The sequence below is a fragment of the Rhinichthys klamathensis genome, unplaced genomic scaffold (assembly GCF_029890125.1).
Source record: "Rhinichthys klamathensis goyatoka isolate OS25496 unplaced genomic scaffold, OSU_Roscu_1.1 h1tg000185l_1, whole genome shotgun sequence".
NCBI classification, from domain to species: Eukaryota; Metazoa; Chordata; class Actinopteri; order Cypriniformes; family Leuciscidae; genus Rhinichthys; species Rhinichthys klamathensis.
In genome coordinates, this window is record NW_026606713.1 from 167,016 (window position 1) to 310,000 (window position 142,985).

The window sequence follows — 142,985 nt, forward strand, 5'->3', positions numbered from 1 at the left end:
CAAACCTCATAGTTACAACGCGGACTGTTGAGCAGACGCGTCTCAAGCCGATTTGTGACCCAACACCGGATTACACCTGTGGGTCATGGCTGAGCACATCTGCTTTACACTCACTTACAAACGAACATTTTCTCGCCTATTGTGCTCCTACATTTCAACGCGGACTGTTGAGCAGATGCGTCTCAAGCCTATTTGTGACCCAACACCGGATTACACCTGTGGGTCACGGCTGAGCGCGTCTTCTTTACACTCACTTAACAAACGAACATTTTCTTGCCTATCGTGCGTCTACATTTCGACGCGGTCTGTTGAGCAGACGCGTCTCAAGCCTATTTGTGTCCCAACACCGGATTACACCTGTGGGTCACGGCTGAGCGCTTCTTCTTTACACTCACTTAAACGAACATTTTCTCGCCTATCGTGCAACATTACACCCGTACCACTAAAAAGACGGATTATATCTAGGGATGGCCCGATACCGATACTGGCATCGGGGATCGGGCCGATACTGTCCTAATATACTCGTACTCGTACTCATAAAAATTCGCCGATACCACGCACCGATACCACGTACATTTTGCAAAACGAAACTGGCCGCCGCGAGTGCTTTGTCGAGGTGAACTGAGGCATAGGAAAGTATAATGTCGGCGGTTTGGGCTCATTTCAAGATAAGGGATGATGACAACAGGAAGGCAGACTGTGAGTTATGTTCAGCTAAGGTGTCGAGAGGAGGGAAAGAAAGTACATCGTTTAACACCAGCAATCTAATTAAACATCTGAAGACGCATCATAGATCTGATGGCCGAGCGCGCGCGCGGGCGGTAATGCACTCACTCTGTGTGTGCGGGTTGCGCGAGACAGTAAAACGATTCGCAGGACTCCCGCAAACTAGAAATATCTATGAATAAAACATAAAAACTAAAAGATTTTTATTCATCTCTTGCAGAAAAGCAACAAGAACAACTACAACAAAATAGAAACGATTTACAGGACAGAGTTTCTATTCATAACATGGTTACAGCGTTGAGCGATGCAGCCAATCACAGACATATGTGTTGATTTCTGGAACGCAATGGCCAATCAGAAGCATTTAAGATAGACTCCCCTCACCGCTCAAAACGGACTTTTTTGTTCAGTGCTGAATTCTGTATGCTGGCAAATCCTCTAATTATAACAAACAAAGTGTGGATATTATGAAAGATTCATTGTGCAGTCAGCTTCATTGACAATAACAGAGATGTGTGAGATTGTGATGAACTGTCAGCTTTTAGGATTTATTAAGGGAGCGCGCATTCAGTCATGCCAGACCATGCACGCAGTAGCCTGCTTGCTTTTATGTTAAATTAACAGTGGTTTGTGTGTTAATACATTTATTATTTTACTAATTTTTATTTATTTTTAGACTTGTTAAAACAAGCAGAGAAGAAAATAAAAACAGTCTTCTAACCTGTGTTCTAAAATAGTCGTCTTCTTTTCTGGGAGCCTATTACTTTTGCGGTAGAAATATCGGTATCGGTACTCGGTATCGGCAAGTACACAAATCTAAATACTCGTACTCGTATCGGTTTGAAAAAAAATGGTATCGGGCCATCCCTAATTATATCCAAGACTTCAGTCATAAATTAGTGTTAATATTGATAGCATCACTGGTAGCGTCGTTGCTAACTTACTGTCCATCTGTTAAAATGGCGAATATATCAGACGTATGTTGTCTACCTTTTGGTGCAGGTGAGGACACTTTCGAGCTGCACGCAGTGCAGTCTGAGCTGGAAGCTGTAGAGAAGCAGATCCGTGACCTTTTAGAGAGACAAGCCGAGCTGAGAGACCGGCGTTTAGCTCTTGAAACATCACGCGCTGATGCACACAAATAAGTGAATAATGTTAGTAACCCGCTGACCCCGACTTCGTCTACTCCGTGCGTTTCTCAGCATTGGTCCCGAGCGCCCAGGCCACGATCAGCCATGGTTTCATTTACCCCCCGGCTCCGACACACCACCATGAACCCTGGGTGGTTCCGCAGCGGAAGACGCGAGCCAGCAGCGGAAAAGGCTCTTTCGCGCTGATGGCTTACACCCAAATAGAAACGGAGCGGATCTTCTGTCGGATAACATCTCCAAGATGTTAAAGACCATTTGACTAGTATCCAAAAGTCCAAATCACAGTCTCTGCTGCACCAATTTAATTGATATAAATACTAGTGTAGAACATTTCATAGAAACTGTGACTATTCCTCGCTTAGTGAGATCAAATAATAAATCTACTGCAGGATCTAGGAAAAATCTAATTGTTATTAAAACAGAAAATCTCGCTTTTAGTGAACAAAAACAATTTCTAAAGCTAGGTCTTCTAAACATCCGATCACTCACACCTAAGGCAGTTATTGTAAATGAAATAGTCACAGATAATAGCATTGATGTACTTTGCCTTACTGAAACCTGGCTTAAACCAAATGATTATTTCGGTCTAAATGAGTCTACTCCACCAGGATACAGTTATAAGCATGAGCCCTGTCTGATCGGTCGTGGCGGCGGTGTTGCAACAATCTACAGAGAGATTCTTAATGTTACTCAGAAAACAGGTGACAAGTTTAATTCGTTTGAAGTACTTGTATTAAATGTTACGCTCTCAGGTATAAGAAAAAAATCCCTATTATCTCTAGCCTTGGCTACCGTATATAGACCGCCAGGGCCTTACGCTGATTTCCTAAAAGAGTTTGCAGATTTTCTCTCAGATCTATTGGTCAACGTCGATAAAGCATTAATTGTTGGAGATTTTAACATACACGTAGATAATTCAAATAATGCGTTAGGGGCTGCGTTTACAGATTTATTAAACTCCTTTGGGGTCAACCAAAACGTCACCAGACCAACTCATCGTCTTAATCATACACTCGATTTAATTATATCATATGGAACCGATCCAACCGGTATAGATATCATTCCACAAAGTGATGATGTCACTGACCATTACATGGTAACTTGCATATTACATACTGCTGTAATTTGTCATGCTGCGCTGCGTTACCGACCAAGCAGAACAATCCTTCCATCCACCATAGATAATTTCTCAAATTGCTTATCTGATCTGTCTCAGGTGCTCAGTGAACCCAAACAAACTCTGGAACATTGGATATTGTTGCACCCATTAGATTAAAAAAGGTAAGAGAGAAAAGTAAAGCACCATGGTACAACAATACTACGCATGTTCTAAAGAGAGAAACCCGTAAATTAGAGCGTAAATGGAAACAAACTAATTTAGAGGTCTTTAGAATCGCGTGGAAAGACAGACAGTATGTCACGTTATAAAATGGCCCTAAAAGCGGCCAGAGCTGAACATCTCCGCAAACTAATAGAAAACAACCAAAACAATCCAAGGTTTTTATTTAACACCGTGGCTAGACTAACAATAAACAGACGTCACCTGAACAAAATATCCCGTTACAGTTTAGCAGTAATGATTTCATGAACTTCTTCACTGAGAAAATAGAAAGCATCAGAACCACAATTGTAAACGTTCAATCTTCAATCGCGCCTTACAATTCAGCCTCAATTATCACCCCGCAAGAACAATTACAGTGCTTTACAACTATAGAACAAAAAGAGTTAAATAAACTTATTACTTCATCTAAAACAACAACATGTTTATTAGATCCTATACCAACTAAATTACTGAAAGAAGTGTTACCTATAATAGTGGAAGAGCCTCTCCTCAATATCATTAACTCGTCTTTATCTTTAGGTCATGTTCCAAGAACATTTAAACTGGCGGTTATAAAACCACTCATTAAGAAACCACAATTTGATCCACATAATCTAGCAAATTATAGACCCATTTCAAATCTTCCTTTTATGTCTAAAATATTAGAAAAAGTTGTGTCCGCTCAACTGGGCTCTTTTTTGCAAGAAAATTACATCTATGAAAAGTTTCAGTCTGGATTCAGGTCGCACCATAGCACTGAAACTGCGCTTGTTAAAATCACAAATCATTTACTTTTAGCTTCGGGCCAAGGCTGTATCTCAATACTAGTTTTACTTGATCTTAGTGCTGCGTTCGATACTACAGATCACACAATACTCTTAGATCGACTAAAAAATTATACTGGTGTTCAAGGACAAGCATTAAGCTGATTCAGATCATACTTACCTGACCGCTACCATTTTGTCTATTTAAATGGAGAAAAATCGATCATAACTTCAGTAAACTATGGAGTGCCGCAGGGATCTGTGTTAGGCCCTCTGCTATTCTCAATATATATGCTGCCACATGGAAATATTATAAGGAAACATGGAATTAGTTTCCATTGTTATGCTGATGACACTCAAATATATATTTCATCACAGCCGGATGAAAACGCTAAATTATCAAAATTGACAGAGTCGCTTGATAAACTTATAGTGGAGCCACTGTAGGCACATGAAATATGTAAACATTTTCTTTAATGACTTTCTGGGCCGTCAAGTGTCATTCCCTTAGGCAGCCTACACTGTAACAAATTGCTGTAAAAATTACAGCAACTTACTGGCAATTTTGGTTGCCAGTAAGCCTGTACATTTTACAAGAGTACTGTAAATCATAAACTACAATTATACTGTAAAAAATACAGCACACCTGTAAAAAAAAGCAAAACAAGACCAGCTGTGAATTTACAGTTCTTTACTGTATTATTCACAGTATGTTACTGTTATTAATAATGCATTGAATTAAAACCTGAGACAACTCATTTCATTTGAGGAAATTTGCCATTAAATAGTTATACCGTGAGCTAATTTCATTTGAGTCTACTAAGAAAAAGACTTTATGAGTTAACTAGAAACATACATTTAACTAAATCCTACTAGACAACAACAGCACACATGAATGAGTTGAATAATTTTAATGCATCAGCAAATACACAGTCACTGCCTTTAAATAAAGCAATATTCAGCTTAACCTCTGTGTTTTTCTGCTCCTCCTGAACTGAAGCACAGGCTCTACTCTTCAACACAATGGTGACACACAAAACTCAACAGAAACACTTTAAATCCCAACAGAACAAACACTAACAGATCTCCACTATATCATTATGTGCAAAACCACATAAAATCACATAAAGTAATTCACATAATTTTACTTTTTTGTTTAGTACATTTGACTGTGAGATTTTTCAGGAAACAACTGACTTCAGCCACAGCCTTAGAGGAAATCCACTGAGGAGAAAAGAAGACATTAAATCTGTGAAGATCTCAGCAGAGGAGGATTAAACAACTCCACAAACAGCATTGCCAGCTTCACTTATTACTAACCAGACTCACTTTAGTTCTGTCATAATCAGACTTACTGAGAAATAGCTGAGGATTAGATGTTGATGATTTATTGAAAATATTTCATTTGAAGTTACCATGATCGTAATTAGTGTTTACTTTAGTTGGGCTCTTGACTCTTGATTAGTTGAACATTAGTTTTACTTCGGCTACTATAACCTTGTATTTATAGGACAAATTTATTATTGCAATTGAAGTCAAGTAAAATGATGTTCAGGTGTTGGTAGATGTCTATTTATATCAGCCTTGACAATATCTAATGGCTGTTCTTGATCAGAAAAAATATTTGATTATATAATTGAGGTTGTAACAGATTTCACCTTACTGATTCTTATAGTCGTGTGATTCTGCAGCATGATGATGATGTTCAGTTGTGATTATATCAGGTAATTCGTGTTTGACATATATAAGATTCATAACACCTTTCAATCAACTGTAACACACGTGTATCAAGAATCAGCATATGAACCTCAACTATGGTGACAAACATAATATAGATAGATCAACTCTGAACATCACAAATAAAGCTACTAAAAAGTCACATCAAAAAACAACAACAAAAATAAAAGCACATGGTAAGAAGAAAAGAAAATAAGACAATTCAGCTGCATAATTTATGCATGCTGCAATGCATGCTGGGAGTTCTGTATAAAGGTGATACCCAGCATGCATTGCAACATGAAGCGTTTCATTTGAGTGTCACCATTGTTGAGATTCATATGCTGATTGTTGATGTCTGTGTGTGACTTGATAACTTGATGTTTTTTTAAACTGTCTATGCCATTTTGTTTTTAAATCATTAAAATGATAATGTTGTTAAATTGCCTTATGGAAAATCACTATATTACTCAATTATATGGAAAGAACCATATGACTGAAAAGACATTAAAATCTGGGTGAAAGGAGGTGCTACTGATCTGTAAGCTCTTTTGATCCCATAATCATTACAGTCATAGTCACCAGATTTGTTTTCTCTTGGCTTTATTGCTATAACTATTGTGCATTATAAACACACAGGTAAAGCAGCCAGAGATAAACTAATGTTGCAATGTCAAGGGTAACAGCCCAACTAAAGCCAACACTTATCACCACCATGGTGACTGCAAACTAAACCATAGATCATCAACATCTAAACCTCAGTTAATTCTCAAAAAGACCTTGACAAGTGACGCTGGTAATGAGTTATTTACTCCTCCTCTGCTGAGATCTTTAGATATGTACTGTCTTCTTTTCTTTTCAGTTGATTAAATATATGGCTGTGGCTGGAAGTCAGTAGTTTACTATACAATCTAAGTCAAATTTACTAAACAAAATAAGTTATTTTCTGTGCATGTATTTATGTGACAATAAATGTGAAATGTGAATATATATTTATATGAATGACTGCTCAGGAGAGTAAATGCTGAAATGAAGTGTGATTTTATGTGGTTTTGCACATAATGATATAGTGATATAGTTCTGTTGGGATTTAAAGTGTTTCTGTTGTGTTTTGTGTGTCACCATTGTGTTGAAGAGTAGAGCCTTTGCTTCAGGTCAGGATGAGCAGAAAAACACCGATGTTATGCTGTGTGTTGCTTTATTTAAAGGCAGTGACTGTAGTTGCTGTTGTATTGATGATCTTTTTGTTAAGTTCGTCAATTCAGGTGTATGCTGTTGTTAACTAACAATTATCTGCGAGAGGATTGAGTTAAATAGATGGTTTGTTAACTCATTTAAATTAATTTTATTTTTTAGTGGAATCAAATGAAATAAAATCACAGTACAAATATGAAATGTCAATTGACCAATTTAAGATAATCGGTTTCCTCAAATTATCAAATAATCATACTGTAAATAATACAATAAAGAACTGTAAATTCACAGCTGCTCTTGTTTTTCTGCTTTTACAGGTGTGCAGTATTTTTTTACAGTTAATTGTAGTTTATGATTTACGGTAATCTTGTAAAATTTACAGGCTTACTGGCAACCAAAATTGCCAGTAAGTTGCTGTAAATTTTACAGTAAATTTTTTACAGTGACACTGTAAAACCCAACAAGTTAAGCTAACTCATTTCATTTGAGGAAACCGATTGCCTCAATTCATTTAAGTTTATTAAAATCAATAGTTATGAGTACTCTGAACTTATTTTAATCGAGTTCACTAAAACAATGATATTTCTTGAAACACAATTAAACTTTACACTGCATTTAATACTGTATATAGCTGAAACTTCACTTTATTGAGTAAAAACAGTGAAATGACAAACTTTAAATGAACTCAGAGCACTTGCAGTTACTGCTAGCTCACAATATCACACACAAAGTCAAATCCAATGAGTTAAGCTAACTCATTACATTTGAGGAAACCGATTGCCTCAATTCATTTAAGTTTATAAAAACAATAGTTATGAGTACTCTGAAATTATTTCAGTTGAGTTCACTAAAAGTAGATATTGCAGTCAAGAAATTAAGTGATTAATGAAGTGATTAATTAAGTGATTATTAAGCATTAATGATGAACACCTGCTGTTAACATGCAGAATCACTGAAGGAAAGAGAAACACAAGACCTACAACTGACTTCCAACCACAACATTAGACGAAATCAACTGAAGATAAAATATGTTTAAATATCTCAAAATCTCAGCAGAGGAGGATTGAACAACTCCACAAACAGCATTACCAGCTTCACTTATTACTAACCAGTTTGACTTTTATCATGCGTCTACAGAAGTTGTTATTGTGAATGAACAGAGATTTAGATGAAGAGGATTTATTGAGTTTCATTTAAAGACACCATGATAGTGGTCAGTGTTTGCTTTAGTTGGGCTCTTGACCCTTGACTTTATAACAGCAGTTTTTCCTATGGCTGCTGTAACTGAGTGTTTATATAACACATTTGTTATGGCACAAAAGCCAAAAGAAAATTTGAGCTTGTGTTTTTATGATGATTTATGGAATGATGAATCATCATTTGGTGTCTTGATTCTCTGATCTTTTCTAGAGAATAATCTCTGATTAAACAGGTGATATATAACTTGTATTAGTCATTATAAAAGAAATTTGATTCTGCTGTAAGGCCCATTGTTGTTACAATTAGATTTTAAAAACCTCTATGGAATCCTCTGACTTACACAGATATCAAGAATCAGTATATGAATCTCAACAATGGTGACCATTAAAAAACGATTCATGCTGCAATGCATGCTGGGAGCCATGGATAAGGTTTGTATTATGGTAGTACCCAGCATGCATTGCAGTATTAATCGTTTTTTAATGGTCACCATTGTTGAGATTCATATGCTGATTCTTGATATCTGTGTTAGTTTTGGTAATGAATTACATTTTCTATAAAATCCTTCATACTATCTGGTAGTCATAACATTGCTGGTTCTTATGTTGTAGAATCTTAGTTTCGAATACAACTAATAATATAATCAGAGATTAGACTCTGAATGAGATCAGTGAATCAAGTCATTAAGTGATGATTGTCATAACCAAACCATAATTTTCCTTGAATTTTGTGCAATAACAAATGTATCATAAACATTAAATTAAAGCAGCCAAAGAAAAACTTGTACTCGAACGTCAAGGGTCAAGAGCCCAAATAAAGCAAACGCTGATCTCCATCATGGTGACCTTAAACCTTGTATTTCTTGTGTTTATCTTTCCTTCAGTGATTCTGCTTGTTAACAGCAGGTGTTCATCACTAATGATCAATCATCACTTAATTGATTATTAATTAACTTAACTATACAATTATTATTCAATTATCATTCTGGGATCTAGAAATGTTCTTTAACTCATTCAGTTTGAGTTCTGTTTCAGTCACTCAAGCCACCTCAAGTTTTGCTATTATTTGAGTGCAGTGAACTCAATTTAATTGAGTAAGTATTACTGTTAGGTTTTACAGTCAGTGATCCACCTCTCAGATTTAATCAAAAATATCTTCATTTGTGTTCCGAAGATGAACGAAGGTCTTACGGGGTTGGTACAGCATGGGGGTGAGTAATTAATGACTTCATTTTCATTTTTAGGTGAACTAACCCTTTAAGATCACTAAATTCGAGGCTTTTGGTTAAACCTAGGATATCCAGATCCACTAAAGGAAGGAGAGCATTTTCACATTTAGCTCCAAAACTCTGGAATAGCCTTCCTGATACTGTTCGCTGCGCAGACTCGCTCTCCCAGTTCAAAACTAGATTAAAGACGCATCTCTTCAGCCAGGCATTCATATAATATTTTTAATCTTGCAGTTAATTCCGGCCTCTAGTTCATAACCGCCAGAGGAGAACTGGCCCCCGACTGAGCCTGGGTTCTCCCAAGGTTTTTTTTCTCTCCATTAGGTCACCTGATGGAGCTTTAGGTCACCATTAGGTCACTTGATGGAGTTTTTTTGGTTCCTTGCCACTGTTGCCATTGGCTTGCTCAGTTGGGGATATTCAATTTAATTTAATCAATCAATAATACTATTGATTAGCATTACCAAACGTGGACGTTTATTATTATTTTAATTAATACTGTAAAGCTGCTTTGATACAATCTGTATTGTGAAAAGCGCTATACAAATATACTTGACTTGACTTGACTTGACTTGACTTGCTATGGCCTGCTTGTGGCTCAGATCTGGCAAACTGGAGCGGTCCGCCCAAGTCCCATCATTGCACGCTGCATGTGGGCCAGATGCCAGATGCGGGCCGGATCTGGGCCGAAACAATGTTGCTATCTGGGGAAGTATTTGAGGCCAAAAGTTATGATGTGAGAAAGAGCAATGAGAAACAGAAAATGTTAGTATTGATAATAAATTTGGAAACTATTGTGCATAAGCAGAGATATTAAAGATGCACACAGTAATTTTTATGTTGTAAATGACGCCTAATGGCATGAATCATTATCAGTGACATCATGCAACAACCATTGTAGAAAAAATGCTCTGTTTAGTCAGTCATGATTTTTTTGAAAATATAAATAATTAGTCCACTGATTTGAGTCTATGTGCACAGCAAAATCCCCAGTGTTAAATTAACACTCTGAGTGTGGACTCATATAAACACTGAAGCAGTGTTAAAGTTAACACTGAAGCAGTGTTAAAGTTAATGAGATAATTAAGTGAATAATTGAGGGATGATTGAGCATCATTGAAGACACCTGATGATAACAAGCAGAATCACTGAAGGAGAAAACCGTAATTTTAAGTCACCATTACGGTGATCAGTGTTTGCTTTAGTTGGGCTCTTGACCCTTTAATCATTGACTTCAGATTTTGTTTGGCTGCTGTACGTGAGTTATAACAGCCAGATGAACATATAGAAAAGGTGATCTGATGGTGTTGGTTGTGTTTTAACATAATCATTATTTCACAATCATTTGACCTGAATTACTGAACTCATATAGAGCCCAAAGTAGGTTTACTTTATCAATTATAGTAGCACTATTCTTGCACAGCATAGTGTTTTAAACTTTTACAAAGTAATCCACAGAAATGTATTTTATACACGTCTCATATACAAAAAAAAAAAAAAATCATTTATTTGATACAGTTTTTAGACACAAAGACATCAAGAATCAGCCTGTGAATCTCAACAATGGTGACAATTATTAAAGCATGTTGCAGTGCATTCTGGGTGCCACCAATAATAACTCATTCATGGCTCCAATCATGCATTGCTGCATGAATAAATAATGAGCTTATGTTCAGAAGTGATCTGTTTGTCACCATTGCTGAGATTCATATGCTAATTCTTGATGTCTGTGTGTGCCAACATAAATAATTTTTGACGTTTTTTTTTTGTTGATCATTTGGTTTCATTGAAAAGGCTAAAAATATGATGCCATACAAGGACAGTGCTGCAATAATTAATAAAGTAAACCTAACTCAGAAATTGGCCTATATATGAGTTCAGTAATTCAGGTCAAATGATTGTGAAATAATGATTATGTTAAAACATAACCAACACCATCAGATCACCTTTTCTATATGCTCATCTGGCTGTTATAACTCACGTACAGCAGCCAAACAAAATCTGAAGTTAATGATTAAAGGGTCAAGAGCCCAACTAAAGCAAATACTGATCACCATAATGGTGACTTAAAATTACGGTTTTCTCCTTCAGTGATTCTGCTTGTTATCATCAGGTGTCTTCAATGATGCTCAATCATCCCTCAATTATTCACTTAATTATCTCATTACCTTTAACACTGCTTCAGTGTTAACTTTAACACTGCTTCAGTGTTTATTTGAGTCCACACTCAGAGTGTTAATTTAACACTGGGAATTTTGCTGTGTGGGAGTACATGATTTTAAACAACTTTTTCAATGAGAATTAAATGACTTGAGTTCACCTCTAAGTTTTTTTAATGTGATGAGAAAGACCAGCAAACCAGTGCAATAAATACACAACTTCTGTGACGATTCGGAAACTAATGACTTTAGATCGATTCATTTTGATGAATGTCCAAACTTTTGTCTCCTTTGTTTTTCTATTATCTAAACTTATTTTATTTTAAATGAACATGAAATGTTAGATGAGATTTATATTATGTTTTTTTTTTTTTTCAAGAATAAATTTTATATGTGATAAACTGTCTTTTGAAATGTATTTCTGGTATATTGTCAGTGGGGTCACAGTTCTCCCTATATTTGTGTTGTGGATGTATATATTGTTTCATCATACATTTGTGTTCACATTTTCATTTAATTCCATGTAACATGTCTGCCATATTTTACATCAGAATAAAGCGAGAAGTGTCTGTGACAGAAGAAACGTTATCGGGTTTATCAGCCTGAATGATGGGAGGGACTGTGTCTGTTCAGGCGTTACAAGAGAAAGAGAAAGAGAAAGTGGATATAAACAGGAAGGATCTCCTCACGATCGTACTAAACTTTCATATGGACACAATTAATTAAGACAGTCTTGAGAAAACAGTGAATGTTGAGTTGAAGGTAAGTGGAAGAATCAGAAACACATTTACCTGAAGTCTGGAACGAGTGTGACTCGAGGACCATGTTTGAGTTCAACAGGTTTAATGCATGTAATACTTAATCTTGTAAAGAAATGACAGGTTTTTGAATCAGAATTAAAGATATATTTGCATTTTTGAAAATGAAATCCTGATTCAACGACCTTCAACATGTGTTTATATGTATTTATTTGTACTACATGTAGATACACATTGTGTATTTGTATCCGGTTTTGTATCCGGTCTTTAAACAGAAAGTGAATGTAAATGTGTATCTTGCTTTTGGACAGAAGTTTAAGTGTAAATATTATTCTACGGCAAAAAGCATGTATGCTGACAAACTTCTGTAATGTTTTCTCTTTTTTTAATATTGTATTTTTAGCATCTGTTTCTCAGAGATGAAGTTCATGTGTTTGACTCTCCTGCTTGTTAGTGGAATTACAGATTCAAGATCAGGTAATATATTCATCATTGTGAATAATATTTATACTTTTTTGAACTAGGGGTGTCACGGTACATGAAAAAACATCCGAACCGTTCGGTTCGCTTGTCTCAGTTCGGAGCGTGTGTGCGTCGCACGGTTCGACGCATGCGCAATGTAGCCTCGTGCCCGAATGTGACGTGTGTTTCCTTTTCGCGCAAAATAAGACGTGTGTGGACCAGAGCCGTTGAAAAACGTATGGAAGTAAAATAATGCCAAATGTTTTTGAAACAAAAAGCCTGTTGAATTGTACTACTTGAAAAAATTATGCATTGCATTAACCCTGCTTGTATTTTAATGCATTGTATTTTTAGGGCTTGCATTTTTTTTATAGGCTGAAATTTAGCATGGTTGAATATTTAAGCTGTGAATATTTCAAATCAAAACATTTCAAACACATTTTCATTAGTACAATTTCAATAATTCATATTCACCTTTCGTATTTAATTTCCCAAATATTTAAACTGATTAAAAATACAACCTATAATATTCAACAGGCGGTTTTCGGTCCATTTTATTTCGCTTTGCAAATTCGCTTCCACAAATTCAGTGGTTCAAATTCGACAGTAAATTCAACGTTGACATCCAGGAGCTGCAGGAAAAGCAGTAGATTACCGAGAATAATCTCCATCTGCTGTTAGTCGACCTCACCAGCAGGGGGTGCAAGCGCGTGTTGTTGACGAAGACCAGAGCAACAGTTAGCGCAAGCCATTCATTCATAAAAACTTATTTACAAAAATGTAAGTGTATTTGTGATTATTATGACGTCTGTTTTATGCGAAATTCAGTGTGTTCACGATTACTTTTCCTGTGTAGCCTACATGCATCTTTCTCTACCATGAACGATAATGTTATTCCCCTGATGCGGATGTACAGATCCAGTGTTACATTTGACATATATTTCTCTTGGTTGCTTAGTTGCCTTAACCTTACATTGCAGCGATGTGCTGCATGCAGTACTAGGGTTTGGTTTCCCTCAATATGTCAGGATTCCCCTAGCCTGGCTCCGCCCTCCTACGCACTTCCGCTCAATTTTATTTTCCTTCAGTACTACGTCTGGGATTGTGCTGTAGACTTTGGTTTCCAGAAATAATTTTTTTACCGGTCCAATCAGCGAACAGAGGGAGTGGCTGACAACGATGACGTTGATGTAGCGCGTCAGTTTGAGTTGGAGTTCAGTAATGGCAGCGGAGAAAGACGTGAGAAAATCTATTCGGTCCGTTGTTGCAAAACTGCCGAATATACAGAAGTTAAAGCCGGAGCAAGATCAATGTTTGCTAAGTGTTGTTGGTGGCCATGATGTTGTGGCCCTCCTCCCCACGGGGTTCGGGAAAAGTTTAATTTTCCAGCTCACTCCGCTAGTGGTGAATGAGTTAGCTAAGGCGAACGATAGGGATGTAAAGCCTACACAGCAAAAACTCCAGAGTTAAATTAACTCTCCTGGGAGTTTATATGGCTCCAGACTCAGTGTTAAAATATGAGTGTTAAATTAACACTCAAGAGTGTTAAAGTTAATGAGCTCATTAAGTGATTAATTGTGTGATGATTGACTAATATTGAAGACACCTGATGTTAACAAGCAGAATCACCAAAGGAGAAAATCTACTTTTTTAAGACACCGTTATGGAGATCAGTGTTTGCTTTAGTTGGGCTCATGGCCCTTAAATCATTAAATTCAGTTTTTGTTTGGCTGTTGTATCTGAATTATAACTGCCAGATGAACAAAGAGAAAAGTTGACCAGGTGTTGTTTGTTATGTTTTGACATAATCATAATTTGACCTGAATATCAAATCTCTATTAGAGAGTTATGTCTACCTTGTTGATTACATCAGACCTGTGATTCTACAGCAAATGATTTTCAGTATTATCAAAATAATCCAAAATATTTCTTAAAAATTGTTCTGATAAAAAGACTTGGAAGTTTACTGTAATTAGACACACTGACATCAAGAATCAGCCTGTGATTCTCAACAATGGTGACAATAATAAAGCATGTTGCAGTGCATTCTGGGTGCCACCAATCAAAACACATTCATGGCTCCCATCATGCATTGCGGTATGAATAAATTATGATCTGAATTGTTTTAGTAATTTCCTTTCCCTAATTGAATATTCTTTGTCACCATTGTTGAGATTCATACACTGATTCTTGATGTCTGTGTGTGCCTAAAAAAAGATTTTGTTTTAGCAGAACAACTCTAAAGAAATCCTTTAGATTATTAAAAAAATTCTGGATCTTTTGCTGTAGAATCATATTGACGCCGTAAGCAACAATATACATTTAAGTCAGAGATTAGACTCTAAATGAGTTCAGTGATTCAGATCAAATTATGATTATGTCAAAATATAACCAACACCACCTGATAAACATTTTCTTTGTTCATCTGGCAGTTATAACTCAGATACAACAAAGAAACAAATTTTAAAGTTAACAGTTTAAGGGTCAAGAGCCCAACTAAAGCGATCACTGATCACCATAATGGTGTCTTAAAAAATTCGATTTTCTCCTTTGGTGATTCTGCTTGTTAACATCAGGTGTCTTCAATAATGGTCAATCATCACTCAATTAATCACTTAATGAGCTCATTAACTTTAACACTCTTGAGTGTTAATTTAACACTCATATTTTAACACTGAGTCTGGAGCCATATAAACTCCCAGGAGAGTTAATTTAACTCTGGAGTTTTTGCTGTGTATAGATGTTGTCGTCTCTTCTTGTTGCACTAATGGAGGACCAAGTGAGGGAGGCAGAAAGGTTAGGAGTTGGTGCTGGGCAGCTCAGCTACAGCATTTGCGGCAGATCCGAAACGACCGCAGTGGCGTATTGTTAATGATTACACCCAGCTTCGACAGTTGACTGAATACATCACTGTCATTAGTGTCAAATATACATTTAGAATTTAGAATTGTTCCTTGAACTCTTAAATTCGATGAACAAAACATGCAGCTCTCGTTGACAGACATCTTATTCTAAACATAATCCTCTGATCATTCGGACTTGTTTTTTTTATTGCTTAAAACAATACACAAGTGATAACAGAAAACATAATACAAAAACAAACAAAAAATAATAATAAAAACAAAACAAAAATAAAATAAAACAGTAGGGGGATAATATAAAATAAACATGAACAAGTTAAGAGAAATTACATGACACTGAAAAAAGGAAAATAATTACAAACAGATAATGTTTTTAAGGCTTTTTTTGTTCTCAGACAACTTAATTGAAAAGAGGTATTTTTAAAATTCTTTCACAAATATAAGAAAGAGAGGTTTAGCATTTAGATATTTAGATTTATGAATATGGAATTCGGACTTGTTGTTTCCAGCCGGTTTCGGCGCATGACATACGTCACGACCACACGTTAGCGATTGGCTATGGCAGATCCTGAGTGACGCTGGGCAGATCCAATAGTTTTGAACTTTAACAGAGAACCCGCCTACAAGGAAGTAAACGTTTCTCAATGGAGCGAGGCCAGACTCTCTGTACAAATGAAATGTATGAGAGTCTGGTAGAACCAGGCTAGGATTCCCCTGCTGGACATATAAAACGCTTAACAAAAGACCAAACTCGCAGGCTAGCAGATGGACTCAGAATATGAATTTAACGCGCAAAGTTTAATGCTGAGCGTTTCCCAGTGATATACTGGCATAAATTTGGCTTGACATTGGACATTCACACATTTAGGGACCGTCTCTAAAGTTACATACGACATTGGTATACACGTTTCTAACTTCAATACCATTTGAAAAGAACGACTTACAGTCATAAAACCAACTGTAAAGTGTTCATGTAGGTGTCAGGCTCAGGCATAATGCGCAATTTATTCAAATAGATTGAAGTTTGCTATTGAAGTTCGAAACGTTTAGGCCTATAGGACTTGTTACTTTAGAGACGGTCCCTAAATGTGCGAATGTCAACCCAATTTTACATTTAGTCTTTTAGCTGACACTTTTATCCAAAGCGACTTAGTTAAACTAACAATATAGAACAACAATATGAAAGTGCTACTTCCCAGTTTAATCTAATGCAGTACATGTACATGTACAAAACATACTTCCAAAATAAGGTGCGAGTTTGGTCTTTTATATCACTGTAGTCCATTAAGCTACGTTAAGCGCTTTGTCCTGACGGAAGGGGAATCTTTGAGTATGATGATGTATTGAGGGAAACCGATTATAATCCCGTTCACTGTAGAAAAAGCTGATAACATAAGGCTACACAGGGAAAGTAACAATGAATGAAACATAAAAACAGCTTTTGTGCCTTTATCATCTTTTCCGCATATATACTGACCCAGATAATCGTCACAAAAAACTTAATGCATGCTGAGTTTTTATTAATGAATGGCTTGCTCTAACTGTTGCTCTGGTCTTCGTCAACAACACGCGCTTGCACCCCCTGCTGGTGAGGTCGACTAACAGCAGATGGGGATTATGCTCTGTAATCTACTGCTTTTCCTGCAGCTCCTGGATGTCAATGTTGAATTTACTGTCGAATTTGAACCACTGAATTTGTGGAAGCGAATTTGCAAAGCGAAATAAATATGCAATGCATATTTTTTTTAAGTAGTACAATTTGTAAAGACACTACCTGGGTCTGATCAATGGGGAATTTGCTGGTCATAATTAATAATTAATAACTAATAATTATTCATACAGATTTGGATCAGCCCAGTCTTACATGTTAATAAATCTCCCATTAAGGGAGGCTTTGTCATTTTACCTGCGTGCATACATGTGTATCCCCACAATTAATCACAAATGAATTGTAACTAATTATACAGACCACGTTTTACAAGACAGGTAAAATTAATTAGCTCAATTAATTTATAGAGTTGTGAAAACAAATTCTGTGGCCACAAGAATTAGTTTTCTTGCTCTATAAAGTTTACACATACCCGTCTGAGGTATTTCTGTAAAGAGCTCGTAACGTTATCGAAGCATATCAGTGACTTGGGTTATGAGCAACAGGCAATGAGTCAATCAAAAGGATATAATGTATTTAATGAAGCTGAACTACTTAAGCATTTACTACAATGATACATGTATTTACAAACATTAAACACAAACTAAGACGACGCGGGGCGTTTAGACAATTGGTACCCATGTAAACATGAGTTGGAGAGAGAGAGAGAAAGGGAGAAAGTTGGTGAGAGAGAGCGAGGGAGAGAGACAGAGCTGGTACAATTTCACCTCGACATCAACCTTTCTGAAACAACACGAAAACACATTCTTAATGCTCTGAAAACAGGGTAACCCAAATTTACTTGCATGTGGAAGGGTTCTCTCATGTGTTGCTGCGTTCCTTGAGCGGCCTGCATGTTGAACGAAGGTCCTGTCCTGCTTGCGCGCGTCGTGTGGAGCGCGGCTGTATGGAAAGCCAAAAGGGTCAAATTTCGCCACTATCCAAACGCGTTTCATTCTCAGAACGCCGGTATTTACGGCGTTTAAGACGAAAAGACGCCGCAAATTACGGCGTCCTGTGGTACAAACGCCGCAAATTACGGCGTTTACAAAGCCAATTTGCCGTCATTTTCGGCGTTTTTTTTTATCCAGGCAATGACGCCGTTTCTGACGCCGGAGGCCACCCACAGTGCGCCGTTATTTGCGGCGCTTCTGTCTGACAAAGACGGCGTAAAAAGCGGCGTTTTGTATAATATTATAAGCAGCCCCACCCTTTTCTTCAAAGTTCAGCCCATCTAATGGATGGAAAGACAAATGTAGTAGATTGTCGATCTGAATAGCGATCCGTCTTTAAGGTTCTGTTTTTGGAATGTTATCCTGTCAAATTTTTATTTCTTCATTGGGCATGTGTAGGCTATCGCTTTTTTCCTTTATCGTATGTAAATATATAGTATGATCCAAGCCTCATGTCTGTGAAATACATTCTGCGTGCACGGCAGTCAATGTCGTTTTGCTCTTAGTGACAGAGGTTCGACTCCCAGGTTCGACCCTATTTTTATCTGCTTCGTTTCTTTTGTATTGGTCTGTTGTATGTCTTTTAAATTTCGAAAGACTACCCGATAGCTGACAACTGACTGAGTAAATGACAGCAGCAGCTGTTTTAAGCCCGCTTATAGTGGCTGCTGATGTGGGTCCCTTTATTGCACTGATTATAATGAGATGGGCAGATGCTTCACGATATAGTCCATTTCGCTTTTTAAGATCAATAAGACTTAAGATCATAAGAAGCAGTTCCCAGGATACACGAAAGGAGGTAGAGCCTTCCTAAACGATTCAACTATAAAACAAGAGATGACGCTCCAGCCCAAGCGCGGACTACCGCTGCTATCGACCATCATACAAGACAGGCTATTTCACATATAAATTATTTATTATCACGCTGCCCTTGTCTTAAAATAGACACTCATATTTGCTAACGGTGAATAATAGGCTATATTTTGAACTACCATTCATTCTGATGTGATATAACGATTATATGACGGGTTTTTTATTTTTATTTTAGTCTTTGCTGCCACATACATATTATTTTCTCGTAATAACGAGATCTTATTTTGTTAAAAACGAATTTTTTTCGCGTAATAACAAGATGTTATGTCGTTGAAACTGCATATTTTCTTGGCCTTGTGAGGACATGAGTCATGGCTACAAAATATGCCTTATCCACATTTTATTATCCACATAAAATGTATAGCCTATCACGCCTCTATCACACTTCTACGTTCAAAAAGCTTAAGCAAATAGTAGCAGCCCCAATCAGAGGCGAACACTGAATAGGAGCCCTAGGCAAAATTAATAAATGAGCCGCTTTTTAAAAATGTATATTTTATATGCTATACGTTTTCTACATGTGTATTATGTATGTGTATATATATATATATATATATATATATATATATGTGTGTGTGTGTGTGTGTGTGTGTGAATAGACTATCTTCATTACCTGATATAATTAAACAAAAAATAGGCCTAGTCGAAACACACACAGCCTAAGTTGTTTATTTTTTACAACATTGTGTTCTTATTTTGTTAAACGAAATGTCAATCTTCGTCTTTATAACAGATCAATACAATTCAATATAAATAATCTTCAAGATACAGCCTACAATCTTACATGTAAAGAATTGTCGCCTTTGTCATTTGTGTGGTGGAATCAGCAATGCTACCTATATAGAAATGTATCTTAATTTAAACCTTATTTTATTAGTTCATATAACTATGTCAACTAGTAAAGAGCTGGAAATGTATTAAATAATGTCAAATATTAAATGTAGGATATTAAATTGTGCACCCCTTCTACAGATGTAGGCTTCATATTTGATTTGCTATTTGGTATGTATTGTTTTTTATCATGGTGTTGTTGAAGAAAATGAAACGTTTTTGTTCCTCGTTTTTACGAAGTTCTGCAGGCTAAGTTTGTATGATGTAGGCCTACTATACTTCTGTAATACGGGATCTTATTGTTTTGGTGAGAAGTCTGTTTCTGCAGGTTATGCAAAAAAAAAAAAAAAAAAAAATTAAAAATAAGTTTGTGGTATTCACACCCACTCGAGCGATTTATTTGCTAAAAAGAAGCTATTGAGTATCGTCGAGAATTGGATTCGATTAAACTCGCCAATAGCGCGCAAGGTGGATAAGCCGGTTTGTGATTGGTTCCCGCAAATCTGTAAAGGAAGCAGCAGATATAAATGTACAGGTTTCCAACCTGTCCCGAGATTTACTGTCTACGGTCTTGAGCGGCAGGGCGAAATCAAATGGCCGGCAGATAAGACTGGTTCTACCATTTTACTAATATGCTTATTAAAAAGAATCATTAGCCTATTAATAAATTAAATTGGCTTCTAATCTATTTCTAAAGCCGTTTTCACAATTTTTGTATCATGGCAATTAGCATTCCAATTTTGATACTGGTAGGTGGAATTAATTGTCAACAAAGCAAACTATTTGAGTAAAAGTGTGAACAGTGTACACTACTAACTGCTCAAAATATTCATTTATGGAGACAAAGATGGAGGATTTAATATTACAGCTTTGATAAGAGTTTGGTTAAATTATCCCAATAACAAACAAACAGTCTTTTCTTTTCCTCAGTTGCATACATTTATTTAACCAGCTGTAGCCTAGATGAAGTCTCTAATGCTTAATATAAGTAAAACAACATAAAATAAAAGTACGGACAAGCCAGGTTACAATTAAACACATTTATGGTCAAATAAACTGCAGAACAACAATTTTCTCCCAGAGAAACCATATGAAAAAAAAAAAAAAAAAAAATACCTGAAAGGGACAACCACATGTCTTCATAGACATTGACACATTTTGCCATAGCCTCAGTAAAGCCAGAACTCTTTGGAGTATGGGTATTCCCAGCGAACCTCTGTCCTCACCAAGAGTTGCTGCAAACAATTTTGCTCTAGTTCAAACACTGTATCAGGAACATGCACTCTTTCCTGCCACTGGAACAGAGAAACCATATAAAAAATAAAAAATAAAGAATACCTGAAAGGACAACGACATGTCTTCATAGACATTATGACACATTTTGCCGTAGCCTCAGTAAAGCCAGAACTCTTTGGAGTATGGGTATTCCCAGCGAACCTCTGTCTTCACCAAGAGGGTCACATTGTTCAACAAGTTGCTGCAAACAATTTTGCTCTAGTTCAAACACTGTATCAGGAACATGCACTCTTTCCTGCCACTGGAACAGAGACTGTGCCTCTGGAAAAGCTCGAAATGACTGACCTGGGGCCGGGCCAGTGCTTGAAGCCAAATGCTGAGCTGGGGTTGCAAAAATATCCTGAATTGCAGTCAGTGAGGAGTTCTGCAAACTCAAGCAGCCTCGAACAAAAATTTGACAAGGGGTTTGGTGTCTCTCTGTTCTGAGTCCATGGTTGTTCCACTGTGCAGCAAACAGGTGAAGGTCTCTGTTTATTCGGGGGATGTACACAAAGTGTAAAGCCCAGAGGTGCATCTCATTATTTACGTCGATAATGTTCTCTTCCTCAAGGAATGAAAACAAGTCATAGTACGTGTTTGTAATCCCTTTCCAAACGTCCCCCCAAAGTCTCTCAATTCTTTGGTTGTGTGTACTTCTTCCCCTTATTGCACTGCCTCTTCTGAAACCTCTGTAGAGCTCCATAAATGCACAGATGAAGTTGTTTTCACCACCATGGTCACATCGGACACGAGAGGGAACGCCATACTTTTGAACAGCCTTCAAAAAGAGTTCCATGACTGTTGCGCTGCGATTGTTTGTCGATGCCTGGAGCATCACGATGAGTCGACTGAAACCGTCAATCCCTCCATGAATTACAATTCTCCACCTAAAACAAGTATGAATGCAGTTATACATCAGACATGCAATACCATACTTTAGAATTAAATGGGCTTTATGCCCAGCTGCACTACTTCCTGAACTTCAACCAGCTCCTTGTTTCCGGTCTGCCATTATTGGCCAAATTGATTAATTCAGGTGTGTCTGCTTATTGTTGCCATGACTACTGAGGTCAAGCACACCTGAATTAATCAATTTGGCCAATAATGGCAGACAGGAAACAAGGAGCTGGCTGAAGTTCAGGAAGTAGTGCAGCTGGGCATAAAGCCAATTGTAAGAGCCTACTACTATGCTTATTAACAATGCCCTTAAAGGGTTAGTTCACCCAAAAATGAAAATTCTGTCAGTATTTACTCACCCTCATGTTGTTCCAAACCTCTATGTGTTTATTTGTTCTGCTGAACACAAAGGAAGATATTTGGAAGAATGTTTTAATCAAACAGATATCATTAATACATTCTATGGTAGTCAATGGGGATTGAGATCTGTTTGATTAAAACGTTCTTCCAAATATCTTCCTTTGTGTTCAGCAGAACAAATAAACACATAGAGGTTTGGAACAACATGAGGGTGAGTAAACGATGATAGAATTTTCATTTTTGGGTGAACTAACCCTTTAAGATACTTTTACAAATGTTAGCCAAGTGTGACCCTGCTAAACCCAGCTAAAAGCATTACTTGGTGATTTACTGTTTTCAACATAAAAACACCCTACATAAATGTAAACATTTTGTGCAAATTACATTGATATCTGTAATACTGACTAAGACCATGTCAAATTTAAATCAAAGTGAAATTAATTATTGAAATCCAACTTTGAGGCTCATTATCTCAGTAGATTTTTAGACTTTTGCCTGGATTTTCAAATAATAAATAACATATAAATGCAATTATATGACATAACATTGCATGTAATTATCCAAAAGTTGAACAGTTTCTTAGTCTTTAGTATATATTTATTACAGGGTTTCTGCAAGGTTTAGTCAGTCAAATTTAAGACTTTTTAAGACCTTTTTATGACCATTATGATTTAAATTTATGACCTACACGAATTACGAAAAATAACTTAAAATAAAGAAAAAGTCTTTTTTTTTATTGACTTTCATTTAAATTAATAAGTTTCATTATTTAAAGGTTCCATTTTCTTAAGAGTAACAAACTGAAGGCTCCCTTTTCCTAAGTATCAATAACACAGGAACAACACTTAACAATTATCACAATAATATACCAGTCGATATCGATAATTATCACGATAAATGTCAAATCTTTATTTCTTTCAAGTTTAAAGGCAGATTTTTGCTCCTAAGTGAAAGTTGTAGAAACCAGAGCGTTAATTGTGGTTTTAAACTACTCTTTATTGTCAGAAGATAGCATGATAATCACTAACCAAACAGGTGAACATTTCACAAATATGAGGTAGAACATTCAAACATTTGTCATTTATCCTTAACAAAATTAATATCTTTATTGGAAAATGAATTTCTTGGTTTCTGCATGTGCTAATGGGGGATATTGTTTCAAGTCTTGAAACAGGTTTGTGTTGCCTGACTTTGACGGCACATATCTTCATGAAATGTATGAAAAACAGTAGCCTAAATACTGTATTTATATCCATTAGTCCTTTAATACATATACCGGTATCCCACATTTCATGGTGCAGTTAATATACTAGGCTAACGTTGCAGTAAATCCATGGTAAATGATGGTAATTTGTAGACGGAAAAGCTTTCTGACTGTATCGTTGCGCACAGTGTTTCTCCTGTTTGTCAGCACTGTTTCATCTGCCTTTAAACTGGTTTAAATCACTCAGACATGTGTGTTCTTCGCTGAACTCAAGCGCTTCTCACTGGATCTCGTGAGCGAGGCCGATCAGAGTAAACGCGTCTGCTCTAGTGAGCTTGATCGCGCTGCGCTGCCGTTTGGACTTTGAGCCGAGCGGATAAACGGTCCGTGAGGCGCGCGCGGTTCAAATGACTTTCGTTCCGCTTTTGCCGCATAAACATTATCGAACATTTATCGAACTCTTGATATCGTTTTATAAAGAAAAAATTATATCGCGATAATGAATGAATGAGCATATCAATTTAAGTGGCTAAATGTAATTTATGACCTTGTATGGAAAATCCGGACGTTTTTATGACTTTTTATTGTCCTAAAATTCGTATTATTAAATTTAAGACGTTTTATGACTTTTTATGACTCCGCGGAAACCCTGTATTAGGAGTTTTAAAATACTACAATTCTGCTCTTTAAGAAGAAGTAAAAAAAAAAAAAAAAAAAAACAACTACAAACTATTGGATGCACAGCTATATGACCCAATTAAGGTAAAATAAGAAATAAATTAATTTAAAGACTTAAAAACTAGTTTGCATACCTTATGAGTTTGTGGTTTCCATCTACATGCCAAAGTGAGTTTGGACCTGCAACATGATAGGCCCGCCTGTACAGCCTTTGTGTCAGAGTTCTCTGAGCAGCAGCAGCAGGATCAGTGCGAAGAACACTTGCCCGTACTCTGTGTCTTTGCACTAAGACACCTCGACCAAATAAACGTGCTCTTACGGATTCTGGTCCAATCTGCCAGTTACGTCCCACAATCTCCTTTACCAGGTCATCAAGTTCTGTTTCTGTTAGTTGTGTATATCTATTTGAGCGTTGTAAGTTGAATTTCCTATAAAAATACATTTGATTAAGCATTAATTGAACACAATAAACTAGCAAACGAAAAATGAAATTAATAAAATAAATATTATGATTGTTTTAATTATGGCATGCACACTTGCCTTAAACGTCGTTTTACTGTTGACCTAGACACGTGCAGAATGCTTGCCATCTCTGCAACAGTAAAATTGCAGGATACCAAAAACTGTAGTTGGTCTTGAGAAATCACGGTGGGTGAAGCACCCGTTAAACCAAAATTAGCTCTTGGGACTTGATTGATGCCTGGCCCTATAAAACACAAAATATCAAGAAATTGTCATGAAGGAGATAGATGAACCCAAATGCAGACAATATGCAACCACACAAGGTTTATTATTAACAGAAAACAGGGAAAACAAAACCCATGAGTGGGTAAAACAGAGGTAAGGATGGTTGACAAACAAGCAAACTATACCTAGACTAATTACAAAAAAACTCTTACTTGAAAAGGAACTCTCAGCAAAGGTACAAACACACAGGCTGGTTACCCATTGATTGACAATGATCCAACACAGGACAGAAAACATGAGGGGATAAAATAGGGAACACTAATGACGAGGACAGGTGAAATTGACTAGACAATAATGACAAGACAAGGTTAACAAGGGGGTGGAGCTACATAACGAGACAACACAAGCACACAGCCTAAAAACAAGGCCATGTGCCCGCACCCAAAACATGGTTCTGTCATGATCCTGCCTCAAGACTACAGAAAGGAAATGACAAGAGGGCAGAATCATGGCAGAAATACATTTCAGAGTAATCAGAGATAATAGTCAAATGTCATGTTCTAAACGTAGGGAAGTCACATACTGACAAGAGATATGAATAGACTGAATGCACTGTGTCCCTTTAAATAAAAATATCTGCTTAAATGTTTTCATCATTTTATATATTTAAATATTTAATATTTATATATAAACAATATGAATGTAAGCCAGAGGAGAACTGGCCCCAACTGAGCCTGGTTTTTTCTCCATCCAATCTGATGGAGTTTTGGTTCCTTGCCACTGTTGCCTTGCTTTTGGCTTGCTTAGTTGGGTTCTCTTACGAGAGGTTCTGTCGTATTGCAAAAGCTAGCTTACGCTACGGGAAAGATTCATCTTTCTGAGAAATTGAAGCCAAAAAATTATCCTATAATTTTGTATCTATTGTCAACGCAGTTCAGCTGCAGCAGAGCATGAGCGGGCTAGCTAGCAGCTCATTGGCTCGCTCACAGGGAACTGCTCAAGCCTATGAGGAGACGCGATTGAACTCTCGTCCAATGAGAGTCGTGATGCTCTCATTGCGTCATAGCCCGCCTGAGCGGGCGAGGTCAGAGAGTATAAATACTGGCGTCTTAGGCTGTAACTCTGGTTTTCATAGAATGAAGCGAGAACGCTAGTAGCACAAGCACGGCCGGGAACGCAATACTCGTTCCCTCATCTAGAGAGAACCGAGGTTACGTTAGGTAACCGATTCGTTTTTTAATATTTAATATTCACAATATTATTGATGTTTTTGTACTACTTTCATGTTTCACTTTCATGTTATCACTGTGAAGCTGCTTTGATACAATCTGTATTGTGAAAAGCGCTATATAAATAAATGTGACTTGACTTGACTTGACATTTTCATCACGTAACATTATCACTAGGTTACCTTCTTGAACATCACTGGTCAAACTATGGACCACTTGGCTAAGTTCTGCAAGCAGTTGTTGCAATGCATCTGTAGCGGGTGGACTTAACAGATGACCTTGGGCCCATGTCAGACTTCTTTTCAGGGCATCAATTCTAAAGAAAACAATCAGAAATAGTGATTACAATATAACACAGAAGCATGCACTTATATAAAAAATACAAATATCTGAAAACATAATGTGAAAATGGTGCAAAACACTGCCACTTCAACTGAAATCATTAGCACAATAAAAAAAAATTAATTAAAACTTGCACTTACAGCAGTGAGCCTTGCTCATTTATTTTATTAGCAATTTCATTCAAGTTTTTTTTCTGGAACAATATGACAATGCTGCAAAAACATAGGCTACCAATGTTTTAGCATTGCAGCATCAACATATCTAATAATAATAATAAAATTACATATGTCTAATTTGTATATAGGCCTACCAAATACGCTGCAATTGACACATACATTTAAATATGTAGTCTTAATAACATTTAAAAAGTCACATAAATCACTAAATAAGTGGATATTTAATAGTCAAGACATTATTGAAGATTTATATTTCATGTATTTCTACAGTGCAAAGTCATCGTTTTGACACATTTAAAAACACTCACCTGGATAATTGTACATCCTTATCGAAACTGCCAGTTTGAATAATCTGTACACAGTCGTTGAACACACTCTTACAGTGTAGAAGAAAATTCATACGTGCCATTGCACTAACTGCAGCGTACGAGTGTAGAACAAATTTATTGGAATAGAAATCTACCAACTAAAATTACGTATGCAAATTTGAGTGCCGTCACGTGCCTTACAATTTGACCAATCGTTAATGTGACCTAGAGATTTTTTTTTTTTTTTTTTTTTTTTTTTTTTTTTTTATTAAGGCGCCACTTTTAAGGCTGCCCGCCACTTTTAAGGCTGCAGTGGCGCCATTAAGTTAAACAAAATGTCTGATCGTCATGTTCATTCCCGTTTATCGGATTTACGAGCAAGGTTCAATGCTCAAGTGGACCAACTGATTAATCAAATGGAGGAGCCATCCGGGGAAAATCTCGTGGATCAGTTGAGTAACGTTACTGGTTTTACTGTTGTTATTATTACAAGGATGTAATAGTGCAATATATATATATATATATATATATATATATATATATATATATATATTACACAGTATTGTCCTGTATTTTTTACAGTCTATGTATATGACTAGCCTTTATTTTTTTTCATAGAAAATTTATCTCATTAAGCGATCTCGTCACATGTGAAATAACACTCTATAGCCTGCGTCAATAAGCTAACCGAGTTGCCCTGGACTAACGTTAACCTGGTAAATAATTGTAATTGCACTGTTATGCAATTAAGTCTGTTATTTTTCTAATTTTTTTGTCAACTTACTGTTAATAAAATATTGGTGGGCTATGTATTATTATTATTTATTTTTTTACAATGGCCAGCCTAAATCCAGAAGTAGGTTATACGGTATGCCATTTGATAAATTGAAGAATTTTCTTTATAAACGACACAAGATGCGCTTAAAATCATGTTTTGCAAATTTTACACTTCATGGGGATCATTTTTTATTCGGGACAATACGGTGTAAATTAGGCCTACAGTAGTGTTTGAGTGTGGTGATGAAAAATGTAAGCAAATTATTACGTTAAAATTATTTAATACTAACATATGAGCACATTGTTAGTATATTATTAGAACATCTCTTATATTTTGTAGATTCCAAATGTTTAGAAGCAACAGAAGTAGTGCCGGGCCTACCAGACGAAGGAGAAGACAAGTCACGCAAACACGAAACGTGACTTTCAGAATTATTATGTTTAAAAAACATATTGAGCGATATTCATCGCACACTGGTAAATTACAGTTTACTACAGTTTACAATGAATACAGTATTAAATCAATTTGAATCACCAGATGAATATTGTATATTGTTAAATGAAAATGCATGTTTTTTATATTTTCCCAGATGGAACTCCACAATGCAAAGTGATTGTCCCTTTGCACCTTAATGAATTTGAATTTAAGGAGGTGCTGAGGGAAAAATTCCCAGACCTCCCAGAAAGGTTTGAATTTTGCAAGGTAGCCGGAGACCGAAAGGTTATACCAATTCAGCTGTCAGTGCCAGCAGAAATTAAAGCATGTAATGTGCTGGGCCGGTCAGCTCTATATATTAGACCACTGGTAGGCAATATTTTCACCCTTGCTTTACAAACAGATATGTAAATTTTCCTGCTCATATTTCTGTAAGTGCTGAAATATATGTTATAGTCATAAACCACCACATCTTTAGCTTGTATGCTGAAATAATGTTTAAAATAATTTTTTGTTGTGTTTGTTAGGAGATTCCAAGCCAAACCACACCAAACCAGGCAACTGAGTCATCTCCACCTATTTCCCCAAACACAGCTGCATCTCCAGGGCAAAACCATACATCTGTGTCAACCCCCTCAACCTCCACAACAGTAAACATGTCTTCAAACACTCGAAGCCCCTCTGAAGTTGATGTTAGTGTAGAATATGACATTATGATTTTATTTCATTATCTTTTAGATCAGAAATAACAAATGTGTACATTTTCCGTGTTTATATTTCTGTAATCACTGAAAATATATGTTGCCATAAACAGTGCTGGGCTAGTTACTCAAAAATTAATTATTTTACTCATTACTAGTTACTCCTTTCAAAAGTAATATTGTTAGTCATTATTTATAGAGTAATAATTTATTAATTTACTTATTACTCAACAGTAATTAGTTACACAACTATTTACATTAATTTTCCGTTACACCCCAAAAATTGGTAATTACATCATTTTTGAAGCCTGTGAATCTATGTAAGTTACAGATAAATGAGGAGTATTTTCTTAAACTTCTGTTATTTAATAACATATTAACAGCAACATAGTAAAATCTGCAACAGGGCTCAAGCAGGTAGAACCAACCAAACATGTTGGAAGAGCAAAAAAGAAACCAACAAATGCCAGCAAATTTAATCTGATGATGAAATAAATGTATAGAGTATGCTATGTATTTATCTGGCAACCAAAAATAGTGGAATGTGGCCTTTGTATTTTTCACTTAAATATGACCTTAAAATATAAAAGTAGACAAATAAATCAGTAGGCACCCACAACAATTAAGGCAAACTCTATTACAATAGGTGATATACTTACTACTTGAATCCATGTTTAATTTTAAACCGTTTTTGTGTGTATGCGTGTGTGTGTGTGTGTGTGCGCCTATTGCGATGAAGATGATTCAGGATATTTAAGGTTGAGTTGATGACAGTAGACAAAGTCTTAGTACCACTTCACAATTTACACGTGACATTGATGTTTTTGTCTTACTTTCTTTCTCCCTACAAAATTAGCATAATGGCTATATTTCCAGCCACTATATGATGTGGACTAGCTTCTATATGACGAAGCTAGCTTGACAATCGATAACAATAGAAAGTAAGCAGACATTTTTTGGGATGGTAACTAATATTATTACTAATATAATTATATTATGTTATTAATACTATTACTTGTATTTGTAATGAGTTATTGGGTTCCATATTACATCTCTCGGGTCCGCTTTATAATGTGTTATTTCGCCAACACTTCGTGGCCTATGCACACTAGCTTGCTTGATTTACGTTAGTTACGCGCATTTACACACTAAGTCCAATGGTTAAGTCAGGTGTTTCCCGCACAAGGCACTTTGTGTTGTACGTTGCCATAACGTTCATGTGCGCACAAAACTACTACGATGGTACCTTAAAGGAGAACTCCGGCGCAAAATGAACCTGTTGTCAAATAACACATCGGTACCTAGTCAACCGTTCTCTGAGATTTGATTTCATGATAATCGAATATAAAGAGTTTTATCTCTAAAAACTGTTTAGTGTATAACGCTAGTATATAGGGCATAGAGTAATGAAAAATAAAAATCGCTACTTAATACCACTAACAAGGCTCAAAATAGCCCCACACTAACACAATAACATAATGAGTGTCCATACATGCAAAACACAAGCATTGAGAACATTGTAAGAGTACAGACCGTTTAATAAGAAGATACTTTATAAAGACAGCTCACTTTGTGTATACAGGCCTGAGCCATCTTTGGAAAACAGACTCGATAAATCGATCCCCGAACGCTGTTCATACAGTTCAGAAGTTTGCTGAACTTCATACAGTTCAGCTCACTTGGCACATCGTTCGTGGTTCGACTTTTTCCAAAGATGGCTCCAACCTGTATCCGCGAAGTGGACTCTTTACATTCGATCATCATGAAATCAAATCTCAGAGAACGGTTGACTAGATACCAATGTGTTATTAGACCAAAGGTTCATTTTGCGCTGGAGTTGTTCTTTAATATTTCGCAGACACACTGTGAAACATTGCAAAAATAGCCTGAAAGCGCTGAAATGTGATGCTTGGAAAACTCAAGTGTCAATATATTTGGCTCACCAAAGAAGATTACAAAGAATTTTTCTTTTTTTGGCCCTTATTTAAATGTAAAATGATGCGTTCCGTATCAAATCAATCCGGGATGTGATTTGTCCATAGACAGTGGATTTGTCCCATAACTTACATGACCCAGGTCCCAGACATTCATTTGGTGGTTAGGCTAATGCATGTTTGCATCTTTTTTTTTCCAGAGCGACAGAGTCTTGAAAACATGCAATGTAAACAGGTGTAATGCACTTTTTTATTATTACACCAGCATATACTGAAGAGCTTTGTAGAAATAAATAAATTAATCAAATGTAAAATAATATTTGTTCTGTTGCAAGTTCATATACTTGATCTCATGTTTTCTCATGTTTTATTGTTGAGCTGTCAAGTTGTCATGTTTACATAATCAGTTCCAGGACCTTGACACATTTTATTTTTTATTTGATTATCATTATTTTTTTGATAGGATTAGGATTTACCAAATATTCTTCCATTTTATGCAAAACATAAATACGACAAATGGAATATCAGATCACTGTCATATGGCCAAAAATAAATGCAAAAAAAAAAAACTTTTTTGCCTAGTTGTTTGACAGATGAAAACTGTAACAATGTATCTTACATACACGATGTAACCAAGGGGGTAATCCATCGACCGGAAGTTGAAGCCGGCCGGGTGCCGCCATCTTGTAGCAGAACTTCACATGCGTTAGCATTGCCATTGACTCCCATTCATTTTGGCGTCACTTTGACAGCGAATAACATTACATCTGAGGCGTTTAAAGACTCCATTTGTCCATTATTTATTTCTAAAGAAACACGACAATGTATAATGGGCTCCATTACTTTCTATGTTACATTATGGCCCCGTAGAAACCGTTTTTGTAAAAATAGGCTAAAGATTGCGTCATAACCACTCGACACTCTGTCGCATTACCGTACAGACCCTTATATACTGTCTGTGGTACAGACAGGAGGCGTACTGGCGTTACATTTTAAAATAAATACTATACAGAATAATGAATCAGAATACTTACTCCTGCTCACTCACGCCAAAGAACTCTTTGCTCAAGCTCGCCGTCTCTGCAAGATTAACGTTGGCAGTTTGCACGCACAGCTACTAGAAGATGTACATCTGTCAGACAGGTTGCTCACGTCATCAAGCTTAGTTTGAGACGTTTGAGTCTGCGCGTCAGGGACGGAAGTGCTAAAAAATCGCTAAAAATGGGCTTCACTTGTCTCAATTGAGATCCAATGAGATGGCTCTGTCCATTTCTTATACTGTCTATGGATGTAACCTTGCTCTCACTTGAAATGTGTCCCCACATTAAGTCCTTGAATTTGAGGGTTTTGGACCTGGAAAGTCCTTGAAAGGTCCTTGAATTTGATGTTAACCAAGGTGTGGGAACCCTGTATTACTTACATTACTAGTTACCAGGAAAAGTAATATTATTACTATAACTAGTTACTAACTACCAGAGTTAGGGTTACTAACTAGCCCTTACCCTTACTAGTAACTAGTAACTGCCCAGCACTGGCCATAAACATTCACAGGTTTAGCTTGTATGCTGAAATAATGTTTAAAATAATTTTTTGTTGTGTTTGTTAGGAGATTCCAAGCCAAACCACACCAAACCAGGCAACTGAGTCATCTCCACCTATTTCCCCAAACACAGCTGCATCTCCAGGGCAAAACCATACATCTGTGTCAACCCCCTCAACCTCCACAACAGTAAACATGTCTTCAAACACTCGAAGCCCCTCTGAAGTTGATGTTAGTGTAGAATATGACATTATGATTTTATTTCATTATCTTTTAGATCAAGAGATAACAACTACTTTTTGTTTTGCAGCATTATCAACAAAGACATGGCAGTTTTTTCGAGGAATCAAGGTTGCTCAATTGCTTTACAAATTATTAATAATCATAGTCTGTAAGAGAAAACTACTTAATCAGTGTGCTTTTGCAATTTGTTTTGGTGAGGGAAATCATCTATATTGAATATACACTGGAATCCTGGTCCTGGAGGGCCCATGTCCTGCAACATATAGCTCCAACCATCTCCAAGAACACACCTGCCTGCCTGGTAGTTTATAATCCTGTACCTTGATTAGCTGGATCATATGTTTTTACAGCTGGAGATAAAATCTGCAGGACAGTGGCCATCAAGTACCAGGATCGCCCACCCCTGATGTATTGTTTTTGTGCTTGCTTTTTATCAAGTGTATAAACAGTTCTTCATGAACAGCAAGTGTCATCATTAATAACATTTAAAAAAAAAAATATCATAAAAAAAATAAAATAAATAAACTTTGATTAATGGACAATTATCTCTTGTGATATAAACCTAATTTTAATTTACTGAATGAACAATTCAACATTTAATGATACAATGTATATGTTTAAACTGGTTTATTGTTTTGAGACAATAACACTGATTTTGCTGTGAATGGATTACAGGGAGACTGACAGTGATCCTGAGGCTTTAGATAATGACATGCTGGCTTCACCTCCAAGATGCTACAGTCCTGATGTAAGTGCAACTCATACCTTGAAGAATGTCTTAAATGAATGTTAAAGGAGCTGTATGTAAGATTGTGGACAAAACTGGTACTGCAATCAGTTTCAAATTTCTGTAGAGCGGTGTATCCCCTCCCCCCTGACTCGAGGTTGCCAGATATGCTGCAGGATCAAACTTTTTTACCCCACACGTTTGTAGCTGCAGCTGTGGTAACTAGAGCAGATCTGGCAACCCGAATGCTGCAACACAACTGACTTCGTGATTGGTAGATCGGTGGAGGTCAGAGCATCAGACCAAAACACAACATGACAGTTGAGGGCTGCAACAACACTTTTTAAATGATAATATCCTGGCCGGACTGCTGTTGTCAGTGATATAAGTATTTGAAATGAACATGATTTCTTAATGTCTAGTGACATATCAGGGCCATTTTATGATTATTTGAAATAAATTTCTTACATACAGCTCCTTTAAGAGTAACTAAACCCTAAACCAACTTTTTTTAGTTAATGATCTGTAAGAATGGATCTTTATTAATACCAGTCATTGATTCGAGTAACATTTTTGACATTTGTGTGATTTATTTCTGCAATATATGGTGTAAAAACGTCTTAGTGCTGCCCTCTTCAGGTTGAACGGTGGCTACTGCAGTTGAATTTTCCTTTTGGATGTTCCGCACTTCGTGACGTACGCAGGTTTCAGCTCACCACACTCTTGGCACGAGCAGCTGTATAAAAACCATCTTGTTTCGTCAAAACCACTGTAGGGAGTCAGGAGTTGGAATTGCGAGTATTGAAAACGATCAGGATAGAGTGTTTTAGCATCTATTTTGTCCCCTCTGTCTCCGCTGGGGTCTGCCCACTTTTTCAGCATTTTTCAATTATTACCAGTGGGTGGAGTCAGGCTCTGACCAGGGGTTTAGTTACCCTTTAAATAATATTTTTTTATCCTTTGTTTTTACAGTTGCAAAGAGACCTTGTGGATGTTTTGAATGAATTCAGGGGGGACAATATAGACCTGACCACACATGTCACTGTCGTGGCCCGCCGGAGAAGAGTTTTACATAGTGCATGTGTTGCTCTTCAGAAATCCTACTTTGAATGGCATAAAACACCAAATATTGAATTTGTTGGTGAAATGGCCGAAGATTATGGTGGACCACGTCGTGAGTTTTTCAGGTGATTGCTGATTTTAAGTTTTTACACCCCAAAAAAATAGGATGTATAGTGTTTTCATGAAATGTGACATCTTTGTCCTTTTTTTTTTTAGAATTCTCATGAGCGAAGTACAATCCTCCCTTGGCATTTTTGAGGGGAAACCTGGAAACGTCCTCTTTTCATACAATCAGGACGCACTGCAGCAGAATAAATTCTACACAGCAGGAAAGCTGACTGCATGGTCCATTCTTCACAATGGACCTGGGATTAAATGCCTTAATCATCACCTTTTCGAAATGATGTGTGGTCGGAGTCAGACCATAGACCTAAGCACATTTGAACTAGAAACTTTACATGACACAGATATACAACATCGACTGGAAAAGGTATTAATAAATAACTGTCATAGACACAGAGTGAATGCATAATGAGTAGATTATTTTGTCATAATTATGCATTTTAACAATGTGTTTATCAATTTGAACAAAATTTAGATTTTACCATGCAAGACCACAGCGGAGATGTTGGAGGTCAAAATGGAACTGGGGGACTGGATTGCTGAATGTGGGATCCCCAACATATATTCTGCATCACTTGCTGATTTCCCTGCTATCTACCAACAAATAATCACCCACTACATGTACCACAGGTTATGCATTTTAATTATTTTAATTATTTATACGGTTCGCTAATTATTAAAAAATACTAGTTTTGAGAAAAGCGCATTTTGACAACTTCATGTCACTGCCAATGGTAAGAGTTCTTCAAATGTCATTAATTATGTCATATTAGCCACAATTTTTTTTATAAGAACACACATTTTCTGGTATTATCACAAAAAAAGATGTTTGAAATGCAATTAAATACCAACACCTTAAAAGATAATTGGGTAACACTTTATTTTACGGTGTCCGTGATACAGAGTAATTACTTAATTAATTACTTAGTAGTAGACGCTGTAATAACATGTAACACAATGTAACGAAATGTAATTAACATGTAACAAAGTTATGGAACAGCCTGTACTTACAGATTGTAATTAATAGGCAGATACTGTTACACATGTGTAACAGGCCGAGTCGGTTGCATACGTATTACCGACTTGGTACTGTACAATGTAATTATATAAAAAAGTATATTGTACTACTCAATGTAACAACAAGTATTTGAATATGTTACTAAGGTGTGAAAAAAGCCTGCAGTTCCACATGTTCATTTTGTACCTTCTAAAATAGTGTATTAATTGTACTTCATGTGTATAAGGTATGTAGATACACATGTATTACACTTAAGTACAATCTTGATACACTTTATTTTACGTAGCTTATCCCTGTGTAATATTATGTAATTGCAATGTAATTAGGAAGCTACCGCATGCATTTATGCTGTGAACGAGGGAGTTAAGCCTAATTTATACTAAACTACATATAGATTAGGTTTGTAGATACACATGAAGTACACTTAAGTACAATCTTGATACACTTTATTTTATGTAGCTTATACCTGTGTAATATTATGTAAAGTGAATGTAATTAAGAAGATAATGTATGTATTTAAGCTGTGAACTAGTGGGTTAATTCAGATGGATAAGGTATGTAGATACTCATGAAGTGCACTTAAGTACTTGATACACTTTATTTTAGAAGGTACAGAATGACCATGTGTAACTGCAGGCGTTTTACCTTAGTAACATATTTAAGTACATGTTACATTGTACCAAGTCGGTAACACGTATGTAACTGACTCGGCCTGTTACACATGTGTAACAGTAGCTGCCTATTACATGAGTGTAATTACAATCTGTAAGTAAAGGCTGTTCCATAACTTAGTTACATGTTAATTACATTTTGTTACATGTTATTACAATGTTTACTACTAAGCAATTAATTAAGTAATTACTCTGTATCACGGCACCGTAAAATAAAGTGTTACAGATAATGGTTTTCATTTTAGGGTTTCCAGCATGATACAGCAGTTCATCGCCGGAATGAATGCTTGTGGCAACATGTGGCAAGTTGTGCAGAAAAACTGGGAAACGTTTGCACCACTCTTCACTCACACATCTAAAAAGCTGTCACGGAATGATGTGCGAGGACTCTTTGACATTAAATGGAGTTTGCAAGGCAGCAACAAAAGAGACCAAGAGGAGGACACCATCTTTCTTTGGGAGTGGTGGTTGATGTCAATTGAAAGTAAGTCATTTGTGTAAAATGTATTATGCAAATGTTGCAATAAACTATTAAATTATGAAGGAAAATGGGTAGCTTAACTTGAGAGCATGTAGATGTGAATTTGAAAACTTTTACAGTAGATATTCGTACTTGTACGCTACAATTTACACAACTTAGCTCCAATGTGAAATGTTAAGTGTTGAGATTCGCACTTGCAGAAAAATGTCACAAACCTAGGCTCAGAGGAGTCGTTTTATTGGTTAGCACCTAGCCAATGAAATGGGACTTTTTTTGTATCACAACACCCCACCTCAGGTACATTCTAAAATGTTAATGTTGCTTAATGCATTAAGAAAGTGATTTAAAAGAAGTAAATGATATTATAAAACTCAATAAACACCAAACTAAAACAGCACACTAAAACCCACAAACATAGTAATTATAAACTTCAGTGTTTATTTTTGTGCAACGTGGACATCAGTGTTTAATTTGTGTGCCTTCACCAACAATTTTTAATTTATAGCCATATGTAGCCTGCTGCCTATTCCTTCAGTTGCGAGCCTGTGCGCTTTAACTGGCGTTTCAGGATTATCCCCGGCAGGTGCGCACGGACTGGGTTCGGTAATGAAAGGCTTTCAATGACCAAAAAAAAATTCAGACTGACAAAAAAATAAATAATACATTCTTCTTCTTTTAAATAATAATAATAATAATACAAATAAAAATAACAACATTTTTCTTCTAAATAATAACAAGCGTCATTAATACAAATAATAATAATAAGAATATTACAAATTGTCATACAATTATTAATGTGAATGAATGGTACTCCACATCACATCATCATCATCACTATTGTACATCCCAATACATGTGACATGATTCGAAATTGAACGCACACCTGGATTTCAAAGGTACGCACGTACAGCTTCATAAATCAGGCGGTGAGAGGAGTGTAAGCATAATCTTATGCCAACATATACGCCCGTTTCTACGCAAGAATGATAAATGAGGGCCAATGTGAGTAAATTCTTTGTCATCTTTGCAGGACCGCAATATGAAGTGCGCAAAGTAATATATTTTAGCAACTGTGTGAAAGTGAAATACGGCTTTTCTGTACATATGCTGTTTTAATTTGGTGTTTACTGATCTTTAGAATACCATTTACATCTTGTGTAATATAACTGATGCACTAAGCCATGTTAGCGTTTTAGAACTTCCCAGAGGCATGGGTGTCGTGACACCATCCCGCACAAAAGTCCCATTTCATTGGCCAGGCGCCAACCAATAAAACACTAATTTGCTGTTAACAAGTTCTCAAATTCACATCTACATGCTCTCCAGTTTAGCTACTCATTTTCCTTCACGATTCTAACCCAGGTCAAAGTAACATTTGTATTTTTCTGTTTATATAGATAACGAGCTAGATGTTACTTTGGAGGACCTACTCATCTTTGTTACCGGAGCAGATTCTGTGCCCCCACTGGGTTTTCCACACAACTGTGAAATACAATTTTATGATCAAGAACCTGGAAGCCAGCGATTTCCATTCTCTTCCACCTGTGCCCTCATTTTGTATCTGCCAAGAGGCATTACAGAAGAGGCCATTTTTAAAGACTTAATGCAGATGTCCATTAAAGGTTCTGTGGGCTTTGGAAAAGTCTGATTAGCTTTCCCGAGGCAATAATGCATGTAGTCTACGGCAAAATGTGTCATAATGTCTATGAAGACATGTCGTTGTCCTTTCAGGTATTCTTTATTTTTTATTTTTTATATGGTTTCTCTGTTCCAGTGGCAGGAAAGAGTGCATGTTCCTGATACAGTGTTTGAACTAGAGCAAAATTGTTTGCAGCAACTCTTGGTGAGGACAGAGGTTCGCTGGGAATACCCATACTCCAAAGAGTTCTGGCTTTACTGAGGCTATGGCAAAATGTGTCAATGTCTATGAAGACATGTGGTTGTCCCTTTCAGGTATTTTTTTTTTTTTTTTTTTCATATGGTTTCTCTGGGAGAAAATTGTTGTTCTGCAGTTTATTTGACCATAAATGTGTTTAATTGTAACCTGGCTTGTCCGTACTTTTATTTTATGTTGTTTTACTTATATTAAGCATTAGAGACTTCATCTAGGCTACAGCTGGTTAAATAAATGTATGCAACTGAGGAAAAGAAAAGACTGTTTGTTTGTTATTGGGATAATTTAACCAAACTCTTATCAAAGCTGTAATATTAAATCCTCCATCTTTGTCTCCATAAATGAATATTTTGAGCAGTTAGTAGTGTACACTGTTCACACTTTTACTCAAATAGTTTGCTTTGTTGACAATTAATTCCACCTACCAGTATCAAAATTGGAATGCTAATTGCCATGATACAAAAATTGTGAAAACGGCTTTAGAAATAGATTAGAAGCCAATTTAATTTATTAATAGGCTAATGATTCTTTTTAATAAGCATATTAGTAAAATGGTAGAACCAGTCTTATCTGCCGGCCATTTGATTTCGCCCTGCCGCTCAAGACCGTAGACAGTAAATCTCGGGACAGGTTGGAAACCTGTACATTTATATCTGCTGCTTCCTTTACAGATTTGCGGGAACCAATCACAAACCGGCTTATCCACCTTGCGCGCTATTGGCGAGTTTAATCGAATCCAATTCTCGACGATACTCAATAGCTTCTTTTTAGCAAATAAATCGCTCGAGTGGGTGTGAATACCACAAACTTATTTTTAATTTTTTTTTTTTTTTTTTTTTGCATAACCTGCAGAAACAGACTTCTCACCAAAACAATAAGATCCCGTATTACAGAAGTATAGTAGGCCTACATCATACAAACTTAGCCTGCAGAACTTCGTAAAAACGAGGAACAAAAACGTTTCATTTTCTTCAACAACACCATGATAAAAAACAATACATACCAAATAGCAAATCAAATATGAAGCCTACATCTGTAGAAGGGGTGCACAATTTAATATCCTACATTTAATATTTGACATTATTTAATACATTTCCAGCTCTTTACTAGTTGACATAGTTATATGAACTAATAAAATAAGGTTTAAATTAAGATACATTTCTATATAGGTAGCATTGCTGATTCCACCACACAAATGACAAAGGCGACAATTCTTTACATGTAAGATTGTAGGCTGTATCTTGAAGATTATTTATATTGAATTGTATTGATCTGTTATAAAGACGAAGATTGACATTTCGTTTAACAAAATAAGAACACAATGTTGTAAAAAATAAACAACTTAGGCTGTGTGTGTTTCGACTAGGCCTATTTTTTGTTTAATTATATCAGGTAATGAAGATAGTCTATTCACACACACACACACACACACACACATATATATATATATATATATATATATATATATACACATACATAATACACATGTAGAAAACGTATAGCATATAAAATATACATTTTTAAAAAGCGGCTCATTTATTAATTTTGCCTAGGGCTCCTATTCAGTGTTCGCCTCTGATTGGGGCTGCTACTATTTGCTTAAGCTTTTTGAACGTAGAAGTGTGATAGAGGCGTGATAGGCTATACATTTTATGTGGATAATAAAATGTGGATAAGGCATATTTTGTAGCCATGACTCATGTCCTCACAAGGCCAAGAAAATATGCAGTTTCAACGACATAACATCTTGTTATTACGCGAAAAAAATTCGTTTTTAACAAAATAAGATCTCGTTATTACGAGAAAATAATATGTATGTGGCAGCAAAGACTAAAATAAAAATAAAAAACCCGTCATATAATCGTTATATCACATCAGAATGAATGGTAGTTCAAAATATAGCCTATTATTCACCGTTAGCAAATATGAGTGTCTATTTTAAGACAAGGGCAGCGTGATAATAAATAATTTATATGTGAAATAGCCTGTCTTGTATGATGGTCGATAGCAGCGGTAGTCCGCGCTTGGGCTGGAGCGTCATCTCTTGTTTTATAGTTGAATCGTTTAGGAAGGCTCTACCTCCTTTCGTGTATCCTGGGAACTGCTTCTTATGATCTTAAGTCTTATTGATCTTAAAAAGCGAAATGGACTATATCGTGAAGCATCTGCCCATCTCATTATAATCAGTGCAATAAAGGGACCCACATCAGCAGCCACTATAAGCGGGCTTAAAACAGCTGCTGCTGTCATTTACTCAGTCAGTTGTCAGCTATCGGGTAGTCTTTCGAAATTTAAAAGACATACAACAGACCAATACAAAAGAAACGAAGCAGATAAAAATAGGGTCGAACCTGGGAGTCGAACCTCTGTCACTAAGAGCAAAACGACATTGACTGCCGTGCACGCAGAATGTATTTCACAGACATGAATGTAAACAGAGGCTTGGATCATACTATATATTTACATACGATAAAGGAAAAAAGCGATAGCCTACACATGCCCAATGAAGAAATAAAAATTTGACAGGATAACATTCCAAAAACAGAACCTTAAAGACGGATCGCTATTCAGATCGACAATCTACTACATTTGTCTTTCCATCCATTAGATGGGCTGAACTTTGAAGAAAAGGGTGGGGCTGCTTATAATATTATACAAAACGCCGCTTTTTACGCCGTCTTTGTCAGACAGAAGCGCCGCAAATAACGGCGCACTGTGGGTGGCCTCCGGCGTCAGAAACGGCGTCATTGCCTGGATAAAAAAAACGCCGAAAATGACGGCAAATTGGCTTTGTAAACGCCGTAATTTGCGGCGTTTGTACCACAGGACGCCGTAATTTGCGGCGTCTTTTCGTCTTAAACGCCGTAAATACCGGCGTTCTGAGAATGAAACGCGTTTGGATAGTGGCGAAATTTGACCCTTTTGGCTTTCCATACGGCTGCAGCGTTTTTGCACGGCCCGTCCCGGCGCGTGCATGGTTGGCTGCTTGCGCGTGGCGCCTTTGTTCCATGGGGGATCACGTGGCGTTCGTTGGCATTCGGCGCGAGTGTTTGAAAGGCTTAAAGTCTTTGAGGTGACGTTACCCGAGGAAATAGTTCGGCAAAGTCCATTTCCTTTCCTGGGAGACGAACTCGGGAGTAAGTTAAGGAAGAGACGAACTTTAGACGAACAAAAGAAAAGATCCATGGTGGGATCAGATCTCCATGAGGAGATCGCTAGCATCACATGTTTCTCTGAGACGGTCAGACTGCAAGAGAGCGTCCAGAGGGAGGTTCAGTCCTCTTTAGGGGAACTGGAGTCCACACCTCTGAGGTGCGAACTGGCCTATGACATTCAACGAAACTTTTGGCGGCCAAATTCTCTTTGTCTTGTCAAAGTTAAACTATGGCCGTGTCCGCCTCTTTTATGACCAGTCAGAATTTGTCAGAATCATTCCACAAGATGATAAAAACATAGAAAACATACATTTTACTGTAATCTTCTGTATCTGACCAAATCAGTTGGAACGAGATAATTAAAACGGTACCAAACACAACATTTACACATACTTGGAATATGAAGATACATCTTAATACATAATACACACTCTCAAGAGTTTCACTGATACGCTAGGAGATCATTTCTAAACTACCATGGACTGGGAAACACACAGACATACAGGAATATATCGTATACAATTGGTAATGGCTCGTTTTATGCGTGTAATGTAAAGGTCCATTATGTGTGTGTGTGTGTCAGAGTTCTGTTATCTCTCTTGCAGAGATGGGGGAAGGGCATGGAATGTTTCAAGCATTTTATGACTCTGGCCATTCCTGAGAGAGAGAGTGTGTGTGTGTGTGTTGCATTCAGTCTTTTTGGGTCTTTAGCAGGATGTATTTAGTTATTCAGATTCACCCTTTTAGCCCAGTCCTTACAAATTCAACAGGCTTTTTGTTTAAAAAACATTTGGCATTATTTTACTTCCATAAAAACGGCTCTCATGTGGACCATAGACTGTAAAAAAAACGTCTCATTTCTACGCGTGACGTGACCTGCAGCACTCCATAATCTACTATTACTGGCTTGTTCGACTTGAACCGGCGCTGCACAGAGCGATAGGTGAATGACATCAAAGTACCGCGAGAGCGACGGCTCCGTATGCTTTTCAATCACTCTCGCGGTACTTTGATGTCATAAACCGATCGCGGTTCAAGTCGAAAAAGCCAGTAATATATTAGGCTATATTGCTATAGCCTAATTATAGGCAATTATGTTTCACGTAATTTGACTTATTTAAAAGACAGAGTTTTAAGAGTGCCTCTCTTTTTCTTTTAAAATATAAACATTTTGTAGCTACACTTAAGTTGGCAGTTTGATAAATGCAAGTTAATTTCAGTCTTTGTGTGCTAAAAATGCACATAAGTTCCTGTAGAGATAGTGATACACATTCTCCTTTTGTGCCAAATAAACGAAAAGCATGTCATCAATGTTTTCTCTCTTGCTGTATCAAAATCTCACCTAGCTTTCCTCGGAGATTGTCCCAATAATGTGCTTAAAGTCAAGTCAAATTCAGTTTGAGCATGATTGCATGATATAACATTTTTGTTTAATGCTGTATCATAAATTGTGGATAATTAAGCTATATATCATATGCTGAAGTACATTTCTGGAGTGTTAAAGATTAAATGAAAAAATAACAACAAGAACCGTACAGAACCGAAAACTGTGACCCTAAACCGTCCGTGATACAAACCGAACCGTTGGTTTTGTGAACCGTGCCACCCCTGAACAGTACTGTTTGTCTGGAACAACATCAGGGTAAAATCCTTTAGGATGTGTAGTTCAGATCTGCTCTTTCTCTTGTAACAGAGCAGTATGAAGTAGTGGGACCTGCAGATCCTGTATTTGCTGTCGCTGGTGAAGATGTGATTCTGCCCTGTTCAGTCAAACCCAGCTTCAGTGTTGTGGACATGAGAGTGGAGTGGTTTAGACTTGATCTGAAAGACTCATCACTAGTGCATCTCTATGATGATCATGAAGACAGAAACACAGATCAGATTCAGTCCTACAGAGGGAGAACAAAACTGATCCATCAAGAACTACAGAGAGGAAACACATCACTCAAACTCTCAACAGTCCGAGTCTCTGATGAAGGAGTTTATAAGTGTTTTATTCAGTCTAAATCCTGGTTTGATGAGGCTACCTTTAATGTCAGCGTTGAAGGTGAGGAAACCAGTGAAAACTAGCATGCTCTTTTCACAGAAAAAAAACTAACAAAAAAGTGTTAACTGTTAAACAGTGTGTTCTTGTTGTTGATCTGCAGCTGTAGGACGTCCTCCAGTGATCACTGTAGATGGGTTTGATCGTTCAGGAGGGCTTCATCTACAGTGTGAATCTGAAGGTTGGAATCCTGAACCTGATCTTGAGTGGCTGGACAGTGAAGGAGTCAGTTTGAGTTCAGAAACTGCAGAGACACACAGAAACACAGACAGATTCAGTCTGAAACAGGCCATCATTGTTTATCACAGTGGCAAGATTCACTGCAGAGTCAAACTGAGACATCACATGCTGGAGACACTGATCAACACCACAAGTGAGTGCTGACACTTCTGTTACTGTACTTGACAGTTATTTTTCACATGATATTTTTGATGCAGTAAAAATAATGAATGATTATCAGCTTATTATGTAAAGCTAAAAGCAATAGCAACATTAGGTTTATAATAGTTTTGAGTTTTAAGAGTTATAAGAGTTTTGTATCAACCTTATCGATAAAAATGTGTATGTGCCATTCAGAACTGAACATTATGTAAACACCTGTAAAAATATGTTTGATTTACACTGTGCTTATTACTGATTTGTTTTGCAGATAATATGTTTGATTCTTGGAGGACGTCAGTCATCCTGATTTCAGTTTGTGTTGTGCTCATTGTGATTGCTGGAATACTGATCGCTGTGTTCGCTCATAAAAAGAGAGGTACGGTCCTTGTTTTCTTGCTATTTTATGTTTTATGTAAATAAATAAGACAGACTGGGGATAATTTCTATTTATGAACATCTGCATAACTTAACACACACAGACATCAACAATCAGCACATGAATCTCAACAATGGTGACAATCAAAAGTTTCATGTTGCAATGCATGCTGGGTGCCAGCATAGTACAAAACGAATCGGTTACCTAACGTAACCTCGGTTCTCTCTAGATGAGGGAACGAGTATTGCGTAAGCTAGCTTACGCTACGGGAAAGACTAATCTTTTCTGAGAAATTGAAGCCAAAAAATTATCCTATAATTTTGTATCCATTGTCAACGCAGTTCAGCTGCAGCAGACCATGAGCGGGCTAGCTAGCAGCTCATTGGTTCCCTCACAGAGAACTGCTTAAGCCTATGAGGAGACGCGAATGAACTCTCGGCCAATGAGAGTCTGACATGCTCTCATTGCGTCAGAGCCCGCCAAAACGGGCGTGGTCAGAGAGTATAAATATTGGCGTCCTAGGCTGTAAACTCTGGTTTTCATAGAATGAAGCGAGAACGCTAGCACAAGCACGGCCAGGAACGCAATACTCGTTCCCTCATCTAGAGAGAACCGAGGTTACGTTAGGTAACCGATTCGTTCTCTTACGAGAGGTTCTCTCGTATTGCGTAAGCTAGCTTACACTGTAAAAAATAAAATCGTAAAAAAACGGTCAATGACTGGCAGCTACGGCTGCCAAACAAAAACCGTAAAAATAAAGTAAAATATCCTAATTTAAATTGAGTGCAAAAAACTTTTCCAAACTTTGTCCTTAAATGTTTTACAGAAAAACACTGTTGTTTTACAGTTATTTCCTAAATTATTATGATCAAACACCTTCACTGTGAAAAAAAGGTCAAATGACTGTCAGCAATGGCTGCCATACAAAAAAACATAAAATGAATGTAAAATATCCTAATTTAAATAATAAATACTATTGCAGAATTCTTCATTAAGCTTTTTAACAGAAACACAGTTATTTCACATACATATATATTTACTGAATTTTTACTAAAAAACATATTCACTGTAAAAAGTAAATATCTTGCTATAAACTACATGTGATTATACGTCATCAGCAACTACACAGTTACTGTCGGTTAAATAAAGCAACACACAGCATTTCATCAGTATTTCTCTGCTCATCCTGGACTGAATCACAGGCTCTACTCTTCAACACAATGGTGACAGACACAAAACACACCATACAGAAACACTTTACATCCCAACAGAACATTAAACACTAACAGATCTGTCAAAATCCCAGCATCTTCACTTATTACAATCCTTCTTTCATACTAACATTCTTATTGAGAAATAACAGAGGTTTAGAAGTTGATATTTTATTGAAAATAATAAAGTTTGATGTCACCATGATAGAGGTCAGTGTTGGCTTTAGTTGGGCTCTTGACCCTTCAGTTATTAACATTAGCTTTTCTCTTAACTGTGCATGTCTTTGATGCATATTTGTTATTGTAGGAAATCGAGAGAATCTCAGATCAGATGATGTTGGTCACTTAATAGTGATAATATTCATCAAGCAGTTGTCTGCTGTATTGATACCACCTGATTGGTATGACTTTTTAATGGCTGATTAAGTTGTAAAATGTTAATTGTTAATTTTGAATGACAGTATTGCTATAGAATATCCTACAATGCTGTTAAATAAGATTTTATGAAGTCATTATGCAAACAATGTTTTGACAGGATCATACAGACTCACTCAGACATCAAGAATTAGCGTGTGAATCTCAACAATGGTGACAATAAAAAAATTCTGACCTATTATAAAGTCACAAAAAAGCTTTGTTGATTGTCACCATTGTAGAGATTCATATGTTGATTCTTGATGTCTCTATACTCCTAACAAAATAAACCAACTCAAAAAAAATTTTGTAGAATATATATATATATTTTTTTTTTTAATTGAGATTGCAATAATACTGATCCCACAATATTTCAACAAATCATGTGAAAAAAAGTATAACTTTGTATAACACTAAAGTCCATCTATATATAATGTATTCACAGCCAATAGAGATTTGACTGTCATAACAATGAATCAGATCATCATATGATGACTATAAAATCATCAATAAATGACCAAGATCATCTTATATTTTCTCTTGCAATTATTGCCATAATAAATGTGCATCAAAACACAGTTAAAGCAACCAGAGAAAAAGTTATGTTGAAACTCAAGAGTCATGAGACCAACTAAAGCAAACACTGATCTCAATCATGGTGACATCACATTTCTATTAAAGTTTTTTACACTATATTTAAATTAGGATATTTTACTTTAATTATATGGTTTTTGTTTGGCAGCCGTAGCTGCCAGTCATTTGACCCTTTTTTTTACGATTTTTTTACAATGAAGGGATATGATCATAATAATGCAGGAAATACCTGTGAAATAACAGTGTTTTTTTGTTTTATTTGAATTATAAGATTTTACTTTAATTTTATGGTTTTTGTTTGGCAGCCGTAGCTGCCAGTCATTTGACCCTTTTTTTTACGATTTTTTTACAATGAAGGTATATGATCATAATAATGCAGGAAATACCTGTGAAATAACAGTGTTTTTTTGTTTTATTTGAATTAGAAGATTTTACTTTAATTTTATGGTTTTTGTTTGGCAGCCGTAGCTGCCAGTCATTTGACCCTTTTTTTACGATTTTTTTTTCCACTGAAGGTATATTATTGTTATTTTACAGGTATATCCTGAATTATCACAGTGTTTTTCAGTTTATTTAATATAGGATTTTTTACTTTAATGTTACAGTTTTTTGGGGGCTGCCAGTCATTTGACCGTTTTATCATTTAACTGTTTTGTTACTGTTTAATTACAGATTATATTTGTAATTTTACATACATTTTTATGTAATTTAAGAAAACAGAAAAAATACTGTATGAAAAATACAATCAATTTCCTGTATAAAAAATGTGAATTACTGCAATTTGTCATTAATGTCACAATACCTAAAATAACAGTTGAATTTTTATTTGACAGATATTATTTGTAATTTTACAGTGTTTTGAGTACAATTTAAAATGAAAGAAAATGATCGTCAAAAAATCAGTTATTTTGTGTAAAATTAGGATTTTTTTTTACAGTGCACTATGAGTCCCAGGGGAGACCCCAGGGAACCCTTATGAGTGGGAATAAATGTACATGTGACAAAGGCCAGCAGAGCGGGCCGGAGACTGTGTAGTATAAGCACATGATAGAGAGGGACAGAGCGAAACCAGTCTGTGTGAATAACTCCCTATAGTGCAGCTCAACCAGAAGAGCTGTAACATACTAGACTGCTAGTAGTTTAGCCTGCAAGGCGGGAACTTCCAGATTGTAAAATCTGACAAAGGTGGAGGGGGAAGCCCATCCCGCTGCCACACAAATGTCATGAATGGAAATTCCGCTGGACCATGCCCACGATGAGGCCATGCCTCTAGTGGAATGAGCCCTGATGCCCAGAGGGTATGGCAGGTCTTTTGATGCGTATGCGGCTGCAATGGCATCAACTATCCATCTGGATAGAGTCTGTTTCGAGACGGCCAACCCTTTGGTGCGCCCACCGAACGAAACAAAAAACTGCTCAGATCGTCTGACCGGAGCAGTGCGAGTAATGTATAATCTCAGGGCCCTGACCAGACACAGGAGATTAGAGTCAGATTCGCTATCGGATGCAGGCAGAGCCGATAGGGAAATAACTTGTGCCCTGAACGGGGTACCAATCGCTTTTGGGACGTAACCATGTCTAGGTTTGAGAACTACTAAGGAGTCATTGGGCCCAAACTCGAGACAGGAAGCGCTAATGGACAAGCGCGTGAAGGTCTCCCACACGTTTTACTGACGCGAGCGCGAGCAGTAAAACGGTTTTGAGCAAAAGGTATTTGAGGTCCACGGTGTTTAGCGGTTCGAATGGGGGGGCTTTCATAGCTTCGAGAACTATGGAAAGGTCCCAAATCGGCACCGAAGGGGGGCGTGGGGGGTTCATCCTTCTAGCTCCCCTGAGGAAGCGGATGACCAAGCCATCTTTGCCCAGTGACTGGCCGCGCCGGGGTTCAACGAACGCTGCGACGGCTGCCACATACACCTTGAGAGTGGACGGGGATCTGCCCTTGTCCAACATCTCTTGGAGAAAAACTAGCAAGGAAGGAACCTCGCATGACCGTGGGTCCAAATTTCTGTCGGTGCACCATTTAGAGAACACAGACCATTTAGACGCATAGAGCCTTCTAGTAGAAGCCGCTCTAGCCTGCATGATCTGCAAAGCCTGCGTGTTTAACACTCCCTCTGGCAAAGTAACGGGTAGTTGTTGATCACCCACGCATGTAGCGCCCAGCGCTCTGGGTGGGGATGCCAGATCGTGCCGCGAGCTTGGGAGAGGAGATCTGCTCTGACTGGAATGGGCCACGGGGCTGTCTGTGACAGCTGAGTGAGCTCCGGAAACCAAGTCTGACCCTCCCAACACGGGGCTATGAGGAGCACCGAGTGGCGTGTTTCCCTGATTCTCTGAAGCACCTGTGGTAGCAGAGAAACCGGAGGGAATGCATAAAGCGGGCGGCTGGGCCAGGTCTGGGCTAGCGCGTCCTTGCTCTTTGAGAAAAATATTGGGCAGTGGGTGTTCTCTTCTGAGGCGAAGAGGTCCACCTCTGCTCTGCCGAATATTCGCCACAGCTTTTGGACTGTAAGAGTGTGCAGGGACCATTCCCCGGGGGGAATGGGGTTCCTGGACAGACTGTCTGGACCGTCGTTCAGATGGCCCGGCACGTGCGTTGCTCTGAGCGAGAGCAGGTGACACTGAGACCAAACTAAGATGCGTTCTGTCAGCCGGAAGAGATTCCTGGATCTGACTCCGTCCTGGCGGTTTAGATAGGAGACCACGGCTATATTGTCCGAACGGATCAGCACGTGGTGACCGTGAATGCGCGGAAGAAAGCGCGTGAGCGCGTTCTCGACCGCCAACATCTCCAAACAGTTTATGTGGAGGAGGCTCTCTTGAGCTGACCAGGGGCCGAAGGCCGGTGAGCCCTCGCAGACCGCACCCCAACCCGTGTTGGATGCGTCTGTCGAGATGACTTTTCGGCGAGAAAGGGTCCCCATGGAAACGCCCCGCTGAAACCATTCTGCCACAGTCCATAGCTGCAGAGCTGTGATACAGGTCTGCGTTATTTTTATCAACTGGCGGCCCGTGGTCCACGCACGGTGAGACACACGGCTCTTCAACCAGAGCTGAAGCAGGCGCATGCGCAGTAACCCCAGCTGGAGCACCGCGGAGGCTGAGGCCATGTAACCCAACGCCTTCTGAAAAGTTTTCAGAGGTGTGAGTCTGTTCATCTGAAAAGATGTGGCGAGACGCTGAACATGGCGCGTGCGCTGTGTTAACAGACGAGCCGTCATCGTGACCGAGTCTAGCTCTATACCCAAGAAGGAGATAGTCTGACTGGGTTGTAGTGCGCTCTTTGTCCAGTTGATAGAGAGGCCCAAAGCTTTCAGATGGTCGAGGAGAACTGTACGATGAGACAGTAGCTCTCTCTGTGATTGTGCCAAAATCAGCCAGTCGTCCAAATAGTTCAGTATTCGCAGCCCCTGACTCCGCAGGGGGGCGAGCGCCGCATCCATGCACTTCGTGAACGTACGGGGTGCTAAGGATAGGCCGAACGGAAGGACGGTGTATTGATAAACCTGGCCTTCGAAGGCGAAACGTAAGATTGGCCTGTGAAGGGGATTTATCTGAATCTGAAAGTAAGCATCTTTCAGATCTAGTGAAATGAACCAGTCCCCCTGGCGCACATGCGCGAGGAGTTCGACAGGCTCCGGCGGGATGAACGCTTCTGGCTGGGGTTCCGGCGGCCTCTGAGAGCGGCGTTTCTTCCGCGGCGAAGTCAGAGGCGGCGCGGAAGCAACTTTAGTGGCCTGAAGTCGAGCCTGCAGGGTCGACAACGGCATGTCTTCGCAGAGATCGCAGCCGCCATCATCATCATCATCATCATCATCACTTTATTTATAAAGCGCTTTCACATCAGCAGTAGCTGAACAAAGTGCTGTACATAAAGGCAGCAAAACATCAGCCAAGACAAAAATAACAGTCACAATATCATAAAATAATAAACTGGGGTTGAAAATCAACCCAATAAAACTATATAAAAATAAAACAATTAAGAGCAAACCCAGATAGCAACATTGTTTCGGCCCAGATCCGGCCCACATCTGGCACTTGTGGGATGCGGATCTGGCCCACATGCAGCGTGGAATGACGACCCTTGGGTGGCCCACTCCCGTTTGCCAGATCTGGGCCACAAGCAGGCCATAGCAATGCCACATGTCAGCCAAGAGCAAAGAAATAAACCAGAACTGGACTTTATCTGAGCCACAAAATCTGTGTATATTAAATATGGAGTCATCTCAAGCCTGTTAACAAGCAGAATCACTGAAGGAAAGAAGAGAATAGAAAAAGAGGCGAGCAGAAACACAATAACTACAACTGACTTGAGACACAGTCTTAGATGAAATCAACTGAAGAGAAAAGAAGACAATACATCTGAAGATCTCAGCAGAGGAGGATTAAACTACTCCACAAACAGCATTACCAGCTTCACTTATTACTAACCAGACTGACTTTATTTCTGTCAGACTTCTACAGAAGTTTTTATTGAGAATTAACAGAGGTTTAACTCTATTATGTTTCATTTTAAGTCACCATAACAGTGATTAGTGTTTCCATTAGTTGGGCTCTTAACTCTTAATATATCTTTTGTATTTTTTTGGCCGTTGTGACAGTGTGTTTAGTCAAACACATTTGCAGCAGCAAAGAAAGCTAAAGTGAAATGAGATCAGGTTATAATGGTTACCTGTTGATAGTTTTATAATCATCATGAAATAACTTGATTCACCGATGTCTTTGGAATCTAACAATTGTGTTGATCCATTAATACACAGCAAAATCCCCCAGTGTTAAATTAACACTGCTCAGTGTTTATATGAGTCCACACTCAGAGAGTGTTAAATGAACACTGAAGCAGGGCTAAAGTTAATGAGATAATTAAGTGATTAATGGAATGATAATTGAACATTATCGAAGACACCTGATGTTAACAAGCGGAATCACTGAAGGAGAAAATCGTAATTGTTATGTTACCATTGTGGAGATCAGTATTTGCTTTAGTTGGGCTGTTGACCCTTTAAGCTATTAACTCTAGATTTTGTTTGGCTGTTGTACATGAGTTATAACAGCCAGATGAACAAAGAGAAAAGGTGATATGATGGTGTTGATTGTGTTTTAACATTATCATTATTTTACAATCATTTGACCTGAATCACTGAACTCATATGGAGCCCAATTACTGAGTTACGTTTACTTTATTGATTATAGCAGCACTATCCTTGAAAAGCATAATATTTGTAACTTTTACAATGTAATCCAAATAATTTCTTAAAACTTAATCTCATACAAAACTTTTTTTTCTTTTTTTTTTACACAGACGTCAAGAATCAGCCTGTGAATCTCAACAATGGTGACAATTATAAAGCATTTTGCAGTGTATTCTAGATTCCACCAATCAAATCTTATTCATGGCTCCCATCATGCATTGCTGCATGAATAAATAATGAGCTTATGTTCAGAGGTGATCTGTTTGTCACCACTGTTGAGATTCATACGCGAATTCTTGATGTCTGTATGTGCCTACCTACATTTTTTTAAGAAGGTTTTTTTTTTGTAATTGATTTGCCAATTTGGATTTAATTGAAAAGGCTAAAAAATGCATACTCTACAACAACAGTGCTGCTATAATCCATAAGGTAAATTTAACTCTGAAATTATGCTGCCAATGAGTTCAGTGATTCAGGCCAACTATTGATTATGTTAAAACACAACCAACACCATCATATCATCTTTTCTCTTTGTTCATCAGGCTGTTATAACTCAGGTACAGCAGCCAAACAAAATGTAAAGTTAATGAATTAAGGGTCAACAGCCCAACTAAAGCAAACACTGATCTCCATAATGGTAACATACCAATTACGATTTTCTCCTTAAGTGATTCTGCGTTAACATCAGGTGTCTTCAATAATGCTCAATTATCACTCAATTAATCACTTAACGATCTCATTGAGTTTAGCACTGCTTCAGTGTTCATTTAACACTCTCTGAGTGTGGACTCATATAAACACTGAGCAGAGTTAATTTAAAACTGGGATTATGCTGTGTATTAATGGATCAACACAATTGTTAGATTCCAAAGACATCAGTGAATCAAGTTAATTCTTGATGATTATAAAACCATCAACAGGTAACAATTATAACATGATTTCATTTCACTTTAGCTTTCTTTGCTGCTGCTGCAAATGTGTTTGACTAAACACACTGTCACAGCAGCCAAAAAAAGACAAAAGATATTTTAAGAGTTAAGAGCCCAACTAATGGAAACACTAATCACTGTTATGGTGACTTAAAATGAAACAGAGTTAAACCTCTGTTAATTAGCAATAAAAACTTCTGTAGAAGTCTGACAGAAATACAGTCAGTCTGGTTAGTAATAAGTGAAGCTGGTAATGCTGTTTGTGGAGTTGTTTATTCCTCCTCTGCTGACATCTTCACAGATTTAATGTCTTCTTTTATCTTCAAGTGATTTCATCAAAGACTGTGTCTGAAGTCAGTTCTTGTTTTTCTGCTCGTCTCTTTTTCTGTTCTCTTCTTTCCTTCAGTGATTCTGCTTGTTAACAGGCTTATTAAGGCTGCAATTACTTAATATTTAATATACACAGATTTTGTGGCTCAGATAAGGTCCAGTTCTGGTTTATTTCTTTGCTCTTGGCTGACATGTGGCATTGCTATGGCCTACTTGTGGCCCAGATCTGGCAAACAGGAGTGGGCCACCCAAGGGCCGTCATTCCACGCTGCATGTGGGCCAGATCCGCATCCCACAAGTGCCAGATGTGGGCCGGATCTGGGCCGAAACAATGTTGCTATCTGGGAATACTAGCAGATAGGATCAAGTCTCAGTTTGGGTTGAAGGCCAAAGTGTAGAAGTGAGTTTTAAGAAGAGTTTTAAAAATCGGTATTGAGGAAGCCTGACGAATGGTCAAAGGTAAGGCATTCCATAATTTAGGAGCACAAACAGAGAAGGCCCTGTCTCCTCTGAGCTTCCGCTTGGATCCTGGGACGACCAGGAGCAACTGCTCAGCCGACCGGAGTGACCGGGAGGGAGTGTAGCGGTTGAGTAGCTGAGTTAAATAAGACGGGGCAAGACCATTTAAAACTTTAAAAGTAAACAAGAGGATTTTAATATGGACTCTAAAATGCACAGGCAGCCAGTGAAGTGAAGCCAGGACGGGAGTGATGTGTTCTCTCTTCCGGGTTCCAGTCAAAACCTGTGCAGCAGCATTCTGGACTAGCTGCAGACGTGCGAGTAGGGATTGAGTCCAAAATAAAGGGAATTACAGTAATCCAACCATAAGAAATAAAGGCATGGATTACGGTTTCTAACTGCTGCCTGGAAAGGAAAGGTTTCACCTTTACCAGCTTCCTTAGATGAAAAAAACTTAATTTAACTGTGGCATTGATTTGGCTATCCAGTTTAAAATCACTGTCCAGTAGGGCTGCACGATTAATCGCACGATATTGCTATGCGCATCTAATCAGTAAAGCCGGTTCCTTGATTAGTAGTAAATCACCTTCACCTGCTTTCAGATGGAGCGGCATTTACTACAAAGAGTCGTAGTTCACTGACAAGCTGAGCCAAATCGCGTTAAAATCGAGGACATATCGCCAACGATATTTAATGCGATATGGCTCAGCTTGTCAGTTAACTACGGCTCTTTGTACACAGCAAAAACTCAGTGTTAAATGAACACACCTGGGAGTGTATGAGTCCACACTCAAGAGTGTTAAAGTTAATGAGATATTTAAGTGATTAATTGAGTGATGATTGAGCATTATTGAAGACACCTAAAGCAGAATCACTGAAGGAGAAAAACGGAATTTCAGGTCACCATTATGGAGATGAGTGTTTGCTTTACTTGGGCTCTTGACCCTTATATTATTAACTTTAGAGTTTGTTTGACTGTTCTATCCGAGTTATACCTGCCAGATGAACAAAATGATCTAATATTGTTGGTTATATTATGACATTCATCATTTGAACTAATTGTTTGTGATTTATGCTGTTGATTACAGCATAACTGAGATTCTGCATATAATATCCAGAATTTGAGCTATAATATAAAGGATTTCTTAAAAGTTGTAAAAAAAAAAAGTCTTTCTTTTAGGCACACACAGATATCAAGATTCAGCCAATGCATCTCAACAATGGTGACGAACAGAATATTCAATTAGGAAAAGTGAATTACATAGACAATTCAGATAATAATTTATTCACACCGCAATGCATGATGGGAGCCATTAATGAGTTGTGATTGGTGGCAACAAGGATTATTATTGTCACCATGGTTGAGATTCACAGGCTGATTATTGATGTCTGTGTTTCTAAATAGATGCATTTGAAAATGATTTGATCAGAACAATTTATATTAAATGTTTTGGATTATAAGAAAAATACAATTATCATATGCTGTATAACCACTAAACTGTTGCTATCAAATTAAACCAGATCATCTGAATGAGTTTCATTTTTCAGATCACAACATGATTATGTCAAAACATAACCAACACTATCAGATCACACTTGTCTTTGTTCATTTGACTGTAATAAATAAATAACAGCAGACAAACAAAATTTATCTAAAAGTATAAGGATCAAGAGCCCAACTAAAGCAAACACTGATCGCCATAACGGTGGCTTACAATTTTAGATTTTCTCCTTCAGTGATTCTGCTTGTTAATATCAGGTGTCTTCAATAATGCTCAATGATCACTAAATTAATCACTTAATTATCTCATTAACTTTAAAACTCTTGAGTGTTAATTTAACACTCATATCTACATCATATCAGCCATCTGAAAGCAGGTGAAGGTGATTTACTACTAATCAAGGAACCGGCTTTTACTGATTAGATGCGCATAACAATATCGTGCGATTAATCGTGCAGCCCTAGTAGACCACAGCATTTTAATTTCAAGGTTACAGCACCAAGTAGGCCTCTGTGGCACTGTCCTGGAGTGGTTTAGATCCTACCTGTCTGACAGAACATTTCATGTTCAAATGGCTGAGTTTGAATCCCGTGCTGCTCCGCTGTCATGTGGCGTCCCCCAGGGTTCAATTTTAGGTCCCTTGCTTTTTTCATTGTATCTGCTTCCTTTTGGGTCTATTCTTAGAAAACATGGTATTTCTTTCCATTGTTATGCAGACGACTGCCAGATTTATGTACCCTTAAAGCGACATGACACCTGTTCTATTACACCTCTTTTAGCATGTCTGGAGGATATTAAAGCTTGGATGGCCTTAAACTTTTTAAATTTTAATGAAAAGAAAACAGAGGTGATAATGTTTGGACCTGGCGGCTCATATGAGACCCCCCTGTTGAGCTGGGTCCTCTAGCCTCGTATCTTAAACCGACCGTTTTAAACCTTGGTTTTAGACTGGAGGTCTACAGTATCAAAGGCAGCGGTAAGGTCCAACAGGACCAGGATTACGTTATTGCTGGAGTCGCACGCCAAGAGGATGTCATTGCAGACCTTCAACAGTGCTGACTCCGTGCTGTGCAGGGTTTTAAATCCAGATTGAAAAATTTCTAATAAACCCTGCTCATCAAGAAAAGACTTTAGTTGTAAATACACAATTTTCTCCAAGATTTTAGATACAAATGGGAGCTTGGATATTGGCCTAAAATTATTCAGCACAGTAGGATCTAAACCAGGTTTCTTTATCAGGGGAGTCACTACAGCATGCTTAAAGTCTGCAGGAACCACACCGGATGACAGGCTACCGTTTACAATAGCAAGTACCCAGTACCAAATAGTGAGAAAAACTTCTCTAAACAGCCGTGGTGGGAGAGCATCACAGGAAGAACCAGAAGGCTTAATATGAGTAACCACATCCTTCAAATGTGATAGCGTCACAGGCTCAAATTGATTAAAAGCAACAGGGCAAGCAACACAAACAGAGGGATCAAAACCAGGATGAGAGGTAAGAGCCCTCGCAGAGGCAACCTTGATGTCCGAAACATCACCATCGGCGAGGTCGAGCTCGGCGTGCTCCAATCCGAGGCAGAGAGCGCAGATGACGTGGCGGTCTCCATCCTCGAGGGGAGCGCGGCAAGAACCGCAGGAAGATTTACGAGACATCTTGAAAAAGACGCTCGGCTCTTTTAAATACAAAATGTAAAGGAAGCTTTTTGTAAAAAGGATACCAATCCGCCGGATGGCGCTAGCTCGCAGGACGGCTGAAGGTGGCGAAGACAGCCGGCTTCCTCAGTCTCCCAGATGCTCGCTAGAGTTGCCTTTTTGAGGACTGCGGCTTCTCTCAGGATCAGCAGATGCGTGTAGCCTCGCTGAAGAGATGAAAATCAGAGTTTACAGCCTAGGACGTCAATATTTATACTCTCTGACCACGCCCGTTTTGGCGGGCTCTGACGCAATGAGAGCATGTCAGACTCTCATTGGCCGAGAGTTCATTCGCGTCTCCTCATAGGCTTAAGCAGTTCTCTCTGAGCGAACCAATGAGCTGCTAGCTAGCCCGCTCATGGTCTGCTGCAGCTGAACTGCGTTGACAATGGATACAAAATTATAGGATAATTTTTTGGCTTCAATTTCTCAGAAAAGATTAATCTTTCCCGTAGCGTAAGCTAGCTTACGCAATACGAGAGAACCTCTCGTAAGAGAACTCCCAGCATGCATTGCAGCATGAATAAATTATACAGCTGAATGGTCTTACCATTTTCTGTGTTTGCTTGTTTTTTTGCAAATGTTTTTGTTGACTTTTTTTGTAGCCTGTTTTGTGATGTTCAGAGTATTTTTTTTTATTGTCACCATTGTTGAGATTCATGGGCTGATTTTTGATGTCAGTGATAACAAAGTCTAAGTGATGTGACTCATGATGTGTTTTTAAAATCATTATAACTGAATGCTGTTGGAACTTGCTGTAGTTTCACAGTGGTGGTAATGTTAATTTTAAGTGTGTTAATACTGTAACACTTTTGATAAAGGATTGGACACTGATGAGATCAAGAGACTCATCCAAAGTTCTTGTTATCTTGATATTTTATATGTTTTATGTAAATAAGTATGGCAGCCTGGGGATAGTTTTTTACAAGTTTTACTAATTTCTATTTATGAATATCTGCATCACTTAGAGACAGACATCAACAATGGATCAAGAGACCACAAGATGAATTTATCAATACATTATATCAATACATAAATCAATACATAAATCAGCATTCACTGATCAGATTTTCTCTCTTTTCTGCCATAAATGTCCCTTGTAAACACACAGTTAAAGCAGCCAGAAATTTTTTTGTTAAAAAGTCAAGGGTCACGAGCTGAACTAACATTTTTAATTAAAAGTCAATATTTAAACCTCTGCTTTTTCTCAATAAGAGCTATGACGTAAAACAAAAATAAAGTCAAACTGGTTATAAATGTAATGATGTGTAATGGCTGGAAGTCAGTTGTAGTTCTTGTGTTTCTGCTTGTCTCTTCTCTTTTTCTGTTTTTGTTGTTTCTCTTTCCTTCAGTGATTCTGCTTAACAGCACATAATTATCTCATTAACTCAATGTTCTGTTGGGATTGAAAAGGTTTCTGTTGTCTGAGTTTTGTGGGTCATTGTGCAGAAGAGTAAAGCCTGTGCTTCAGTCCAGCAGAAGATCATGAAACACTGATGATATTCTGCATGTTGCTTTATTTAAAACCAGTAACTGTGTAGTTGCTGATGCAATGAAAAGCTGTTTGCTAATTATATTAGTTCGGGTAAACGTTTATTTTGTGCTGCTTCGGTTTCTTAGATATTAAAATAATATGTAGCCTATTGGTCATTCTGAGGTCACTCAGCCCCGCAAATACTCCAAATTCACGCAAAATAGTCTTGTTTGTTTGTGCCGTTTGTGCTGTTTTGTGCTGGTAAAAAGAAATCGTTTGCTGCTTCGTTTTTTTAAATATTAGACACTGAATTATAGAAGATGACGTCACCAGCCCCAGACCTGCTCCACATTCAAAAAGGCTAGTCTTCTATGAATTTGACCCGTTAGATTCCGGACCCTACTGTACATATATATTTCAATTGCTGATCAATATGCTTAATAAAATAAAAATGGGAGATGGTCATACATGTACATCACACGAGTCACTTTATTGAACATTACAGTTATGAAGAAATAGCGGGACATTTTAATAGGCCTATGCATTTATAAGGACAAACTGTATGATCCTCCCAAGTCCCAACATTAATTATAGTAAATAGTAATAAGAATAAAGAAAAGCATATGTGTATCAGACAATGAGAATATTTTATACAAAACGAAACCATCATTAACACAGTCCAGCATCAGACAACAGCAGCGCAGGATAATGTTGACACCAAACGGGTGATGCGGCTGATAAGGCAGAAAATGATCCCAGACGGGAGGGGGCGGGAGGGGGCGGGAGTTTGCTACATTCATGGCGGGACACTTAATGAAAATGCAATCGCAAGTGCCTTAACCTCCTAAGACCCGAGTTTTGGTCAGAGGTGGAAAGTCCAGGGGTCAGAAAGTAAAAGTCCTGCCACATTTTTATTCCACCCACAGCAAAAACTCCAGTGTTAAAGTTAATGAGATAATTAAGTGAATAATTGAGTGATGATTGAGCATTATTGAAGACACCTGATGATAACAAGCAGAATCACTGAAGGAGAATGTCACATTTTTTAAGTCACCATTATGGTGATCAGTGTCTGCTTTAGTTGGACTCTTGACCCTTACATTATTAACTTTAGATGTTGTTTGGCTGCTGTACATGAATTATAACAGCCAAATGAACAACAAGAAAAGCTAATGCGCTGGTGTTGGTTATGTTTTTACATAATCATCATTTGTCAAAAAACTCATTTGTAGAGTTTAACCGTTTGATTACATAGTATAACATTTTCAGAAATTTAAATATTATCCAAAATATTTCTTAAAAGCTATTTTATTCTAATTACTTTATGGGAACAAACAGACATCAAGAATCAGCCTGTGATTCTCAACAATGGTGACAATTATATAGCATGTTACGGTGCATTCTGGGTGCCACCAATCAAAACTAATTTATGGCTCCCATCATGCATTGCAGTATGAATAAATTATGATCTGAATTGTCTTAGTTAGGGCTGGGCGATATATCGCATGCGATTGTTATGCGCATCTCTTCAGTAAAGCCGGTTCCTTGATTAATAGTAAATCGCCTTCACCTGCTTTCAGATGGAAGATATGATGCAGATATGAGTGATAAATTAACACTCAAGAGTGTTTAAGTTAATGAGATAATTAAGTGATTAATTTAGTGATGATTGAGCGTTATTGAAGACACCTGATGTTAACAAGCAGAATCACTGAAGGAGAAAATCACAAATTGTAAGCCACCGTTATGGCGATGAGTGTTTGCTTTAGTTGGGCTCTTGACCCTTATACTTACTTAACTTAAATTTTGTTTGTCTGCTGTTATTGATTTATAACAGTTAAATGAATAAAGAAAAGTGTGATCTGATTGTGTTGGGTATGATTTGGCATAATCACGCTGTGATCTGAAAAATGAAGCTTTTTGAAATAGTTTGGTTTACCTTGTTAGTACAATTTGGTGATTCTACAGCATATGATTATCAGTATTTTTCTTATAATCCAAAATTTTTAATAAACATCATTCTTATAAAAACACTTTCAAAAGAATTTATTTAGAAACACGGACATCAATAATCAGCCTGTGAATCTCAACAGTTGACAATAATGCTTGTTGCTGTGGCTGCCACCAATCACAACTCATTAATGGCTCCCATCATGCATTGCGGTATGAATAAATTATGATCTGAATTGTCTATGTAATTTACTTTTCCCTAATTGAATATTCTGCTCGTCACCGTTGTTGAGATGCATTGACTGAATCTTGAGGTCTGTGTGTGCCTAAAAGAATTATTATTTTTAAAAACATTTAAGAAATCCTTCATATTATATCTAAAATTCTGGATATTTATGCAGAATCACAGTTATGCTGTAACCAACAGCATGAATCACAAACATGACGTTCAAATGATGATTGTTATAATATAACCAACACCTTTAGATGTTTTTTTGTTTCTTTGTTCAACTGGCAGTTGAACAACGGATACAACAGACAAACTAAATCTAAAGTTAATAATATAAGGGTCAAGAGCCCAACTAAAGCAAACAATGATCGCCATAACGGTGGCATACAATTTTAGATTTTCTCCTTCAGTGATTCTGCTTTAGGTGTCTTCAATAATGCTCAATCATCACTCAATTAATCACTTAATTATCTCATTAACTTTAACACTCTTGAGTGTGGACTCATATACACTCCCAGGAGTGTTAATTTAACACTGGAGTTTTTGCTGTGTACAAAGAGCCGTAGTTAACTGACAAGCTGAGCCATATCGCATTAAATATCGCTGGCGATACGTCCGCGATATTAATGCGATATGGCTCAGCTTGTCAGTTAACTACGGCTCTTTGTAGTAAATGCCGCTCCATCTGAAAGCAGGTGAAGGCGATTTACTACTAATCAAGGAACCGGCTTTACTGACGAGATGCGCATAACAATCGCATGCGATATATCGCCCAGCCCTAGTCTTAGTAATTTCCTTTTCCTAATTGAATATTCTGTTTGTCACCATTGTTGAGATTCATACACTGAATCTTGATGTCTGTTTGTGCCTAAAAGAAAGATTATTATTTATTTATCAGAACAAATTATAGTTCTGATAAATAAATGCAATAAATGCAACGTATTATTATTTGCATTATTATTTGTCCGTTAATGCAAATAATAATACGTTGGCATTACTGTAGAGTCTTTTTTGACTCGCTGACGCTGTGGAGTGTGGAGTGACTCGCTGTGGAGTGTGGAGTGACTCGCTGACGCTGTGGAGTGTGGAGTGACTCGCTGTGGAGTGTGGAGTGACTCGCTGTGGAGTGACTCGCTGTGGAGTGTGGAGGGACTCGCTGACGCTGTGGAGTGTGGAGTGACTCGCTGTGGAGTGTGGAGTGACTCGCTGTGGAGTGTGGAGTGACTCGCTGTGGAGTGACTCGCTGTGGAGTGACTCGCTGACGCGAGGCAGAGCGACTGCCGGTCTTGCGTTGCTGCTCAGACTGTGTTTCCGGTAACAACAACAAGATGGCCACAAAAGAAATCAAAAAAGACATTGAGGAGTTAAAAGCAGCCATGAATATGATGGGTGAAGAACTGGCGACTATAGCCAAGCAACAGCGTACTATTTTAAATCTCATGAATGAAATCACAGAACTTAAGAAGCGAAATGAGGAACAGCAGAACAAGGTTAACTTCTTGGAAGCTCGCGTATCAGACCTGGAGCAGTATACGCGAATGAACGACGTTTTGATAACTGGATTGAAGATTAAGCCACGGTCTTACGCTCATGCTGTGAATAGAGAGATACAAGACGAGAGCGCGGACCGTGATGATTCAGCTGAGGCTCAGGTAACAGCCTTCCTCCATGGTAAAAATATATCTATAAACAGACACAATATAGAGGCATGCCATATTATTCCAACAAGGAACCAGAAAGATAATCACGTCGTCATTGTCCGCTTTCCTAACAGAAAGCATAAAATTGACCTGCTCAGGCAGGGCCGTAAATTGAAGGGGTCAAATGTTTATATTAATGAGCATTTGACCAAAACAAATGCAGAAATTGCAAGAAAGGCAAGGTTCTTGAAGAAGAAAGGGACCTTTCAAGCTACTTGGACTGCAAACTGCAAGGTGTTTGTTAAAATGAATGGCACTCCAGAGCAGGCTAAAGTTATGAGTATCAGAAGCATTGAGCAGCTCGAAAAGTTAGAAAGTAGTTTATAGTAGAGCAAACTCCTAGGAGTTTGATGATGTAGCTCTCATATTATTTTACTCCTACCATTGTTGATTCAGTAGCTTTTGTCATGTTTAACAATATGATTGATCTTCAATACAGTAGATGTTCTGATACTGACCAACATATAACTGACTTTGATAAGAATATCGATCCCGTTAATAATTTTTATGATAACTTGCATAACAACTGTGGCTATTATACAGAGCAACAGTTTAACAATAATATTAAACACGAGCACGGCATCTCTATCATTCATTTTAACAGCAGAAGTCTATATTCTAATTTCCAGAGTATAAGGGAATATTTAGGACAGTTCAAGAAACCCTTTAATATTATAGCCATTTCTGAAACGTGGATAAATGCCGATAGGGGCATGGATTTTGAGTTGCAGGGATATGAATTTAATTACGTGAATAGAGAGAGTAGTTGTGGAGGGGGGGTGGCACTTTTTGTTGACAAAGGTATCATTTATAAAGTTGTTGATAATATGTCAGTATTCATTGATGATATAATGGAGTGTATCACAATAGAATTATGTATGGAAAAAACGAAGAATGTCTTAGTCAGTTGTGTATATAGGAAACCAGGATCTAACATTAAAATATTTATAGAAAAAATGGAAAACATGTTTAATAAAGTAAAGCATAAAATAAGCTATATCTGTGGGGATTTTAATATTGATTTATTAAACCCCAACAATCACAAATTGACGGAAGAGTTTATTGAAACATTGTATAGTTTGAGTTTTTTTCCAACAATCACTAAACCAACTAGAATAACAGGTAATGGTGCCACTCTGATAGATAATATTTTTACAAACAATGTTGAAAGTAATTCTTTAAGTGGAATATTAATTAATGATATAAGTGACCACCTGCCAATCTTTGTGACTTATGACTGTAACTATAACGGAAAAAGAGAGTACAACGAAATTAACTATAGGAGATTGAGAACTGAAGAAACTATATTTGCATTTAGAAAGGAATTAATTAAGTTCAATTGGAATGAAGTAATTAATGAAGCTGACCCTAGTACTGCATATGAATTATTTTTAGACATATTCATAACTTTATATAATAAAAACTGTCCATTAAAACCATATTGCAGTAAAAGGAAATATTCAGAAAAACCTTGGATGTCTAAATCGATTCAAAATGCTTGTAAAAAAAAGAATACTCTTTATAGGAATTTTATAAAATATAGAACGAAAGAATTGGAGTTAAAATATAAGAAATATAAAAACAAATTAACTAACATAATGAGGGTATGTAAGGATTATTACAATAATTTACTAGATAAAAATGAATATAATGCGAAAGTAATATGGAATACAATAAACACTATTATTACAAAAGGACTTAATAAATTTAATTATCCGGAATATTTCAAGGACAATGACATACAGTTGACAAATATGAACGTGGTGGTTGACAGATTCAATAATTTTTTTGTAAATGTGGGCCCTAAACTGGCCAAAGATATAAAGCACACAGGGATGAAATACTCTGTGATGGATCAAGTGGATAGAAATCCACACTAATTTTTTTGGGGAATTGTAGAAGGTAAAGAAATTATAGAGATCGTAAGTAAATGTATGAATAAAACGTCTAAAGATTGTGATGACATTGATATTTCACTAGTAAAAAAAGTAATTGATGGAATTGTAGATCCATTAACATATATATATAATTTATCATTTAAAACAGGAGTATTTCCTGAAAAGATGAAGTTGGCAAAAGTCATCCCTTTGTATAAAACAGGTGATTCACATATTTTTAATAATTATAGACCGATATCCTTGCTCTCTCAGTTCTCAAAAATACTTGAAAAATTATTTATTAATTTATATATATTAAAAGGCTAGATAATTTCATTGATAAAAACAACTTACTAACGGACAGTCAGTATGGATTCAGATCTGGTAGATCAACGTCTATGGCACTAATTGAGTTAGTAGACAGATTAACAAATTGTATTGAAAATAAAAAATATGCAGTAGGGATTTTCATTGATTTAAAAAAAGCTTTTGATACTGTTGATCATGAAATTATGTTAAAAAAATGGAAAGGTATGGCATTAGAGGTGTGGGCTATAATTGGATAAAAAGTTATATGGAAAATAGGAGTCAGTTTGTACAAATGGGTAATCACCGGTCAGTAAGCCTCAGTATTTCCTGTGGTGTCCCACAGGGATCAGTTTTAGGCCCCAAACTGTTTATTCTTTATTTAAATGATATATTCAAAGTATCAAATGTACTTAAATTTACTGTTTTTGCTGATGATACAAATGTTTTATGTTGCGGAGACAATCTGCAACAGATGATGGAAGTGGTAACAATCGAAATGAATAAATTAAAACTTTGGTTCGATTCGAATAAGTTATCCCTCAACTTTAACAAAACTAAAAATTTTTGGGTGTTGTACTTGACCATAAATTGTGCTGGAAGCCCCACATCAAAAATTTGTGCATGAAGATGCACAGCAAAATCCCCAGTGTTAAATTAACACTCTGAGTGTGGACTCATATAAACACTGAAGCAGTGTTAAAGTTAACACTGAAGCAGTGTTAAAGTTAATGAGATAATTAAGTGAATAATTGAGTGATGATTGAGCATCATTGAAGACACCTGATGTTAACAAGCAGAATCACTGAAGGAGAAAACCGTAATTTTAAGTCACCATTATGGTGATCAGTATTTGCTTTAGTTGGGCTCTTGACCCTTTAATCAATAACTTCAGATTTTGTTTGGCTGCTGTACGTGAGTTATAACAGCCAGATGAACATATAGAAAAGGTGATATGATGGTGTTGGTTGTGTTTTAACATAATCATTATTTCACAATCATTTGACCTGAATCACTGAACTCATATATAGGCCAATTTCTGAGTTAGGTTTGCTTTATTAATTATAGCAGCACTGTCCTTGTATGGCATCATATTTTTAGCCTTTTCAATGAAACCAAATGATCAAAAAAAAAAAAAACATCAAAAATGATTTAGGTTGGTGCACACAGACATCAAGATTTAGCATATGAATCTCAGCAATGGTGACAAACAGATCACTTCTGAACATAAGCTCATTATTTATTCCATGCAGCAATGCATGATTGGAGCCATGAATGAGTTTTTATTGGTGGCACCCAGAATGCACAACAACATGCTTTAATAATTGTCACCATTGTTGAGATTCACAGGCTGATTCTTGATGTCTTTGTGTCTAAAAACTGTATCAAATAAATGATTTTTTTTTTTTTATATGAGACGTGTATAAAATAAATTTCTGTGGATTACTTTGTAAAAGTTTAAAACACTATGCTGTGCAAGAATAGTGCTGCTATAATTTATAAACTAAACCTAATTTGGGCTCTTTATGAGTTCAGTAATTCAGGTCAAATGATTGTGAAATAATGATTATGTTAAAACACAACCAACACCATCAGATCACCTTTTCTATATGTTCATCTGGCTGTTATAACTCACGTACAGCAGCCAAACAAAATCTAAAGTTAATGATTAAAGGGTCAAGAGCCCAACAAAAGCAAACACTGATCACCACAATGGTGACTTAAAATGACGGTTTTCTCCTTCAGTGATTCTGCTTGTTATCATCAGGTGTCTTCAATGATGCTCAATCATCCCTCACTTATTCACTTAATTATCTCATTAACCTTAACACTGCTTCAGTGTTAACTTTAACACTTCTTCAGTGTTTATATGAGTCCACACTCAGAGTGTTAATTTAACACTGGGGATTTTGCTGTGTGGCCAGGATTATTGGTATATTGAGTAAAACCAGATATATATTGAATAAAAATACATTACATACTATTTACTGCACACTTATTTTGCCATACATGTTATACTGTGTGGAAGTTTGGGGAAATACCTATAAAAGTAATTTACAAAATATTTGCACACTACAAAAAAGAGCAATCCGGATAATAAATCATACTGGGTATTATGAGCACACTAATCTTTTGTTTTTTTAATTCACATTTGTTAAAATTTATGGACATTGTTACATTTAAAACTGCTCAATTTATGTTTAAAGTCAAAGAAAATAATTTAACATAAGTGCAATGTTTAATGAAAGAGATGGGGGATATCATCTAAGAGGATATTGTATGTTCAAACAACCTCTTGTACGAACTGCTATTAAAAACATGTGTATATCAGTTTGTGGGGTAACTATATGGAATGGACTGGATAATGACGTCAAACAGAGCCATAATATCATTCGGTTCAAGAATAGATTAAAGAAATCATTATTGGACCAATATAGATAAGTATAGACTGAAACACAGGACTTAATTTGCAATGTGAAAGTATTGTGGTTAAGGTATTGTTGTGAGTAATGTAAGATCTGAGAAAAATGTATGCTGTAACTGCGTATTTATTTGCTTTTTAATATTATTATTTTTGTTAAATAGGGGCAGGTTTAAATAAGCTAATTGCTTCTGCCTGCTCCTTCTCAAACAAATTTTTTTTTTTTTTTTTTTTTTTTGTTGTTGTTTTGGTATTATTATTATTATTATTTATACATATATATTTATTTTTTGATGGTTGTGTTTTACTTTGTGGTTTTAATTATTGTTTTGTTGTTGTGTATCTATGTTGATTGTTTGAGACAAATAATAAAGAAAGAAAGAAAGAAAGAAAGAAAGAAAGAAAGAAAGAAAGAAAGAAAGAAAGAAAGAAAGAAAGAAAGAAAGAAAGAAAGAAAGAAAGAAAGAAAGAAAGAAAGAAAGAGCAACGTTTAAGATATCATTTGGTTTATTTTGAAAAATCTGGATCTAATGTTATAGAATCACTGTGATGCTGTTATGATCATTATACATTTAAGTCAGAGAGTAGGCTTTAAATGATTTCAGTGATTCAGGTCAAATGATGATTATGTCTAAACATGATCTGCAACATCTGATCTGATCTGATCTGATCTGATCTCTTTGTTCATCCAGCTGTTAAAACAGCCAAACAAAATCTTTAGTTAAACATTTAAAGGTCACCTGCCCAACTAAAACAAACACTTTAAAATATAGATTTTCTCCTTCAGTGATTCTGCTAGTTAACATCTGGTGTCTTCAATAATATCTCAATCATCACTCAATTATTCACTTAATTATCTCATTAACTTTAACACTCTTGAGTCTGGATCCAAATAAACTCCCAGTAAAGTTCATTTAACACTGGAGTTTTTGCTGTGGGTGGAATAAAAATATGGCAGGACTTTTACTTTCTGACCCCTGGACTTTCCACCTCTGATGTGATGTCCACGTATGTGGATAACCAGGTCTTAGGAGGCTACATGTGAGTGTAAATACAATGAAGAAAAATAACATTTAAATGATAATTTTGCTACAGTTTTTGTTTGAACATGGAGCATTTCTGTAATACATTTTCATTTTCATTTTGCAACTTATAAAGCGTTAAAATCAGTATTTAATTTACATATTAAAACTAGTGTATATGAAATGGCAAATGTAAATTATATAATTGATTTATTTTCTTTTTACACCAACGTTGCACAAATGTAATGGAAAATGTACATTTAAATACAGAAATGCATTGTCATTTTACATATTGTATTGTCATTTTGCATATTACATTTCAAATTGAATATTGCTACCCAAATGCTTCCATATCTGTTGAGATCTTCAGAGATTTTATTGATTTGATTTGATAATAGAAAACTTAAAGTAAGTTCTCTTTACTTTCATAAAGTTATTTCAACTACATTTATGTTCAAATAACAAAACATTTCAAGTTAATAATACGAAGTAAATACAGCTTAACTGAGTCCCAAAAAGTGAAAGTAAAGTGTTGACAGTGTAGTGGATGTAAGATAAAAAAGGTGAAAAAAAGAACAATTGAAATTATTTCTTGAACAGTTTAAACACGTTGAAATGAATTATGCAGTGGTGCATGTAAGGTATTGGCTCACGCATCATGTTCCCTGATGTGAAGTAGGCCTACTAAGGAAAATGTCTCCTCCGCTTATATATAAGCTATATATTTAATGCTGTTTTCTCCTCTTAATGTCTTTATCCTTAATTTTCTTCAGCACACGATCAACTACAGGATGAGCACAGGAAAATACAAACTGTCTTTATTGAATCATTTAATTTAGTATTAATTTCAAGTCTGTTTTTTTTATCCACAGAATATTTAATTAACAGACATTATGTATTCACATACTTGTATATCTCCTGTAATTTATGTAGTTATTGTTCTTCAATCAGAAATGATATGTTATTAATGCTAATGTTGTCTGAATTCTGTTTTCTCTTGTCTTTATTCTGAATTTTCTTCAGCACACAAACAACTACAGGATGAGCACAGGAAAATGCAACATGGTGAATCTGTCTTTATTGAATCATTTAATTCAGTATTAATGTCAAGTCTGTTTTTTTTTCCACAGAATATTTAATTTACAGACATGTATTCACATACTTGTATATCTCCTGTAATTTGTACACTCAAAAAAATGATGTGTTGGCTTTACTTTTTTTTGTAAACAGGTTCCACCACATAACTTGGTTTCGTTAAACAAACATAATTTGTTCATGTAACTTCAATATCATGGAAGTCATTTTGAGCCATCCAATCAACGTCTGAGCTGAGTGTTTAATGAACACTGAAGCAGTGTTAAAGTTAATGAGATAATTAAGTGAATAATTGAGTGATGATTGAGCATTATTGAAGACACCTGATGTTAACAAGCAGAATCACTGAAGGAGAAAATCGTAATTTCAGGTCACCATTATGGAGATGAGTGTTTGTTTTTGTTGGGCTCTTGACCCCCACATTATTAACTTTAAATTATGTTTGGCTATACATGAGTTATAACAGCCAGATGTTCACATAGAAAAGGTGATCTGATGCTGTTGGTTGTGTTTTAACATAATCATTATATGTTGAAACGTGACACCTTGACACTTGGTCAGGTGGAACTGGGGATATAACCACCAACCTTCCGGTTTTTAGACATCCTATACATGAGCCATTGCCACTGTTAAGTTTACCTTATAGATTATAACAGCACTGCTGTTGTAGAGCATACCATTTTTAGCCTTTTCAATGGAATTCAAATGATCAAATCAATAAAAAAGAAACTTCTAAAAAACAAATTGGCTTATGTATAGGCACACACAGACATCAAGAATCAGCCTGTGAATCTCAACAATGGTGACAATTATTAAAGCATGTTGCAGTGCATTATGGGTGACACCAATCAAAATTCATTCATGGCTCCCATGCATTGCTGCATGAATAAATATTGAGCTTATGTTCAGAGGTGATCTGTTTCTCACCATTGCTGAGATTCACACGCTAAATATTGATGTCTGTGTGTGCATGCATACAAATGTTTTCTTTTTGATCATTTGGATTCCTTTGAATGGGCTAAAAAAAGGTATGCTCTACAATGGCAGTGCTGCTATAATCCATAAGATAAACTTAACTCAGAAATTTGCTTCTATATGAGTTCAGTGATTCAGGTTAAATGATTGTGACATAATGATTATGTTAAAACACAACCAACATCATCAGATCACTTTTTCTAATTGATCATCTGGCTGCTATAGCTCATACAAAGCAGCCAGACAAAATATAAAGTTAATAATGTGAGGATCAAGACCCCAACTAAAACAAACACTCATCTCCATAATGGTGACTTTAAATTACGTTTTTTCTCCTTCAGTGATTCTGCTTGTTAACATCAGGTGTCTTCAATAATGCTCAATCATCACTCAATTTTTCATTTAATTATCTCATTAACTTTAACACTGCTTCAGTGTTCATTTAACACTCAGCTCAGAGTTTAATTGGATGGCTTAAAATGACTTCCATGATGTTGAAGTTACATGAACAAATTATGTTTGTTTAACGAAACCAAGTTATGTGGAACCGGTGGAACCTGTTTACAAAAAAAAGTTAAGTAAAGCCAACACATCATTTTTTTGAGTGTTATTGTTCTTCAATCAGAAATGATATGTTATTAATGCTAATGTTGTCTGAATTCTGTTTTCTCTTGTCTTTATTCAGAATTTTCTTCAGCACACAAACAACTACAGGATGAGAAGAGAAAAATACAACATGGTGAATCTGTCTTTATTAAGTTATTGATTAATTGTTCATTTAAAGTCTGATTTCAGCCATAAAATATCTACTTAACAGCCTGTTTGTATTCATTTAGTTTTGTGTCTATCTTGGGTCCTATAAATGGTTATATTATATATGTATAATTTATTCAGTCACATATGTACTTGTGTGATGTTAACACACACTATAAACACAACTAATGATTGTAACTTGTTTGTAATTTCAATATCAAGTCACTTTTATTTCTGTAGCGCTTTTTTCAATACAGATTGTTTCAAAGCAGCTTTACAGTGATAACAGGAAAATAATGCAACAAGTTTGATTCTGCTTTACAGAAGATCTATAATGTTATTTTCTCGTCTATTTCTGAATTTTCTTTAGAACGTGATCAACTTTTACACAGTCAAAAGATTATTCTACCAAAAGGTGAATTTGTTTATATGCCTTTATTAAACTATTAATTACTTTTGAATTATTTTGCAAAGCAATGCATTCATACACTGTGTATTCATATATGTCTTTAATTCATTATATTTTATTATAGGATATACAGTATAAACAGTGTTAAGTCTTCTTGGATTTTGTTGCTCTTCAAGCAGTGATTAAAATGATTGATCTCATTATTGATTTAAAGATTAATTCTGATATGAACCCTTTATAACTTCATTCTTTCTGTTTTATACTTAGCTCTCCTACATTTAAGAACACACACAGGTGAGTAAAATCTATTCATAAGTATTTATTTTAATTTCCCAAATTCATCATCCTGTCAAACATTTATTAATTTATGTATTGCACATAACTGGATCACAGTGTCATAGAGAAGGTCATAAAGGGATTGCGCTTGGTTTATATCATTCATTCTGACACGCAGCCATTGGAGTTTCATTATCACTGGCAACTACCAAGCCACTACCTAGCAACCAAACAGAGTACCCTAGCAACCGTTTAGCACAGGGGTGTCCAGTCCGCGATTTTTTTTTTTGCAGGGTGGTAGGGGAAGACTCGTTAATATTCATTGGGGAACTCGTCCCTGATTGGCTCGCCATGACGCATCTCTAATGAGATGTGATAGAGAAAACAGACATCGTCTCCTTCGTGACAACAGACACTTTCACGAAGGTAAGTCATACCTGTCAACATTTGGTTATCCAAATCCGGGAGATTTGTGCGGAGACCGCTCACGAACTTCGTGAACTTCTGTATCTTTGCGGGGACACCGTCTTGACCTGCCATGTCAATCTGAGTGACGTGTGACAGCGAACCAATTGCGGATGAGTTCCCCAATGAATATTAATGATTCTTCCCCTACCACCCTGCAAAAAAAAAATTTGCGTCCAGTCCTGCAGGGTTCAACTCCAACGCCAATTAAACACACCTGAGATGTGCTGAGATATGGCTTATTCATGTGTTCAAGTGGTTGCTAGGGTGTTCTGGGTGGTTGCTATGGTGTTGCTAGGGTGTTCTGGGTGGTTGCTAGGGTGTTCTGGGTGGTTGCTAGGCTATTCTGTGTGGTTGCTAGGAGGTTTCTATGGTGTTCTGGGTGGTTACTATGGTGTTACTAGGTAGTTGGTATTTGTCACAGATGGTTACTCTGGAGTTTTTATAGAGTCCTTCAAATCTTTAGTAATGAGTGTCTTTAGTACGGCCTGCGTCCTCGTGCCTATGGCCTATGGTTGCTAGGGTGCTGTAACTGGTTGATAGGGCGTGGCTATGAAGATTTTAGGCCATTACTTATTGGCTGCTTGATAATAAATCCTCTGAGGGAGAGATGCAGGGGTGTCAGGCCCTAGCTAGCCGTAGGAAAGAAGCCATGTCGTGGGAGCACGTACAAAACACTGTTAAACATGATGGTTCATATTTATCACACCCGCGGTGTATAACACAGTGTGGGATGAAATGAAGAAGTGGCCTGATATCTTATGAGAACATATTCCATTATTGTGTGTTATATATGTGCGTTTTAGCAGCTTGTTTAACAAATGCCATCTCTGCATATGCTGTGAGTTTGGGTTACTTATGACGTTCATGAACGCCATTTCACCAGATTTGCAACGTAAATCTTCTGTAAACCTACGCCAACACAGGGGAATACATCAATATGTTTCTAAATATGCAAACTGTTCATTCATGGCGACTTCAAAATTAAAGTTTAAACCCTCATGAGTGTGTTTTGATGTCCACATGTTATTGTTCAAGAAATTACAGTGGCTGTAACATTTCTATCGTAAAGAAGTGGGCAAATATTAAAGGGATGATCATCCGTGGATCTGCCATTGACGAAGTGGAAAGAGCAAAAGTGCGGAAATTTTAGCGGTTCCTCACAAATGTGTCGCTCAAACACACACAAGAGAAATACATAAACTACTGCTGCGTTTATAACCTTAATAACATCATTTAACATGCACTGAATTGTGTCACACGTTAAGCATGTGCGTGCAAAGAACTCAAAATGGTGATTGAACGGTTAAAAAAATATAAAAACTCCATAGTAACCATCTGTGACAACTAGCAACTGTCTAGCGACACCCTAATAACCACTGAGAACACCATAGCAACCACCCACAATTCCATAACAACCACCTAGAATTGCAATAGAAACAAACCAGAACACCCTAGCAACCACTGATAATACCCTAGTCACCACCTGGCAATGCCCTAGCAACCACTAGCAAAGCCCTAAAAACCAACGAGAATACCCTAGCTACCACATAGCAACCACCCAAAACACCCTAGCAACCACCCATAATACCTTAGCAACTTCAAACCTTTTAAACTACTTCAGACTTTCTGCTCTGGTTTTCTCAAGACAACTTCAAAGTTTGCTTACAAACTTTTTAATCTAGTTTACAATTAATGCAGAATTGTTTATTTTTTATTATCTTGTTTTAAAGTTACCATGATTCTTATAAAAATAAATAATTGTCTTTATTTTGTCATATGCCCGTCTGTAAAGCAGTATTTCTATATTTTCTGCAGTGAAAGTGACTCTGGATGCTGATTCAGCTCATCGACGTCTCATCGTGTCTGATGATGGGAAACAAGTGAGAGATGAAATCAGCCGGAACGCAGTGGATGATGGAAAACACAGGTTTGATGAATATCTTGGTGTTCTCGGAAAGGACGGATCCTCCTCAGGGAGTTTTTACTTTGAGGTGCAGGTGAAGGATCAAACTTGGTGGGATTTAGGAGTGGCCAGAGAATCTATTAAGAGGAGCGGCAGGCTCGGCCTGAGGCCTGATGTTGGATACTGGACTGTGAGACGGAGAGATACGAGGTATTGGGCTCTTGAGTCTCCATCTGTCTCTCTGTCTCTGAGAGTGGAGCTTCAGAGGATCGGTGTGTTTGTGGATTATGAGAAGGGTCTCGTCTCCTTTTATGAAGTGGAGTCCATGTCTCATATCTACTCTTACACCAGTCAGTCTTTTAATGAGAAACTCTTTCTATTTGTTGGTTTGGGGTATCAGTGGGAATATGTAAACTCCACACCACTGATTATCTGTGATGATTATTAATGACGTCAGTGAATGAATTTACATGATCAAGTGAAATAGAAGGAAATACAATACAATACAATAAGTGTAACATCCACAAATATGAAGTATTAATCACAAATGTGGACACAGAAGTGTGTGTGAGGCGTTCACATGATCCCTGTTCCCCGTCAGCTCCTCCTCATCTCCACTAGATAGTGAATGAAAGTCATCATGAAGTGCTGATCACAGGAACTGTTCCTCCCTCAATAGTGTTGGTGTTTGTTGATGAATGTCCAGATTGAGGAAAGCTGCAATCAAAGAACAAGCTCAAATATTTGACATATTCATGTGTGTAACGTTTTGCTCACTACATCATTCCCACAATGCCATGTGTGTTATTCAGATTTCATGACTTATATGTGGATCGCGTAAAGAATTAGCCGTGTCCAAACTTCTGATCCTAACTTATTAGATTTTGGACACAGATGAATAGATGAGTTTAAGTTTATTCATGTATTCTTAAGTGCTCATTTGTATTCTTCATTTTCAATCTTTTATTATTAGGATGGATATCGTTCACCCAAAAAGAAAATTTTCATGTCTTTCCAACCCTGTTTTTATTGTTCTATTAAAGAAAATATTGATATGTTATGAGTCTGAGCCATTGGTTGAGTTTTACTGTCAAGCTCTTAAAGGACTAAATGAGTATCATAATAGTGTGTGTTCAGAGTTAACGGCTGTAGTGGACGGATATCACGGGATTCACACTCATGTTCAGTGTTGATGATGCAATTTAAGTTCTGTTGCTTTTATATGAAAATAAATATAATGAACAAGACACCCAAAGTACTGTTATTTATTTCCATTCGAAAGACGTGTTTATAAATCATTTTTACGTTAATTACAGAGATGTTTTTATATATTTTTATTTATATGACAACAATCAAATAACCCATATGGAGATTGCACTGTCAGAGAGTTTGGGAATATTCACACATAATTTATACACATAATAAAACATGATATCAGAGTTTTAAAATCAAACATTTTTAAAGAGACCAATGAGCATTAGGCTGTGTCGTCAGCGAGTCGTTTCCCATCATGCTTTAGTTCAGCGCAGTCGGTGGAGAGCAACTGTTTCCGCCTGCAGAATCCGACACGTCCGCCTCGCCGTCGCCAGAGTTTTAGACACACACGTCAGCATGACATCAGAGCAAGGCGGACCGCACTCACACACACACACATTACACCCGGCTGTCGCTCACTTGCTCCCTGTTATATAAGCTTCATTTTTCACCCCAGAGATATTGAACAATTGCGATATAATTATTATTATTATTTTTAAATCCTTATTTTTTTGAAAGATGGTTTTCGGCAGGTTTAATACGAGTAGATCAATGATTAAATCAAGAAGGTGTTTTATTTGGAGTTTCTAGATTAATAACTAAACAAATATTTATTGGTAAATAAAATTAAGTAAATAACTTTTACTATCGTACACAGGTACTACCCAGTAAACAATTTTTTTTTTGTTAAATGTAAAAAGGATATTGATCTGAACTGTTCTGTTTGCAACACATTGGCTGAAACCTGGTTTCGTTTATTTTGGCATTGCGCCCACGTAAGAACATTTTGGAAAAGATTTGTCGATTTATAATTGACAACATTGACCCCACTTTTACTAATTTTCCCTCAAATAGAAGGAAAGAATACTATATAATAAATTTCATTTTTGCTAAATTCCATATACATAAATGTTAGTACAGTAAAACCCAATTTTAGTTTTTGGTTCTCGAAAAAGAAATACAGAGATAGAAAAATACTATTTTTCAATCACACAATAAGAAAGCACTAAAACATTTTCAGTTCGTGACTTCTTTGATATATTTATATGTTTAGCCTCTCCTGGCTGTCTGTTTTTCTGTGTGTATATGTGTATTATTGTAGTTCTGACTGTACATTGACTTTATTTGAAGTTTTTTTTTAAAAACTGATTCATTTGGACTCACACAGACATCAATAATCTGCATATGAATCTCAACAATGGTGACATGCTTCGTGCCACAATGCATGCTGGGAGCCACCATAGTTTAAAACCCATTGCTCCCAGCATGCATTGCTGCTGTGTGAGAAAACAAGATAACACATACAGAAACAAAACGAGAAAGACAAAGAATGTATTTCATTATAAAACTTTATTGAAGGTTTGTTTCTCCTGGATCAGGATGGAATGATATGAAAAAGATGTGAGAGCCAGAGACTGATAAAACCAGACATTTAAGAGAAAGAAAAGTTCAGTGCTCTGCGTTGCACTCGTTCACTTTAAAACCATTCAGAACTCAACAACAGCCGTATGAACATCCACATGAAGCGTCTTGAGAAGTGTTCGTTTAACTCTACACACTGCATTTCAAACGCCGTCTGTTCATTTCAACACAATAAGTGTGCTTTCAGTTACACCAGTCCTTTAAAACAACAGGTCATTGGGAAAGCACTGCTCGTATTTAAATAAACGCAACAGTGAAACCCGAACCGCATCGGCTGACTTTGTAAGAGTTTCTCGACAGCATCTGTTGAACCTCCACTTTGGCCTCTTGATCATTGGCAACGTGTAAAATCTAGCAGAAATAAACATAAAACGAGCTGACGCTAGAAGCCCTGCGGCTCTCAGGACACGCCGGCACTGAGATCTCAGGCTGGCCCGGGTGAAAGGAAACACATGAGCACTGAAGCAGTGACCGCGTCCTCTAGCAGAAGCTGGGCCGGGATTGGCTGTGACAGGCGTGATGCGCTGCTATAGTTTCAGTGTTCCCGCTGGAAGACTTCCATTGCACAGTCTGTAGAAGCGCAGATCGTTCACGATACGATACACTCCCTGAGAGAACGACGGCAGGTCCTGTGAGGGGCGGAGAAGACAGGGAAAAAGAGACGTGACTTACGTGTTAAAACATGAAGACGGTTCACACTGCATGACTACACCTATGACATCATCATCCAAGCCAGGTTTTGTGAATCTGACAAAACCGGCCTTAAAAATGTCCTGGTCGTATTGCACTCTAATTTGTTTCCAGCTATTTTGACAATAATGGCTGTATCTTGAGTTATTTTCAGAGGACAGTAAATATACACTGCTAAACAAGCAGCACATTGACTACTCTAAATATATCCAAGTTTCATTTCTATACTATTGTCCCTTGAGAAGATATACTAAAATGTTTGCTAAAATGTGAGGGGTGTACTCACTTTTGTGAGATACTGTGTATTATATATATAAAATAATTCTGGTCATGTGAACAATTACATTATTTAGTTTGCCAGGCAAAGCTTGGCTAAGAGTGAGGATGTCCCAGCTTCACATCAGTAAAACACACTCCAGTAATTCGATCTTCAGGTTTGAATCACATCAGTCACGTTCACTCACTCTCTCTGGCGTGAAGTTTCGGGCGAGCGTTGTGCGCTGGTGAGGGTCGAGGCCTTGGCAGCCGTTGAGAAACTCTGGCAAGAAGGAAGAGTAAAACGCTTGGAAATCCACAGCCGCCATGTTGTAGAGCGCCAGCGTGATGTCGTCCTGGAGGAGGTCGTGACTCTTGTGCAGCAGGACTTGCAGAAGAACATTTATGAAGTGGAAGAGCATGGAGTTCCTGAACAGCTTCTGAAACACACACACACACACACACACACACATCACTGACCAAACCACACACACACACCACTGACCACACACACCACACATCACTGACCAAACCACACACACACCACTGACCACACATCACTGACCAAACCACACACACACCATCTGCCATCTGATCACACCGTCCTGCATCATATTCACTGAAGGAAATATAATACTTGTTTCTTACTAATTTTGGGGTGCTGATTACAGAAATTGCTCTAGCTCACAAAATATGATGCATTTCGTAGCATTTTTGCTTTCGGCAACTATTTGTAAGGTGAAGTAGTGTATTATCCATAAAATCAGCAGAAATACTGCCATAAAGACATGATTCCTATCTTCATCTGTTAAATTATCTGCTGATCTTCAAGACATTATTTCACGCCTAATCCTGGTTTCAAGGTTAGAATTATGGCCAGGGACAGAAGGAAATATAAACATGACTCAGATGTTTTCTGATACATCTGTGAGTGTTTTACTACAGACAAACGGCAATGGAAATTTTCAGGTTTAGTAAAAATTTTTTTATAAAATAATTTTTTTTTTTATAAAGTTGTGTTAATGTAGTTCTTTGACATTAATTGTATTTAGCCATGTTTTTCCACTCCTTTGAAGAGACGTTTTAAGGACTATACGTATACATTTTATTTTATTTTATATGTGTATATACACACAATCTGATTTGAGCAAATGTTAGCATATGTCAGCGCGTCTTACCCTGTGGTACAACTTGTGTTTGGTGTTCAGGACCTCCAGGTAACTCAAGTTTTGTTTGAAGATGTGAATATCCGGCTGTAGGAAAGACTGACCAAAAGCCTGCAAATCAAACACACGACGCTCAGACACAAGAATCACACACAACAGCGTTTCCAGCTCCGCTATTTAATCTGCAACTTGTGAATCTTATTTTTTAAAAATGTCTGGGAACTGCAAAACAATTTACAGAAAGTAAAAAGCCAAAATAATTATTATACAGCTATGGGATTTCAGTACCAAACATCAGGGTTATATTGGTCAAATAAAAACTGAAACTATTAAAAACATTTCTGTTAATTGAAATAAATTACTTCACAGTAACATGTAAAATCCTCATTCATAATTTTTGATATTTCTTATTTTTATTAAAAACAATATTTAAATACGATAATATTTAGAGCTTTGAAGTGCTGAAAAAAGTGTGAAGCATTTAAAAGTCCTTGAAAAAAGTGCTTGAATTTCACTCTCAAAAGGTTGTACGAACCCTAAAATGAATCATGGTAAAACATTTGACTTTTTCTGCCACAATATCATGGTTACAGTTAGTGTTACTGCCAGGGGCGTAGCAGCCATTATAAAAGTGGGGGGGACAAAATGGTGTGGTGATGTGACCCAAAGGCCAGTCCTTCCAGAAAAATGCGGAGTTTTTTTGTGATTGTTGCGGGCAAAAATCCTTGATTATGCGGCGATGGAATATGCAGGATATTTGCAATTTTATGTGATGAAATTGCGGGAACTTGCAAAAACTGCGGTTTGATGAAAAAGAGAGAAAAAGTGATTCCCCAACACCCTGTTCTCACTAGGCTACTACCTTAATGTAAAGAGTCATTTCTTATTACTTCCTATGATAAGCAAACAATTTACATCACAGAAAGTGCTGGAATATTTAATCTTGTTTTATTTCAGACCTTAATAAACACATGGCTCAAACTTACAAAACATTGATGAGTCAAACAAGTTCTGTAGCTTTACAAAAGGAATATGCTACAACTTCTGTAAAAATGAATAAATAAAATATGAAAAAAATGTTTCCTGTTTTACAGTTTTTTTTTTCGATGTTCACGTCGCGTAATTACGTCACTTCATAACGTTCCCATGGCAACAGGGGGAAACGGCTGCTCTCGTGTGAAGCAAACGCAACATTTTTCAACTTTCTGCTAAGATATATGTGACTTTTTTTTGCAACAAAAATGCGGGGATTATGAAATCATACAAGCCCCGCATATTTTGCGTGGAAATCGGCAATTTATACGACAAAAGTGCGGCGTATTTGAAAAAATGCCCCCGCATAAATATGCGGACTTTGGCTGATTATTGAATCATGCGATTGCATAATCGCGTTTTTCTGGAGGGACTGAAAGGTGATGTTCATAATAATAAATTCTAGATGGAATAGCAATTGGCATTTTACAGCAACCTAGTGCCAATTTTGGGAACATGCCATGATAGTTTACAGCAACCTATTTTTGTGAAATCATACTCGAAATAAAAAAATATTGCAGGACTTGGGACTTTCAGACAACTGTGGACATCTATAATTTATTTTTATGAAATAAAGATATTTTATGATATTTACAATATTTCAGTTAAACTACACTTGAACAATAACTTTTATCTTACTAACAGTTGGACCAAAAAAAGTGTTCAATGAGTACATAACAGATTACATCTAGCCTACAGTAATTTTATACAACAGACATTTTATAAAAATATATCAATAAAACCTAAATCAATGTATTCGGTATTGGACATCAATTTAACATTAACATTAGATGTTGAATTACATTGAATTTTGGTCACCCGACGTCGCAACCAAAATTTAACCAAATATCAACGTCTTATGACGTTGTGTGCCTGCTGGGAATAATCTGTTATGTCTCATTTAACAGACGCTTTTATCCAAAGCAACAAGTAGGAGAGCATTTAACACACACTCGACACAATCCGGCGCGACGTGACGAGGTCCATACGGGTTCTGTTGTCTTACACTTCTTACAGCGTTACAGTAGGTTAAATCATAACAAGGAAACTTTAAGTGTGATTCATGTCATCGCGACATACTGTAACAGTGTGTGTTTGAAAAAAAATGATGTAGTCCTCTGCTTTTTTTTCTGGGGTGCATTAGACGGCCAAACAGCAAAGCGACTAAACAAACATGAAAATTCACAAGAGCAACAAGAGATTTGAAGCTCATGGCAGACGTGCCCAATAGATGCTTCGCGCTGTGATTGGCTGAATGTTAGCTCACTCAAGTCTAAGTAACAAATCAGAGAACACGGGCGGAAATATTGGCGCAGAGTAAAAAAAAATGCAGGGGACAGAATCACCTGTTTCTAAAAGTGGGGGGGACGTGTCCCCCCCGTCCCCCCCGGTTGCTACGCCCCTGGTTACTGCAGTAAATCCATGGCTGATTTGTGGACTGAAAGCCTTCTTTAACTTGTTTGTTCATGGCACAATGTCTCTCCTGGTTTCCACGTCAGCGCTGTTTGATCGGATATGGTTTATAAAACAGAATTCGGTGCTGAATTTAGATGCTTCTCACTTTATCTCGCAGCGATGTTATTAAGACTGCAGCGAATTCAAACACTTTCTCACCGGATCTCCCAGCGCTGTGCAGTGTCACGTGATCGAGATCGGCTCGAAGCCTGTTCTGAGCTCGCGCTGTGCTGTCTAATATTGGTCCGAGATGATTAACGGTCCGTACAAGTTAGTAGAGCGACAAGTAGAGCGTTTTTTTTCCACCTTCGTTCCATTTTCCGTTTGATGTTTTTCATATGCAACAGAATATCTTATCAGTTGGCCATGTGGTGTCGCAATAGTGCGACCTCTAACAAAATTTAGTCGCACCGGCAAGAAAAAGGTCACAACATGTGACCATATGGTCGCAGTCTGGAGCCCTGCCTTAGTATGAAATAAAATAAGTTCAAAAATTAACTGGATATAAATAAACATTAACACTAACACTGAAATTAAAATAAAGTAAACCTAAAAGGCAATTTTAAAATAATAATGATAATAAAAAATAATAAAAAAACGAAATGACAAAAACATTTTTAACTAAAATTAACACTAAAACTAAAAATATATAAATAAAAGCTAATAAAAACAATATTACAATTATAATAAAACTAAAATAAAAAGTTGGAACATAGCGACTAACAAAATGTCTTGTAGGGCGCACACTTCGATCCACATGGAAGAGAGGTTGCTTCTAGGGGTGCTCCGATCAGGATTTTTGGGGCCGATCACCGATTACTGGAAGCTGTATCACCCGATACCGATCACCAATTACAGGGTCTATTTGAAGACTTCTTTTTATCATGTAGCATTACTTATTAAACTATATTTAACAACAATGTACATTAAGTATTACATTTAAGAGAAGACCATGCATAATGAATTGACACCTGTGTATTTATTTGCAAGCAACATGTATTAACATAGCAGCTTGGTTATTGGGAGCAGCTTAGGGCTTGACATACAACTTTCCTGTAGAATATAAAATAAAATTAATAAAAGACAGAACATCTGAGTCTTTAAATTTAGCTTTAAACAGCAACAAAAAAGGCTATAGCCAAAATAATGTTTTGAGTCAGTCAGCCATCAGTTTTTCTAATACACTTAAAGGACCACAGGTAGTAAAGTGCACAGCAACAAAAACAAAAAAAAAAACAAAAAAAAAAACAACAACTTCCATATCTGTATCTATAACTTTGCTTTTTTCTGGGATGCTTAGTCAGATTTTGTGAGCATTTAGAGAGGAAGAGAGAGGTAGAGAAACCTTTTGTGTGTGAAGAACCCTTGCAAAATTATTTTAAACAGATTAAGAAAGCCACCACTACTGGTCACATGTATGGTTAGATTGATTTTTTTTAGATCCAGTGAAGTCTGTCCCACCATGTACCTAATATAAATAAATAAAACATCTTCAATTAACAAGCAGATCATTCATTTAGTTCGCTATTAAATAAGAAATCTAGCGCTAAAATGTGTTTTTGAACTCAAGCTGCGCGCTCGTTGCCGCTGCGATCAGTTGCATGGATACTCTGTGCCTCATGCAGTCTTCACTCGGACGCGCGCTTCAAACTATCGCCGTTGCGGACTCTATTCATTCCGGTGTAATCACAAAATAAAACACAAACGTATCCTTGCTTGATATAACTGTAACCGCTGATGAACATATTCAGTTTTGATGAGAGAAAAAAATATGTACAAGTAATTTGACGGACGCACAGGTGGGGGGGGTACATTTTTGTCATTGGTTGTTGCGTTAAATCTTACCCAGATACAATAGTGTTATTTTCTGATTGGCTATTGTGTAGCTCGATGAACAACACCAGAGGAAACGCGCTTGATTCATGCCGGTTCCACAGTGAGAGCGGCGCGGCCAGAGTTTTGGCCGCTGCGGCATATTAAATATATTACAAATAGTTTTTTAGCGTGAGAAATACAATGTGTGGCGGGAGAGCGTGACAAAAGACCGAAATGAGTGACTGTCACGCTCAATGCTTGAAACTTGAGAGCCCTGTTGTAGAATTGCCAGACCGGTGAAGCCATTTTTACCAGGGCGTAAAAAAATTGTCTCGCGAGTTTTGCGTCATCTGATCGGCTTTTCTGGATCGGCCTTTATAGAGACCGCCGATCACACATCCCAAAGCAATTATCGGCCGATTATGATCGGCGACCGATCAATCGGAGCACCCTTAGTTGCTTCAGCACAGCACACTTAAAGGCACACTACGTAACTTTCCGCCACTAGAGGTCGTTTATTCCTTGATTTGGTGGAATCATGGGAGTTGTTGTCTTCACCTCTACAGCCGGTGGAGAATACAATGATTAGTTTTCTGTCGATGAATGTATCCAAACAGTTGCTCACCGGTCTAATAAAACACATAATATAATAAAGCGTCTATGGTGTTTCCATGGTTTCTACAAAATACAACCGGAAATCGAGGGTAACGCGGGTATGATGTCATTGATAGGTGACGGTTAACCGTGTCCTGGTTAAAACTGCTTATTTCTCTGGATTTAAACATTCTTATAAACATTTGGGATAATGCAAGTACACAAATCAACAAAATATATAACATTGTTGTAGTGGTTTTTGAATATTTTGATCCACAACTCTTACACAGTGTGTCTTTAAGACATGCTGTAACTAGGGTGACCACCATCAAACAAACCAAATGTGGGACGATTATAAGTTTGTGTGGGACAATGTGGGACATGTTACCAACACTAAAACTGTTATATAATGTCTATCTAACTTAATAAAAACATTTGTATTCATGCCTTTCAGCTGATAAAAATTCTTTGTTCTTTAGTCCCTTCCAGAAAAAAACCTTTATTTTACATGTCATTTAAATTCAACATCACTGAGCCCAACGGCAGCAGGCATCATGCAGATAACTATTTTAGAAACAGTTCTGACCAAGTCCAACTCAAATCCAACAAAATAAACAATGAACAAATAAAATATAAAACAACATGAAATTAGATAGACAGTCTTTTATTAAGAATATATTAAAACCTGTTAAGCTTCACCAGTGCGTGGGCGCTCTGAAGCGTTTTTTTTTTTAAATAGTTCAAAGTTACTATCGTATTTAATGTTATTAACTTGACAAACTATACATAATTAAAAAGAAATAAGACTCAAGTTTCAGTATATTCTGAAGCCAAATCAGATCACAGAAAGTTATTTAAAACACTCGACTTGCACTATAAAGTAAGTTTAGAGTAAAACATGATTTTAATCTCATAAATTGTCGTGTATTGATGGTGTGCTAAGCTAACATGCTAGCTAGCTCTGTGCACCTGCTAGGCTGCTAACGTTACCTAACTTCGCTGTCATTTTTATGATTTTTTCTAAATAAGAATGCTTACTGAAATGTTTCTTTTTTCAAAAAGGGCATTTGATACAGTTTCACTGTGAAGTGAGAACTTTTATAAAAGAAATGAGGGATTGAAACAGTGTGAATTGCTAGTCGTTAGTGATTATAATGCAGACAAAAGAAAAGCATATTTAGAGCAATAACCAGGCCGGAGAGGTGTGAATATGTGCAGGGGAGACTGAGACTGAATGGGGCTCGTTTTTGCATCACAAAACAATAGAGGCAATAGACTGAATAGATGCTTATAAGATGACCATAAACACCAGTTTGCATTTTAGAGTAATCAAAATAAAGTCATATGACATGATCTTGAAAAACATTGAACTAAATAAAGAGTTTTAGACTTATCATCTTCAGATTTTAAATATAACATGGTTAGACATGTGGCTTTAGCTGCAGTGCATTTCTAGATTGCTACAATGCCAACTTCAATTTTATTTTCATGAAGATGTTTCATAAAAATAAATGTATAATAACTGTACAAAACTTTGAAGCTATTCATAACTATTTTTTTTTTCATTATGACAATAATTAATTATATATTTACAATAAACTTCCAGGTGTCAGCTTTCAAATGAGATCTTACTTGTGCTTTTAGTACAAAGGGTTCATGAACTGTATCTGTTTCAGTTTGGGAATGCCATATCTGGGGATTTTTCAAAAATGGGGTTGCAGCTTAACAGGTTAAAAACCAAAAACTTTCATATTTTTAGAAAGGATGTGAATTAAAACAACCACAGCAGGCAACAGGTTAAACAACAATAGATAAATTCTGTTAAATAAAAATTAATTGACCGAATTATTCATTTGTTTTCTGACAGGGAACACATGGAACGAATCACCGCTCCACATTTTGATTGACAGCCGTCACAACCTACTAGTAACCGTGTTTACTCCTTTCTTTTCAACCATTGGATAGGATATAAAAAACATCTGTTGTATTTGTACTTATGACGAAGCGCTGTTAAATATAGGTGAAAAACTACGCTGCAAAAATAATAAATAAAATGCTTTCTTAAATAGGCAAAAGAACGCATGCACGTTTTCTTAATATGATAATTAAAAACCAATAGACTGATGAAAATCGGGACATTTCCTCAATATGCGACGTGCGGGACAAGGGGTGAAAATGCTGTGCAGTACAACGCAAAGCGGGACGGGTGGTCACCCTAGCTGTAACCCAGGCCCTGAGGGCAGTGACACGCGTGCGGTCGATACCTGCATGGCAGCCGTGAACTGCGCTTGGTTCTCCATGAGTTCTTCCACTTCGGTTCTCTGTACGCTGCTCAACACTGAGCTCTTGAAGAAGAACCTCCAGTTCTGATGAAGAATCTGGAAGAGCAGCTCGAACATCTCAGCTTTCACATCCGGACAGGAGCGCTGCAGAACACAGAGGTGAAGAGGAGCGAATTACAGGAGCTTACAGAAAGAAGAACGTTAAAGTCGGCACGAAAGTTGCAATAATCTTTTCTTCTCTATTGTGACGTATATACTAGTGAAATGGCTTCTCAAAAAATAAATGAAAAATAAACATAAAATAGGGTCGGACATCATTTTATCAATCTGGAATTGATTGGATCAACTGATTGTAAAATATAATATAATAAATAATACTATAATAAATACCAGAGGTGGGAGTAAGTCACACATGTGCAAGTCACAAGCAAGTCTCAAGTCTTAACCTTCGAGTCTCAAGCAAGTCCAAGTCAATTTTTTATAAAAGCAAGCAAGTCAAGTCAAGTCACTGCCTTATGTCAAGCAAGTCAAGTCAAGTCGTAGCTTGGGTCACAAGTCACTGGCAAGTCATACAAACGTTTGATGATTTCACTGAATTTATATATTAAAATAAGTTAAAACTACATAAGTTGTGGACTATGGTTTTATTTGCAACATATTTTTTTTTAAATATGCATTTCCACATACAGCTGAGTGGTTACTACAATAAAAATCTAAAAAATAAAAAATAAATAAAATTTCAAACTACATAGCCTAAAATGTAAATGTAACTGAAATTAGGCCAACATTAAAGCATGAAAAAATAAATATGCTTCAAACATTGCAGAAGACCATTAAAAGGTATTAAACAATATCACAATTCAAGTATAATGGTTCCTATGCCACCAAATGGCATTCTTCAAACTGGCATCCCCTTTATATAAGTTATATAACAGCCGTTGGCATTTAGCCTATTATGAAGTTAAAACCGCCAATAGGTGGCGCCAAATCACCGTCTTAATGTACGAGTCATAGAAGCAGTCAACTGATTTGTTCAAAATGACAGATTCGTTCTGGAACTAAGCAACTAGGCCACTGAATCACAAATACGCATAACTCTTTCTGTGGCTTGTTTGGAACTATTGTCATTGGAGAAATAGAGCAAAAACAGAAAATATTTAGAATATTATGTCTAAAATGTCGCATCACAATATTCACTCTTTGTTTACTGAACTGTTTTATAAAATCATCACATTTGCAATCGCGCCAATAATCTGGAAATATTTTTTTATATATGTTAAATTATGAAAATAACTCATACTAGGGCCATTTTTTCCACCACATTTTGAATTTTGGGTACATATTAATTCTGCTGGCATTTTTTACCACCAACCCCCTGATAACATTAAGAGAAACATAAACGACAAAACTAACACTTTTCTATATTGTTTTTCGTCATTGGAAAGAACAACATTTTTGGCTTTAAAGCATGATTTAAAAAGAAATGTGACAAATGTTATACAAAACATATACCATCATTAATTATCATTTGAATATTGACAACATTAAGCTACATTTGAAAACATAATTGTGTATAAAGAGGCATGCTGTTTTGACCAATATTATTCTCTCTAGATTTAAAGATAGTCAAATTAACTATAACAAACAGGTTAAACAAGCTTACTTTTAGACGTGGTGAATGAAGTTCGACTGTTCGAGGTTGTGATGGTCGTCCGATATCCCTTGCCAGTTAGTATGCGTACAACAAATCTTCTTGCATGAATATGGTCATTTTCTAGTGTTTATATCCAAAAAGATACGATGCAGGGAGATGTTTTTGTATTTAGCGCGCTCACCGCGATGTAGGCTATTTCTGAGCTTGTGCAGCGTCACGCAATCGCGCAGAATCTGATGACTGACGTCAATGGTTCCGTTGCTTTCATTTTGTTTATCAATGGATGTTGCGATGATTTATATAAAAATGTATATCAAGTCATTCTCGAGTCATACAGTTCAAGTCAAGTCAAGTCTCAAGTCATTGGATCTCAAGTCAAAGTCAAGTCGAGTCATTTTCTTAATTTAGTCAAGCAAGTCTCAAGTCCTTAAATTTGCGACTCGAGTCTGACTCGAGTCCCCCATCTCTGATAAATACAATATTCCATAAAATAAGTAGTCAATTTTGATTTCATGGTGACTTTAATGTGCCTTTAAATTGCTAAACTCTTTGTTCTGCTAAACAATGATTAGTGTTTGTCTTGTAAATGCTAATGAATTAAATGTTCTGCATTATGGTTTCTAGACTATAAAAATGTTTGTCAGAAAAAGAGGAGGGTTATGGTAACGAAGTTATCTTACAATATATGGTGGAGAACTACATTGTCCAATGTATGTAATTTTATTGTAAAATATTGTCAAATTTACAGTTTTTGCAAGTAAAAACTATGAATTACTGTATAATACACAGTGAAAAACAGTAAACGTTTATTCCCAGAAGTCCCAGCGAGGCACAACACATGATTATATTGTGTAAATTTTGTTTCTTCGTATTGTTTCTGTTATGAGTGTGTTGTGTTACAGTTTCTGTTATTTTTGTTTATTGCATAATTTTAGTGTCATGTCACTTACAATTAACTCTGATTTATCATGTGACTTTCTACTGTGCAAACTGTGTTATTATGGTGATTACCAGTACATTGTAAAAATGTGATCAAGTATACGGTAACGAGTAATAAAATGTATGTTTATTCCGTACAGTAAATTTATGGCAAACAGCAGTTTTTTTTTTTTTTTTCGTAAATCAAATGATGCTGGGAAATGGATATCACCATAAGCACTCTGAGGTGGGGTGTCTTTAATTCATGTCTCGTACCTCTGCCACTATTGGGTAAACCTGGTCCAAACAAAGGCTGAGGATGCTGGGTAACAGAGGCTTGAAGGTCTGGCCAGGCTCTTGAACCACAACCTGAGACAATAAAGCAAAGATGAACAGCATGTTCAATCCTGTAATGCTTGACATATGAAATAAGTCATAAAAACAACTATATTTTGAATGGAAGAGTTAATTGAACCTTTAGAGAGAGAATAAAAGTTTGCACGTGTGCTTTTTGAGTATCATATTTGATACATCAGGCTTTTATGGCTCATATTGCCTGATATAGTGGGAATATGAAGCACATACTCGAGGAGGAAAAACACTTCAATTTTAATCAGAGGGCCAAACTGAGCAGAAATATGCTATATGATGCAGATGTTACTTATATGGTCAAAAAATAAGATGAAATTCTGATAGCTTTTAATGAAAATCTACTTACTTGACTACTTACATAAAATACATACAAATATCAGTTGTCACTTTATATCTTCTAATAATGTCTTAGTAAAATCATATTTAAATGCTTAGTTTTATGATCAAATCTCTGTAGTTTTAAAACACAATGCAATTCAATGATGACAGAGATGAACAAATTAATGTTCCTCAAAAGCCTCATGTATTTGATACTCACATTTTAACATTTTGGGTAACACTTTAGTTTAGGGTCCAATTCTCACTTTTAACTATCTGTTAACTAGGATGTTTTATATTCTGAAAATATTTATGAATCAAGTAAACCTAAGTTGCTTCAGTCCGGTAAAAGTTCATCTTAAAATATCACTAACAACAACAATAGAATTATTTTTACTTTTACTTCAGTAAAGATTTCACAGCAAAAATACCTGAAGGTGGACATACTGTATAATATACTGAAAGGCCTTTAACTAGAAAACTATAAACTACCAATCAAACAGAGGGCATGTACTAGATTGTGTACAACAGTTTTATCATGTTGATAATTTAGAGGCCTCAGACTGTGTATCGGATATGACACAGTGGGCTTTATAGGGTTAATAACCACTGAAACTCAAACACAGAGTGGTTTTACCTGCAGAATCTTGAGAAACTTCTGAACCACTCTGGATCCCGAGCTGCCCTCCTGTAAGATGCTGACGGCCAGCTGATCCCTGAGGAACATGAGGATCGGTTAGCATCAGTGTACGCAGTGACACGTGATGAGTGAGCGTGAGGAAGACGAGGTCACCTGGTGAACATGCTGAGGAACGTCTGAATGATCTGCTCTGTGAAAGCTACACCCATCTGAACACGCAGAGCTTGAAACAGCGTGAGAAAGAAACTCAGCATCTCGTCTGTCACGTCTGAGAGAGAGAGAGAGAGAGAGAGAGAGAGAGAGAGAGAGAGAGAGAGAGAGAGAGAGAGAGAGAGAGAGAGAGAGAGAGAGAGAGAGAGAGAGAGAGAAAGAGAAAGAGAGATCATTCCAGCAGCAGAAGGCAGTGGAGAAGTGCTGGTCATAAACGCTGATGTTGATGATGATGTGTTCACCTGGCTGCTGGATGAAGTGAGGGAACAGTGCGAGCGTGACCTGGACTGACTCCTGCAGGCTGTGGTAACAGATCTGACGTGATTTGGTGGCTTCTCCTGATATACTGTCCACCAGATCCTTCAACACACACAGAGTCTGCTGGATCACCGCTTTACCTGAGGGACACACCATTATTTACATTACTGCCATTTTTGAAAATACTCTTAGGAAGAATAATGGTAAAAACGGGCTGTATCAAAAAATAAATAAATAAAATTAAAATGACAATGCATTTATAAATAAACCCATATATAAATAACTTTTATATAAATAAAAAATACCATTCAAAAAAGTTTGGGGTCGGTAACAAATCAGAATTAGGCATCAAGACCTGCAGTGTAAATGCTCAGCAAGGGTGCATTTATTATCAAAAATACCGTAAAAACAGTAATATTGTGAAATATTATTAAAATTTAAAAATAACTTTTTTTTATAAAAAATAATTTAAAATTGTATTCCTGTGATTAAAGCTGAATTTTCAGCATCATTACTCCAGTCTTCAGTGTCACATGATCCTTCAGGAATCAGTCTAATATGATGATTTCAAGAAACATCTTATAATAAATGTTGAAAACAGTTGTGTGGCATAATATTTTTGTGCAAATGTGAAATTTTCTTCAGGATTCTTTGATAAATTGAAAGTTCAAAAGAACAGCATTGATATGAAATAGAAATCGATTTCAATCAATTTAGAAACTGTAACATTACAAATGTCTTTAGTCACTTTTAATCAACTTAATGCATCACTGCTATATATATATATATATATATATATTTAAATGGTATATATTATAATGTTTGTCATTGCAATCAATGTTCATGTGCTCTCACTGTTGGGGTGCTGGCTGGGTGGGCGGGGTAGGAGGCGGTACTGCTGCGTCAGACTGCTGAGGAGCCGCGCGTGATTGGATGAACGGTTCGGCCACTGCTGCTCCGCTTCTGGTAGACTGGGCCACGGCAACAGCAACATGTTGGACAGAGCTCGACACACCAGGACGTGAGCCTTGAGGAAAAAACAACATTACATCACAACAGAAGGATCCAAGTACACACTGTCGGACCAATATAAACCCATGCACACACACACACACACACACACACCTCCTGAGGTAATCTGTGGTTATGATTCTCTGTGATCAGGTTGAAGATATTCTGCACCGCCGGCAGCGACACCAGGAACACCGGTCGCACGGTGGTGGACATGGAGACCAGGAGATGGCACGCCGATAACAGCAACTTCTCTGGAACCTGTGACACACGGAGATCGGGCGGATTAGAGTTTATCAAAGAGAAAGAATGAAGAATAACTGGTTAAACAGAAGACGGTCTAATTTAAATATCTACTGTAGATCCCACAGCAGAGAGAAACACTTCAGTTTCAAGACAACCCCACATATATATATTTTGTACATTGCTACTACAAACCTTATTATGAAGACATGGCTGAATAAATTATGACAAGGTTTACTTTATGGTGTTTATATTGCGATATTTTGTAGGTTATAAAAGTGCATATTTTATCTCCCTCGTCTGTTTGAATAAGCAGCTGGAAATAGTAAAGCATATACATTTCAAAATAAGAGTCCCTGTGTATTTCAGGCTTGTTTATAATTATTAGTATACAATAGATAGATTTTCCTAGCATCGGCACAATAATCTGTTTATTATGGAAGCTTGTTTCTGACACGGAATAAATAAAAAAGGTAATTGTAACTTTTTATCTAAAAATTCTTACTTTTTTCCCTCAGATTTACGAGTTTATTTCTCACAATAATAAATAAAAACATAATATCAGTAGTACCCATATCAATATACACATATATTAAATAAAATGTCTTCAATTCCTTAAGCTGTGTTCTGCTTTAAATGAGCATTAAAGTATTATCATTTATAAAAATCAAGTGACCTTGGAATTGATGAGAGGGGTCGTGGCGTCCATGCTGGACCTGATGAGATCCACAAATTGCGTTTGATCTTGTTGGCGCTGCACTTCCCCGCAGAACTGAGCCAGCCAATGAGAATACGCCTGCAGAGCGGCCAATGACTGCGCGTGGCTGCAAAACAGAGACGTTCATTAGGTTTTATTATAAAACTATTCTCATTTAGGTTAACCTGCATCAACTAGCACACTGAACAGTGTTAATGACTACTTACACATCTATAAGATCTGGTTTGAGCACTGAAGGAACAGCCATCTCTACATCGTACAGGCTGATCTGAGAACCATAACACGACACTTCCACCAATCTGAGAGGAGGAGAAACACAACAACCAAGAATTAAACATCACATATTTCAGTTATTTACATCTGACCAAACACCAATCAATCTGTATTGTAAGACTGGAAAACTTGTTGAAGAGAAAATATCTGACCACATGGTCTATTGAGACAAAGGACCTTGGCAAATTAACATTTGGCTTCCCCCCTCTTCCCCGGAGACAAAGGTCTCACCTCTGAATCATCCTAATCTACATTTCTTCCCCTCATCCCCCACTCCTTCCCCTTCATACAGATCACCTAAAACACACATAAGAATATATGTATGGTTTGATGTGAATGATTATCATTGAGTATTATGTTTGGTATCATTTTAAAGGTTTCAGGGTGGCTGGTACGAGTGTCTCATTCCAAAAGAAGTAAAACAAAAGGTAATAAGGTTATTAAGAATATAGAAATATCCTTCACACAGAAGGGTTTGTCTCGGAGTTAACACCTTCTGGCCTTTTGTTTGAATGCAAATTACAACTAAGCAAATGGTTACCTACCAGTGAATTTCCACTGGAACTTACATATGAAATGAGGTCATGGTATATAAGGAAATGCAACTGGAAGATCAGGGCTCTTTCTGTATCTCAGATAGCCCGTGAATGCTGAGTCGCCGAGACTCAGCATTCATGTATTTCATGTCGGGTAAAAGATTTTCCTCTTTGTTTTAGAACATTTGATGATTTGCATTGATTATCTTTCAATTGATTATGGAATTATTATAATACATTTACCTGACATAATAAATTGTTATATTTGATTATTCTAACAGACTTTGACTTTATTTTCATTGGAGTTAAAACGAATAGTCAAACATTAACGTATACTTAATGATGCACAGATATCATTAAAACACTTTCATTCTATGGAGTCAGATGAAACGAGTTAATACATTAGATAAAAAGTATTGCATTTAATTAAATATCCCTTTGCCATTGGAAGAGACGGAACGCGCATGTGACCTTCACCGCTAATTTGAATGCCGCCCTTGGATCGAATTAGCAGGCCTTACAAATTGGTGACCCCGACGTGATATACGTGAATGCTGAGTAATAATTCAAGCTATTAATTTCTAAATGAATAATATGGTATTTGTTTGCATTTATTTGCATATTACTTTGACAGTGTTGGCGTCAACAGGAAAATACATTGCACTTGTGAAAGTAAAACCAAAACCAAAACCTTTGCTTTTTGAAAAAAGGTTTGGTTTAGTTTATATTTGGACGGCCTGCACAAGTTCACACAGTTAAATTATAATAATTTGTTTAGTGAGAAGTGTTTTTTGAGCCAGGGTGTAAACAGTATATCAAATGGGGTCCTTTTTTAACATGTTCATATCTGTCTTCAGTGTGTAATGTTGCTGTTTGAGCATGAAAAATGTCTGTCCCAGGAACAAACACGTCACAATATTCCTTATTTAAATAATTCCTGCCCAAGAGACCTGGTTGAGTTAGTAGTGTGTTGAAAATCACGGTTATGGTGAGGGGCGGGACTTTTCCCTGTATCTCTCCCAGGATTTGTTTAAGACCTGGAACCTTGTGGTCTGGGTGAGACTCAATACTTCAAGCCATCTTGAATAATAGTCAATAACAACCAGGACTTTCCTTTAAACACAAAGATCTGCAGCTAGTTTTTGCCAAGGCAGCTCCGGCAAAGGCTTTGTGATGAGTGGTTCCCGGCTTTGGCTTGGTTTGTGCTCATTACAGTGTGGGCATGAGGAGGCTTTCTCCTTTACCGCATGGCTAATCTTTGGCCACCAGATGGCATCATTGTATCTCTCCCTGGATTTGTTTAGGCCTTGATGCCCGTGGTGGATCCTCTCCAGCATCTCAGTTCTCACTGTTTGTGGGATCACTATTTGGTTTCCCTTCTTTACCAGTCCATTATGCTCACTAAGACTACTTCTCTCCATAAAATAGTCTAAAGCTGGTCTGACGACATCCCTTTTATATCACGGCCAGCCAGACCTGATGTATAGTCTGACCTTCAGCAGAGTTTCATCCTTCTCTGTCTCTGCCTTTATGCGCTCCAGCACTGTATTAGGACTTTCCAGCTCTTCGATGGCATCCACGTATGCCTGAATGTCCTCGCTCAGTTTTGTGTTGTCCACTTTTGACTCTGGGAAGTCTCGACAGCACGTCAGGTACTATCAGGTTCTTACCTGGGATGTACTCAGCGACAGGGTTGAACTTCATTAGGCGGATCAGAAGTCGCTGACACCTCAGTGGAGTTTTGTCTAGGTCTCTGTGGTTGATGAATGCATCAGTGGTTTATGGTCGGTAAGTAATTTATAGCTTTCCAGACCACACTGATATAGATAGAACTTTTCTGAAGCCCATACACTAGCTAGACACTCATTTTCTATCTGTGCGTACTTCTTTTCCGCTTCGTTTAGTGTACGAGAGCAATAGGCCACTGGTTTGAGTGTGCCTCCATGATTTTGCAGCAGTACTCCTCCTAATCCATAACTGGATGCGTCAGCACCCACTACAGTGGGCAGTTTTGGATCAAAGTACTGAAGAACAGGTGCAGAAGATATCAGTGTTTTTACCTTCTTGAAAACTGCTTCTTGCTGCAAGTCCCCCACCCATGGTACTGTATTCTTAAACAGCTCGTTAAGGGGATGAAGGATTTGTGACAAGTTGGGGATGCATCTGCCAACATAATTCACCATACCAAGAACCCTTTTTAACTCACTCACATTTGTAGGTGTCTCCAGGGCGGTGATGGTGGACACTCTTTCTGGGGTTGGAGTCACGCCCTCCTGACTGATAACCTGGCCGAATGGGAGCCGTTTAAAACAGTATCAGCGGCTTAATCACAGGCACTATATAGGCGCTACCCATTCTGTGGGCTCCATCACGCGCTCTATTATGCCATTTTCTTCCATTCGGTTCAGCTCCTCTTCTACTTTAGGTAGCAGTGGAATGAGTATACGGCGAGGGGCTGCGACGCTGTATGGCTTAGCGTTTTCTTTTAGGACTATTTTTATGGGGTCTCCTTTAAGTAGTCCTAACCCCCCAAACACACTGACTTCTTCGATGTGTTGTATCAGACCCAAAATGAAGATGTGAATCACAGATCGTAACAGACTTTATAAAAGGGCATAATAACAAAGTTATTTATGAAAAGCGTAAAAAAAAAACTAAATTTGGCGTAATGCAAAAAGAAATCATCAGTAGCCATGTGAAGCACACTACACTACACAGCAAAACCAGTAATAAGACCACTTATAATATGCATAAAAAACATGGCATAAAACAAGCAAATACAGAGGACATTGAAGTGCACACATGAGGTAGTGTTGTTGTTAAATGAGGAATTGGGAATCAGGAACTGACCTCTGCACGATGGCGAGAGCGTCATTAAAGCGGGCGGTGAAAACGTCCCCTGTGAAGAACTCGGCCAGGCGTCCCACGGCCTGCAGCAGAGAGCTCAGGTCTCTGAGAGCGCAGTGAAGTCTTCTGCAGTCGGCCTCCGCTGTGATGTTCAATCGGCGACCTGTTCACACACACACACACACAGAGAGAGAGAGAGAGGTGTAAAACCACTCAACAACAGCTGACAAGCCACATGAGAACAGACCCGCCACAAAGCACCATCAGACTGAACATCACACGAACAGATACTACTAAAATACTTAGTCTATAAATATAGGTTGACTGAGTCTATATTTAAGTGCTCAAGCAATCAATAGAAGGTAACCTACTGTTCAAAGGTTTGGGGTCAGTAAGTTTAAAAAGAAGAAATTAATACTTTTTTCTAGCAAGAATGCATTAAATTAACCAAAAGTGTCAGTAAAGACATGCATGTATCAGTTTCCACAAAAATATGAAGCAGCACAACAATGTTTTCAACATTGATAATAATAATAATTGTTTCTCAAGCATCAAATCATCATATTAGAGTGATTACTGAAGGATCATGTGACACTGAAGACTGGAGCAATAATGCTGAAAATACAGCTTTGATCACAGGAATAAACTAGCCTGACTACGTCAGACTTCATAGTTCCGCTCAATTTCATTTCGCTTCTGTACTCAGTCTGAGACAGCGGCCTATCTATCCGTTTTCCTCCGGCCTGAAAACAGCCGGCCAATCAACGAACAGAGGGCGGGCTGAAAGCCGTGACGTAGTCGCTAAGCGCTGAGTTTAAGATTAGTTCAGGGAAATCGAAAACGACCACGGATATGGAGACGCGGATGCAATTCGCTCTGTTGTGGAGAATATTCCCGGCATTAGCAAACTGAAGCCCGAACAAGAAGAGTGTGTATGAAACATTTTGAATGGAGGTGATGTTGTGGCCCTACTCCCTTTGGGAAAAGTTTAATTTATCAACTATTACCGATCGTCAGCGAGAAACTGGGGAGCCTTTTCACAGGTCAGTGTCTCCTTTCTTTTCCAGGTCTTAAATATTGCCATGGCATGACATGCTGTAATCTTGCAATTAAGTTGCAGCATTTCCGACAGACTCGAGATGAACAGAGAGCTGTGTTTAACAGAACTAACGTTAATCCTAACTTTGACAGTTGGCTGCAAATATTTTTTTGTTTCTCTCTACTGTCAAATATCAGTTTAGAGGCCCTGATTGTACCGTGGATGCGTAGATTAACTTCGCATAATCTGCAAAAGTCGTTTACAGCCATGTTCACTCCGGTATTTCGCTTGCATCATCAAGTGTTTACAGCAGGTTTACAGTGGAAGTTCGATCATAGATTTGAGTTCGATGCATGATGTCTGTGGTTTGATGCGGCTGTGTTGGCACATAACATACGTCATATACACTCACCGGCCACTTTATTAGGTACCCCATGCTAGTAACGGGTTGGACCCCCTTTTGCCTTCAGAACTGCCTCAATTCTTCGTGGCATAGATTCAACAAGGTGCTGGAAGCATTCCTCAGGGAGTTTGGTCCATATTGACATGATGGCATCACACAGTTGCCGCAGATTTGTCGGCTGCACATCCATGATGCGAATCTCCCGTTCCACCACATCCCAAAGATGCTCTATTGGGTTGAGATCTGGTGACTGTGGAGGCCATTTTAGTACAGTGAACTCATTGTCATGTTCAAGAAACCAATTTGAAATGATTAGAGCTTTGTGACATGGTGGAAGTAGCCATCAGAGGATGGGTACATGGTGGCCATAAAGGGATGGACATGGTCAGAAACAATGCTCAGGTAGGCCGTGGCATTTAAACGATGCCCAATTGGCACTAAGGGGCCTAAAGTGTGCCAGGAAAACATCCCCCACACCATTACACCACCACCACCAGCCTGCACAGTGGTAACAAGGCATGATGGTTCCATGTTCTCATTCTGTTTACGCCAAATTCTGACTCTACCATCTGAATGTCTCAACAGAAATCGAGACTCATCAGACCAGGCAACATTTTTCCAGTCTTCAACTGTTCAATTTTGGTGAGCTCTTGCAAATTGTAGCCTCTTTTTCCTATTTGTAGTGGAGATGAGTGGTACCCGGTGGAGTCTTCTGCTGTTGTAGCCCATCCGCCTCAAGGTTGTGCGTGTTGTGGCTTCACAAATGCTTTGCTGCATACCTCGGTTGTAACGAGTGGTTATTTCAGTCACTGTTGCCCTTCTATCAGCTCGAACCAGTCTGGCCATTCTCCTCTGACCTCTGGCATCAACAAGGCATTTCCGCCCACAGAACTGCCGCTCACTGGATGTTTTTTCTTTTTCGGACCATTCTCTGTAAACCCTAGAGATGGTTGTGCGTGAAAATCCCAGTAGATTAGCAGTTTCTGAAATACTCAGACCAGCCCTTCTGGCACCAACAATCATGCCACGTTCAAAGTCACTCAAATCAACTTTCTTCCCCATACTGATGCTCGGTTTGAACTGCAGGAGATTGTCTTGACCATGTCTACATGCCTAAATGCACTGAGTTGCCGCCATGTGATTGGCTGCTTAGAAATTAAGTGTTAACGAGCAGTTGGACAGGTGTACCTAATAAAGTGGCCGGTGAGTGTATAAACTTATCTGATTGGCTTACGGGTAACCAATGATTTTAAACTTCAGACAAGCGCCCCCTAGCGAGAGAGAAAACACTTCTCTATTATGCCATTCCAGACTCTGTCTACTAAGCAAAGTGAAGGAATAGGAATAAACTACAATTTAATACACATTTAAATACATTACTTTAATGCGTGTTATTTTTAATTAAAATATTTCTCAATATTACTGTTTTTACTTAGCCTTGGTGAGCATAAGAGACTTCTTTCAAAAACAAACAAAAACCGTCCTGCCCCAAACTTCTGAACGGTAAAGTATGTGTTACAGTTCTCGTAGAACTTCCTCCTCTATATTTCATCTTTTCTGCCTTAGTTTAATAAGCCTGCTTACTTGGGCTGATTATTACACACTTAGGTAAAAAAAAATCAAATTCCACATGCCATGGCAGCAACATATTTATACAAGATATTTGATAGAAGGAAGTCAGATAGCAAAAGATGAAAAAAAACCTGAAGAAAAAAAAGTACAGCCTGAAGAACAAGGAAATTTGTCAAAGATATCATATTTCCAACAAATTCCCCCTTTATCCTTCAGTGGATTAGAAATACAAACAATGACATTTGGATACTGAGTGAAAACGACACATTATCATTGTTGCAATGCGTTCTCCAAGACAAACAATGCATCTAATACCGTATTTTCCGCACTATACGGCGCACCGGATTATAAAGCGCACCTTCAATGAATGACCTATTTTAGAACATTTTTCATATATAGGGCGCACCGGATTATAAGGCGCATAAGATACTGCAGTCAAACGTTTGACTGGGTTTGCGTTATGCATCCACTAGATGTCAACAAATGTCAACAAAACAGTCAGATAAAGTCAAACTTTATTAATTAAGCTTTCTGACAACTCCGTTCACTCCCATGGTAACGTTGTTCAAACATTAAAGGAAAACTCCGGTCAATTTTAACATTGAGCTAATTTCTTGTAAATTTGGAGTGCTGTCAGTACAGATAACAACGACAAAAACCGATGTTGCCTACACCGTGTTATCCTCTTTTTAAAATTTTCACCCTGTTGACTTAAACGGGGCAAGTTTCAAACCTGCTTTTAGCCTCTTAACAACCTTAATGTGTCATTACAAGTGCACAGCCATGTGAGTGAACACGGTAAATCTGACTGCAGTAAATGTGAAAGATATGAATAAAAATGATGTTTATTCAGCCAGCTCACATACCCGTATTTTCTTCCTGTTTTCGGTCGAAGTCCACAGTAGGCGATTGTCGAGTGCGCGCGCGCGATCATTGGTAACTAAGCAACAGTGGAGACTCAGACTGTCAGCTGTCAGCCGATGACGGTGCTGTGTGGTGTTCTGAGAATATCAGCTCAAATGGATAGTTCATCCGGATCAGATGTTGAACACACGGAGGAGGTTTGATCGCGCGCGCGAACTCGACAATCGACTATTGTGGACTTCGACCGAAAACAGGAAGTAAATACGGGTATGTGAGCTGGCTGAATAAAGAGATTATTCCTGCCTTCGTGAAAGCTCGGATCACAGTTGAGACTGATATATCAGCCCAGGCATCCACGATCCATTGGCAGATAGTGGCGTAAGTCGTCCGGCGCTGTCTCTCCGTCTTGGTGAACGTGTGTTCACCATCCATATATAAGGCGCTCCGGATTATAAGGCGCACTGTGGTTTTTTGAGAAAATTAAAGGCTTTTAAGTGCGCCTTATAGTGCGGAAAATACGGTAATTCTGTTAAGAACTGCGTTTGCATTAAAAGGTGTAATCTGGGTGTGCAGCTGTACAGGTTTGAAAACAAAGCTAATATCTACAAAACTGCTGAATATTCAGACTGTGACCATGAAGAGAAACTCACTTGATCCTGATCTCACGATATACTGTTGCAGCCCAAGATAAACGTCCAGATCCTCCTGGAGCACCGGAAACTAAAACACACACATAATCATGCTCTGCTCATTATATACTCAATGTCATTTAACATGCAAATTTAATGGAATTAATAATAACAGGAAAAATGTGATTGATAGATAGAAAGATAAGAAATTATACAGTAAATAGTATACAGTAAGTAGATATAATAAAATATCTATATCTAAAATATCTAATAAAAAATACACTTAGATGGATAAAAAAAAAAATAGAATTAGACAGACAGATAGATATATTTATATTGGGCATTTGATGAAACATTTATATTGATTGACAGCTCTAATACTCTTCCTCATGTGGATTACAGCAGAATTTGATTTAAAATAATAAATCCTCCATGAATGCATGAATGGATGAATGAGAGAGAGAGAGAGAGAGAGAGAGAGAGAGAGAGAGAGAGAGAGAGAGAGAGAGAGAGAGAGAGAGAGAGAGAGAGAGAGAGAGAGAGAGAGAGAGAGAGAGAGAGAGAGAGAGAGAGAGAGAGAGAGAGAGAGAGAGAGAGAGAGAGAGAGAGAGAGAGAGAGTTCACCCACTCATCTACACCCACCAGAACAGAGAAGGTCTGGGACGGCAGCAGCTCCATCACCCTGGCAACCACTTCCAAACTCTGACGCAGGTACCGTTGCCATTCCGTCTGTTGCTATAGAAACCAGAGGGGAAAGAGTTCTAAAAATTCAGCCCGAAAAAAGAGAGATGTTTTAGCTACTATAACCATGTGTGTGTTTGATTCTTACATCATCGTCCAGGGTCTCATCATCGAGTTCTTCTAGTTGACTCTGGTTTAACCTGAACTGGATCCTGTTGAGAACTTCACGCAGCAGCAGAACTAGAGCATCTTTATACCTGGTCACACACAGACACAGATTACACCAGCGGTCAATGCTTGAGCAACCAATATAAAGCAAACTCGATTCACACAGACATGTACCTGTTAATGACACTGTCTCTGTCAGCCAATCGGCTTCTGATCTTGGTGGTCAGGTAGTCCAGGAACACACTCCAGATGTCGAGACAGGCCAGGTAACCCTCGTGACTCGGCTACAACAAAATTAACAGACCATTAAATGAAAACAAGCACACAAATGTCAAGTTTAAGAACTTTAGGGCTGATTCAGTGGTCATGAATTTAATTTTTAATTTTAGTTTCCTGAAGTGCAATTTTAATGTTAGTAGGATTTATACATCAAAACCGGCCATAACTTTCATAAAACAACGTTTTCTTCCCTGATTTTAGCCGTCTTAAAGTCACCATAAAAGCAAATGGACAATTCTTGTTTTTATGGAATATTGGAGTATTTATTATTAATTATTTATCAGTGCACACATTAGGGGTGTGTAACGGTACATGTATTCGCCCCGAACCTTCACGGTACGGACGTCATGGTTTGGTGCATACAGTCAGACGACGAATACAGAACGTCACAGGCGATCCACACTCCAATTTCAGAAGGGGGCGCGCGAGGTAATGCAACGCTGTTTACTAACCGCCACAACAGGAACTATTGCTAGTAGCCTATAGACCTTATGTAGCTCCGCCCCTTTTCAGCGCTGCGCTTGTTGTCTTTTGTCTTCCGGTCTCTATTTTCACAGCGATCTTGCGCATTTATGAATGAACGGCTCGTTTTAAAATCTTCCCGGTCGACTGACATTTGTAAATCCTTTTTAAACATTACAATCCTCATGATAATTTTCGTTAACTTTACAGTAAATCCACTTCAAAAGCTAATTACTCCTAGAAAGCGATGCCATAGAGATATACAGAGCGACCGCAAAAACGGAAGTTTAAAGACAATATTCTAAAGATAGAATATGTGCGCTTGTTTCATGTAAACGAGGGCCACTCATGCGAACATTTTAAAATAAATGAAAAGACATCTAGCATTGGGGATTTGTTGCGGTTTCCTGTTGTACTGAACTCGTATCGAACCGTGACACCAACAAAAAAGAGGTACAAACCAAACCGTGACTTCTGTGTAGCGTTTCAATTCATGTGCTCCTCGCAATCTTGAATCAAAATATCTTCCCCTCCCTCTAACATCTCTTCTCTTCTCTGATGATGTGTTTACTGGTGTGAGGGCGGGGCAACCTGTCACTCACATGAGATCCACCAATAGCAAACCACAACCATCCAATCAATTCCACATGGACAAAATCAAGTCCCGCCCTACATTTGTTCTTGTTTGAGAACTCAGATATACGTCACAATAGGGAAGAAAAGACTTAAATGTTTAAAGGGGCATGTGCCCTTGAAGACTTGAATGTAAACAGCCACTGCGATGATTGGTTAATATCTTTGCATATGAAATGAGAATTAATTATTAAACTCTTCACTACGTTTTTTACTTACTACATCTGCTGAGATTAACTAATCGTGAAGTGTTAATTCCAGCATGATAATTACTTATCCCACGGCATAAAAGGTTGAAGCGCTGAGTATTGTAGCCAATCACAGTCACTATCATAGATACTTTCATAATAACCAGCACAGTGCAAACCTGATGGAAATAAGAGACTCGTTGAGCAGTGTAGACAGAGTCTTTGATTATAATGTTTTACTTGAAAGTTTTGGCGAGAATGCAGAACTCAGTCACTCATATTGAACTGAAGAGATTGACAGCTCTAGTGAGTATAAATGGAGCGCGTTTATGATTGCTTTGCTTTCTGTATATAATTTAATAACAAATTAAATTAGAAATTATTATTAATTATTTTCATGGTACTAAAAGGAACGGTGTGAAGTTGACGGTTTAGTCTCAGGCTTCATTATATATTGATGTATAAACAGCAATAAATGATTTTGTGAAAGAACATCTGAGAATGAACCCTCACATATCAAAAATCACTGATCACACATCAAGGGATTAAAATGAAAACTGTAATTAACATGTTGTTGCATTACTGTTGGGTCCACATCTTTCTGTAACAGTCTGTTCGCAAAGCCTGCGTCGAATTGCGACTGATTTACCAAAGGATCCACAATGAAATGTACCGAAGAAAATAATAATCCTCTACTGAGACATTCACATAGTTTAAAATAAATGAGTGCTGGGCGGTATGACCAAATTAAACTGGTTTCACGGACGGTATGTGACGGTATTATTATTATTATTATTTTTCAAACATGACTGGGTGTTAACCACATTTTCTACTGATTGAAAGAGTAAATACTGCAGTAGATCGACTTAGAATGGCCTATTTTACTGTCATGAGTGAATATTGTAAAAATAATACACTAGTATTAATACAGGTTTGCAGTGTTTACAAAGAGGCGCTTCAGGAGCGGCAGAAATAGCGGTTTCCCCGGTAACGGCTGTACACAATGGAGCGCAGCGCTCATTAACGCTGCCTTATCAGGAAACATTTAATGAAAATTAGGGTGGCATTACTGCAAATTTCGGTATTGATCCGATACCAAGTAAATACAGGGCCAGTATCGCCAATATCGATACTTATTCATTTTAAAAGCACTTTCCTGTGCTAGAGCAGTGTGTCATGATTTATGAGGTGCATGCATTATTAATATGCTAAATCTGAAAATAAATGACCACTGTCTTAGCACTAGGATCCTTTGGAAACTAATGATATTTTTAGTCCAGTGATCTTGTCTCTCTCTTCTCTCCTGTTTATCTCACTAACGCACTAATTCTGCAAAGGCGGTATTTCGTTGCACTATTACATCATAACTTGACAATCCGAAACAAGTCGTTTTCTGAGCTTGGATTCAATGAAAGCTGTTTTTGAACTAATGAGGAAGTTGAGTTGTGAAACTTACAGAATGTTTTAATAGTACAATAACCTCTTGCATGTGTCAAAAGACATGACCCCTTTAATGATAGTCATGATAACGCACATCTTGTGGTTTAACACTAAACGATGCCATTACCGATGAAGCCATGGGGAAGAGTAAAAAAGCACCTTCACGTCTAGTCTTTTTCAACAGAAATTCAAAGATTACCAGGAAACCATTATTGAAAATACCCCCAAACCAGGTATGTGCATTAAAATATGTTCAAAAACAATAAAAAAAAGGATGGTGATGTGTCAAAAGTTAGAGGAACAAGGAAAGTTTGGGTAATCAAAGTACAGGAAAAGGAAATATCATTAGACATGAATATGGTGTGTTAGAGTTGGTGCTTCCAGGAACATTAAATGAAAGAGTTTTACCTGGTTAAAGGTGTATTTGAAGAGCAAAGCTAGAAATTCCACTAGAGGAAACTGGGCGTTAGATTCGATCCTCCGCAGATGAACACTAACAAAAAGCCTGAGGAAATCGGTGAACTTTTCCACATAGCTGATAGACACAGACAGACAGATGGAGAGGGTTAAAAAGCGGCAGCATCAATGAGTTAAATGTTTGAATCAAGTGCATCTATCTCTTACCTTTCATCTAAATCTTGCAATCTGCTTTTGATAGTGTGTGTGTTGGTGTGTGAGTGTGTATTTGTGAGTCTTTGAAGTAGGTAGAACGTCTGTTGAAACATGCGTAGCAGAAACTCCTCAAAGTCCACGGGGACGCAGTTTTTGCACATTAACTCGTTGATGCAGTTCATGGCCATGACGCCCAGCCTGGCGCGATCGGATTGGCCCACCATCTGACCAGTCCTGCAGTGTCCACTGCCGCCATTGGCTGGGAGATTTCCAGGGGCGGAGTCTCCATTCGAAGTGGGCAGATATTTCGTTTTGATTGGCTGCTGGCATCCGAAGCGAGCGAAATGAAAAATAGAAGCGAGGAGGGATGGAGTGATAGAAGTGGAGAGAGGAATCCAGCTAAAGAGATGAGCCAAACACTCCAGCGCTAGCAGACACAGAGCGGCACTTTCAGCTTCCAGGATCATCTGTGTGCTGTTGCCCCCCAAAACACCTGCAGAACACGACAAAAGACAACCGTCATTTATTGGCAGGTTTCAACTAGTGACAGACCATTTTGTGGTTATCATATCAGTACTGGTTGATGACTAGGACTGCTCGATTATGACCAAAATCATAATCACGATAATTTTTGGTCAATGTTGAAATCGCGCTATGCATGTATATTTAAATGTATTTAACATGATTATTGGAGGATGATATGATGGCGATACGATATGAGGAATTTTAGATATCAGTGAAATTTCACAATTGTCAATACTTCAGCAAAAACTAAAACTAGGTTAAATAATGTAAGAAAAAGTTCCTCAAAACAATTACGTAAGTCAAGTAAACAGTCAGCAATACACCCTTAAAGTGACAGCAGCCTAATAAACCTGAGCTGTGTGTGTCATTAACGTTAATCAAATAACAAATAACAAAAGAATATCACTCACTGATCTTGACCGAATAACTGAAGTAGCTTTAATAAGAATAAACTATTCATGTGTTACAGTAAGACTACATTTTACATTTACATTTATTCATTTAGCTGACGCTTTTATCCAAAGCAACTTACAATTGCTATATATGTCAGAGGTCGCACGCCTCTGGAGCAACTAGGGGTTAAGTGTCTTGCTCAGGGACACATTGGTGTCTCACAGTGGATTCGAACCCGGGTCTCTCACACCAAAGGCATGTGTCTTATCCACTGCGCCATCACCACCCCCACTGCGCCACCACCAGACTATGAAATATTATTTTACATTTGATTATACATTTTGTTGTTGTTGTAGGTCATTACTTATCTGAATACCACTGTTAGTACATCTTCCAGAAAAACTTGTGTTTATTTAATTTGGGTTTTCCTTCTGTTGTATTAATTTGTTTGTTTTGTCTGTAATTATTTTCTTTGTTCTTAGCTAATGCACAGATTCAATACTGTTACACATGCTTTTTTTTTCTTAACTGTGTACGTTTCCTTCAGTCATAACCCACTGTTTTTAAGTGAATACTCTTCAAAAACGCATTTTGATTTGATTTGAAGACATTTTTGTGTGTACGCATTTAGGCGCGTATCCGAAGCCCATTTTCTTATCCGCGTCCGACTCAGAGCGTACACACAGAAAGCCGCCTGAGGAACAGTGTCTCATTTGCTTCATAATTCGCTTTTAATTACACTCTTTAATATGAAACGCATCCCGCAGTTTAGCAACAGTAAACTGCATTTTACAACACTTACTTATTTGGCTGATATATGGATATTAGTTTGGGCTTTAAGGGAGGAACTAAAGTGCACCGCTGGGTATAGGAAAGGAAGGTGTGCTGGACGGGATGCAGCAGCCGCACAGCGATAATTTTACCTTAATTATCTTGTTTTTATAATCGTAGGAAGCCAAAATCAAAAATCAATAACGAAAATTGATTGAAAACTGAGTAATGCTGCGTTCACATGCTATCAGAATTATCGTAAATACGAGATTCCTAGTAAGAAATTGGACATGAATGCCCTGCCCTGTCAAGCCATATTTACTACTGGGAAACTGATACATTTTAAGTTTCCGAGTTATCCATGCCATAATGGCTGAGAGGAGAACAATTGCTGCTGTGACTGGTATTCAAGCTCACCTGACTCTCTTGACGTGGGGGATGGAGGGGGAGTGGTGACTGTAACACTGTGTTTGTCCCACACCGTCTCCAGAATACCTGCGAGCAAACGAGAGTTGTTAAAAACCACAAGCTTGATACATCACATGATACACGTTCCAGTGCTTAACGAATAGTTACACCCGCATATACTTTCAGTTAATCAGTACTGAGTGTCTCACCAGTCAGAAGGTTCAGTACGGTGGGGATCTGATCCAGCAGGAGTTTCTTCAGCTCCTCTTTACGAGCGACGCTCAAGTCTTCTCTGGGACAGACCAGCTCTTCTGAGGTCATCTTGAGCAGAACCAAACCCAGCGGCGCGAGAGACGGCGACTGCACTAACTGCAACACAAACCACAAAGATGAAGCCAGTTCAGTTCGGTTTAATATAATCTAATAGTAACTGCAGTAAAGAATAACAGGTACCTGTAAGGTGTTGCTGAAGAAGTCATGGTAGAACATAGGCCAGTCCTGGCGTCCAATGTCAACGATCACTTTGCAGAGTTTGTTTCGGATGAAGAAAGGCAGCAGTGCATGCTGGGATAGCAGAAGCTTGGGCAAGCAGCTCCGAAGTTCTGCTTTGTCCTCACTGGCAACGCCAACCCACATCTTGTTCACAAGATTCTGCAGAGGACGACCGACACTTTTATTTGTCATCATATCTCATATCGTAAACACATCAGAGGACACCTGTGCTTGCCTATTGTGTTTTAGGATAATTACACAAATATATCCAGGTCATATTTCAAGAAAATTAAACCTATTTGGGGTTTTTTACCAGTAAGGTGTGTTTATTTGCATTGTGATATTATCATCATGCTAATTTCCCTTAAAATTAAAAACTAAAACACAGGCATTATTGTACTAATGAAAAATATCCTCCAAAGGAACTTTTTTTAAAAATTAAAATTATAATAAAAATAAATGCAGTACAAATAAATGCTACTATGCAGGTCACATGGTGTACTTTAATGTACGATTAAAATATATCATTACAATGATAATTTCTTTAAAAAAAATACAGCAATGATAATTAGGGGGTGAATAAAAGTCACAGGAAATGACATTCATAATGTTCAATTCATAAAGATTTCTATTTCAAATAAATGCTTTTAAAACCCTCTATAAATATTAAATATAGGGATGCACGATATATCGACCACATATCGATATCGGCCGATAAATGATCTTTTTTGATGTTATCGTTATCGGTCCGATAAGAAACTTAGGCCGATATATCAAAGTTGATAGATAGATTATTTACTTCAGTTGAGAGATGCGCGCTGTTCGCCATGATGGTTCTGAATGATTGGTTTCACTTCGAAAAGGAAGATACAGTTCAGTGCAACATGTGCAGCACAAATCTGTCACATAGGCTTCATAACATTATAACAGCGCGTCTATGGAGTTTAGCCTTCATGACAAGCACAGTCAAGTTCTCTTGAGCATTCTGCGCCATTGTAAGTTGTAATATGTTTATTTTGTGTATATATATATATATGATTCATCTAATATAGGATGCGTTTGGTTGAGTTAATGAACGATGCAGTAGCGCTTCATTGTACCGGTGATCATCTTTGCTGTGATCATCTTTGATCATTTTAGCGTTGCGCAGCTCAAACAGCAATCATTTATAACTATAATTGGGACTGTCATATACATGCCATTATAATGAGAACACTATTGTAATAAAACGTTGTGAATTCTCTGTTTAGTTGCCGTTTCAGCGCGTTGTTGTGAGAAAAGCGCGTCCAGAACAGGGATTAGCCTACACATTATGACCAGCACAAGTTCTCATTCACGTAATTTTGCAAAGATAAGTCGTAATATAAAGTTGATGTAATATAAATATCTGATTAATCTCACATATAATGCGTTTCAGTCGTGGATTTAAACAACCTGCTAGAAAAGCTCTTCAGTTTTTGCCGGTGCTCGTTCTCTTCGGCTTCAGCGCGCGCAGATTAAACAATGCAAAACATTAAAAGCTATGATTGGGACTGTCATACAATTATAATTGTATTCACTATTGTAATACATTTGTAAATTCTTTGGGTTTGCATTCTTCAGCAACCGTTGAGTTGATTAACCTTCTAGCAATCAATCACCCTTCTCTTCAGCTTCAGCGGCGCAGCTCACACAGCAATGACTTGAAACAGTAACTAAGCTATTAAAGATGTTTACTATCAATGTAATATTACAAATGTTTAATTTTTTTCAAAAACATTGCGTTATAATTAATAACTAATATTATTTTGTTCTCGTATTATTTTCATCAACGATATGGTTTGATTAAAATATTTTTTTCTTATTGTCCGTGCAGAGGCGATTCCATTTTATTGATCCATGGCACATGCATTTTGTTTCTTTATATGCAGCCCAATGTTATCCAATGACTTGTTTGCATTATTTATGTATTTTATTTTTTGTTAGGCAATAGATTTTTTGATAACACTTTACAATAAGGTCTCATTTGTTAATGCATTAACTAACAGAGAGCAATAGCCTTTGTTATTGTTAGTTAATAAAATATGTGCGTTCATGTTAGTTCACAGTGCATTGACTAATGTTAACAGATACAACTTTCTTAAAAATGTTTTATAAAATTGTTGGGTCATGCTAACAAAATTAAACCTTATTATAAAGTACCATATTTTAATAAAGAAAGTTGTCCATATGAGTGTAAAATTAATTTTAAAAGATAAGGAATCTTACACTGGTTCAAACTAGGCTATACTGTATTGTATAGGTTTGATTAATGTTAAAAGTGTTTGAGACAAGGCTTTTAATGGTGAGCCTTTTGTTATACAGGCTATCAAAGTATATAAAAATGTTAATTTAGATTTATCGGCCAATATATCGGTTATCGGCTTTCAAATGTAAAGAATTATCGGTTATCGGTATCGGCCAAAATGTTCATATCGGTGCATCCCTAAATATAAAAATATATTACACACAACAGTTTTCAACATTTATAAAAAAATATGTGTTTCTTGAGCAGCAAAACAGCATATTTAATGATTTTTTTAGAATAATTATAAATAATTTTCAGTAAAGATGCTGAAAATTCAACTTTTTCATCACAAGGATAAATTACATTTTAAAATATATTCAAATAGAAGACAGTTATTTAAAATCGTAATCATATTTCACAATATTACTGTTTTTTCTGTATTTTTTAATCAAATAATGCAGCTTTGGTCAGCAGAAGAGGAAATAAACCTCCAAAATTGACTCCAAACTTTGAACATTAGTGTATGACTTGAACATGGACTTGGCAATTTTCATGAAGTTCACTCTACATAAGATAATGAAGTGAAGGGTTAACTTTACCTCAACACAGTAAGGCTGTACATCATGACATATTCGTTCCTGCTGTTGGAGAGGAAGTAGAGGCAGTGCCTCCACGAGCCGGGCTGCCCCGCGAAACTGTTCAGCAGCTCTTCTGCGATAAACAACACCACACAACAATCATTACAAAACACATTCTCATCTAATTGAAACAAAGCACGCAGTGAAAGTTAGTAATGTTTACTTAGGTTTGTTGCCTTTAACACCAAACAAACACTCAGCAGAAACAATGAGGAAACAAGTGTTGAACTCAACGCAATGAAAAGGGCTTACACAAGCTATTTTCACACAGACACAATAAGGAACATCTTCTGTAAAGCATAAATGAAGGCAGTTCCACGACTTGAACTCAGTTCTAGTTCAAAGTTAACAAATGCTTCTTGTACACAGAGTTTTGCATATTTGCATGAAAAAGAAAACACTGCTTGTTGCACACCTACACAACACATTTCAAAAACCAAGTTCAAATTACAGTATGTTTGTTAGTAAGAGCGACATCACAATAACTTCATTAGTTACATACATTAATTTGATAGATGCTTTTATCTAAAGCCTTAAATCAATATATGTGTTTCTTTGGAAGTGAACACTTAACACTGACATTAACTTATTTTGCCTCCATTAAATATGGCAGATTTTTGTAAGAACAACATTTTAAAAACACCTCTCGTGACAATTAGGAACTGAGAAACTGGACCGCATCTGATAGTTTTTAACATCTGGTTTTGTCTGAAAACATGGTGTGAAACAGGGTGAGAGATCGTATAGATGTAAGACGTCGTCTACAAATACAACAAGTAAGCTACACTCGACTTCCACATGCGCTAATGTGACTAAAGTGTGGGTCAAGTCTAAAAGTAAAAAAAAAAAAAGACAAAAAGCTTCAGTACAAATCTCATTCACACTAAAATTTCCTAAATCTACATTTAAAAAAAAAAAAAACTATTGCGTTATGGGTCAAGTCTGAAGTAAGTCTAAAAGTAAAAATAATCAAGCCATTAAAAGGGATAAACTGTCATCATATTTGGGTGGAGAATATCAATAATACATTCACAAAAAAACAATATACCAACATGAGCCATCATGTGTTGAGATCTTAGATACCATCAACCCTGGACTTTGAAACTGAACATTTCCGGTGCAATGCGTGACTTATTCTGAGTCTTATTCACAGACAGTCTATTTACTTTGACCAGTTTCACAAAAGGGTTATTTTCTCCAAAAATATCACTGCTGAGAAATGTACATTGAACTACATGTCCTGAGTTTCAAAGCACCATGTTTAGGCACAGGACCAAATCTTCGGCCAAATGCTCCCAAACAAACCCAAATAGAAATACCAAGCACTTTACGAAACTCAGTAGACAGTTTAAATCTCATGAATGTGGTCTCCACCCACAAAATGTAAGTTATTAGACACATTCCTCACCTTAAAGGGGTCGCATGATAATTACATTTTTATTTGAGCAAGCTTTGTTGCATCAAAACAGTAATAATATACAGATTTACAGTCTCTCTCTGAGCCAGGATGGGGAACGTCGGTTCCAACCCTGATTAAACACACCTGAACAAGCTAATCAATGTCTTCAGGATTACTAAGGCCTCGTCCACAAGGAGACGCGTTTAGCTGTGTACGTAAAAACGTTGTATCGTATCGCCGTTTGGTCCAGACGGATCCAGAGTTTTTTTAAACCGGGTCCCAGAGTGGATAAATCTGAAAACGACACCCTTGCGTTTTTGTGAGTACAGCCAATCCGTATGTTTTGTGAAACGATGATGTCATCACCCCACGTGTCGACCCTAGTCAGACACCACTACGATCACGAAACAGCAACAACGACTGCAGACTACATGCTTGTGTTCGTGCAGAAGCTACTGAGCCTCTTTGATTTCTTGATTTCTATTTACTTGAATGTATTTTTATTTCTTATGCTATGATGCTTGTCTGATGTCAGATTAAGACATTTCATATTTTGTACCAGGCAATTTATGGTTGTTTATATTGTTCAATAAAGTTCTTGGTTAAAAAAAAAAAAGAAAAAAGCTACTGAGCTTATTATTGTATACAGCGTGCAAAGTTTATGCGTCTTCTTCAGCATTTTTAGTGTATCTCAGTGGCTGAATCACAGCGCCACATACTGGTCTGGCATGTATACTACATCGTTTTGAGTTGCTTTCAGGGGTTTTGTGTGTACGCAGATATTCCTTGAGACAACGCCATGTTTACAGAGGGGAAAAAAAAGATCGGATAGTAAAAACTCAGGCTTCATGTGGATGTGGCAGGTGAGGTTTATTTCTCCAGGGTTGAAGCAAGACTCATCAGGACAGTGGCCCTCCAGGACCGACGTTCCCCGTCCATGCTCTAAGCCTTAAGGGGATGACACACAGGGCAACTTTTGAGCAATGTTGCTTGACAATCTTGCCGAGCGATTGTTGCTTTGGCATTTTCCCATTGAAAATGGGCAATACATTTCTATCAGGATAATTTAGATCGGTCGTGGGCCCTGTGTCTCCTCTGGTTGCCCGTTGACGGCAACATTGCCCAGGAACATTGCCCAAAAAGTTGCCCTGTGTATCAGCACCTTTAGAGGCCATTTTAGTGCTGCTGTTCCTTTAAAGGGGCACTTGGCAACTATTTCAACTTAATAAAACCGTTTAGAAATCATTTGAATGGTTCAATAACCTGTTCTGGAGAGAATGGTGACTTTCCCCACTCCCCCCAGCGTCCCCAGGCGGAAAGCCAACCTTGCAACATCCTAACGTCCAGGTAAGTTGGAAATAGGAAGTCTCGTGAGAAGCGAGAACGAGCGAGAAACACAAACTGCTTTATGGCAATTCGACTATGATGATTACCCACTCGGTAGACATGATAAAGCTCCACACGAAAAAGTTGGCCGGCTCTGATCATAACAAATGCACATGAGCAGCGGTAGAAAGCGGGAGGAAGGTGCCGCAAGTGAGTTATTTTATTACAGTGTTGTGAAATATACGCCGCACAGCTGTAGGGGGAGCTCGATGAGAACACAAGCGACAACAAAAGTGAAAATCAGCGGAGAAATGACTAGAGTTGCCATGTGCCCCTTTAATGTGGACTTACTATGCCCTTTTATAAAGTCTTGATTTTGTTTTTGGGGTCTAGAATAAAATAGGTTTTCACCCTTGAATGTTAACAAAAAAACTATTTATTAGGAGAAGTACCATTTAACAAAGAATTAATATTACCGATATGAGCATGAGGTCCGAACGCGCCGACATGAGAAGTCTGCTTTAGGCCAATCATAAAGCTAGGCATTTTGGTATTGATGTTTGAATAGTATCTTACCAGTAAAAATACAGAATGCCATTGATTGTGTGAACAGCACAGACATTCTGGCAATTTTACCGTGATGTAGAGAATAACTCCCTCTGGAGTGACTGTGCTTTGTAACTTTTCCAGAGTTTTTTCAAGCTCAAACAGCAACATTACACACTAAAAGTTGAGAATGCAAAATAGGTCCTTTTAAAAACTTATGCAAATTCCTTCTTTTCAAAAATGGTGCTGAAATGAGCCGCTCAAACTGTTCCGATCACACTGAAATGATCAATAACTGGTTCTTCTAACACTGGTTCTTCAGATGGATCTGCAGAGCGGTAGGTGCTACACACAGACAGAAACACTGGAAAGTTTGACAGACTTTACAACACTTAACACTTGTCGCCACTTGTCTTGCCACTTAGATTTAACAGCAACTATCCCACTCCTAGCGCACCACACTTGACAATATTTCAAACACTGAAGTGAATGTAGGCGATCACATGTTAACATTTCAGTATGTTTGTTTCAGAAGAGAAAATAGGACATCTATTGATATCAGCCAGACATAACAAGTGACAGCCTATTCAGCTAATAACAGCACAAAGGGTGACTCTGCAAATCAGGAAATGATGAGGGTGTGAAGGCCAATGTCAGGCGTATGCTCACCGATCTCTCTCTTGCGGTCATTGGTGGTGCAGCTGTGAAAAAACTCTGTCATAAGACTCTCCAGGGCCCGTAAGGAGGACTCCTCTGACGCCTGCAGACGAGAGAGAGAGAGAGAGAGAGAGAGAGAGAGAGAGAGAGAGAGAGAGAGAGAGAGAGAGAGAGAGAGAGAGAGAGAGAGAGAGAGAGAGAGAGAGAGAGAGAGAGAGAGGAGAGAGAGAGAGAGAGAGAGAGAGAGAGAGAGAGAGAGAGAGAGAGAGAGAGAGAGAGAGAGAGGTGGGGGGAAGGGCAGAAGAGAAAGATGAGAAATGACAAGATAAGGCATTTCAGTCTGAACATTTAATGCAACCATGCAATGCATCAAACACTCGAATCGCATATAATCGAACTGTGAATCCTCAATGCAAGGTTTTTTCCATCACAGACACTGTGAATTACTGTTAATATACATAAAGTCCCATTTTAGACTAACCAATATATTCCTCAAATGTTTTCACAACTGATCTGCAAGCTCAACAGTAACACAGTTACTGTTTTTGGACTGTTTTATGCTTTGGCGGCTTTATTTACACTGTTTACTATTGTTGATGTTTTGTGAAATTATTAACAGCTCATAAAGGGATCTTTCACTCAAAAATCAAAAGTTAGTCATTATTTAAATTACCCTCCTGCAGTGGTGTAGGTTTGATTTTGTAATTGGTGGTGACGGGGACATTAATATATAAATATATTGTAAGTTTCGATCGAAATTATTGCTAGGGATATATCAGTTTTACTGGATATTGCTAGGTTGACACGTCCCTACTAAATTCAACGCCCCTGCCCTCCTGTCATGTATGACTGACTTCTGTGGGACACAAAATAATTTGTTCTTCAAAGCATCTTTTAAAGAAAGTCATACCGGTTTGGACCATCACGAGGATGAGAAAATGATGGAAATACTTATTTGGGGTGTTTAATTTATTTTATTGGGTTATTTATTCTATTTTTAGTTGTTGTTTTTTCTCAACAGTTGCTTTTTTCAGTGCTCGAAATACTTCTCACATTAAAAAAAAAAAAAAAAAAAGAGTGTGAGAATGCACTGAAGAGTAAAAGAATGGCATGGAAGACGAAAGCAGGAAGTGGGCTGGTGATGAAGAAGATGAAGATGATGATGCTCAGGGTTCTGAATTCTTCGTATGAGTCACAACACGTTGCATTGCTCCAGCGTGACGTCACAGAATAGCAGAAGAATGCCTTCGGTTTCCTCATACTGTTCATACTGTCAATAACTCGAGAGGACACCGTTACATTCACACGCAGAAGCAGCTGTGCTCGGTTTCATTTATGCGACTAGCACCTTATTTCATCCCTTAAAGACAGAATAACGTATGCATTTGATTTACCTTCTTATCTGACAGATCTATATCTGCTATGGGTCTCAAAATATATCATAAGAAATCATATTACGGAAATACGCACATAAAAATAAGTGTTTTTGACAGGTGCTTAAATCAAATCAGTGCTTCAAACACAACGTCATGTGATAATTTACAGATGAAGCACAGACGCTTCAAAAGCAATGCAACCTCCAGGCATTGGTGCACATATAAAAGTTCACGATTACATAAGAGACATTTTGGATCAAATATACAAGTTAGTGTCTTATACATATAAATATATTTGCTTTATATAATATGGACTCACCATGCCCGGGCTCTTGAGCTTTTATGCGGCTATGATATGAGATGAATCGGGATCTGCTCGCTCATGCTTCCTATGGGGCCTTTGTGTTTCACCTTCTGGAAGCACCGAAACCCCGCATCACTGTCCCGCACACGCCCGGTGGACCCCGGTTTCGGGCTCCGGGACACTTGTTATTATTGTTGAACTAGCGCGAGACTGGAACTGACGCTGCCCGGATACACGGAGACAACCCGCATTAAACCACTGCGAAACAGAGAGAAGTTCAACCAAACAGCGGTCTTGAAAATGTGCCGGGACTCTCTTCTTCACGCCTCGGGTGGTGTTCGCGCTGTGTGGGACTCGGAGCTTTAATTTGAGCCCTCAGAAGTCTGACAGTGCCACTCCTTGGGTTAGTGGATCTCTCTTTCCGTGCAGGCCTCTCGTAGCTTCCTCTCATCTGCCCATTAACTTAACGGAAGTGACATCGTCCTCACAGAATCAGCATGAATGGGTAGAACGGAAAATAGTGTGGAAGAGTGTGTACTTAGATGGGCGGGGCTTAAAGAGTCAAAGTTGTTTCTAATTGGTCAGGAGGGACGGGTCTAAAAAATGAAGTGATTCTTTAGTTAGGTTTTTTCTTTCCCCCCGACCAATACATTCAGCAATTAGTTATTTTATTCGGAAAATTTCTTCAATTTTATAAATGGTAAAAAAAAAATCAAATTATACAAAAAGCTCCGAAAACATGTAACAAAATGTTTTCAACTATGTAATGTATTTGTTTGTTTTTAACTATTTATTTTAGAACAAAAAATATCAATCTACACAGCTCACATGATCTACTTAAACGTTGTAAAATGTTTTGCAGGACATTAGATGAATTAGATGAAAACGTTTAAAAAGGAGTTTCATTTTAAACACCGTTTTCTTTCGCTTTAGACATCACGTGATACGTGTTACTTTTCTCAGCGCTGGTCAGAATACACCAGTCACAGTCAGTCGTGTGATTGCTAATCCGGATTGTACTTTAAATACTTTCATAGTTGATTCAGATGAAAATTTTCATTCGCATGTCAAGCATTTATATTTGTAAGCAATTTATATTAAATGATTATACTTTGAATGATGAAAATATCTCCAATAAGACACTAAGTGTTGTGAGATCTGAAGCGTCTCCATCATAGGGGACTCGGCGTTGTGAGCCGTCAAGCGCCCCTGGAGGAAGACACTCATGCGCTGTACGGAAAACTGTAGTTAGGAACTAGTTACTAGATGCTTTTACTCAAACTATTAAACTACCGGAAGTGAAATCTTAATCTTGGACCGGATGAAACCGGCCGCAACAAGACACATGTTGAGTACAGTATGCACTATGAGTGCAGGTATTGCCTCATTATTGCACATATGCATCCTCTAAAGCAGAGCTTCTCAGTCTAAATAAACAAGCTCGTCCTAAAAAGGCATTTATGTAGTTTCTTAAGACCTACATAAAGACCCCATTTATATGATACATTTATTTTCTTTCCAGTTACATTATTGGTTTTTATTTATTATTATAGAACTGTTACTGTACTGTTAGATGTTTATTTAAATTGATTTATTTTTGTATTATTTATTTGTTTAATTTTCTTAATCGTCTGGTATTCCGCTATAGATATTTCCAATGGTCAATACGAAGTGATTTCGTTTTGACATCCGCTCCAAATGGCTTTCTCAATGGATAGCAGTTTATATATTTTTTTCAAAATATTTGTGATTTTCAATAAATGTAGTTTGAGTACTTCTAATCACTCAAATGTATTGTATATATATATATGTGTGTGGATTGTATTATTCACTGGCTTTTGTAAATATCAGCATAGACCAAATGGCCAATAAAGCTTTGGTACTTCTTGTTTCTGCAGTTAGATGTACTTTTGAATTGTGAGAATCAGTCTGTGACAGCCTGTCATCTCTGAACTTGAAAGGGAAGAGCTTGCCGTTCTCTTGCTCATCGTTTCATGTGGTTTGCTCAACGACTTCAGTTCACATTATGCAACCCATCAACTCAAGTACATGTGGAGTAAGACTGCAGACTGCGTAGTAAACATTCAGAAACATACACTTCTCACACAATATATTAATTAAAGATGACTCACAATATATGTGGTTTATTTCCTTTTTTTTCTGAAAAAGAGAAACACTTAAAGAGACTGTACACATGACATTATCTGGGTCACATTAAGAAACAGGAAGTCATCCACGGGTTTGAACCCTTTAAGGAACACTCACAGACACCGACGTGTTTTTCGACATCTTATGTGTTGTTTCGCTTAAGAGTGATAGCGCAATAAAAATGATATAATTACATATTTAAAAGTTTCTTTTTAAAACATTCTGTGCATCAAACAATTCTGTAAAACATGATAAAACAAAAACCAAGCTAAAATAAGAAAGCAGAGATTTTTTTTAAAACGTTTCTCATCTGGAGACGTTTGTATCTTGTGATTGGTGGCGGCGTCTCAGTTCTTGTATGCGATAGGCCCACGCTCTGTCCGCACCTTCACCCTCTAGTTTGCACGCCGTCCAATCAGGAAACGGAAAACGTCCCGCCACAATCAAAGCGTCTTCAGGGAGCTCCGCCAGTAGCTTCTTTTGTAAAAGACTTAACTGATAAACACACAGTACATGGTGTGTAAGGCCTTTAGCCTCAATAATAGGATGCAAATGCATGAACTGATTGAATAAGGTCTATTGCATCTTATTAAATGATTTAGGAACCACTGTGGGACTTACCACACTTGGGGCTAGAAATACTGTGACATTTTTATACGCTGAGAGATCAACCTGGAAATACACATGCAAAAACACTAATTTATAAATCATATCTTGCTTCTGTATGAGAAATGTGTATGAGAATTTAGGACAGTGTATTTATATGAGAGAATCTGTTTGAGTATAATATAGTATTTTAGGTGTTTAGATGTTCAAAATACCTTCCACAGGTATTTTGTTTGGGGTATAATATGGGTGTTTAATAACTGGGTAAAATATATTGATATATAAATAAAATATATATTATGCATAACAAAATATGTATAATTTGGCTGTATAATGTCTGGGTAAATTATCTTTCAATATTAGTGCTGTCAAAATGAACGCCTTTTTCAGATTAACGCTTTAAAAATACGGCTGCGTTACATTATATGATCACGCTCTCATTCATTCAAGTGCTTTTAAACCATTCAAGCACGAAAAGGCACAACTTAAAACTGTACTGGCGCGCTATGTGTGAAGCGGCTCTCTGTGAACAAAAACCCGACTGACTCGAAGAGCACAACTGTCAAAATGCCCATTTTTGTCGAGTATCCTCGTAAGCACAGTCTTAAATGATTTTAAAAAGTCTTAACGTAATGTAGAAAATTGGATGTATTTCAGATCTGTGCCATGTGCATCAGGACTTCTTAAAGTGACAGCAGCCCAATAAACCTGATGCAGTCATTAATGTTAATCAAAGAACAAAAGACAAAATCACTCACTGCTCTTGTAGCTTTAATAAGGATGATGGTTTTAAGGTCAATTAAAAGTTGTTATATTTTTAAAGCCTATTAAATGTTAAAAATAATACCTTTTTAGTTATACTGTAATTTTGAATGACTACAATTAATGGCTAAAATTGAGGAAAAGATTAGTTTAACAGAGACAGCAGTATCAGTGATACTAGCTTTCATTTATAGTACTTAGGAAAAAGTATTTAAAATATATTTAAAATATACTGTCTTTATGTTGTTTCTACATTAATTTGGAGATTCAATGTGAAATTATTACAATTTAAAAATATTATGTTTATATGGAATTTATCATTATTAATTACAGAAAAATGTGTGATTAATGAGTTTTTTAATAGATTGACAGCACTCTCTCTTTCTTTTTTGGGGGGGATCGCCACAGCACATCCGATTTGGCACATTTTTTACAGATGATTGATGGCACACACACACATACATACATAAATATTATACATTTATATACACACACACATATATATATATATACACACACACACACACACACACATATTTACTGTATATACACTCACCTAAAGGATTATTAGGAACACCTGTTCAATTTCTTATTAATGCAATTATCTAATCAACCAATCACATGGCAGTGGCTTCAATGCATTTAGGGGTGTGGCCCTGGTCAAGAAAATCTCCTGAACTCCAAACTGAATGTCAGAATGGGAAAGAAAGGTGATTTAAGCAATTTTGAGCGTGGCATGGTTGTTGGTGCCAGACGGGCCGGTCTGAGTATTTCACAATCTGCTCAGTTACTGGGATTTTCACGCACAACCATTTCTAGGGTTTACAAAGAATGGCGTGAAAAGGGAAAAACATCCAGTGTGCGGCAGTCCTGTGGGCGAAAATGCCTTGTTAATGCTAGAGGTCAGAGGAGAATGGGCCGACTGATTCAAGCTGATAGAAGAGCAACTTTGACTGAAATAACCACTTGTTACAACCGAGGTATGCAGCAAAACATTTGTGAAGCCACAACACGCACAGCCTTGAGGCGGATGGGCTACAACAGCAGAAGACTCCACCGGGTACCACTCATCTCCACTACAAATAGGAAAAAGAGGCTACAATTTGCAAGAGCTCACCAAAATTGAACAGTTGAAGACTGGAAAAATGTTGCCTGGTCTGATGAGTCTCGATTTCTGTTGAGACATTCAGATGGTAGAGTCAGAATTTGGCGTAAACAGAATGAGAACATGGATCCATCATGCCTTGTTACCACTGTGCAGGCTGGTGGTGATGGTGTAATGGTGTGGGGGATGTTTTCTTGGCACACTTTAGGCCCCTTAGTGCCAATTGGGCATCGTTTAAATGCCACGGCCTACCTGAGCATTGTTTCTGACCATGTCCATCCCTTTATGGCCACCATGTACCCATCCTCTGATGGCTACTTCCAGCAGGATAATGCACCATGTCACAAAGCTCGAATCATTTCAAATTGGTTTCTTGAACATGACAATGAGTTCACTGTACTAAAATGGCCCCCACAGTCACCAGATCTCAACCCATTAGAACATCTTTGGGATGTGGTGGAACGGGAGCTTCGTGCCCTGGATGTGCATCCCACAAATCTCCATCAACTGCAAGATGCTATCCTATCAATATGGGCCAACATTTCTAAAGAATGCTTTCAGCACCTTGTAGAATTAAGGCAGTTCTGAAGGCGAAAGGGGGTCAAACACAGTATTAGTATGGTGTTCCTAATAATCCTTTAGGTGAGTGTATATATAATGCATTAAAAATATGTATAATATGGGTGTATAATGTCAGGGTAAAATATTTGTATAATCTGTTTGGATATAATAAAGTATTTTGATTGTTAGATGTTCACTATACCTTCCACAGGTCCTCTCGCTGATATGAAACACTTCTGTGGAGTCCAGCTCTCCACGCATGAAAGCGTGCAAGACGAACAAGCCAAGGATTGAGTTCAAAACCAACAGCTGGAGAGAAACCCTCACGACACGCTTCTAACACCTGCACACATTTACAACAAACACAAAAGCACATATAATAACATTCAAAAGTGGAAAAAAAATATATATATATATTTTTTTAAATTCATTCATTCAGCAAGTATACATTAATTTGATCAAAAGTGACAGTAAAGACAATTATAATGTTACAAAAGATTTCTATTTCAAATAAATGCTGTTCTTTTGAACTTCATCAAAGAATCCTGAGAAAATGTATCACAGTTTCCACACAAAAAAATGAAGCAGCACAACTGTTTTTAACATTTGCAATAATCAGAAATACTTCTTGAGCAGCAAATCATCATATTAGACTGATTTTTGAAGGATCATGTGACACTGAAGACTGGAGTAATGATGCTGAAAATTCAGCTTTGATCACATGAATAAATTACATTTTACAATATATTACAACAGAAAAAAACTATTTTGAATAGTAATAATATTTCACAATATTACTTTGTTCACTGTAAGTCTGATCAAATAAATGCAGCCTTGATGAGCATAAGAGACTTCTTTCAAAAACATTTAAAAATCTTACCGATCCCAAACTAAATGAAAAAGTATGAGGATCACTTACAATCCTGCCGTCCCCTGATCCCAGGTCAGCGATGCCTCCAGATCTGCCCTTCAGAAGAGTCATGACGTTACACACTTGAGCTCTGCTCGCTGGCATATAAGGCACCTGGAACACAAACACAGCAGCAGTTATTGGGCTGATAAATCCCTCATCATGTGCAGCATTAATACCGACACGCTCCTCAAACCTCACCTGTAGTTTGAGTGGCACTCGGCGAAACCCCGGCATTAGGATTCCTGCCCAGACGGCGTAGACCGCCAGACCCGTGCCGGCCGTCAGCTGCAGGATCTGCCAGCCGCCCAGACGCCGCTCTCTGAACTCGGACAGCATCTCCTCCTGTATGTCGTCTTCCATGGCTATAGAGATGAACACTGTATGACTACATCAGATTTTACACATCATATTTTATATCGTTTTACAGTTTCAGATTGCACACATACCTGAGCAATGGGTTGATGCCTAAAAGTTGCTTAGTGGTTTGAGGTCCAGGCTTGGACCTGAAGTTGCAGGGTGAAGAAATTCACTTTAATTTAGTTTATTTTTGAGTGTTGAGGTTAAATTGCAGATTTTAATTGCACCATCTAACCCTTGTATTAGAGGAACTGAACAATTTGGCTGCTCGGTTATTCTAGGAATGTGTTCTTACATTGTTAGTTCATGAAGACGAGTCTTAACAGTTGATTGTGTCGCTCAACATGAGAACCAATGAAGTAACTACCGTACATCAGAGACAAGTATTGTGGCTTTGCACAGTATCTCTTATTCATGTCAATCTTTAATGTTTTGACTGAGCGAATAGGGAATCCCGTACCTTATTCACCAAGGCTGTTGAATCTAAACTCTTTTAAGATGCACTTAATAGCCTATTCAACAATATTATTGATCTGTCTGCATTGACACCATTGAACAAGAACTGAACTGAGCTGGACGATGACATCATGGTTTTCTCCAGAGTGGTTGTACAGATAAATAGACTAAATGTATAACTTTTTTTGCAACAAGAATGAACCATCACTGAATTTACTTAAGCTGGACTATGACACTTTTCTTCTAGATCTGCTGTACAGCTGAAACAAACTTCGTTGCATTATTTCCATGTTATCTCTGTAAAGCTGCTTTGAAACAATCTGTATTGTAAAAAGCGCTATATAAATAAAGATGAGTTGACTTGACAAGATCACAAAAATCATTATACTTATTATAAACACTTATAGATTGTAACTTATATGATAAAATGGCATGGAATATAGACAATGTGGCCATAATTCAATTTTAATAATGTAACACTTGGTTGTATTTACCCCTTTTACCACAACAAAATACCCGCAATTTCCAATAAAGCCAATTATTTTATTGACATGTAAGTTCTTTTATTGACACGTCTTCAGAGTTGTACAGTAAACCCACTGTGTGTGTGTGTGTGTGTGTGTGTGTGTGTGTGTGTGTGTGTGTGTGTGTGTGTGTGTGTGTTGTACTAATTTAGGTACCCTTTCCACAAATATTATGTCTAAATTTAAAAGGCTAATTATGATTAGAAACGACTCTGTGCATAAAAACGCACGATTCCCTAAATATGAAGATATTTGTAAAAAAAGAGAAACATTCACATCTCTGAAGGTCAGTCAGTTTTGTTTTACTAAATATTTACAACACAGACATATCAAAGTCATGCACTGAACGTGTTAAACGCATTTTTTTTATAAAGTGGAATACGAAAACAATTTACAATCTTTGAACAAACGTTCAAAAACAACCAACTAACCTTCAATGTACGCGGTCTGAACATATTTACACTACAGCAATACAAAAACTTCCGGTTTTGGATGATTCAAAATAAAGGTCCGGCGACTTAACGCATAATTCAAAATTGAAGTATCATAATGGGGTTTAAAAAAATTACAAATAAAAAAAACATCAATCTACGCACGGGTTAAATGCACGAATTATAATTTTAAAAAGCATTAAAAAAAATATATATATAAAAAAAAAAAAAAAAACATTTATATTATGTGTCCCTCATTAAAACGGAACTGTCTCTTTAAAACGGAACTGTCTCTTTAACAAGAAGTCATTAATGTACATCATCTGACATAAAATCTAGTTACCGGTACATCATGACATATTTCTCGACGAAAACTGTTTAACTTGTCGGCTAAATTAGCACACATTTCACTGATGCTTAATCTATGAATAATAGCCTCCTGACTGCATTGATGGAATGTTTTTACCGTCTGTGGTTCAGATGATGGCGGTCTTATAAAGGGAGAGGAAGTCACAGCTGGCCAGACTGACACTGACCATTTATTTTCATTTCAACAAACCATCATAACAAAGAATGTATCAGACATCAGACATTTATTGCATGAATTTTCCAAGAAAAAAACATTATTATATAAACATGATCCTGATTCAGACAAGTTTTAATGTCAACATATTTCTATTAATGTCAACAATCACTTCAGTCTTCAAGATGTTCAGATCTCTTACAATGATCGTAGAGGACAGACACTGTCCATCAGAAATATTTCATAATTTTTGTATTTTCAGTTCTTCAGAACTGGCGAATATTTTCCCATAATAATTGTGAGCCGTTGTTTCCTTTTTAAAGTAGTTACTTGTAGCTTATTCTTATAGCATGCAACAACGAGATGCTAAACAACACACTGATATGCTTATTGTTTAAGTAATGTGCCATGATAAACATGCTAAAACATATGCATATATTCGTGGGAGTTTGGAATACAGTAATTACACACACATTATAAGCTCTAGTGAATCGGTAAAAGAGGGGGAAAGTAAACATTTCAATATTTAAGGCATCATACCTTTAAGATTTTGTGATTTAGATTTTTTTTCCTCATATTTTCCACTAGTATAGCTCTAATATTAAAAAATAAATGGATTTGTGATATGACATAATATACATTTCATATATTTCTAAACGCATGCATAAAAGTCAAACTATACATCACACTATACAAATAACCTTTCATATGCATGTTCCATACAGCCAGTTTATGACTTGACTAAGTCTGTATATTTTGTAATATAAAACATTGTAAATCCCAGAATGTTGCTCTGTATTGAATTCATCTCTGGAAAAGCATCATGATTATGTGTCCAGATCTGCTGTCCTCTCCGGCTAGGTGCCGGGACCTCGTCTGGCTCTCCTCTGAGCCCACAGGGCTTTACCCGGGACTTTTACAGGACTCTTCGCTGGGATCTGTTGTGGGATTCTCCTGACAGAGTGTCTCTGGGATGTCCAGAGTTTTGGCTTGGGGAATTTCCCTGCTTGGATCTCGTCCACAAAGCTTTCCACTTTGTCAAACTTGTTGGTTAGCTTGGCCAGGTTCTCCTTCAGAGTGTCGAACTGCTTATAGAGATCTCCCACCGCATCCGACAGGGGCTGGATCCTGTGCACAACAAAAACAACATCAGATATATACAGAAAAAACACGAAAAAGAAAACAAACAAACCAAGTAATAATTATTCATAAATAGTCCTGCATAAATAATTCCTTAAATCATGTGGTTTGCATGAAATTCTTTTGATTGGGGAAAGTAAGTAATGGCCTGGCAACCACACATCCTAGCAACACACTAAATTTTTTAGAACATCTTAGCAACCCCATGGCAACTGCCTACAACACAGTAACGTAGTGATGATGAGTTTTATACAGGCAAGCACCGCTGACTTTATCTTCAGAAATTGTACAAATTGAATATTTTATTAATATACATGCGGTTTTTGACATCATATTAATTTTACTATTAATTATAATGTTAACAATTAATCATCTATCTATCTATCTATCTATCTATCTATCTATCTATCTATCTATCTATCTATCTATCTATCTATCTATCTATCTATCTATCTATCTATCTATCTATCTATCTATCTATCTATCTATCCATCCATCCATCCTTACTTCCATCCATCATCCATCCTTCCTTCCTTCCTTCCTTCCTTCCTTCCATGATCCTTACTTCCTTCCTTCCATCCATCCTTCCCTTCTTCCTTCCTTCCATCATCCATCCATCAACCTTACTTCCATCTGTCCATCCATCCATCCATCCAACCATCCTTCCTTCCTTCCATCTGTCCATCCATCCATCTACTCATCCATCCTTACTTTAATCTGTCCATCCATCCTTACTTTCATCTGTCCTTCCATCCATCCTTACTTTCATCTGTCCATCCATTCATCCATCCATTTATCCATCCATTTATCCATCCTTCTATCCATCCACCATCCATCCATCCATCCATCCATCCATCCATCCATCCATCCATCCATCCATACTTCCATCTGTCCATCCTTCCATCCATCCATCCATCCATACTTCCATCTGTCCATCCATGCACCCATCCATCCATCCATACATCCATCCATACATCCATCTGTCCATCCATCCATACTTCCATCTGTCCATCCATCCATCTGTCCATCCATACTTCCATCCATCCATACTTCCATCCATGCATCCATCCATCCATCCATGCATCCATCCATCCATCCATACTTCCATATGTCCATCCATCCATCCTTCCATCCATCCTTCCATCCATTCATCCATCCATCCATCCATCTGTCCATCCATCCATAATTCCATCTGTCCGTCCATCCATCCATCCATCCATACTTCCATCTGTCCGTCCATCCATCCATCCATCCATACTTCCATCTGTCCGTCCATCCATCCTTCCATTCATCCATCCATCCTAACTTCCATCTGTCCGTCCATCCATCCATCCATACTTCCATCTGTCCATCCATCTTTCCATCCACCCATCATCCTTACTTCCATCTGTCCATCCATCCATCTAATCATCCATCCATCCATCCTTACTTTCATCTGTCCATCCATCCATTCATCCATCCATACTTCCATCCATGCATCCATCCATCCATCCATCCATCCATGCATCCATCCATCCATCCATCCATCCATCCATCCATCCATACTTCCATCTGTAACGTCCATCCGTCCATCCTTCCATCCATCCTTCCATCCTTTCATCCATTCATCCATTCATCCATCCATCCATCTGTCCATCCATCCATAATTCCATCTGTCCGTCCATCCATCCATCCATCCATCCATCCATCCATCCATCCATCCATCCATCCATAGTTCCATCTGTCCGTCCATCCATCCATCTATCCATACTTCCATCTGTCCGTCCATCTTTCGATCCACCCATCATCCTTACTTCCATCTGTCCATCCATCCATCTAATCATCCATCCATCCATCCATCCATCCTTACTTTCATCTGTCCATCCATCCATTCATCCATCCTTCCATATTTTATTCGCTCAGGTTATAAAAGTAAATTATGATCTGTAGCAGAATTAGAAATGATGTAGTAATTATACACATGAAGTCTTTCAGCTGCTACACAGATTTTAGGCTCCGGATCAAAGGTCCTGCACCTTGAGAAGGCGGCATATTGAGCAGATTAAGTGGTTCATTTCAGTCAAAGCATTTTTGGATTAATAATCATTTCCTTTTATGGCATGTGATCCTAATTTTCTCCAGTTGCTGTGAAAAAAAAAAGAAACAGAAAGGAAAATGGCACAGAGAAAATGGCCAGATTGCCTCAGACTGGAGTGGACTAGCATGTGTATGGACAGACTAGCTTTGGTTTCCATTAGGTAAGTCACAGAAAATACCTCATTTCATGAAACCAAACACCTACAAAAGTTACAACAACAACAGATTTCACATCCTACCTGTTATATTCGGGTAAGATGGACGCATGATCGTTGACCAGCATGTCTTTGACCTGGTACATGATGGCGTATTTCCAGTTGTCCAGGACCTGCGTCAGGTTTGAACAGCTCTTGCCTTTGGGTTTGTCTGTGACAAGCGAACACAACTTCACACTGAGCTTCTGGTCATATGAAAACTCAATCAAAGATGCTTTAATGCCACAGCGATCCATCATTTGTGCTGAAGGACGTTTGTTTCAGACGAGGCTAAACCTTTTTGAGATCGTTCTTACTTTGAATGTCGAAATTATTCTACATCTACATTTTAATATGCTACATTTTAGCTCAAGTTTTATTACAGTAATTCTGTTGTGTATTTCTGTTATTTGTATGTCTATGTTTTTATTTCAGTATTAGTTTTAGATTTATTAGTACAGCAAGTGAAACTAATAAAATCTTGATTTAACTAAATGAAATTGACTTAACTAGCTGAAATAAATATTTAAGTTTATTAATATTACATTTAATTTTTTATATATTTATATATATATATATATATATATATATATATATATATATTAATATTATCATACTTTAACAATATATGTATTATTGTTAAATTTTATTTTATTTCAAGTAACAAAAGTTTTTTATGTTTTTAGTTTTAGTTAACTATAATAACTATGATCCATTCTGACATTTTCCTTCATTTTTTTTTTAAATCAGTAACTTAGGATTTCATTAATGCATTTTTTTTTGTGCTAGAAAACAACAACAAAAAATACACAAATCAGTGTTTTAAACGGTCATGTCCAAAGTATAAGTGAAACGGGTTGTAAAACTTATGACCCTCATGTGAAATAAATATAAAACAGCACATATAATCTTATATTTCCAGAAAAAAATGTGCAAAAATATGTCCATTTAAGAGTTCTTCCCCAGTGACATAAACAATATTTTCTGAAAGTTTAGAATCTTTTCACTGATACTTATAAAAAAATAAAAATAGAACAGAACACATTAATATTTTTTAGATCTATTTTGAACACTACTGGTAAAAAATATTGATCCTCTAAACTATTTTGGAGGCATTCTACAAACATTTGCATTATATCAGCACAACTGCTCCTCAAGAGTGAAATTAATAAGATCGGTCAGGATTTTTCCTCACATCACCTGTTCTGATACTAAAAAAATGAAAAATAAAAATAAAGTTGAAGAGATTTTACCTCGGTGGTCCCACTCAGACGTGTCCTGGGTCAGTTTCTTCTGGGCCGCACACAGACACAGCAGCGACAGCAGGTTCAGAGCGCTCTTCATCCTCATCCTCCTCAGAGAAACAACAACCATGTCATCAGGACAGTGCAAAGCATCTGAGAATCTGACATTATCTCGGACTTTTATAAGAGTTCATGATTTTCAGCATATGCTTCACACATTTAAGAAACCTTCACTATTGGAAATAGTTAAATAAAATCTGATGAAGGGCTTCATAGACTGTCTGGTAAACAGATTGTTAAATACTGAGCAGATGCAGACAACGCAGAGCATCTGTAAAGTCTAAAAATGCTCCAAACGAGATCTCACTGGAACAGTTAAAGGTCATATTGTGTGTTGGAATAATATCCGAGGTGCAGTCAAGGGTAAATACCTCAGTTCGTGTGCTGGGAGATTGTTCCAGTGGTCATCGGAGTTGCTTGCATGAAATAATCCCTGTTACTGAGATTCAAGTGAAGGAACATAACTGCGTCTGCTGGTTTATAGCAATATACCACGCTCCAAAATCCTTCCCTCGACCTGTTCCCACCCCCTCGACAGAGACAAACACATACATGACATCACCGCTCTCATCACGAGTTTCATTGTAACAAATCTGAGATTTCTTTAATATCCTAAATGTTTCTAGATGGCAATGACATGGAGTCTCCTGCTTCTTAGATGTTTCTCCTAAAGAAAACCTAAAGAGTAAACTCACATCAGTGTTATTTTGGTATCATTGAGATACTATTATAGTTTTTTAAATATTTAAAATTATTTTTTTGTATTTTCTTTGTATTTTAGTTTTTAGTTAGTTTTTTTTGTAGTTTTTTTTTATTTATTTTTTATATATGTCTATATAGTTTTTATTCATTTTTATATCAGTTTTACTTTAATGAGAAATGTTTTTTGGCACCTATAGACGATTTTAAAAAAAAAAATTATATTTAATATTCATATTAAAATTAATTTAAGTTCATATCTATTTTAGTTCAAATGTATTAAAAAAATATATTTATGGTTTTATTTTTTAGTTGGTTATAATAACCCTGGCTCACATTCGTCTCCACCAACTGCAATTAAACATCAGATATCTCAATATGAACTCATCAAATGAAAGCATTTCTCATTGAAAGCATTGGAATTATTGCAAGACTAAATGATCTAGGCTGCTGCCCACATTAATTTAACCACTCTATAATCTTACTGTATGACAACCATTGACTAATTTGTGTGTATTTTTTTTTTGTAGTCAGAATTATAGAAGAAACTTCTAATGAATGAAATGATGGTATAAAACAGTTCGACATGGTACTAATCGATTACCTTTTCAAATGACTGGTAAATACTTACAATAAGATACACTACCATTCAAATGTTTGGGGTCATTTTTTTAAAATAAATGAATATTTTTCTTAAAGATGCATTTAATTAATAAAAAATGACAGTAAAGACATTTATGTTACAAAAGATTTTTAAATTCAAATAAATGCTGTTCTTTTGAACTTTCTATCCTTAAAAAAACTGAAAAAATGTATCACGGTTTCTAATAATTTTTGACACAAAAATTAGCAATTATCATTGATAATAATTAGAAATGTTTCTTGAGCATCAAATCTTCATATTATAATGATTTCTGAAGGATCATGTGACACTGAAGACCGGAGTAATGATGCTGAAAATTCAGCTTTGATCACAGGAATAAATTACACTTTACAATATATTCGAATAAAAACTGTTATTTTAAACTGTAATACTATTTTACAATATTACTGTTTAGCCGCATTTTTGATCAAATAAATGCAGCCTTGGTGAAGACTTGCAGTTACAACTTTAAGGGATCTTGAACATACAATATTGCATTTTTCAACATATCTTCTGATGTCTTCCACAGAAGAAAAAGGGTTTGAACGACATAAGGATGAGAAAATGACAGAATTTTTGGGTGAACTGGCCCTTTAAGACTGATCACTTGATTTAGCAAACACCACTATTTAAAGCTCTGTTTAAACAGATGTCCTCTTTGCAAATTATATCTTTAAACCACAAATGGCTTCTCTTTATGGCTAAGGAGCTCATATTTACTCTCTTCCAGACACTAGTCAAACAGAAACGAGGATCTCCCTCGTCCAGACATTTTCCCGTCACTGACTGAGGGGACGATAGTTATCAGCATAACTCTTGCCGCATCACTTCCAGATCTGGGATCAATGCCAGCAGAGAAGTGTTTGATGTCACAGCATTCCTGCCGCTCCCTGTAAAGATCTGCTCAACATCTGGACCCGACTGATCATGGACGCGACACCAACACACAAGCTGAAGCTGCATTTGCAGACATTCTGTAGTAAAATATAACATCTAGCAGGCTGTAATAGGGAACAATGAAATATTTCATCATAATCTGGCCGGCGAAAAAGTATGCAGGGGAGGAAAAGGAAAAACATGCTTCAACAGCAGATGATCCCTTTGTAAGGATTACGGCGGCTTTTTGCTTCTTTGATATCAGTTATCCTTCTTGAGTGTGTTCAGCATTTCATCCTCAATCGCGCTTTCACATAGTTTTATTTATTAAAAATTTGTCAGTTCGCACATTTCTGACTTAAGCTTTAATAGTATCAGGGCTGTCAACTTTTTAGTTTAGCTTGGAGTGAGAATTATGGATGGGGAAGGAGCGTTACATGGACACGATACATTTCAGTAAGCTGTACTGTATCTTTCATTGTACCTTCTGATGTTCATTCGTGTTTATGTGGTGCTATAGTAATAAAGAAGACAGATCGGTTCACTGCTTGCACTGAGGAGCTACAGAGATCTGTCACGGCACATTAAAGAGCGCCAAAGCATTATGTATTATTTGAATTTTATAATAAAATTGACAGTCCCTGTTTACACCTGTATTTAGCGTCGTCCACTTGCGATCCGATCGACCGCACCTTAATGCAGGTTTAAACAGGGCCTTTGTTTCATATAAAAAGTAACCTGGTCTTTCTTTCTTTGCTCCGGAATGTTTTTTCAGTGCGTGAGAAAGTGGATGTGTGGCATGAGAGCGTGAGAACAGTGTCAATTGAGCGAGTCACACCACAGATAGCCTAATAATGACACAGAGGAACGATACCATTGGAATCAGCTGAACCTGCCCGAGTTTAAAAAAGTGTGCGCATTAGACAACATAACTGTGTTTGCGCTTATAAGAAACAGAACATTATCGTCAGTTGGTGTGGACGCTAATATAGTTATCATTACTGTATTTTTATAGTTATGGTTCTTGGTGTGAATGGGCCTTCAGTGAGTTAAAGGGATCGTCCATCCAAAAATTAAGGTTCTTTCATTATTTACTCACCTTCATATATCACTCTAAACCTGTATGACTTTCTTTCTTCTGAGGAAAAAGGAAAAGGTTTTTCGCATACAATGAAACTGAATGGGGATTAATGTTATTTTGGACACCATTGACTTTCATTTTATATATATATATATATATATATATATATATATATATATATATATATATATATATATACATATAAAGTTGCAACTACCCCTTTAAGAGCGTAACCGACCTGCACCTGTTGTTCAGAAAATACTTTTGTAAAAATGAAAACCGATCGTAGTAAAGCAATTCCCATTAGACCCAAGGATTTCCAAAACAGTTCCATGTGCCTTGTGGGTGTTTTTGACGGGAATGCTCTTTTTCCCAAAAGCCGTGATAACTTGACTTCATTGTGCACAGAAATCATGTGACATTACTTAACCGTTTTCAAACGAGAAGCGAAAATAGATGTTCTGACTGGATCATATTTCATAGACCCTTGTGAAAATGAGAATGTTCCTCATTGACCTTTTGAGCTTTCATTACATAAACTGCATGTTCTGAAAGTGTGCAGAAAGGATCTGGCCAAGGCAGTTCCCTAGAGTCATGAGAGCATTACGTAATTCAGCATTTGGAACAAATAACAGCTTGGCTTCGCCTCTTTTCGTATCAGTATAAACTCATTCATCAGCATGACAATGCCAGACCGAGTGCTACAATAAAAAACTACCGCATGTTCCAGAATCAATCACATGCATCTCCAATCTTTGTGAGAACTGTGAGGTGTGACAAACATCAAAGATCCAAACAGCTTTGAGTGATTTTGTAAAAACCTAAAGGCCAGAGGTCTCAAAAACATGGAAATTGAAAGTAGCCTATGTTATTTAAAACTTAGCTGAAGAATGTGTCCTATGTGTTGCTTACCTATGCAAACTTGCTGCCATGATGCCAGGGCATTGCTATTGTCACGTTTTGAGATTGCTTGCTCACGTTTAGAGTTTGTTCTTGATCTGTGGCCTGTTGCATAAAGCCGTTTTCAGTTTCTACCCAGGTAAGTTCAAGATTAGTTTGAACAAACTCTGGTTTTTCGGACTCAAGAAGGAGGATTGGTTTTTAGCGGGTTTCATCGCCATGGTAACTTCTGCTACAAGGCTAACCTGCTCCAGAACAGGATTTATTCTGGGTTAGAGATCGCAGACCAAAATTTGTCAAATCAGCTTTGAGTAAAGATGCAATAAAGCCACTCCCCCTGTATCTTAGTTTCACTCTAAGCAGTTTATAATGAAAACATTTTAGAGACAAAAATTGCTAATCTTTTACTGCTAATTATTTATATTTATATTATATGAATTATAATTATGTTTAATTTATATAATATATTCAATTATTCTATTAACTGACAATAAATTTAGCTTTTAAATTAAAATAAATATAATACATGCATCAATATATAAAGCTTTAAAACAGATTAAGCTTACGTGTATTCTTTTGAGCTCTTTGTGAAACTATATAAATTATTAGGCCAATAACATTTGAACTTTATGGTGATACATTTTTCCCAATATGTCTGTGGAAAAAATGCATATATCTGTTTTTAATTTTGGTACAATTTTTTTTATTGATTTAAGAGTTGTGTTTCAGTTGATGTAATAATGTGTGATTTTAACAACGCCTGTATAAAAAAAAACTTCATTGTTAATCCACCTCTAAAATACATCTGCTTGCTTCATATGTATTGCTATATTCAGATTTTTTTTCTTTCCGCTGCCTGAATCTGATCTAAACCAGGTTGGATTTTTATGGATTTGTCAACTCCAAACCTACTCTGAAACTCAGAGTTTGTTCAACTAACTTTATGCAACAGGCCTCTGTTCTGCTCATGTCTGTGTTTCTAGGTTAGCTTTCCAGTTAGTCAATTAGTTAAAAAAACTGCCTGTTTAGTTTTATCCAATTTCCCATGATCCCGTTCCTTATTGGTTGTCTAGGTTACAAATGGTTTGATTAAGTTGTCACAGGTGTTTCATGTTTCTTTGATTGTCTAATTAAGCCCTGTTTTTCAGTTCGTTGTCAGTTCTACTTCGTGTTATGTTTGGTTGTCTGTTAATGTTTTCTAGTGCCCTGAGTTCTTTGTTTAATAAAAGTTAAACTGCTGTGTCTAGATCCTTTACTAGTTTATTGCAACCAGTGATGGGAAAACCGTCTCTCTTCAAAGGTTTGTTGTTGACCCTGCTTTGACGGATATTTTCATTTTACAAATTCTGCACTCTGCTTTGCAGTCTCCAATATCATTGAAATGCAGCCAGTCGCTGCTTCTTTTTCTGTATTTTTGTTTTTACAGTCTATGGTTTTCGCTAATTTCTTCACGATCTCTCAACGTGCTTGCATTTAAATCCGGCTTCCCCGCCTCTCTCTCTCTGTGAAACTGGCCTGTACCACTAGCCTGGTTAAAACCAGACCATCTCAGTTGTTACTGAGTTATGGTCTGGCAAAGCGTCATAGACAAATCATTTCCAGAGGGGTGTCACCAACGGACGTCGCGGATAGACCTAAACCCAATCAGAGCGATGAAGGAGATGACGTATGCAGAGCAGTGGAGAAACATCTCCGAGTGTTGTTCTTTGCTCCGTTTTTAACAAAAAGGAAACGTTTAAATCGCTTAAAACAGACGCGATAGCTGATTCGAACGAGTGATGTTCGACGGCGGCATCCATCTTTGTAATGTAGGCTACAAAATCTGCTTCAAAATCCCAGCGCTGTCGTCATCGTGTAAATCCCGCTCCAACGTTTCTGATTGGTGCCGGGATTTCGGGGGATTGGAAATGAGTTTGAATGAGCTCTTTGCCAGACTAACTTTCAGAGCAAATCTAAATTTGCCGGAAGTTGTCTGGGTTTTCCCAGGCTACTGTACCACGCTACACTCTGCTCTCCCCAACGGGAGTCAGCTCTTCTCGTTCGCTACAAAGAATCTGCTCTTAGAGCCGGCTCGTTCGTGAACGACACACCACTAACTGTAACTCAAATGTGACAGAAGAACTGACCAAACAATGGATCTAGCAGCAGTGAAAATTCTCCTCCTCTCACAGGGGAACCAGTCCCTTCGAGAGACACACACGGGCGTTCCTGGATTTACAACATCTCGTCCACTATGACGACACCAGCCTGTGGGAGACAGACCTTGAAGGACATTTGGGGAGTATGTAGACTGGGACTCTGCAATGGTTCCCCTTTTGCCATCTGTGAGGAGAGAACCTGTGTGCCAACCACACCCACCATTCAAATTCCTGAGTGTGTTCCAGTGAGAATTCTCAAGTCCGTTCCAGTGAGAGAGATCCTTGATTCTTTTCAAGTGAGAGAAATTCCTGATTCTGTTCAAGTGAGAAATTCCGTAGTCCTGTCCAGTGAGAGAAATTTCAGAGTCTGTTCTTTCCCGTGAGAGAAATTCCAGAGTCTGTTCCGGTGAGAGAAATTTCAGAGTCTGTTCCGGTGAGAGAAATTTCAGAGTCTGTTCCGGTGAGAGGAATTACAGAGTCTGTTCTTTCCAGTGAGAGAAATTCCAGAGTCTGTTCCGGTGAGAGGAATTCCAGAGTCTGTTCCGGCAGAGATGGGGACTCGAGTTTGAGACTCGGACTCGAGTGCGACTTAAGTCCCACACACAGTGACTTCAGACTCGACTTGAGACTCGTCCTCGAAAGACTTCAGACTCGACTCGGACTCGAGCTGCGGGACTCGTGAACAATGTTTATTTTTAGGAAACGTCTGATGAGCTCGCTGTTATCCCCCTCCCTCCGTTACCTATAACCTGCCTACGTAACCACGTACTACGTGGCCTATTGCTGGCAGCGCGCGCGCGACCGCACATGAGAGGATAACAAACAAAAAGTTTGACTGCACCGGCCGCTGCTGTGCCATTCATCGTTAGCTTTGGGTTCAAAAACTTCAAACAAGACGCGCTCAAAAGAAGCGCTCAATGCAAAATATGCAGTATCACGATAAAAGAGTCTGGCTCAACCACATCTAATTTTATCAGGCATCTGAAACCGCACCCTGAGAGGTGAGTAAACATGTTTAGCTCAGCATTGACCATCTACCGTTAGCTTGCTTATTGCTTTAGCTACCTAACGTTACGAGAGGTTAACTCCGACTGTCTTCCTTATGAAATATGAATGAGCGTTTGTTTAATTGCCAAACGTGTGGTGGTCGATTAACGTAACGTTAATCATTTACGTGCCCCGCTGGCTGCCCGTTGTCTACAAACAGGTTTATTGTTGATCATGTAACGTTACTGTTTCATTTAGTTATAACGTTACACTGGTTTGAGAGTCTGGGATGTGTTGACTTACAGTATATAAGCTATGATTAGTTGCATAGGCAGTGCAGCCAGAAGAAGCCAGAAATGTTTTGTGGCCCATACCTAGTGTGTTGAGAGAAGAGAAGGTTAACCAGTCTGATCTCACCCTTTGGATTTTTTTATTTCTGAACATTTTGTTCTTAACAAGTTACATGCCATAAGTTGGTCAGTTGCTTCACATTTACACTAAAGATTTTGAGCATTTTAATGTTTTGGAAGTGCACTGTAGTGTTAAATTTCATTTGGATGCAATAGTTTATTTGCATTTAGCTACACTGAGGTTTTGCACTAAATAGGAGTGTGTCAATTTTAGTGTTGCGAGTTATATCATTTTCTATATTTGGTCTTATGTCTTGGTATGTTCAAGCTACAAGGCAAAATAAAGAAATTAACTAAAAGTAAAGCATTCTTGGTGTTTTTGTCATGTTGCAATAGCCTGTTTACACTGATTATATACCAAAATCAAAGCTGATACTGTATGCTAATAGATAAAGGAGTCATAATAACATATGGTACCACTTTATTTTGATAGTCCACTTTATACATTCTACTAACTATAAGTAACTTTGCAGCTGCATGTCAACTAACTCTCATTAGAGTATTAGTAGGCTGTCTGCTTAATATCTGCTAATTATATATTATAATATCTTGTTTTGTTGGTTCCCCAACAGATATTCTACTGACTATAAGTAACTGGGCAACTACAAGTCAACTTGTTCTCCAAACCCGAACCCACATCATAACCTGACAGTCTACTACAGTCTACTAATACTCTAATGAGAGTTAGTTGACATGTAGTTGAAAATGTACATGGTTAGTAGAATGTCTAAAGTGGACTATCGAAATAAAGTGTAACCTAACATATTACAAGCTTTGAATTCCTTATATAAAGCTATGCAGTGTTCTAAGCAACCTGGATGGGTCGCTGTACGTGATGCAACACTTATAACCACAAGAGACTTGAGACTTGACTTGGACTCTAGCTCAGAGACTTGAGACTTGACTTGGACTCTAGCTCAGAGACTTGAGACTTGACTTGGACTCTAGCTCAGAGACTTGAGACTTGACTTGGACTCTAGCTCAGAGACTTGAGACTTGACTTGGACTCTAGCTCAAAGACTTGAGACTTGACTTGGACTATAGCTCAAAGACTTGAGACTTGACTTGGACTCTAGCTCAGAGACTTGTGAGCATCTCTGTGTTCCGGTGAGAGAAATTCCAGAGTCTGTTCCGGTGAGAGAAATTCCAGAGTCTGTTCCGGTGAGAGAAATTCCAGAGTCTGTTCCGGTGAGAGAAATTCCAGAGTCTGTTCCGGTGAGAGGAATTCCAGAGTCTGTTCCGGTGAGAGGAATTCCAGAGTCTGTTCCGGTGAGAGAAATTCCAGAGTCTCTGTTCCGGTGAGAGGAATTCCAGAGTCTGTTCCGGTGAGAGGAATTCCAGAGTCTGTTCCGGTGAGAGAAATTCCAGAGTCTGTTCCAGTGAGAGAAATTCCAGAGTCTGTTCCGGTGAGAGAAATTCCAGAGTCTGTTCCGGTGAGAGAAATTCCAGAGTCTGTTCCGGTGAGAGGAATTCCAGAGTCTGTTCCGGTGAGAGAAATTCCAGAGTCTGTTCCAGTGAGAGAAATTCCAGAGTCTGTTCCGGTGAGAGGAATTCCAGAGTCTGTTCCGGTGAGAGAAATTCCAGAGTCTGTTCCGGTGAGAGAAATTCCAGAGTCTGTTCCGGTGAGAGAAATTCCAGAGTCTGTTCCGGTGAGAGAAATTCCAGAGTCTGTTCCGGTGAGAGAAATTCCAGAGTCTGTTCCGGTGAGAGGAATTCCAGAGTCTGTTCCGGTGAGAGAAATTCCAGAGTCTGTTCCGGTGAGAGAAATTCCAGAGTCTGTTCCGGTGAGAGAAATTCCAGAGTCTGTTCCGGTGAGAGGAATTCCAGAGTCTGTTCCGGTGAGAGAAATTCCAGAGTCTGTTCCGGTGAGAGAAATTCCAGAGTCTGTTCCGGTGAGAGAAATTCCAGAGTCTGTTCCGGTGAGAGGAATTCCAGAGTCTGTTCCGGTGAGAGAAATTCCAGAGTCTGTTCCGGTGAGAGAAATTCCAGAGTCTGTTCCGGTGAGAGAAATTCCAGAGTCTGTTCCGGTGAGAGGAATTCCAGAGTCTGTTCCGGTGAGAGGAATTCCAGAGTCTGTTCCGGTGAGAGAAATTCCAGAGTCTGTTCCGGTGAGAGGAATTCCAGAGTCTGTTCCGGTGAGAGGAATTCCAGAGTCTGTTCCGGTGAGAGGAATTCTAGAGTCTGTTCCGGTGAGAGGAATTCCAGAGTCTGTTCCGGTGAGAGAAATTCCAGAGTCTGTTCCGGTGAGAGAAATTCCAGAGTCTGTTCCGGTGAGAGAAATTCCAGAGTCTGTTCCGGTGAGAGGAATTCCAGAGTCTGTTCCGGTGAGAGGAATTTGTGTTTCTGTGTTTCAGTTCGTTGTCAGTTCTTCTTTGCGTTATGTTTGGTTGTTCATTTCATCTTTTCTAGTGTCCTAAATTCTTTGTTTTAATAAAAGTTAAACTGCTGCGTTTAGATCCTTTACAATCGTTAACTGCAACCCAATCGTGACAGCTATGCAGTTGCTAAGAGATTCTGGGTGGTTGCAAGTTGCTTACTGGTCCAAGTCAGAAGAGTCCCCTATCAAGTCTCTTCGATATTCAGGTGCTATGTCTCAGGGATTCTTTTCCAGGGAATTTTTCTACCCAAAGTTTGCTCTGGAAAAATAATATGCATGCGAAATAAAAAAATAAAAAAATAAAAAAATGAATACTGTCTGCTCTTGATTGAAAGGTATCACTATTGCTCAAACACATGGAAATATCCTCAACCGCTTCAGAAAAGCTTTTGGCTGGGCGAGTAAAGTGTAATGGACAGATAAAATGAACTTTGCTACATATGGACCAGAAAGAGAATAAGATTCATTATGCAGAACTTATAGCAGCATCCACAAATCCCACAGCTAGAACAAATTACATAGACTGAACAAGAGTGCAATGGAGCTTTCAGGTTTTCCAATAAACAACAAAAAATAGTAATCTCATAAATTCTGCAGAATAACTCAAAGGACTAGTCTTTGTGCATGCAGTAGGCTTAATGCAATACTAAAATAGACATGATTGAAGGTGAAATGAAAAACAGGCTTTTGCAAACCCCATCAGATTCATCCAAGGTCCGTCTTGAGGAATTTATATAACAGAAAATGTTTTGAAAAGAGATCCTCTATAAACAAACAGGCTCTGCTAATCCAATAGAAACCTGTCAATGTGAGAATGCAGGAGAGATGAATGAGTTTAGGTAAGTAACTGGATGCTCTCCAGTTAGGAATGCAGTACTTCTGCAACAGATGTAATGAGATTAACGATTAGAAGATTTGATTGTTATAGAAAATCTCAATCTGCATTATAATGGTGAAAGAATTTTTTTTACCTTTCTCCTTTGACCGCTTTTTAAGCAAAACGACTTGCAAATATTTCAGCATATTACAGTAAATGTTTTGCCATGGATGGATGGATGGACGGATAGACTAATGGTAGGATGGATGGATATAGATATTTCATATCTAGGCTTTATGCTTCATTTTCTATATGCTAAATATGTTTTCTTTAATTTTTCTTTAAATTGTTGCGGTGAAATATAACCTGGACATGTTTTCATGAGATTGATTTTTCAAATGTTATGGACTTATGCAACTTTGTGGACATTCTGGTTATAAATTCCTCCCGAAGGTCTCAACCTGTCTGTGCAAAAAAGCATCAGTACAGCTCACGGATGTAATTTAACATGAAACAGTCTGACAACAAAGCCATAGAGAAAGCACAAATGGGAATAGGAAGGAAGGATAGGATTTATGTTTATTCCATTTTAAGGGAGACCACACGTTTTTGGCCATTAAAATACCTGATATCTGTAAACTCTTGAAAACAACCTGTCAAATCTGATGTCCAGCAAATGCTACTAAAAATGATTAGGGTAAAACCAGAACGCAGGATAAGGTTCCACCTCTGACCCAGCTGAAGCTCTGGATCCTGAATCTGGGCTCAGGTCCTGGACTAATTAACAGCCATGAGCTTTGATCCAATGCACAGGCCTGGCCAACAGCGCTCTGCAGAACAGGCCAGCGTGGACTTATGGAAATAATGACACCACACTGAGATCCGGGTGCCAGAATGAAAAATCTGGCCCACTCGCTTTGTTTTTCGACGACTTCTCGCTCTCTTTCTTGCCTTGTGCCATTCTCCTATACTGAGACACAGCTGTGATGGTAACACCAGTCATACACTCTAACAGTGAGTTCAACCAAAACTGAAAAAATGACTCGGCCTCATGTTGTTCCAAAACCCGTAAGACTGTTGTTCATCTTCGAAACACAAATGAAGATATTTTAACGAAATCTGAAAGATTTCTGTCCCTCCATTGACGGTCCACGCAACTACCACTTTGAAGCTTAAAAAAATTCATAAAGAGATTGTAAAACGAATCCATATTAATCAAAGGTTTTTTTTCCAAATTTTCTGAAGAGAGGCTTTGGGTCCTATTTTAACGATCTAAGCTCATAGTCTAAAGCGCACCGCGCAAGCGCACTTAGGGCGTCCGATTCCACTTTTACTAGTTTAATGACAGGAAATGGTCGGTGCACCCGGTGCATGGTCTAAAAGGGTTGTCCCTATTCTCTTAATGAGTAATGGGTGTGTTTTGGGAGTAACATGCAAAAAAACAATCAGAGTCTCATCTCCCATTCCCTTTAAAAGCCAGTTGCTCTCGCGCCATGGCGGAATTTGCAAGCGGAAAAACTGAACGCTTCTCTAGAGAGGAAACGGATCTGCTCGTGCGCGAGGTTAAAGCGCGCAAGCAGACCATCTATGGGACAAGCCGGATTCCACCATATCTTTATATACACAATATTAATCTTTTACACTGTAATCCTTTTTATATATATATATATATATATATGTATTTGGCATGTTTGTGTGCTGCTGCCCTGTGTGTGTAATAAGCAGAGCGTATGCACCCGCCTATAGGCTCATATTACAAATGCGCCCTTTAAATAACAAAAAAATTAATTATACTGCGCCATTGACTTTAGACCAGGTTTCAGTTGGCCAATGGCGCAGTCCATTTCAGTTCCCTCAAAATAGCAACGCCCCAACAATGCACCTGAAGACACCCAGTTTTCAGACCAGCAGGCCATGGGCGACAGATTGGCGCAAATGCATTTGCTATTTAAACAACGCTATTCTGTTGCGTCTGGCACTGCATTGCGCTGGTTGTATGATAGGGCTCTTTATATTTATATTTAGGCTATTATTCACATTTGAGCATACGCAAGAACCAATGAGGTTTGTTCTCGTGTGTCAAGCAAGAAACGCTGTTACACATGAGAATGAACCTCATTTGTTCTCACACATCAAGCGAATATGATTGAGCTTCTGTTTACCACAACTGATGTGTGAATTGATGAATGTTTATATGTGAATAAAAGCCTAAATTCAATCTGTTCAACATATAAAGCGACCGTGTCTCTTCAAAAAAAAAGTCATGGTTGTGTATTTTTGAATGTCTTGTTTTGGTCTTTGATCCTAACCTTTTGCTCAACCCTTTTATGCTGTATAATATTTCGCCTGCAAAGCAATTTCTTGATCTTTTTTAGCATCATATTTAAGGCGGTGACATCATAAAAATGACCACATGGTTCAAACAGAAGTAAGTCTTTAACAGCACTTCATTGTTTACAATTGCATTGGACTTGTCAAGCTCAACTTTTATGGGAAAAATCATAGTGATCAATTTTGTTAGAGAAAAATATTGTTCTTGGCAAAATGTACAAAAATACTGATTGTTCATTTTTGGAGTGGTAAAACATGTTTTAAAAAGAAATGTCATGGGCTATTAAGTTTTTTCTTCCCCATTTAAAATAGTGGTTTATTGCAAGGCACAAATAATGAGACTAAGAGACTTAGTTATGTACTCAACCTAAATTCTTAATTTAATTTAGATTTAAATCAAACAAATTGGCTATCGATGTTTTTATTGTTTATCAGCTGGGGGAAAAAAATCATCCTGAAAGAGATTCCAACGATGTCATTATATTTGTGGTGTGGACAATGCTATTCATTTATATTTACAACGATTTTCAGAACTATATCTTTAGTTATCATCTTTAGTGTGAACAGGCCTTAAGAATCAGCCATTGAAAAACCCATAATTATTGCCTATTAAATGACACAAATATGTAAATAAATAAATGCACATGCCTGCCACATCTCTTAGGAGAAAAATGACAACAGAGAAAACAGAGATTGTGACCTGATTTCATCAGCTTTATAGCGTGAGTCATTGATTCCTATTAGCGGTGATGAAAAAGTGTCAAGTAGCAGATACTGTGTTTTTCACTCTATATCTTAAATGATGTGGTTATTATCTGAACATGTGATTGTGAAGCAGTCATC

General features: G+C 37.5%; 5 protein-coding genes and 1 long non-coding RNA gene across 7 annotated transcripts; 3 read left to right on the forward strand and 3 right to left on the reverse strand.

The window, feature by feature from the left end:
• The first annotated feature begins 12,200 nt into the window (after positions 1-12,200).
• LOC130095105 (butyrophilin subfamily 1 member A1-like) lies at positions 12,201-74,197 on the forward strand. Its single transcript, XM_056261760.1, has 7 exons — positions 12,201-12,221; positions 12,635-12,694; positions 43,457-43,810; positions 43,911-44,180; positions 44,457-44,564; positions 68,644-68,721; positions 73,662-74,197. Exons 2-7 carry the CDS (start codon positions 12,637-12,639, stop codon positions 74,195-74,197), a joined length of 1,404 nt encoding a protein of 467 aa, XP_056117735.1. The 5' UTR covers positions 12,201-12,221; positions 12,635-12,636.
• Positions 28,379-32,972, forward strand: LOC130095078 (uncharacterized). Its single transcript, XR_008808039.1, has 4 exons — positions 28,379-28,583; positions 28,742-28,864; positions 32,456-32,620; positions 32,700-32,972. It is a non-coding gene; the product is annotated as an uncharacterized LOC130095078 (long non-coding RNA).
• Positions 33,326-38,867, forward strand: LOC130095068 (G2/M phase-specific E3 ubiquitin-protein ligase-like). Its single transcript, XM_056261725.1, has 6 exons — positions 33,326-33,380; positions 34,332-34,546; positions 34,638-34,911; positions 35,020-35,174; positions 36,479-36,717; positions 38,112-38,867. Exons 1-6 carry the CDS (start codon positions 33,345-33,347, stop codon positions 38,360-38,362), a joined length of 1,170 nt encoding a protein of 389 aa, XP_056117700.1. The 5' UTR covers positions 33,326-33,344; the 3' UTR covers positions 38,363-38,867.
• Positions 74,198-76,334: 2,137 nt separating the features above from the next.
• On the reverse strand, positions 76,335-116,267 carry LOC130095076 (exportin-6). The gene is made up of 25 exons (XM_056261741.1): positions 115,799-116,267; positions 114,116-114,206; positions 110,143-110,248; positions 107,233-107,449; positions 106,989-107,148; positions 106,789-106,866; positions 104,695-105,175; positions 104,479-104,605; positions 101,243-101,352; positions 101,049-101,157; positions 100,862-100,954; positions 100,241-100,310; positions 95,716-95,875; positions 92,263-92,355; positions 92,015-92,162; positions 91,210-91,356; positions 90,940-91,111; positions 90,069-90,224; positions 89,770-89,884; positions 89,614-89,692; positions 88,563-88,655; positions 85,697-85,858; positions 78,549-78,647; positions 77,580-77,810; positions 76,335-77,054 (listed from the first exon to the last, which is right to left on the reverse strand). The coding sequence occupies exons 1-25, from the start codon at positions 115,799-115,801 to the stop codon at positions 76,953-76,955; spliced, it is 3,402 nt and encodes a 1,133-aa protein (XP_056117716.1). The 5' UTR covers positions 115,802-116,267; the 3' UTR covers positions 76,335-76,952.
• A 1,629-nt stretch (positions 116,268-117,896) lies between these two features.
• On the reverse strand, positions 117,897-123,732 carry antkmt (adenine nucleotide translocase lysine methyltransferase). Its single transcript, XM_056261734.1, has 7 exons — positions 123,647-123,732; positions 122,325-122,381; positions 122,077-122,240; positions 121,885-121,989; positions 121,168-121,308; positions 118,553-118,603; positions 117,897-118,426 (listed from the first exon to the last, which is right to left on the reverse strand). Exons 3-7 carry the CDS (start codon positions 122,236-122,238, stop codon positions 118,238-118,240), a joined length of 648 nt encoding a protein of 215 aa, XP_056117709.1. The 5' UTR covers positions 122,239-122,240; positions 122,325-122,381; positions 123,647-123,732; the 3' UTR covers positions 117,897-118,237.
• Positions 123,733-124,981: 1,249 nt separating this feature from the next.
• si:dkey-282h22.5 (uncharacterized protein LOC107988040 homolog) lies at positions 124,982-129,421 on the reverse strand. 2 transcript variants are annotated; one of them, XM_056261737.1, is made up of 4 exons: positions 129,255-129,421; positions 128,833-128,933; positions 127,625-127,751; positions 124,982-125,297 (listed from the first exon to the last, which is right to left on the reverse strand). In XM_056261737.1, exons 2-4 carry the CDS (start codon positions 128,927-128,929, stop codon positions 125,027-125,029), a joined length of 495 nt encoding a protein of 164 aa, XP_056117712.1. In that variant the 5' UTR covers positions 128,930-128,933; positions 129,255-129,421; the 3' UTR covers positions 124,982-125,026. The 2 variants fall into 2 exon arrangements, with proteins under 2 accessions (XP_056117712.1, XP_056117713.1); XM_056261738.1 differs by having other exon boundaries at positions 128,833-128,930; positions 129,255-129,420.
• Positions 129,422-142,985: the final 13,564 nt, after the last annotated feature.

What these genes read in the sequence shown, in the direction of transcription:
- LOC130095105 (XM_056261760.1), top strand. Translation starts at nt 12,637, where the DNA reads ATGAAGTTCATGTGTTTGACTCTCCTGCTTGTTAGTGGAATTACAGAT. An exon ending in AATTACAGATTCAAGATCAG is followed by an intron (nt 12,695 to 43,456) that starts GTAATATATTCA and finishes CTCTTGTAACAG; the next exon opens with AGCAGTATGAAGTAGTGGGA. An exon ending in CTTTAATGTCAGCGTTGAAG is followed by an intron (nt 43,811 to 43,910) that starts GTGAGGAAACCA and finishes GTTGATCTGCAG; the next exon opens with CTGTAGGACGTCCTCCAGTG.
- LOC130095068 (XM_056261725.1), top strand. Translation starts at nt 33,345, where the DNA reads ATGCTGGCTTCACCTCCAAGATGCTACAGTCCTGAT. An exon ending in CCACGTCGTGAGTTTTTCAG is followed by an intron (nt 34,547 to 34,637) that starts GTGATTGCTGAT and finishes TTTTTTTTTTAG; the next exon opens with AATTCTCATGAGCGAAGTAC. An exon ending in GTGGTTGATGTCAATTGAAA is followed by an intron (nt 36,718 to 38,111) that starts GTAAGTCATTTG and finishes CTGTTTATATAG; the next exon opens with ATAACGAGCTAGATGTTACT.
- LOC130095076 (XM_056261741.1), bottom strand. An exon ending in AAACCAGATCTTATAGATGT is followed by an intron (nt 92,163 to 92,262) that starts GTAAGTAGTCAT and finishes TCTGTTTTGCAG; the next exon opens with CCACGCGCAGTCATTGGCCG. An exon ending in AACACAAGTTGTACCACAGG is followed by an intron (nt 77,811 to 78,548) that starts GTAAGACGCGCT and finishes TGTGTGTTTCAG; the next exon opens with AAGCTGTTCAGGAACTCCAT.
- antkmt (XM_056261734.1), bottom strand. Translation starts at nt 122,238, where the DNA reads ATGGAAGACGACATACAGGAGGAGATGCTGTCCGAGTTCAGAGAGCGG. An exon ending in GATCAGGGGACGGCAGGATT is followed by an intron (nt 121,309 to 121,884) that starts GTAAGTGATCCT and finishes AAATGTGTGCAG; the next exon opens with GTGTTAGAAGCGTGTCGTGA. An exon ending in TATTTCTAGCCCCAAGTGTG is followed by an intron (nt 118,427 to 118,552) that starts GTAAGTCCCACA and finishes TGTGTTTATCAG; the next exon opens with TTAAGTCTTTTACAAAAGAA.
- si:dkey-282h22.5 (XM_056261737.1), bottom strand. Translation starts at nt 128,929, where the DNA reads ATGAGGATGAAGAGCGCTCTGAACCTGCTGTCGCTGCTGTGTCTGTGT. An exon ending in GTCTGAGTGGGACCACCGAG is followed by an intron (nt 127,752 to 128,832) that starts GTAAAATCTCTT and finishes CGCTTGTCACAG; the next exon opens with ACAAACCCAAAGGCAAGAGC. An exon ending in ATCTTACCCGAATATAACAG is followed by an intron (nt 125,298 to 127,624) that starts GTAGGATGTGAA and finishes TGTTGTGCACAG; the next exon opens with GATCCAGCCCCTGTCGGATG.